We start from the raw sequence: 144,179 nt of genomic DNA on the forward strand, positions 1-144,179 counted from the left end.
GAGAGCTCTTAATGCCTTCCACCCTGCTGCAGCGCCACTTTTCCCAGGAACTGGACTGTCTGTCAAACTAGTTTCTTCCAACAGAAAATGCATAGAGCTGCATAAGAGGGGAAGGTTTGTTCTTTTGAAAGTTATTTCAGTAATAATTTATTCAAAAGAAGCAAAAACAATACTTTCTTTATCGCAATGGAAAATTTGACATTCATACAACAACCAATCGTGAATCACAAACTAATGAAGACATTCATGGATGAAGGTTAGCTATACTGTACCTCACAGATCATCTGCTCATTTGTATTTTACTTCTATTCAGTACAGTTAAGAGCTTGTTTAGGAAATGAAGGTACAAAGATTTTTTTTAAGTTCATTTAACTATAAATGTTTCTGGAATTAAATCTACCAGAGAAGGTACAGGGACAAACTGTATGTAGATAATAAAGATCACAGGAGCTTAATTCAAGTATTTCAAGAATTCAAAGCGTTTATTGTCATGTGACCAGCAAAGAAACGGTTTCCCTGTACAATGAAAAACTTACTCTGCCATCTGCACGTAATGCCATTAGATTGTTCAAAACATATATATATATATATATAACAAACTACTAAAATACTATATTTATATAATGACAATATTTACACAATGTACATGATTGATACAGCAGCAGATGATTAAAAATACAAAATGTGCAAAACTGCAAGAGGATGAACTTTTATTAAATGCTATCGACTGTTGCCTAGTCTGATGGGGGAGGGAAAGAAAGAGTTCCTTAATTCCAGCAGAACTACAACTAAAGACAATGTATAAACTGTAATCAGTCAAAAAAAAAAAAAAAAAATTGGACTATTATCGTTTTGTGCATGTTTTGACTGCAAGCAGTACAATTATAATACAAGATGATGTTGCTCGTTGCCTGCTGGATGTGTTTTAATAATGACTACTTTGCTGCTTTGAAGACCCAAACAGAACCACAGGGCAGAGACAGGATTCAGGCAAAAAATCCAAAAATCAGCAGCAGGGTGTGTGGAGGAAGAGGATCAGGAAGCTCCAGCAGGATGCTGGACAATATGTAAAATGTGGTATCTTTAACTTGGTTTTGTTCTTTTCATTCAGTGCTTGAGGGAGAGTGGCAGATCAACAAACTGATGAAGGCAGCTGAAAGTGACAGAAGCATGTTTCTCTGTATTATTTATTACTGAGCTGCAGTTTTAAAGTTTACGGCCGTCTGTTTGTCTAATCACAAATTCAGTAGAAGAGGATGGAACTTAATTTGTCGATCTTACCAGCAGTTTCATACAGGAAGTGCTTTTCTTTATGTATCATTTCGTAGAATGAATCTCTTCTTTTCTCATGAAGGACAGGAGCAAAGCTGGGTTGGCTAAACAACAGCGAGTCTCTGCCAAAGCATCCATGTTTCCATCCTGTCCTGTCATGAGCGTGATCCCCCAAAGCTTCATGGACGCGGCTTCCTGTACAAAAAAATAGGTGCTGATAGAACTGTTTACAACTTGGTCTGCATGTTGTTCTAACTGTCTGGGTAAATATTTCTGTCGTTGTTTCAAGTATTTATCGGCCACACAACTCAATATTTAAAGAAAAGAATGAAAGAAAAACAATAAAGTGAATAACAGGTGAAATGAAAAACGTATGTGCGTTAAGCATGTATTTTTGATTTTGGGGTCAGCTGAAGTTTATAACTTAATGTATGATAAAGTAACTTTATTATTCATGCTCTTAAATGTAAACCTTTTAACACCTATATTTAAATCCACTGAATTTTACTTTTTTCTGTCACAAATGATGATATAACATCTTCTGAATGTGGAGCCACACAATGATTTACTGACTGCTGACTGGAACGGTGATGTGATAAAACACTGGTCTCACTGGAAATGAATGGAATCGCCCTCCACCAGCATCCATCCTCCTCTGGTGTGTCCCTCAGACTGTGGAAGTCTGAACAAACACTCCACTGAGCCACTGGAACCCAGTGGCTGCATGCTTATTTTGTTTAAATTACTCTTATCCAGTGACCTCACTACTCTATCAAATAAGTCACAGATAAGCCAGTGGAGGTAACAACCCAGTGTGCAAACAAACACCTCCATTATAAATAGCCTCAGAGATCCCTTCTGACTACTGGGAGGAGAGAACGTTTCTTTACACACACACACACACACACACAGTTAGTGGTGCGTGTGGAGCAGCAGGACACCCCCTCGGTGGATCAGGATTACCCTGCTGCCAGTCTGGAGCTCGCACCAACGAGTCAGTGTGAGTTATGTAATATATCCTCCCTCACCTTTCCCCGCCAGGAGCGGACCGTGGCTAATTTATGGCAGAATTAGAATACTGAATGTACTCGGCTTATTCTTATTCAGAACCTGAGTTTTATAAAGTGAAGCAATCTGGAATAGCACAGCTTAAACATAAATAATAGTGAAATAATATTATGCCGTGTCATTCATAAAGGATTGCTCAGCGCGCCTGTCCTCTGCTTGACTTGTCCAGTTTGGACTTCTTGTAACAGTTTTTGTGCTTCACTCCTACTTAGTGATCAAAGTGAGCTAGAAAAGGATGATGATGCTTCATTGAAATATGCATTGTGATACCAGCTTCAAAGGCGAAGCAGTATTAAGATTCATAACTGTGGGCTTTGGAAAGGTACCTTTAGAAAATGATGGTAGCCTGAGCCGACGTTTGCAGATGATAATGCAAAGGTGAACGTGTTTTTCTAACTCGAGGGTGGAGGTGGTGATGGTAACGGCTGGAGTGAGGAGACAGAAAGAATGAGGAAACAATATCTTTAAACAATACCTTTTAAAATGAGGAACATAAAATCTTTTGTTGAAAAATGATAAAATATGGAATCAGAATGAATAAAATGATTAATTAATGCATTAATGCAAGGCTAAATTTAGTGAAATAAAATCTGCCTCGGAAATATGTAGTTTCAGAATTAACATACAGTTTATGCTCTGGGAAAATTATCTTGGTATGTCTAGTGAGCTAATGATGAAAGACAAACATACGCATGTTTGATGAATTATGAATGTATATATTTTAATTGGCAGAATGAGCACCTCATATTGTTCAAACACTCTTTTAAGATCTAGATTTGAGCTTTCAATAGAACGGTATGCATTGCTCCACTAGAAAAACTAGTCAAATTTAAGTTTATTTTTTTGTAATGTAAATTATCTGCAAAACGTAACACTGATATTCTGATATTTTTTGAATTTTTTTTCTCAGTGTATTCCTCAGATATTCCAAAAAATGATCATTATTAATCAAGATTGCCGTGGAGGCTTGTTGGTGTATACAAGATTGTCGCAGGCCGGTTTTTATGCTGCAGTCAGCTCCAGAATCAGAGGAGGGTTGTTTATAGAAGCAGAGACGCTCAGGAGGAGCATATCTTCTGGGCTGATCCCAGGAGCCGGACCTAATGAGAAACAACTGGTTGAAATTCAGTTCAATGGCTGCACAGATCTCTTTTTTTATGTTGCTTGGCCGCTCCGGAGCGTTCATCAGCTGTACCTCGAGGCTCATCTCCATCTCTTAAGTCTCCTCTGGCTGCTCTGGCTGTTTGTGGATTTCATGGATGGTAAAAAAGAAATTTGAGGCCCGCCACCTAACTCCCTTGTGTTATCTCTGCGCTCTTACACACATGCGCACACACACACACACAGGTCTTGTCTTGAAACAACAGACTACGATCGTACTTGTCAGGTCAAATCTGTTTCCAATTGGGTTTGGAGTTTTCTTGTGTTTAGACCTCACCCCGTTGCTTTTGTGAAGCATTACATCAGCGATCTGGTTGACTGTATCTGCGCTGAAGGTGCTCTTGCTGTCTTAATCTCTCACCCCACTCATGTTTGGAGTTGAGTCAGTTATCATTAACGATGAGATCACAGAGGGGTTGCTCTTTAGAGCGAGGGGTACCACGACCAAGTCGTTCAAATACAACAGTGCATTGCTGACCTTGTGCACAACATGATTTCTAGCTTAACACAGCATCCGTGTGGTGATTACATGTCTGGGCATACTGCGTTTTGGCAGATATGAACCCAGACATGAACCGTTCCAAGCTTTTAAGTCAATCTAATCCTGTCATCAGACCATCTCAGGACGGTGTTCCTCATTCAATTGGCATCTGAATGTTCTCCATCAGACGAGTGCTGGCAGAGGCAGGGGCTCATATTTGAACCAGGTGATGGAGTTTCATATCAGTATTTCTCATACTATAGACTAAATAACCACAAGACGGATTTATCATTGCTTTTCTGGTGTAATTTCTACCTTATGGATGAAGTTACCGCTAAGAAATTAGATATATTTTCTCACTTGATTCTATCAATGAGAAGATCTCTGAGGAATTAAACTAGTAGAACAAATGGGAACACAATGTTGAGACTGATGAACAATCACAGTCACAACAATCCACAGATGTATGGAAATTCAGTTGACTAGTGGATTACAATCTTAATCTGCAGATGCACATTATAATCTAACCATTTCACTTGCAAAATGTTTGTGCATTGTAGTGATTTCATTCAGGATTCCCATTTCTGCCAATATTTTGTCTAATTCAGGCAGACATTCATCTTAGGTAGATTGCAGATGGGTGGGCCTACCAATCAGAAGCCTTTAACTTGTTACAGCTATCCCTGTCTTAGATTACAGGAGGCTTTTGAGACTTTAATATTGATTCAGAGGAGACATCTAGTGTGGGATTAATGTCTGGCCTGGATTATTTGGGAATGAGAGGGATTTACAGAAATACAGATTTATTTATTTATTTATATCAAGGATCGACTAAAAATTGTAGTCTTCAAAACCAGACCAGTCAACTGAGTAGGAATTAGAGATGTCCAATCTCACAAGAGAAACAGCAATTTAGTTCGAAAAAAAAACAGGATCTCACCTAGAATATATGCAACAGGACAATCATAATAAAATAAATTAAAATACCAATTTACTCCCTGTGAAAGTAGGGGAGTTAGCATTCCATGAAAGATCTGAACCAACCAATGAGAGAGCAGTAGTCCAAAAATATGCTTGGCAAAATTTGAAGTGTATGCACAGAATAAAAACCAAATACAATATTAATGTTATAACTATTGTTACATAGATTATGAGAATTCCTTTTATTAATATATATTTCACATGTTTCAGTAGATCTACTCTTCTTCATACCGAACAGTGAGCGGCTTTGTAGCCCTGGAGGCTGGTGTTGGCCGACACACAACCATTGACAGAACGTGGATCTCACCTCCGGTTCCCACTGAGGAACAGATTACCTGTATTGACAGCATATTCTCACCACACACTCCTCCAGATTAGTCTTCTGCTTCTGTGCTTCTCCCCGTTCAGCAAGTTGCACCGCATCAGTCTTCATCTTCTTCACATCTGCTTCACCACAAGGTCACGAGAGTGATCTCGTGAGGAGGCCCAGCGCTGTCCTCTGGCACTATGGAGCGGGTTTAAGACTCAGAGGTAGACTGTTATGTGTGTGATACAATCCCATTTCACATTCAGCTGGGATTCAAACACTAGTGGTTGATGAATGTCTTTAGGATTCTACATCATTGGCTCAAATCATTGTATGACAGTTGAGGCACCCAGACCCAAGAAATCAATAAGAGGTAGAGGATCTGTCAGTATACACACACAGCTCAAATCAATGGGACAGGTTCACACTCAGACAAAAGCACTAGTGCATTGATTTAAAGTTCAATGAACTGTATTAATACCCTGTTGGGGGTATTCTTTATACTGTTGATCTATTAAACACATATACCAGCTGGCACACAGTCCTAAAGGCCCAGTAGACAAACATTGTAGAGATGGTTAGATGAAGGGCAGCCATGCGGCATCGTCCTTGCTCAAGGGCACCTTGGCAGTGCTCAGGAGGTAAACAGACTTCTCTAGCTACCAGTTCACACTCTAGACTTTGGTCCACACTGGTCTGGAACTGGCTACCCTTCAGTCCCAAAGCAAAGTCATAGTGAACTGAGCTACTGCTGCCCCTAAAAATATCAAACGAGGGAGAGAGAAGGTAAAATGTTGCCTGAAACCTTCACCAACAACAGATTTGTTTATTTTGTAATTCACATTATTGGAATATGGGCTCTTCATCATCAACTCTACAGAGCTTTTCAGCTTCTCAGAAATGTTGAGTCCATCATGGAGGCCTGAACCCTTCTCCCCTCTACCCAGACTCCAGCTGCAGCAGACAGCTGTTTTACACAAACCTGTACAGACTGTTCAGAGCCTGCCCAACACCAAACAGCAGATGGACGGAGTTAGAGTGAGATGGAGAACAGTGGAGCAAAGCTACAGGAGTCAGTGGAGGCTGGAACAAAGCTGAACAGATTGAATATCTGACTCATGTCTACTCTGGATATGTGCTGTCTAAATAAAATTACAATTGTCTGGTGGCCTGAGTTAGCGAGTCTGTATTTTTATTGAATTTGGCATCAAACGGTACAAACATTAGATATAATTTCCTGTTAAACAAGATATCAGATTGATATTAGATAAACACATACAAGTTAAACCTGCAGATATATGGATATAAGTATATATAAAGTTACATGAAACAACATGAATAGGGACAATTTTCAGATGTTTAAAATAAAGCATCCAAACACAAAAGAAATGCAAGTTGAAAACAATAAAAAATCAAGTTTTAACATATGGGAAAATAACATAAGGCTGGGATAGACAGAAAAAAAATCCAAATATATGAACTAAACCAACAGCAGCACTCTAGTGGCACTGAGAAAACCACTGCAGAATGGAGCAAGGGAGCAAAAGAATACAGGAGGATGGTTTAGGAAAAAGAAAGGAAAGAAATGTAGTGAAACTGACTGTTGAGAGAAGGAAATGTAGCTCAATCAGGAGAGAAGAGAACATTTATTACAACAAATGATATGCAATAACATCCATGAACTGAGATTCTTAGATTGACGGCCATCAGCAGTTATATCTTCCTCTTTGGAGTCCAGACACCGATGGCGGTGAATGATGACTATGGAGATGATGAAGAGTGATGAAGGTGGTGGACCTCTGAACAGTAGGAGGTGGTGGGGAGATGCTAAGTGATTATTAAGGTATTTTATTAGGCTATTGTATGGATGTGACCAGCTGATGAGACCAACTCAGTGATAGCATTGACAGGAAGAGTGAACCAACATTTAACACAAACCAATGAGAATAAGTATTGGTTGAGAAGAATTAAATAAGTTTAAAAAAAAAATCAGGATCTCTATCACACAAATTTGAATTCCCACCATGTGTACTTAAAATATACGTAATTTGCCCTTTAAGTAAGCAACTTTTGCTTGCTCATTTGACATCGACCTGAAGGCCAAACTCTCCCATCTGGCAGACAAAGGCTGCAGGTAGCTGAAGGTGTCTAAAGGTCAGCCTGAGCAGGGTTTATTCCTGGTGGTGGGGGAGTGGGGTGGTGACTGATTAGGGGGGGCGAGGCCGAGTTGGCTACACTCATCGCTTTGAGGATAATGAGTAATATATTCATATAGCAGTGATTCATAGTTAGACATCTCCAACTGGACGGTACAAAAGGAATCACAATGAAAAATGACTCCTTTCTTGACCTCCATCATGAGGACGTCACACATCCAGGGCTTAGCTGTAAGGATACACTTAGTGTTCTAGGCCAAGAGGAGCTTCCAGACTAATGGCATCAATTTACTTCCAGTCATTAGGGTTGACAGGGATGACATACTGTATAGCCAAGCTAGCTGGGACCATGGTCTTAAATCAGAGGACCAGTTTCCCACAAAGAGATGCACTCAGTCTTTGCCAGTGGAAGAAGACGCAAATTTCAGACTGGGACATTCACGGCTTCCAGGGAAGATCGAAAAGGTTTTTAAAGATTCCCTCTCCTCTTTAAAGTTGGGGGGGGGGGGTGGAAAACAAAACAACGCATTCTCTCCCTTCCTCCCATCATCCCTGCTAGAGCAAATCAGACGCGTCCAATAGAAACACCAAACAGAAATAGAGCTGCTATTTCGGTCTGAACAGGCTGTTATTTTTAGAAAAGTGACAGACTCCATGGTGAATTACGACATCATAAGGTCACTTCATACCCCCCCCCCTTGAACCGTGTAGCCTCCAGCCGATGACTCACCACCAAGTATGTGATGACGTTACCCCATACCATCAACCCCCATGTTCTGGTCAAACGTACGATGTTCGACTCATTAACAGATTCAGTCAAATAGAGGAAGGCTTACTGTCCAGAACAGTTTACATCTTGTTTAAACAGTAGAAAAATCCTACAGGTGAAACAACATTCTGTTTAGAATGTTTGACACTTTTCGCCCAGATTGGTTTCTTTGCCAACCATGGACCAGTTCCATGACTTCCCCCTGCTTTTAACATCAAATCATTACAAGTACATTTGCAGCATGTGAATGAAACACGGCACAAACATGTAACATGATAACACAGCTGTTCGCATGCCAGGCTGAGATATAATGACACATGTCAAAGAAAAAAAAACAAAAAAACCACATGCTTCCAATTTCTTACTCACTGCAGTGTTTCATCCAACCAGTGATGTAGTCTGAAATCCAAAGGTAGGTCATCTACCAGACATTGCGAGCAAACAAAAAGACGATGAAAGACAAGCCTATAAAACATGTAAGAAGTGGCCATAAAATACCATAATGATTTCCCTACTAGACGTCCCCTGGCAGCAGCCTTTACGGCAGAAAGCCTGTGTACTTCTGATGATGTAAAGAAAACTAATCAATCTTACATCTATCCACAGAATAAAGTGTCAATAAACATTTGTGCTGTGGCTGCATGAATACGAGTGCGTTTATGGATGGTTCTCAGGAGATCTACCCTAATTACTTGGTGGTAATTAATTTCATAATGACCATAGCATGTTGAGGTTATACCTAAAAGGTGTTAGCATGCTATCAGTCAGCTCTATGCACATTGATCCTAATACTTCACACAGTTGTGAGCATTAATATCAAGTCTCAGTGTAAGCAACCAGGCAGTAAGGCAGCAGGACACAGATTTTTTTGTCCCAAAAGTGGCTTTTTCTTTTAATTTCCCAAAAAGCAAAACATCTTACGAAAGAGTTTGACCAAATGAAGCAGTAAAAGAGGTCAACTAAATATAACCCAACTCCAACAGAACTCAGAACCGAAGCGATTAAACGGACACCACAGAACAAAACTGACCTCCCAAACAAACAGATGAACCTAATTACTAGTTAAGCCAAACTAAAAACTAACAGAGGGGGAAATAAAATGGTCACCACATTCTTGACGGGCCAAAACTCGATGTAAATCCCCAAATCCCCCCATGACCCAGAATGCTATGGTGTAGTCCAATAAGGCTGGCAGCAGCCTATCTGAGCCCTCGGCCACGCCTTTGCTGCACCAGGAAATAGAACGACAGGTAACTCAAAAGAAATAAATGTTAATACAAACATAATTTGAACAGTCAGTGCCCAGTTGTAATAAAAGTCAAACTTTGTCATTATAGACATGCACAGACAGTACAATGAAATTTCAAAGGCCAGATGGAGTGTTGGTCCAGAGCTGCTGCACCCCGGGTGCGCCGCCACTATGGTCCAACATGACCTAATATTACCTAGATGCATGTTTTTCCTGATCCAACCAGTGATGTTGTCTGAAATTCAAAGGTAAGTCATCTACCAGACATTGGGAGCAATATCTGGTAGATTATGAAAACTGAAATAGCGAATAAAATGATCAATTTAATAATAAAGCTTGTGACTGCAAAATAAACTGTACTAGTGGTGAGGTGTGGATATTACCTTGTGTGGCTGGCCATCACACTCAGGTTGCTGACTTTTGCACAAACCATCGTGCAGTACCAGTGTCACTAATAGTGTCACGGAGGTAGGGGTATGGACCCAAATGCAGAACATCGAAGACACCACTTTTGTCCAGAGCTTTAATCAAAAACTACACGGGCAAGATGCAAACACGACTCAGGCAGAACAAGGCAGAAAAACGGAACAGAGTTACAGGAACCAATCTTTAGCAAACTCATTGAGCCAGGCTTAAAAAGCCTTACGGTCATTAGCACAAACAAGTTCAGGTGTGACGATCAGAACGGGTAGGTGGATGAGTCTCAGGTGTGGAGATGACCAACACAAGCTTGGCCTCTCCCTGCCACACACCAGAACAGCCACGCCGAACCGTGACAAATAGTGTGTAATGCTTGTGTCTGGGATCTACGTTATTTAAATAGAAAACGTGCTTCCATCCATGCACGAGGTCCTGTGAGTGTTGCTTTTGAAATTGGAGTGAATCAAGGGTCAATAAAGGGTATTGTTGAGGCTTTGGTCTCTGGAGAAAGGAGGAAGAGACTCCACATCATAAGCATCAGGTGCATAACAAGCTGTGGACAAGATAACTGTGATAGACTCATCTACTAGAAAATGGATGGATGGATGGAGTTGGAGGCTGTCTTAGATGTATCTCTCTCTCTCTCTCTCTCTCTCTCTCTCTCTTGTAAACAGGTTTTGCACCAAAGTGAACTCAAAGAGACAGATACAATGCATACATAGACATTATCCTAACCATCATTGTAAATGTAAAATAAAAACATTAATGTGCTTTGGCATTTGTAAAGCGCTTTGAAATGTCTTCAGATGTGATTAAGCGCTATATAAATAAAAGTTGATTGAGTTGATTGATTTACAGAGCATAATTAAAACTTTTCTGAAATAATTTATAAAGGCAGCTTTAAAAAAAAAAGGCAAAATCATTCAATTGTTTTGTCCTGTCATAAAAAGCCTCAACAGAGCAGAATATTCTAGAACTAAGGACCAACCAGAAAAAGTTCCGTCTCCGACCTTTTGTTGCTTCTTCTTGACAAAAACAGGACACAGTTAGCATGCCATGGCACTTTGGACTTGTTGTAAACAGGACGTGGTAGCCTGAGAGATGCTTGAGTAAAAGGAGTACAGTAATCTAATCTGGATGATATTAGTACACCATTGACTCAGAGTGACAGCTTAATAGGAAATGCCTTATTTTGGATATGATTCCCGAGTGGGAGCATGGGATGGAAAAGACGAAAATTCTGTGGAATCCTTGATGAAATATTCACATCCTATTGAAGTAAACAGTGAGGCATCTGTAAGAAATGCAGGAACAAATCTAATCAAATTCAGGCGTAACAACCCATCTTTACAGACAGGAAAAGGAAGATCATAAACATAAATCGTTACAAAAAACTGAGTCTGACATGAGACCCAATAAATTCTCCTTTAGGTTTCTGGTTTTCCCTAGAAGATCACAGCACATGCCACTAGAAGAGAGACGTACGTAGTTGCAGATGGAGATGTCTGAGGAAGTCAGTTACTTAGCTTGTTGGTTTTTACACATACAGAATTATCTACCTTGTCTTATGCTAGAAATTATTCACATTTCTAAGATGTAATAATTGGAGATGAAGAAGATTGTGCTGTTCTACAGAAATCAATAAGGTCCATTTCCTGGGAATTATTCACTCCTGGGACATGAAATCAAAGTCAAAGTCAACTTTATTGTCAAACGTACCATGTATGCCCAACATGCAACACAGATGAAATTGCAGTCCTCTCTGACCCACGGTAAACAGGCAGTACAACAGGCAGTACAACATAGGCAGTACAACGGGCAGTACAACTCAGGCAGTACAACATAGGCAGTACAACACAAAGTATAAGACGAAACACAAAGGGACGGTAAACGTCTCTATACACTCTTTAATCCTGTAGGGGAAAGTGACATGTGAGCACTCCCTGAGTTGACGGGGGGAGCGAGAGATAGGTAGTCAGGTGCTGGGGGGAGGGCAGGGAGGGAGTTGAGCCTCCTGACCGCCTGGTCCTTCAGCCGCTGGTTTTGGCCCAGGCTCTGCAGTCTCCTACCTGATGGCAGCAGACTGATCTTGAGAATATTGAAGTTAGTTCAATCAGATGTCTACTGGTAGATGGACTTTTTCCATAATTTAGAGGTTTTGGGGCTTTTTTACAAAAAATGGAATGGATTTAAATAATTTTATAAGGGGAAAATTCAAAACGGTGTGATTTAAAAGGGTTGAACGACTTATTGACATATTCAGTCAGGTCCAAATCTACAATCCTGACAGCTAACACAGCTAACACAGCTAACACAGCTGTAACGCTACGGTTAGCTTTTCACCCCTGAAAACTCAGTTTCCTCATATTTTTTAGTCTAATGGCATTAATACATTCTAACAACATCTGAAAGTAAGTGGGTAACATCCTCTCAGTGGCTTCATATACATAAGACTACCCAGAAGCAATAATCAAATGACACCTGAAGGAAATTATCTGAAACGTTTAAGTCAGCTTTACCTCACAGGATCTGGTAATAATGAATTCCATGTAGGTCTTTGATGATCTTTTTCCTCCACACGTTGTTTCATGCATTCTCACCTCATGCATTCTGGATTTCCAGACCTTTGGGTATCTACCCCAACAACATATTTATGTCATTTTAGTGTTAGGTTGTTAAATGTTTGTTTTGTTCAATTGAACTGCAAAATGCTTTGAAGAAAGTCCCATGCATATATGAATAGAATAGAATAGAATAGAATAGAATAGAATAGAATAGCCTTTATATGCTTGGAACATCTTTCCACAGGCCATAGGTAGCACCAAATATTTCAACGGTGATGCTGTTTATTCACAAGCGTTGACTGTGCTTCTATCATCAAAACACGGGACACATTTGTGGCGGAAGAGGAGTGTAAACACGATGCTCTGTATTTTTAATTTACACGTTAATTCTCCTTGAGAATCAGTCGTTTTCTTCCGTATTGACATTTTTGTTGCTTCGTGGATTCAATCTGACATCCCAGTTATGATCAAGGTTGTTCTTATCCTGGTTTTCACAAAATGTAGAACAGGCTTCATCCTAGTTTTGGGAAACCCGATATAATGTATGAAAAGGAGACTTGGTTATAGTGATGTCTGAATACCAGGTTTTTGATGGCTGTGCTCAGAATTTGGAATTTCCCCACTGTGGGCCAAATAACGGAATATCTTATCTTATCTTATCTTATCTTATCTTATCTTATCTTATCTTATCTTATCTTATCTTAACTTATTTTATCTTATTATCTTAACACTCCAGCTCCACTGAGGGACAGACAAGAGGACAATATGGCCTGATCTTGTCTAGTAAACATGTTCATCACATTTGCCAAGGAGGTTGTTTCACTCAGTCTGTTTGTTTGTTAGCCCGACTGTCAACAGAATTACGCAAACTGCTGAACAGATTTCCTCGGATCTCAGCGGGAGGAAGGGTCTCGTGCCAGAATAGACATTTAATTCTGGCATGGACCTAGATGTCCAGGACTGGCAATGATTTTATTTTTTTTTAGAGGGTTGGTGTTTGTGAGTGTACGTAATTTGAAATGGGACCAAATAAAAACGTCACGCCAACAGATATTAAGGGTTATCTATTACAAATCTGGATACTTTAAATTATGATTACAGACTATGAGATTATTTTTTGTCAGGCTTGCCTGAATTATTATTAAACTATTTACGTCTTCATCACAACATGATGTTAATTGTCTCAAGCGTTAGGGCGTGGTTACTTTGAGATTGACTCGTTACCATGATGTTACCATTGTGTTCAGTTAAACCCAATCAGAAAAGAGTTGCAGCAAGGCATATTCTAATCTGCTCCACCCTTTTCTCAAAATATGGTCACATTTGGCTCCATAAAAATAAGAAGTCAACCACTGCAATGTCAAAGTAGAGGCTTCAAAACGGTACACATGGTAGATAACAGTACAGGCATTCTAGTAGGGCAACAGCAGTGGGTTTGTCCATTATTACTGCATTAATAATGTGTGAAATCTCTGTACTAATAAATTAACTAGATCTAATTCACATTCACAAGTGGACCTGTGCAATAATCATTCTGTCTAGTCGGCATTTTGATGCACCTGTGAGGTGGGGTGGATTACCCCGGGAAAAGAGAAGTGCTCACTATCACAGGTTTAGACAGATTTGTGAACAATGTTTGAGAGAAACGGTTGTTTTGTGTTTGTATAAAATGTTTTAGATCTCTGAGCTCCTCTCATGAAAAAGGAAGCAAGAAAAAGAGTGTTGCATTAATATTTTTCTTCGTTCTACATCAGGGGGGTCAAACTCATTTCCACCGAGCGCCACATCAACATCATGGCTACGTAACATAAATGTAACTACTCCTTAATTAACTCTAAACTTATTAACTTATTCAAGTTAAAAACAGTACAGTTAGACAGTTTCTCTGTTCTAACATGAATCCTTTTCATTTGACAGGTTATTAAACCCACAGAACTCCATCAATCAAGGATCAAACTATCAATCAATAAAGAAAAATAACATCAGACACCAAAACGTTTTTGTCAGAGTTAAAATTAGCTTAACTACTGCATTGTGGGAAACGTAGTTTTTGATCAAAGCACACTTTTGACCTATTTATTTTTCGACACCCTGACCTTTTATGCTCTTGCGGGCCACATAAAGTGATGTGGAGGGCCACATTTGGTCAATTCTATTGATAGTGGCACTAGGCGCAGGAAGGAAGTCACTGTCAGATGAGCATCATTCAAAGCTCCATGTTGGCAGGCCGGGTGCTCTGATGCACTATGGTGGCTGGATAAATACTAGCAGGAAGCAGCGACTGTGAGGACGCTTCAACTCTCCACTGGGTATTTACTTCACGGGAAATTGGATGTAAAACTTGAATAATCGCGTATCTGAGGTGAGGTATGGACAGAGCCTACAGTAGTGGAGCAATTTAAAACAAGTGAATCCAATTACTGCTCATGGAAAGCAGCTGTCCCAGAGAAACGCACTGGTAAGTGAAACTATGAGGGTGTATGGAGGGTTTGAGCCTGACTCGTCTAACACCAATGGACAGATCCCAAAAGGCTGAATGTTTTGTGTGGTATTTGTTAGAAACCACATGCATCGAAGCGCTGATGTCAATTGTCTTTCTTCTGTGTCTTTAAACCACACTCAATTTAAACGTCATAACAACGTGATAACTGGACTTCTTTGGATTTACAAAAAAACAAGGCTAGTATTTGCTTACTGTCGTGCGCAAACCCTCTTATCCGTGTGTTTATTTACGCACACCGAATCAATTCATCTGCGATACGGCCAACAGTCATGTACTGGATAAGCTCTCGTTTCCAAACATTTGGGTTTAATTATCATGGGGATATGATATCCAAACAATCTGGTTTCTTCCATTAATAACATGATTGCAGCATGGCAGCGCGAGCTCAGGCTGCAGCGTTTCTTAAATCTTTCATGGCTTTGGGACTTGTTTACTTACTATTATGGGCATTAGGAAAAACCCAATTTAGCGTAATGATAGAGTTTACGTTTTAAGTTGTAGGAGATCACTGCTAGGACGTGTCCCTGCACTGCCTGCAGGATCACATCCCAGAAACCAACATTACCCGTGTGACTTTTCCACAATAAAAGGATCCTCACTTTGTCGGGCCTTTTGTGATCCGGAGCCGTCAACATGAGGAAAAGGGAAACGCACCGAAGCTTTTGTGTGGCTGATAACTGAAGCACTGTGCATTGAGGAAACACAACCAGAGTGTTACTTCACAGATAAAGTACAGCAGAGCGTGATGTTCTATTTATATTCATTAACCATGATGCAAAGAGATGTTTTTCTCCTCCAGATTAGAGCTGAAGGCAGCAGTGTTCATTTTGGCTTGTGAAGTTGATTACGTATTTTAGTCCTTCAGTGAAAATATAATTTATTTTTGGTAACATTTTAATCATGTGAATATTTTCTGACTTAAGTCACTACAAACTAAAAGCGATATTTTTACCATTGATATTTAAGTGTCTTTTGTGGGTCAAAATGGGCATCTGTGTCTATTGGTTAGTATTTTGTGGAATATATATTACCAATAGTAAGAGCGTCAGAAAATATCAACTCGACGATCACAATATTTACTTTTTTGGGACTGTATTTTCAAAAATCTTCATTTCACTGAGGAGTTAAGCTGTCAGAGACCCAAATGCAGCGTCTTGCTCCTCTTCCTCCCCAGCCTTTTACCACCACTGCTCCAAACTCACCCTCCGCCACACCTTCAAGCCCCGTATGCCAGCCAATGAGATTCGAGTCTGCTCATTCTACCACACACCTGTTGTTAGCTTCTGATTTAGCTGCACTTTGTCTCTGCCAGACTTTTATTGACCTCTGGAAGGGATCTGGTTTTAGATTCTGTGATTGTGTGTGGGTCTTCTGGTTAGACAACAGAACTATTTTATCATCATTAATGAAAATAATACAGACCTAATTTAATAAATTTCACCTACTCTGTTTTAACTAATTTTAAAATATAAATGTTATCATGTGTTGATGCAGACCCTTTGAAAGTACAGTTCCATTTCTAAACAGTGGATATTGCTGCCAAAGTAACTGTGGGTCCACTGTTCTCATGCACCCACAGTACTCCCGATATTACTTGAACAGACCCTCAAATATTGGCTCACCATGTAGTAGGATTATTGTACATTTTATTTTATTCTTACAATAAATGATAGAACTACAAAGAAAATACACTATGCATTCTAGGGGTCATATGATTTCACGGTTAGGGATCATGGCTTAACTGGGAACGAGTGTCAGCTGGTTACAGCCGATCAGTCTCTGGTCTTACATGTGGGAATGTTACCGCAAAGTCAGAGCCCATCAGCACTGGTAAGTACAATTGGTTGGGGTTGGCAGAGGCACTAAGGGTTGTTCTAGTTAATAGTGGGTTAGTTTTATCCCTCAATGTTAACTGCAACAAGTAAAGCTTGCCTACATTACTGACATTACTTTAGTGTTTGCAGAATACCTGTATGATAACAAACTGAAAAGGACTCAAAATCCAGAGGTCAAGCTGAGACAAGGCGTATACTGTAAGGTGTAATATAATTAAATTTAAACATTTAACAGTGTTGTTGGAGCTGCTAGGCAGAACAAAGTGTGAGCACTAATTAGCAGGAGATTGAAGGAAAGACAGAGTGTGTTGCCAGGATGTGACCACAACAGGGAGATGAGTGGACCTGGAGAACAGGACATGGACGTTTGGAGAACTTTAAAGCAGCACTAAGTTGATTGATTGACAATAGTCCTACTGCAGCCACTGGTAGTGTAAATGCATGATGTGATGGTGAGTGGAGAGGGAAGCCGGGGTAAAACGAGGCAGCAGTCATGTGGTGATGGGCCGGACAGAACTGGTTAAAAACGTTTCTAGATGGAATGTAAAGGTCATACCAGTTTAGTATAGTGTGAGTCTTTGGTCCTCTACCTGCTCATTTTGGTTATTCCTGTGGTCATCTATGGTGCCTTTACATGGAGGATTGTGTGTTGACCTCCTGGTGTAATGCATCAGCTGCTTTAAGCCCAACAGCCCTGCAGTGTGCCCCGTTATCTCCCCCTGATAACACTCTCTGTTTGGGTTCCCTCAGGACACACTCCCATTCACTTAACACTCACATGTGTTGATGTTTCCTCTCTTTTTCCTTCAAGTCCAGTGCATTAGTGTGTCTGTGTGTGGCTCAGTGTAGTCTGTGTATTTGGGTAAGGATGAACATCACTTCACTGCTGTTTCAGTATAATTATTCCTGTAATGGAAACAATATGGTAATAATAAAGGGGTAATGGAGATAATTAGTGAAACTTTAGTGGATATTATGTCAACATGAGAAGTCTTAAACCACATTTTCCCAATCAGCAGATTTTTTTATTAGGAGAAAGGTGGCTGAAATTTCCAACAAAAACTATTTATTTTAACCTTATTGGTATTGGGAGTGCATTGAAAAAAAGAGAGAATGAAATGAAAAAATCCAAATATTATGAATATAAATCCCTACTTTTACAAGAAAAACAAGTGATATTATGAGAATGAAGTCTGTCATATTAGCAGAACAATAACGTCATAAATTTTGTGCTTGTATTAAAGCAGAAATATCAGTGTATTTTTGCTTTCTTCACCATTTATCATGTTAGGACATATCAAAATGAATATGCAATAAAAATGCTGTCAGTCCTCAAGCGAGACTTGCAGTCGGTGCTGATAACAAAGCTAGCAGTCCTCATCTGAACCGAATGATATTCTGGAACGGTTTGATGTTCGGTCCAGGACTGGGCTGAAGAACCTGACAGGTTCTTACGCATCTCAGATCTATTTCTTCAAAACAGATGTGTTCAGTTTGTACGTTTCATATGTTTTGCATCAAACATTTCTACAGCATCATTCTGTGTTCACGTTACATGTATGTGTGCTGACTTTTAAACCAGACAGAAATCCAAAGAGAGAACTGCCAATTGAGAGAAGCTCAACATGGACTGCATGTAGCTGAAAACTAGATGTTGTGCCTCTACGTGGTGACAAACGTTATTTCTAACAAGATGTTGGGGTAATTTTAATCAAATGTGACGACACGTGTAAGTAAGACAAGATCTGATCTTTTTCTAATGGTAACCATGTGGTTGTTTGTCTACCCGTGTGATTCTGGGATGTATTAGTGACTTGACCTGGATGTGCTCGACCTCCATCCAGCCCACTTATAATCAGGATTAGCAGTCGCAAAAACTAAATGAATTAATGAATGAAGAGCTCCAATTAAATATGTTCATGACAGGATGGATTGGCTTGTAGATCTGAAATTTTTATGTGTATCTGCGTTTAGTTAGTCAAGCTAATGTTAAGTCGGGCTTTGGTGAGATTCGTTCTGTTTATCTCACCTCTCATTGACGGTTCTTGCTGATTAATGTTATCCAGACTGGCTCCATGTTGCTGGTTTGTTCTTGAATTAGTCTTTCCCACATGCATCCACTTAAAGTTCACGCAAACTGAATTGGCACATGTATCCTACGTCGTTTGGGCTGCTAAAAACCAGCATATGGTTTTCCTATGATGTCTAATTACATTGTATGACACGAATAATTGCAACAATAAGTAATGTGTTTAAATTAAGTTGGTCCAGATGTACAACATGTGTTTGGATCCTTTTGTTACCCTGCATTATGAGAGAGCTGCTGTCAGGTTTGTTCACATCTCATGGAACTTCCAGACGGTGAGACTGTTTGCATGTGCTAACAGGCACTTCTCTCCTCTGCCTTACATACATGTAAATTGTTACATGTACAGCAGACAGTTCTTAGACTGGAGTCACACAGTAGCATTATTATGTAACCATCAGCTGGTTAATAGAGATGACATGTGTAGATCTCCTGCTCAGTCATGTTTGCTTCACGGGTTCTATAGCGTGTAGAAACCACCTGATCATTCAGGTGAGAACATCAAGAAGATCAGTGGAGCTGTAAGTCATAGAAACAAGAATGCATGTACAGAATTCATTTGAGCACCAGAAATAGTGCATCCCTGGGATGCGCTTCATGAAAAGTTTGTGATCCCAACATGACGGTTATGAATCCCAAAAGTAATAACAGAATAAACAGTAGAAGCGTACGTAAGGACATTACAAAAGTACAAAATGAAACTAAACAAACTGTTAATCTCAATGATTTTATTAATAATCATATCATAACTGTTTGATGTAAAATTATATATTAGTTTTATCAAAATGTTTTACAAAAAAGTTTTACAAATAAAGATGTAATACAGCTTTATTCCACTTTTGCTTTTCACTCAATAGTTTTCTTTCCTTTTAATTCATATATTCTCCTGTGGACACTGCACCAAGCTGACAGAGCCTTCTCCACACACATTTATGTAATATCTGTAGTAATATCTGTAGTAATATCTGTAGTAATGTCTGTAGTAATGTCTGTAGTAATATCTGTAGTAATATCTGTCTCTTTTTCTTCAAACTTTAGATTGTTTTTTATGCAAGAAAGCACTCACTGTCACTTGGTTTTTCTCCAACTTTTCCATCTATTTCAGAAGCATGGTGATGATCGATCAATCAGTCAATCACCCTTTGTTTGTATAGTGCTTATTTGTATACTGTCTTGTTGCCGTTTGGTAGATTTTAATGAGACAGAATCACGCAGGTGAGTCTTGTAATGAGAAACTCGCGAGATCAAAACATAATTGCGATTTCCAGGTTTGATATTTAATTGGAGAAATGTATAAATTGTGAATATTTTTGTTGAATGGATCCATTTAAAACTTGCATCTCAGGGACGTACGCTGTCTGACTATTGTGCATCCCTGCCAAAAAATGTGCGTCAAAGGACGCAAGGATGCACGCAAAGGAGAACCCTGCATGTAGGGAATGAGAATCTAAGAGACAGACACAGGTTTGTCTTCAGTATTAGACCAAAGCTTTTCCAGATATCTCTGCTATTGTTTCCTGTTGTTGCTATGTCAATGCATGTAAATGCGTGAGGTTACACCCCAAGATCAGTCGTAGCCTTCAGGTGCCTAATATGGGCTCCAGACTTCAGGTGAAGTGGTCAGATTTTGATGTTCCGTAAAAATGGCTGGAATGAAGCATCAAAAAGCTCCAGAGACAAAGTCAAAGACATATCTGGTAAGCTAAGCAACACCTTCCCAATCTTTAATAAGTTTATTCTGCCGCTGTGCGCAAAATGGTTTTAAGATGTCATAAGGAATTCTTACGGCAGAATCTGTCTAATACCTTGGTGAGTTTATGACATGGCTTAAAGGGATTGAGTTCATGAGACGTAATCCATGTTCAGACCAAGATGCCTTCTAGGCTCTTAGCCTTTTGTTGCACGCTTAGCCTTCCCTGACCTTCACACTCGTACCTGTGTGAAGGATCCGTTGCTAGGTCGCGTGGACTTCAAAGACTCGGACAGATCCGTGAAGTAAACTTGTTTCAAATACACACAGTGGATGGGATTGTCTTAATTAATCAACTTAACCAAGAACAGACTGTTTGTCCAAAGACTTCATGAGTTTATGAAAAAAATGCAGTCATTGGCCATCGCAGTCTAGTGAATATAAACCAGACCAATTGAAAAGAAGCCCAAGCAGCTGGTGAGTGGGGAGAAGAAAATGGTTTTTGGCAACGTGCGGTTAATATTCTTCAGAAAATTATTCAATATTTGCAATTTTTAAAGCACAAGTGAACTTTGGAAGGTTGGTAGTAAATCCTATAAATGGTCTTCTCGTGACAACAAACTAAGCAACAACCTTTAAGTTAATACATGATATGAAGTGTCAGGAAAAACAGAAGGCAATGATTGAAAACACTTTTTAATCTAATTGTAATTGAATACAATTATTATATAGGAATTCATATAATGTTCAAACTGAAACCATACTGCTCCTGATGAGTATAGATGCACTGACACACCCTTTATGTCTGATTACTCTGGTCTTGCTCTAGCCATTCGCCACGTCGCCATAGGCGAAGTAAACTCCAGATTTGCTACAGGGTTTTTAGCCTGTGTAGCCACAGTGGCGTTCTTATTTTTAGGAAAAAAAGGCTAAAACTTACAACTTTTTTGGACTCGCGAAAATCCCCGAGCGATAACAAACTCTTTCTCTCGCTAGCGAGAGAAAAAGCCGACGGAAACAGCCGAAGTGACCCGAACGCTCCAGGTCATTAAATATGCACTCGGGTCATGACCTCCTCTCGTCCAATGAAAAACAAAAATATTCTATTTTTACAAGCTGAACCCGCGAATTGGTGTACGACAAGGAGAGGACGATCGATCGAAAGAAATGAAGAATCCAGTGTTATGTGGTAGAGTTTGTGTTAAAATTCTAATTGAACAACAGATGGTGAATGCTGGGGGGGGGGGAGTGGTGACAGACCGATCAGAAGGTCAATAAAATATTATCAATACTTTTGTTGTAGTCTTAGACTTTTGATCCCTCTGACCAGCAGGAATAACGCATGTAAATGCATGTAAATGTGTTTTCACCTCGCTTGATATTTTTCATTTTTAAATTGAAATGAAAAATCATGTTATTGAATTTAAAAACTAAACTAAACTATGACATACCAATGGTGTTGTCTAAGTCAAAGTTAAATGTCTCCTAGTCTCAGTAAACTACCAGTAAACACTGAGTAATATGTAGTCTGACTGTATCTTCAGAGTGAATGAAGTTTTCAATGGTTGAATCTCACATTCATTCCTGCATAAAGTAGGACAGAAATAAAGAGAGTTCAGCTTCAGCTGTTGGCTTTAGTGGCTTTTTGGAGGGAAACTGAACACAAGATTTTACCCTCAGAATGCAGGAAAACAACCCCATTTTCTAAAAAAAATTTCGGTGGGGGGGGGGGCAGACCCCCCCCCGTGATGAGCGTTGGTCGTCCGCACCCTTCACCACTGTCTTGGACAGAGTGTGGCTTTTTGTGGCTTACTCAACTCCTTCACCCTGAGCCACAGTGGCTAGTCACACTGGCTCCTGGTGTAAGACCGCTGACTCTTTTATTTCATCACGTTTCTCACAATAGTTAACATCAAATAGCAAAACATCCAGAGTTCAGGGGTCAAAAAACTGTTAATGCTTCTGGGCAGAAACCTAACCCGGTAAAGATTGGTTCCTACCCAACGCATCATTTAGTTCCTACAGGAGGCCGGCCCTGTCGATAAATTTAAAACGTGAAGGTTGTGACAGAGTTTTCCTACAGGTAGTCTAGTCTATCGCCTACATTGCTGCTCTAACTTTCAACCGGACCTGATTGTCTTCAGTCTCCTTGTTGGTGAGCGTCTCCATGAACAGAAATGCATTGTGGGTTCGTTTCTTGCTCGGACGTTCACAGAGATGTGGAGAAAAGGAGAAACGCTGCAGATGAACCAAAAGACCACAGGAAGTGACATCAGAGCAAACTGCTCACTGGGTCTGACATCTGCTGAGTCACTTTAACATGACACGTGGAATCTGAATCTATGGGGTGTTCATGTTAGGTTTTACTGACTGTTTACTGCCTGTCTCTTCAACATAGCGTCTTTATTCTTACACACACAGACTGACACTGATAAGGTGTCAAAGAGAAGAAAATAACAAAACAGAAGCCGCAGATGACGTCAGGTGTAGACAGGATATCTCTTCTTAACCAAACAGCGTTTCCCTCCTCACGCCAGGTCCACTGCCCCTCAGGTGGTGAAGAATTAGAGGCCAGCTGAACAGTGACTAAAAGCATATTTGGCATAATGAATAAATGGCTTTGACCTGGTATTTTGCATCTTAAAAGTAGATCAACATGACGATATTTGCTTTTCAGTGTAATGCACTACTTGTAAGTGTTTAAATTTGCCGTCAAATGAGCGTGCCAACCATCTGGTCACAGTTACACGGACGACATTGATGACTATCACATATGCTGCAAGTATAAGCACTGTTTACGGTGGGATGTAGTGTTTATAGAACAGGTTTTAATTGGATATGAGTGGAGTTTAGAGAGTGATGTCACTGTTACGATTTAGGATTTCCATGTAAAGACAATAACACACTGTTGTTTTCTATAACTTTTGTTATTTTTCAGAACTCTGATTGGAGTTGAGGTGAAATCATGATTTCACTCATCAGACAAATGTGGTGACTCAGTATTTGTGTCACCTCCTGTGACTCTGGTAATTACACTTCACCCGTTCGTATTTGCAAACAGAGGTTACTTAAAGTACATGCATATGTTTGGTGAAGACGCTTGGTACACACATGTATACATACACACCCAACCGCATACAGTATTTGTATGTGTTTGCGTCCACGCACGCACACATGCTAACTAAATATCTGCATCATCCCACACCAAACAGCTTGCATTCCCCACAAATGACCTGCTCAGAGTCAACAAACATTTATGTGTCGCGGTTGTGTTTGTTTGGTGGATACCCAGGCCTGACATAAACAAGCTATTGGCTAAATGAAAAGTCATATCTGGACATGTTGAGAGGATTTTCTCCTTGTGGTTGTGTTTAGCCACAGTTTAGAGCATCAACATGACTGTGGTTTGGCTGCTGGCCACTGGAAGATCCACATAATTAACTAAATGTTGCCCAGTAATGAATTGCAATGAACGCCGCCTCTGCTAGCCTTTATGGAGGTCCTTAGATTCATGGTGGATCAAAGTTATTGATTGGAAAAGATGTCAATAATTTGTTTGGATTTGTTTTTAGTTCTTCATCTCTCTGCACGTGGGAATGAAACAATTTCCTCTGTTATAATATTCAAAATAAGTCATGGAGTTCAGGAAATAACTAAACAAAAATCTAACTAATAAACGCAAGATTCCTAAATTTTAAGATGTTTTCAAAAATAGAGCTTAATAATGCTGCACAATCAAAATGTTGTTTTTATGTTTTTACTTTTTTTTAATCCTGTTTCTTACTGCACCTTAGACACATCATCATCACCGACGGCAGCATGTTTTTGTGCATTCATTCAGATGCTCAGTTGTAAGACGTGGATGTAAGAAGTAAAAAGAAGTCACTTTATTGTTCTTACAAATCAATAAATTAATCTGTGTCTATTCACAACTTTGCGTCGACGTGATCATTCCTGACAGTGTGAGCGCCGGCGTGTGACCGTGTGTGAGCACGGTCACACGATTGTGAATCAGCTCACAGACAGATAGTGTGACTTATTGGATCACCCCAGGCTGTCCCAACAGAATTAAAAGTATTCCAGGTTTGGCAGGCCGTTCGTCATGGAAACCCAAGAAACTTAAAGACACCTTTTTCTCAGACGTGGACAAAAGCAAAAGGAGACTTCATGTTGGATTTACTGTATGCTACATTCAAGACACTGGTGAATTCTTGAATCCCACAAGTGTTCACGTGATATCTTGAACGATAGCATGAAGGGTAAATGTGGCCAACTGGACTTTGATCCAACTTTATTTTTCCTTCTCATTTTTCAGTTCAAACTGTTAAAGATTCTTGCAGTGCAGATGTCATTCAGATTTTTCTGTAGAGTGTCTTCACACACACACACACACACACACACACACACACACACACACACACACACACACACACACACACACACACGCTGATGAAGGGAGAGCTGTGTAACTTATTCTCGGTACGTGTCAGGACAGCGGAGCTCCGTGCTGACGGGACGCGTGGCTCCCAGACGATTTGTGGCACAGGAGGTTCTCCTCTCGCTTTATGCACGCCAGTGTGGAATGGATCTGGTTTTTGCTTGTGTGTGTGTGTGTGTGTGTGTGTGTGCGTGCTTGATTTTTCTATGCCTTCATCATTTATCCTGTGACACATACCTTTAGAAAGTTGTCACTGGTTTGTATTATTCTGCTGTGAATACGCAGCGGAGCAGCTTCGTGGAAATTCTGAAGAATCGTAAATGAATGTCATTAATCCCATCATTAATCCCATCTTTAATCCCATCATTAATCCCACCTGTTCCCGACTCGACCGTGATGCACAGCACATATTTTATATTATTTAAAATGTGCGCTGTTCGTTGTCATTTGCGAGACTTGATTCAATGTGACTGAACTCAGAATGAATGATGGATTCACCCGTTAGCCGCGTCGCGTCGCTCCTCTTTAGTCTGAGGCTTGAACACCGCTCGGCCCTCTGGGTGCTCGCCACACGGATTAACGGCTGTTTTGGCAACACGTGAGCTCATGGGTAATTGGCTGAGGAGATGTTTCCTGTTGAATGCTACCTGGATCTTTTTGTGGCCGCCTTCACTCTTGGTCGCCTCCTCTGCCACTAAGACGGGTAATTGAGCAGCGTTTTAATGACACCGGCGGCGACCCGTGAGGAGGAAGGTCGAAGTTCCCTCATTGGACAGAATGACAGCGAATGCTGTGATCAGTTCCTCTGGTTAAAAGTAAATGATCATCTTAAAGGATGACGTCTGGTCCAGAGATGGTCATGAAAGTTTCACCTTTTTTTAATCTGCCCTGTAGCCAACATCCTTGACACAATACGTCCATCTAATCTCATTTTAGAGCATTGTAATTCAGTGAATGGAGTGAGTTCAGATTATCTTTACAGGATTAAAGTGAATCGAACACTTTTTCATGTCGAGATCACAGGTGTTCCACTTACTGCTGTGTTCTGAGTGTGAACACTTGTGATGCTGGATTCCTGCAGCTGGATCTCAGAAGAGCTGAGCTGCGCTCCACCTGCGTTTCCTTCTGTTCCAAATCCTACAAAGGAGTTTTAAGCTGCTGCAGACATGGTTGACGTGTTTTCCAAGAGGCTTCTTCAGTGAAAAGCCTCTTGGATCAGAGACAGGACTTCTTCAGGTCTCCTCTGAGACGGATCAGGAAGGCTGGCTCTGTGATTGGCTGCAGACGGGACAGGATGGAGGCTGTGGTGGAGAGGACGAACTTATCCATCAGCGATCAGCCTCTCCACCACACTGGACAGTTTCAGACAATAACTCCTGTATATTCCACATTTCACACTTATTCGTAACTTCTCTCTGTATATGTTACTCTATACTTCTTGTAAACAGTATTTTCCATGCTATAAGGCCCACTGGATTATAAGGCGCACTGTCGGTTTTTGAGGTGTTTTAGGTGCGCCTTATAGTGCGGAAAATACTGTATTTGTAATGCTTATACTACAGTATATCTCCTATTTATTATAAACCTATTCCTCTTAACTCTTTTTATCCCCAATTTCTATTCCTCTTCCCAGTCTTTATCCTTGTTCTCACCTCTTTGTTTGTGGTGAATGCTGCTGCAGCATGTGAATTTCCCAGTTTGGGGTCATTAAAGTATATCCGTCCGTCCGTCCATCCGTCCGACTGTCTGTCTATCCATCTTGAATCTTCAGACATCTTCCTAGGGTGACATTTTTATCTATTAACTAAACTTTGCACATAAAACATAGTTCATGCAGAATGTATTCATGAGGACTGAATAACTCACTGCACTAGAAGAGGATTAAATAACGGCACCAATGGAACACACATCAGCATTTTGGAGCTTTTCCTCAGATATCTGCTGGTCAACCAACCAGTTTAACCCTGTGCCACTGTAATGGGAGACTTGTGATGTTTGGGTTTGTGATGAGCCTTAATAATGTGACGGGGGGAGTTCTCTCAGCTTTAAGCTGCGGCTACATAGATCAAAATAACAGGGCTGAGAAAGACCAAAGTGAAAATGTCAATAATGGGCACTGGTGTGGACCAGTGGACCTGGATGAGGCTGTGGATTCTTCCACTGGGTTGTTACTGGTCTTGTTTGTGTCCTGCAGCAGATGTGAGGCTGAATCCCTCACTTGAGGGGAAATGGATGTGAGAGTCTTTAGCTTTTTGTGATTATTGATAATAAAGATGAGAAATCATTTCCCCTTCACTCTAAAGCTACACGCAATGCTGTCCGTACTCACTGCTAACAGAATTTATAGGTTTTTGGTGTTGTTGTTGGCCGTTCCTTGTAACCAAACACTTGATGCTGTCATTAGAGGAGCTGGGAGAAACGGCATGACTTCATATCGGCGTCATTTCCTTGAAAAGGTTTTGTAGTGCTCTTATCACATGGGAAAGAATTATGTTTACAGGGGCTATTAAACCACGCAGGCTCGCCTTGTTTCTTCAGTGACTCAGAAACTTAATGAACTATGCACCATAAAACAAAGGTTATTATCTCTGCACTCAATTTGACTGATTTGATATGAAAGAAGAAATAAGAATCAGACCTTAATTTGTCTCATTCATATTGGTTTACTGAAAGAATCATGTTCCATGCAGGAACACACGAGAGAGTGTGTTGCTCTTGTGTTTTTTGGGGTTTGTTTGTGCGAGACAGTGAAATCAGATGGCCCACAAAACCTCACGCAGCCGTGTTCGTGCCTCTGTTTCTGCTTCCTCAATGTCTGATATCAAACACACGGCGGACGTCCGTCTGTAACAAACTCAGGCTTTTGGCTCCGAGGTGTAAAAAGTAAAGTCTTCTTCAAACCGGTGGAATGTGGCCATTTTCCCGTCATGCCCTCTCTCCCGGATCCCGCTGGGACTGGCAGAGCTGTTGGCACTCTGTGGGATCCACATGAGCTGTGTGAACATTCTTGTCGTGTTATTCTCATGTGTTTATTGGCTGCTTTGCTTACATGCGTGTCTATGTGGCCGTTTGCTGCCAGAGAGAGGAGAACGTGTCCAAGCAGAGTCATCAGCAGGGGTCGCTTCGGCTCCCAGGGGTCAACGTCTGCTCTTTTGATGGGGGCAGATGTTCAGACCCCACCCCAACATGTGTGATGAGCCGAGGTGCTGATGCTGGACACACACAATGCAGCATGTCAGTGTGTGTGTGTGTGTGTGTGTGTGTGTGTGTGTGTGTGTGTGTGTGCGCATTTATAATCAATCAATCAATCAAACTTTATTTATGAAGCGCTTTTCATACAAAGTGAGTAGCCCAGAGTGCTTTACATAAAAACAATACAAAACAGTTTACACAAGAAATATCCCCCCTCATCCCCAACACACACACACACACACACACACACACACACACACACACACACACACACACACACACACACACACACACACATTTAAATTTAAAAACACTGAGAAGGTCAAAACATGGAGGAAGCGCTGTCCTACACTCATCTCAAATCAAACAACTTGATCACCAGAGATTCCATCCCATAGTAAGCAGTCAGCTTCACGTTCGTTCCCTCGTGAAACAGAGTGAGAGAAAAAGGCCCTGACACTCATAACGTGATGATTTTACGGCCGGTCTGCAGGGATTTAAACATTACAGCCCTACATGAAAATTGACTACTGCTATGTACATTTTTCCACCCCATAAAATGTTCCCTCCCAACATACCGCGGTGCGTATCCATCTGAGGAGCCGTGTCAGACTCCACATGCCTTACCTGTTCCATGGTGTGCCTTTTGTCTGGACCACAGAGAGTTCACGGTTATGACATTTATTACAGGATGTCACGGAGGAGCTCGTAGGGCCTTTTCGCTGCGGAGCCTCGGCGATGCGCGGGTTGTTTCCAGACAGCCTCGTGTGTCGGGAGACCTGCAACGCAAAACTAGTGTCACTCAAACATCCCTCTGGTTTCTGCACTCATAGTTGTTTTTATAAATTCCAGCAAAGATGCCTTGCTGATAAGTGGGACGTATAACACGCACAGGCAACCTAAACGACCACCCACTATAACTTCATCTCACCCAACATTTATGTTGTGAGTGCAGAGGGACCATCATTGTTTCATGACCTCAGGAAAGTTAATGCCTTTTACCAATGATGGATTCCTCCTCTTTTACAACTTCCTCTGTGTCAAAGGTGACCACAGAGGTCACGCTCTTCTTCCCCAAGCGTCCCGCTGAGCCACGGTTAGATGGTGAGAGATTCCTTCAAATAAAACTTTATGAAAAATGGCCAGAGCTTGTGATGAGATCACAGCTATCTCCCAACTTTCCAGGGGATTATCATCTGACAACGTGTCTGCTTCCTTTAATTCCTCAGCTCGGGGTGAATCGCTTGACCTGTGGTGAAGGGGAGGTTTTCTGCTGTCAGGGATGCCCGCGCACATGACATGTTTAAGCCAACGTGGTCCGAGGGAATGATGGGAGAACGAGTGGAAAGTATCACAGCAATGATTCTTTAACCATTTTTTTTTTAACTTGGTTGAAATATATCGATATACATCCATATATGGAGGCTTCAACTGAATCTTTCTCTCACACATGTAATTTTGTCCATACGGTAGGTTCATTCCATTGATAGATCCAATTCATTGTTACTCAGAGAAAAGCCCCAATATTTAGACTTTTTTGGGGAATTACTAAACTAGGTAGGAAGTGTTTTCTGAAGGTGAATCAATTGGGATTAGGGGCTTAACTTTTTTTTTTTTTATATTTTATATTCTTGATTAATCCCTGTAAGGAAATTAGTGGCACACTTCCAGACCTGTAAAAGCCTGTTGAGGAAAATTAGTGCATATTAAGCTACTTTTTTTTTAATATTATGCAATGGCCTTCACTTCCAGTGCAATCTGAGGTGAATTCCAGGTTCAAGTCTGAAGACGGTGACCCATGAATTACTTTAAAAACAAGACAAGATACCCGAGTCATAAACAGGCAGCGTAATGAAGTTCAGATGCTTGTTGCGCCGCCGCTGTGCTGAGATGGGAGTCTGAGCGTAGAACAAAGTGTTTCAGTTTGACGCTTGTAAATTCTGTTGAAAGAAAAAGTCATGCAGAAGTTCAGAGTAGCCGGAGCGAGGAGATAAATCGCTGCACTGGCAGGTGATCCTCCAACAGCTCCATCCTCCAGTCAGCACGCAGCCCACGTGTTCCTGTTGTGTTTTTGATGCTGGGTGTCAGATGGCAAGATAAGATCTGATTCCAGGCAGGATAACTGAGATCAGCAAGACTTGAAATCTGTGGTTCTGGGTGCTTTTGGCCCTGGAGTCACAGAATCAGCAAAATGCATTGAAAAAAAAGAAAGAATACAGGTATTTAAATTAAAAAAAGTGATGCTTATGCATTGCAGTTTTGTTCGTTTTAGTTTGACTTGTCACGCTAAGATGCTAAAAGACTCCCTCGTGTGTCTGGGTGTCGCTGAGCGCTGTGGGGGGGGGGGCACATGGCTGCTCCTGCACTGCTATTTTCATACCTGTGTTTGAAGGCTTCCTAGTTTACTGGGCCCAATAGTCTCAATTGTAACATTATAGACTTAAGAGAGTCGGTTTACAGGCCCTAAAAACATGTTGTGCTCCACAATAAGAGGTCAGCGTGTAACCGACGCCGCTACCCGCCTGCCAAAGCGGTTTCACTTGTATTTTTCTAGAAATATACCCTGGGAATCCTTCCAGCTTGTGTTTTTGATTACTTTAAGCCAAAATAGCTGAAAGCAGCACAGTATCTGAGTTTCTGTCTGCTGACCCCAGATCAGTCGCCCCACCTCTGACCTCTGGTCTTGACCTGCACCCTAAAGTTCCCCCCAGAAAGCACTAGATTAAAGGGGATTCCCTCCATCAGCGACCTTCTGTTTCTATTTTGAGGATTATCTCTGTTCAATTCCTCAACTTTCCCTTTAACACTGACAGCCTCTGAAGTCCAGATAATGCAGCTGGGGGGGGGGGTGTCATAAAATGGACTATTTGGCACAAAGTCTGTCAATTCCCTCTGAGAGTTTTATTCTTCTTCTGCATCTCGGCTGATCTCGGAGCATCAGTGGGTGAGACGCTGCCCACCCACAGAGACCTTTTTTTTTCTTTGTGGGGAGGTGTTGTCTTCTCTCTGGATCTCTGAACAGCCCCCCCCCCCCATGTAAACAGCCTCCCTGCAGCAGGAGGAAGCAGACGCAGCAAACTGCATCACTTCCAGCCGACAAAAGACGTTGACTTCTGCAGAAGGCAGCATTCAGACGCAGAGCGCTGCCTCTGCTTTGTCACGCTGGACAAACACAACTGAGTTATTGGGAGGATTAGGAGGTTTTTTCTAGAGTGGAAAAAGTGAGATGTGGCCAAGACGAAGTCATCAGAAGTCCCTAAAATAGAGCGCAGTCTGAGAATGAAGCAGAGAAAGGTGAACGGTGCTGCTTTGGTGTGTTTCAGTTAAGTTCAGTTTCATTCTGCTTCATCCCCCCCACCCCAAAAAAAAAACAACTTGATTCATTTCGGTGGAATTTCGGATATGGTCTGTTTGGGTTTCCAGAGATGCTGCAGCTTTTGTAAGTTGTGAAGCGTCATAAATACACTTTTGTGTGGTGTTGAATGTAAATGTTTGCTTGGTGTGTGTGTGTGTGTGTGTGTGTGTGTGTGTCTGTGTGTGTGTGTGTGTGTGTATGTGTGTGTATGTGTGTGTGTGTGTGTGTCTGTGTGTGTGTGTGTGTGTGTGTGTGTGTGTGTGTGTGTGTTTAGTCTGGTGATAATAGCGAGCGTGCCCTTTTGCTGTAACGCCATTCGCTTACTGGTCTCACACGTGATGGCGGGCCGAACCGGCGTGGCACACACGTAAACACACACACGTAAACACACACACACACACACACACACACACACAGTGAGACGTGGCCTCTATTTTGCTGATGTGTTTATTATTTGCTGAAGATAGATGATCATATGCATTAGTGATGCAAATAGAGAATCTGTGTGGTTCCCATGACAGGGTCACAGCGGCGTGGTGGGCGGCTCCTGCCAACCCCCCTTTATTTTATTTTTGACCAGAGGCTCATGGGAAAGCTATTTCGAGACGTTTCCCCCGTCGGGCCCACGAAGCAGCGTTGGGGTCGGTTAGCAGGTGCAGCGAGGCAGGAGCGGTTGTTCTGACCCGGCGGGTTAATGCGTACAGTATCAGGGTGTGATGGACACGGGTGGGGTCATTTGCTTTTCGCCGTGATTTATCACACGTCCAGTCCGCTTTAAAGAAGCCACATTTATCAGCGATCAGTTAACTGGAGCCGGATGCTTATCAGTGTTCAATAAATAAATGTGATAACTGTTCATAAAGCTCGTTCAGTTTGACCTTTGACCTTCTGGAAACATGTTGCAGGAATCCATGGATGTAAAAATGGCTTATTTACAATGATAAATGTTTAACCTGGCAGACATTATTAACTACCTTCTACTAATGTCATCCATTACAAATCTGTAACTATCCAAACAAACGTGTTTTTGTGACTGTTTCTGTCCTCTTTTCAGTGATTTCTAAATAACAGTTAATATATTTTATAAACTTCACCTCATAATATTCATGAATGGTGTTTTTCCTTCTTTAAGAGTACATCACTATTATTCACGGTGCCATAAATCACACTCATGTACATGTACCATGCACACATAATGTACCTGCTCACATTCCACTGTACTCCTACTGACTGACTGCCTGCGTGCTGACCTGACTGCTGATCCAACACGTCTACAACACGTCAATGCAGGCAGCGACTGCAGCCCACAGCCCAGTACTGACAACCCTGGATTAGGTGGGACTCATTACCATGGTAACCACAGCTTAACAGTGTCTGTCGCGGAGACTGTAAATAAGTCATATCGGTGTATACAACCAATATCCATCACTTTTAGTTAAATGTACTGGTGTACTGGTTCTTTGTGAATGACTGTTATTTGAAGGACTGGTTCGCCTCAGAAAACTGATAAAATGCTGATTTACATGGAGATCCATGTCAAAGAGAGACTGAACAATGAATTGACATCCCATATTGTTGGGACATCAAAACAATTGAAAACTGTCTAGAAACCCGTGAGGCTGATTTAAACACTTGGCGTCACCCCTCCGTTTAGCATAGTTTTGTGGGTCCCTTTCATGTAATGATGGAAATCTGCTGCCAAACCGCTGAATTATCTGACTTGTATTTATTTTCCAACATTTAAATGTCTGTGATAATTGTCTGAACCGCTGGTGACGCGGTGAGTGATCCATGATTTCAGCCACTACCCCTCATAACGTTTAGAGGGGCCACACATGAGGGACAATCTCTCTTCTTCCAGAAACAACAGCATCTGTGGAACTCTCCTGAAAGATTCACCCACATATATATTAGTGAAGCCTTTGAGCTTTCATCAAATAGTGTGTGCATGGGATGTCCTTTCCTTTCCAGATTTCTCTACTAACAGATAAGAATCTTAGCATGAAAACATCTGATGTGGTTTTGACTTTCTATGTTTCACCATGAAGAAGGAAGACTCTGTCATTTGAGTGTATATTTTCTAATCCATCCAAGGTTAAAGAATTTGAATAGCATCCTGGCCTTACTTTGTTCTGAACATATACAGTACAGTGATCCCTCGTTCCTCGTGGTTAATGTGTTCCAGGAACCACATGCAATTAATGAATTCCGCAATAGAGTGACAAACTATCTTATTATTTACGATAATTTAAACGTTTATGAACCCTCCCCGTACTGATATTAAACCACCTTCTATCTGTATTACTTTTTCCCACACTCTGATAGACACTAAGGTGAAGTTGATGCACGAATGCGCGAGGGCGCACTGTATATTAAATTATGTCATCAGAGTCATAGATAGATAGATATATACTTTATTAATCCCGGAGGAAATTGTACTTGGGTGAAATTTATATTATACATTTATAATTTATTTTATTTTGTAATATAACAATAATTTATTTCTACATTTACAAATATTTACTGTATATATTATACATTTATATACATTTATACAATCACATGAAGTGACACCTTAATATAAAATGTGCAAGAGTTTCTCCTGGAAATGGATGACTGTTAATCATTTCATTAATTTATTGTTCCTTTTCTATTTGCATTAAAGTGTGCTCATTCTCTTTGGCTGAATTTAGAACTGAAACACAGAATTGCAGAAAAAAAATGTAGTAAAAGGTCAAACATAATTAAAGACCAAGGACTTGTTGCTTGTCAAAAAGCAGGACTGTGTGTGTGATGGTGACACAGACGTGAGGGTGGGCCTGTCTGACTGAAGGAATGAATGAGATTGGACGGAGGGAGAGAGTCCTGTCTTTGGGAGCAGGACGACCCATGTGACTCCGCCTGCCCCTCTTTGTGTTTCCCACACAGTCTGACATGACCGGAGCTAAATCCACACCATCACATTCACAAGGGCTCCGTTTGAAACTTCCCCCTGCTTATGATGCATAGCTCCAGGACGGTTTGTGGTGCTGCCAGCTGCAGAGGGCATCGCCAGTGCACTTCTTTTTCTTCAAGACTGCTCCAAATATACCCGTCACCCTCCTCTTACTCACATGAAGACAGCATGTCCAGGCTGGTATATCCATGATGGAGACATTTATCACTACATATATTTTTTGAGGTCACGGACATGCTTTTCATCATGTGGTTCATGCTGACTGCCCTTCTACTTGTCTCCAGCTTGTGGTTTCTATGCATCATAGACTGTGGGAAATATCAGATAACATTGTCCCATTATGAAAAATTACTACAAGTAATAGACTAGAATGTAGATGCTGTTACCATGGGAGCTTCATTTAAATACATGAACCCTTTTGGGTTTACTCATTGAAAGACTGAAACTTAAAAATTCAACCTGACTGTTACTAGAAGACATATCTGTTGTAACATTTCGTAACATCAGTGTCATATAGAAAATATTCTTACCAAAAATAGCCAATATGGGGTTAAGCAATCGTTTTTTGTTTTTTTTTAATATATATATTGTAGTGGTACTATATCTGTATCATTGAAATTTTCTTTTTGTGGGGACAGCGTCAAAGTAAAAATCATGATGGTGAAGAAAAAAACTGGACGATGTTGCTGACTGCAACTCAATCAAAATGTCTTTGCTACCTACATATAAAAATAGCCAATATGAATCAGTCCTAGACAGAAAACATTACCGCCGATCCAAAGGTAGTAACAGATTTAAATATTAACCTCTACTAACGGAGAAAATCCAAAGTTCACTCTCTCTGTGTGAAGATTTACCCTTTAAGTACAAAGCTGTGAGTGAAAATGATCGGGAACGGCTGTTTCTAATCTAATTTTGCTCAAATGTGATTTACTGCACTGCTGCAGTATGAAGGTAAAAAAAAGAGAAAAGAATCCATTTCTGTTAGCAAAATATCTGTCTCTAGAAGATCAATGATGTAATTGCAGCATGATGCTAATGCAGGGAAAAATTGACCTTTTTGGTGAAGATGTCTCACAATGGTGAATGACACTACTGCTGTGGACCAGTGTCCAATGGAGAATTCAACTGGACTGTCTGCATCTTTATAAGTTATTTTTAAGCACTGTTAAGAAACAAAAGGTGTTAATCTACACTGAGATACGTTCATACTTTGTGTTTACTGTTGTTTACTTGCGTGGTTGCCGAGCACGTGCTATTATGACATGACTTAACTATGTGAACAATGACTCTGATGTCAACATGTTAACTTTCATTGACCTCATGCCAAGCCGACATGCCAGTTTGGCCCGATGGCGTCCCTCAGGTCCTCAGCTCCCCCAGGGCCTCTCGAGAACATGGACCCCGCTAGTTTCCCATCTTCGGCGCCACAATCAGATAAAAAAAATAAAAACATGTTGGAGAGTCCATCACTTAATGTTACTCCTCCATCAACCACCACTACAGCTGAGCAGGCTTGTGGTTGGTGTATCAGAGTTTACAGGGGCTTTCCCCGTGGTCTGGATGGCTATTTCCATTCTTTCATTCTCCACCCCCACACCAACAACCCCATGGGGCTTTTATTTGGCCTGTTGCCCGAACTCTTTGTTTTTTTGTTTTTTAATCATTACTGTCCATCATGTGTTCAGATAATTGGTTGAGCCTGAGACTTGAAGACCCGAGTAAACAGTGTGAGGGTTGACGTGGAGCCGCTGGACATCCCGTTGGATTTAGAGCGCTGAATCTCTCAGGACTGATTTGTGTGTCCCCAGCCTCCTGGCCCTCGTGACACCATCGCTGTCTGCTGAGACAGAAGGCATGGGATTTCCCATACATTCATCTAGCTGTTAGCTTCAGATTGAATGAGGGGTTAGCAATGTCCGCTATCAACCCCACAATGTCTCAGTCCTTCCTTCTGACTCTCAGATTTGTGTGAGTGACTCAACAGAGGCTCCCAATACATTTTTTCTCTCTTATTATTAATTTGGAAGAATTATTGGACAGGTCCTGGACTGGAATCTAATGTCAGGAGTTCTTCTCAGTCTTACCTCTTTGGCTTCTGTTGAATTTTGCAGTCTGAACATCAGATTGGACATTTATCAAAATTAAAATCTGCCATTCAACAATTTGTTGCACAAATTCTAGTATTATGTCATTTTACTTTGCAAATCTGTGAATCAGTGCTAGACTCACAGGCCAAACCACAACAAGGAACAACATGCACACTTCCACATGTACAGGACAGGAAGCGGGGTGTCACGGCATCGGGGAGGGAGTGAGGAAAAGACCGTAATAATGAGTAAAAGTCCAAGGCAACGACTGGGAGACGGAGCCAGACGGTCGGATTTGGACAGAGAAGATGGCAGGAGAGGGCCTCGTGAGCGGAGCCAGCAGGGCTAAGTGGAGGTATTATATTTTGAGTGGAGGAACACAGTGTGATCCCTCTTCTGTGTCTCATCGTCTCGGGGGGCTGCAGATGGGAGGGGGGTGTGGGATACTGTGTTCCCAGCTCAGGATCCGGGGCAGGAAACCTCCTCTGCATTTCTTGGCGGTCCTGCCTGCTTGGCTCATCTGGTGTGGGTCCACCTCAGACCTCTGCTGACCCCAGGCCTGGAGACCCTAGCATGTAGATCCTGTATCACAGGGGTGGGGGGGTGACTATTAGAGATATTTTTGCTCCAAAAATTACATAGTTTTGCTCCAGAAAATGAGAAGAGTTGAAAAAGACAGGGTGTGTTGATGTGATTTGGACATCTTTGCTGTTAGTGTTGCTACAGCTGTCAAACTTTCAGTTCCCAACATAAACAGTTCATAATCAGCTGTCAGACTTGAAATTCTCAAGTAATTTTAAAATGATTGATCTTAGGTTCCAGACACAAGTAGACAAATGCTGACTTTGTTTTCAGCTTCTTACTCAGCTACGGACAAGCTACCGCTTGGCTTAGATAGTACTGTGCTAATTTATAGTATGAAGCAACTTCTTGTGGTGTATTCACTATTATTAAAGAGCAAATGACCCCACTGTATCAGGCAGTCCCCATGAAGTGTGTAAATTTGGAGAAAAAAAAACCCACAAGTGCCACATCAATCAATCAAATCTCTATACTTTGCGTTGAGGAGTGTCGCTGGTGTTTTTCTCCTGTTCTACCTTTAGGTCGTAGCAGTGACGCATCTGCCTTCATGATGAGTGTGGTGGACTTTGTCTCTAGACTTGATGTCAGATTTTGATTGGCCGATCGATGTTGTGGAGTTTTAAGAGTGTAAACAGGAGCTGTGGATTCTCCAGTTTATCTAAGGCTCTGTAACAAACAGGGAAACAAGGAATGTGACGAGTGGGGAGTGGACCAGAGTACATAGTACTAGTATAGTGTAGTATTCAGATTATGTCAATGATCTTTGCTCAACCTCTGTTACATAATTTATACTATACACAGAAGGGCCATGATAATAATATAAAAGAATTATATATAATTTAACATTCAACAACTTTCAAACCTAAACTTCTATTTTGTTGTTGCCATTTGAAGAAAAATAGTTTCAAAACACTTTTAATATTAAGAGGGGAAATTTCTTCATCTGATTTGTCACTATGCATCTCCACAGGATACCTGATGATACTCTTATTGTAGATATTATTGGCAGTTTGGGACGTGTCAGCTATTATATGGTTACAGAAGTCAACCATGTGACTGTTATCAGGGTTAAATTAAGTCAGGGTTAACAGTAGTTGAATCAAAGGGCTCTTTTGAGGTTTGTCCAGGAAATGTTGAGCACTAGAAGAAAACAGGAAATGAATTGAGGTCTCCCATGGCAAAGTCTAATGTTTGTTGCCACAATGAACCAACCCTGGCTGCCTGGTTTTATGAAGCCCCCTGAGGTCCATGTCAGGACGGCTTGTGTTGAAGTTGCACCAAAGACTGAACGAAGCTTGTTTTGAGGCAATAAAAGTGAAGATGACTCAGAAGTGTGAGGCAGGTGGGTGTGATTCAGAAGGATTGGGAGGCAGTCAGGACAAAAATGATGTGAGTCTGTGGCGTTTGAAGCGGGACACACCGAGGCCGAAGTGGGGCTGAGAGTGAGCAGACACACTGGTCCTTGGAGAACATGTCCAGCTGAAACAGGCCGAGGATTCTTGAGGGTAAACGAGGGATTAAAGCGTACGACTCTGGACGAGCTGCGGAGCGTGTGCACCATAATTGAATTTCACGCTTCCTGCCCTCTTCTGAAGTCGTGTAGCAAAGCGATCATTTGAAAAGAAAGCTATTAGTTAAGCCCTGTGCTAAGCTCAGAGCAGTGCTATAGGAAATCTGGGATTATCCAGGCATCGGGGTTCGGTGTACTCAGTTGGAACCCAACGGAGGGACAGCAGCAATGCATTATGGGCACACATCACTTAACCTGCGGATGTTCTGCTTCTCTAATCTTACATCTTTTTTTTTCCACGCATTTGAAGCAGTGTTTTTACCTCATCACTGCATTTCTGAATCAGAGGAGCAACATGCCATTCACTGCAGGGGAAGCTAACAACATTATCTTCATTTCACCCTGGTGTGCCTTTAAGTGTTTGAAAGAATAACATTTTGTTTCCTCAAGAAAGCGTGTAGCAGGTGTTCAGTGTTCCCTTTCGTGGAAAAACGATGCCTTGCTTTGCTGCAGGAGGTTCAGTCAAACCTGCAGCAACAAGAACTGAAGGAATGTAGAGCTTTCTAGACAGTCTGCATTCACCCATTCACTCATTCACCCATTTATGCACACTGATACCAAAAGAACAGTCATCAGGAGAGACAATCATTCACACACAAATGAAGGACCATTGTTGAAATTTGGGGTTCAGAATATTCAACGTGTGAATTGCAGGGATGGAAATTAAACCACCAAACTTTTGAGAAGGAATGTCATAATGGGTTTGGAATGGTACATAAATTGTACTGATTACTGCCCTTTTCCTTTGGGCTTTTCCCTTCAGGGGTCTCCACAGCCAATCAGTGTCCTCCATCTAACCCTGTCTTCTGCATCCTCTTCTCTCACACCAACTACCTTCATGTCCTCTTTCACTACATCCATAAACCTCCTCTTTGGTCTTCTCTAGGCCTCCTGCCTGGCAGTTCAAACCTCAGCATCCTTCTACCAATATATTCACTATCTCTCCTCTGGACATGTCCAAACCATCTCAGTCTGGCCTCTCTGACTTTATCTCCAGAACCTCTAACATGTGCTGTCCCTCTGATGTACTCATTCCTGATCCTATCCTTCCTGGTCACTCCCAGAGAGAACCTCAGCATCTTCATCTCTGCTACCTCCAGCTCTGTCTCCTGTCTTTTCCTCAGTGACACTGTCTCTAGACCAAACAACATCGCTGGTCTCACCACAGTTTTGTACACCTTTCCTTTCATTTTAGCTGAAACTCTTCTATCACACATCACACCTGACACTTTCCTCCACCCGTTCCATCCTGCCTGGACACACTTCTTCACCTCTTTTCCACACTCTCCATTGCTCTGGACTGTTGACCCTAAGTACTTCAAATCCTCCACCTTCTTGATCTCTTCTCCCTGTAACCTCACTCCTCCACTTGGGTCCCTCTCATTCACACACATGTACTCTGTCTTACTGCGGCTAACCTTCATTCCTCTCCTTTCCAGGACAAACCTCCACCTCTCTAGCTTCTCCTCCACCTGTTCCCTGCTCTCACTGCAGATCACAATGTCATCTGCAAACATCATAGTCCATGGATATTCCTGTCTAACCTGGTCTGTCAGCCTGTCCATCACCATAGCGAACAAGAAGGGGCTCAGAGCTGATCCCTGATGCAGTCCCACCTCCACCTTGAACTCCTCTGTCACACCTACACACACCTCACCACTGTCTTACAGTCCTCATACATGTCCTGCACCGCTCTAACATACTTCTCTGCCACTCCAGACTTCCTCATACAATACCACAGTTCCTCTCTGGACACCCTGTCATCAGCTTTCTCCAGATCTACAAAAACACAATGCAGCTCCCTCTGGCCTTCTCTGTACTTCTCTATCAACATCCTCAAAGCAAATACTGCATCTGTAGTACTCTTTTTTGGCATGAAACCATACTGCTGCTCACAAATGTTCACTTCTGCCCTTAGTCTAGCTTCCACTACTCTCTCCCATAACTTCATTGTATGGCTCATCAGCTTTATTCCTCTGTAGTTGCCACAACTCTGCACATCTCCCTTGTTCTTAAAAATGGGCACCAGCACACTTCTCCTCCATTCCTCAGGCATCTTCTCACTATCTAAGATCCTGTTGAACAACCCAGTCAGAAACTCTACTGCCACCTCTCCTAGACACTTCCATACCTCTACAGGTATATCATCAGGACCGACTGCCTTTCCACTCTTCATCCTCTTCAGTGCCCTCCTCACTTCATCCTGACTAATCTTTGCTACATCCTGGTCCACAACAGTCACCTCTTCTAGTCTTTGTTCTCTCTCATTTTCCACGTTCATCAACTCTTCAAAGTACTCTTTCCATCTTCCCATCACACTACTGGCACCTGTCAATAGACTTCCATCCCTATCCTTAATCACCCTAACCTGCTGCACGTCCTTCCCATCTCTATCTCTCTGTCTTGCCAACCTGTATAGATCAGTCTCTCCCTCCTTACTGTCCAACCTAGCATACAAGTCATACAGCCCCATCATTAAAATATCAGCATGAAAGGTCACCCACCTCTGGACATTGTTTATGTCACACAGTGTGTCCACATCTCCTCAGAAACTTTTGGACAGACATCCTTTCACACATGTTCCATTTAGGGCTGAAGGTGTGAATCTCATTAGTTCATTGGAGCTGTGGTCCCCACCTCCCTGTTATTTATTATCTGATTATGATCTATGTTTTGTTTTAAATAAGTGGATTCTCTCCTCCACATCTGTCTATGAGTTACTCTTGATCCTCGTCAACATGCTTGCCTCGGTCACATGACTGCCTTCTTAAAGGGGCCGCTAACATAGAATACATTACTGCTAAATTGAAACTCCCCAGCTAGCAGAACCAACAAAACACAAATGTTGGTGCGATGTTACGAGGATACACATTGGATTCACGTTTGTTATTATATTTAGAAAAAATAGTTTTATGATTTTTTATGCAGTTTTTTATGCTTACACCTTAAAGGCCCGTCCGTTCAAATATTGTCTGACATTAAAACCAGTTCATGGTGCAAACAAGATGGGGGGGCCACTGGTTTAGAGCTTTAGTTTAGAGTTTCAACGGTTTTCTGCTCTATCTGCTGTTCCTCTGCTGTAATGGAGAATAAAGCTTCGCCACATTAGCACAGTTTTTTTCCAGTAGCCAAGTGTTCGTGTCCTTGAGTTTTATTGTTTGGTCAATTAATCCCTTCCATTTTATGCTACATATCTGGTCCAGGTCATGTTAACTTTATTATGTGGAGTCTCTTTTTATGGGATATGACAACAACTGTTGATAATGTTACCCTGTCAGTTTTTCATCGTAAAAATTCACGTTCCTTATGTTCATGTCGTTGCCAAATTGAGCCACTTTAGGGAATAAAATTAGTGACTCCAGCAGAACTTCTTTTAGTCAGCTGTCATGTTCTATTGGGTTTCTCTTTCTGTAAAAGCTTCAAAATATGTGCTGATGTGATTACGCGTTTTACAAATAAAACTTGATTGATTGAAGCCGGGTCACATGACATCCCCGAACTATTTTAGTTTTAATTATGTCACTCTGTGATGTTCATAAAAGTTCTTAATAACAGGTTTTTTACCCATCAGGCTTTACAAAACATTAATACCCAGATGAGATCTTTTTGTTATCTACCATGAATTTGAGCCTTCCAGGACTCACTTCATTATCATCATTTATTATTTAGAAGTGACCCGGACAATTTGGCTTGAACAGCGTCATTAAAATAAACTGAAAATATGGAGCCATATCTAGATGTGCTGTTACTTTATCACTAAGAATTCAGGTTATATTCTCGAAAGATTTGTCGGAGGTAATGCATACAACCAGAAGAATGTGCTCACATTTCCCAGGTAAAGATGTAGAATTATTGATTATTTTAGTGGAAATTAATGTTGACTTTTAATCTTGTCATCACTCCAGAGCAATGAAGCTCATAATCATCATAACAATCATTTACTTTGTGTTTGTAGGAATTTGATGTTTTTCTTTAACGGGGTTAGTTTTTCTAATTCTTTTCTAAAACAATATTCTTTACTAAAAAAACCACAAAGTTGATTGACAGGTTTTATAGTGGTAACAAAAGCCCGTAACGAACTGATTTACACATGTTCCATCAGAAAACAGATTTAATTTTCTTCTCCTGATTTCTAAACACAGAGTTACGATACGCTCCCACTTAATATTGACTGACATGTGCAGCGATTCAAGCCTTCATAGTGGAAACCAGCGCTCTCACGGAGCGGAGCGACGCTGTTTATGCACAATCTGAGAAAATAAATATAGGAAGGGCACATTAATCAAAGACAGAACTGTTGCTTTTCACTTCCATTTACCCAGAACCTGCACATGGTTTCACAGCAGCTTTGGACATTATGTCTTAATATGTTATTACAATAGTTCCCTGCATGCCATTATATCCTGTTTGTGTTGTCTGCTGTGAGCCTACAGCACACACAGCTGAACCTGGATCTGTGTTGTACATCATTTGAATATAGTGGAAACTGAACATTTTTAATTTTAAATTTAAATGAATCACTTTCAAAAAAAATTTTTTTAATGTACTTTTGCAGCTCTGAACTTTTTTTATCGTATTCCTTTCCTTGATTTGTCCTTTTCCATATCTTCATTGTTATTACAGGTAATCCTCAACATACTGTATGAGCACAATTGGGTCTAAGAGGTTCTTCGCAAGTTGAATTGTTTATAAGTCGTGATGTATTAAATTTAAATGTATAATCATCATTTTAGGTCATTTAAATGTCATTATTACTTGAAATACAAAAGTACTATTCCCTAAGACTGACCAGAAACAATTACAGGACATAAAAACAGCATATAACAGTTCAGTTAGAGACTGCAACATCCCCCGACACCCCTTGAATTCTAGTCTTACCCTGACCTTCTTTCATAATGGTTGCAGCAATGAATTCTATATTGTATGTACATTGTATATTGTATTGAGTATGACATGGACCTAGTTTTCCCAAGGTGAAGGTCATCGTCACATTTGGCTTCCTGAAAATGTTGCTTTTTGTTTTGTGATTATATCTCGTCAGGTTTCAGAGATGTGAACCTAAAAAGGTATAAAAATGAAAGTTTGACCTTGACTTAGTGTTTCAAGGTCAAGGTTGTGATCTAGTTTTCAACCCCCTGTCTCCCTGAATATAACGCCTTTTGTCTCGTCTTTCTATCTTATCCAGTTCCTGAGATATGTGCAAAAAACTTTACAAAAGTAACATCACGTTACTGTACGATAAGTAATACGTAGTCTCCTAGCAGAGATCTGTTCCAGTGAAGTACATGTCATTGGAGTGGCCCTAAGCAAGCAGTTCATACTAACTAAATCCATATTCATCTCTTCTGACCGTCATAGGAGTCTCCTCTGCCACCGATGTTATATACATATACCATGAGTAAAATGTTAGCAGTTTTACACTGAATTATCTAGTTTCCAAGAAGTGTAAGGAGTAACAACATGTTCATTGTCTCCAGAGGAAAGACTCCAGACCTTTCTCCACTGTTTAGAACAGTGTTACAGACCAAAGTGGCCACGCGTTTCTTAGTAAACTTAATAAATGAGACATGACTGAATTATTCTTGATAAAGTCTGAAATGGTTCTCAAAGCAACATGGAGATGATGGAGATGCTGACAAACCTCAGCCTCCATTACATCAAGCTCCTGACAAAAGACAGGCTGACGTCTCCTAACTTATCAGGGCTCTGCTGCTTCTGCCGATTTCTGAATGAATATAACCCTAAAAACTGCAGCTGTTTCCTGTAAATTCTGTTTCTATACAATTATATGCAACAGAAAACACGGAACAAGGTGTCTCCAGTGAGGAACATAAATGCAGTGGTGGAGTAAACTATCTCTGAACATATTACATGCAGAGATTACATTTGCTCCAAAAGGTGCTTTCACTGCTTCTAGTTTGAAAAATGGTGGCTGTTTTTTTTGCCAAATACATAATTGACATTTTTACAGAGTACAAGTCAGCACGTCCACTTTGCAGCACTAACAAGTCAGAGCAAATCTCATAAACGTCTTTATTTGAACCAAACAAATTCAGAAGGTGAAGCAAAAAAAAAAAAATGAAGGAATGAAATGTGTTTACATAGAAGTCAACAAACGCTTTGTCGGCCTTTGGATGGTGATCTGAAGGTGTTTTAAAAAGTGCTGCTGAGATGCAGACCAGACAAGGAACGCATTCACAGACACAGATAGATTGGAATCATGTGCATCCAAACTTTTTTTTATTTTTTTTCCTGCGGACAAAAGACTTTCCTGTGAAAAATAAGGTGAAAGACATTTGTGCTGCACAGATGGATGACGGTGTCTTCAGGCCTCGCCGTCGACATCTTTTGCGATCTGTATGTGTCGTAGACTGATTTTGTTGTCTGTGTTTAACTTTGTGAATTCATGCGAACGCATCGGGGATCAGTAACAATTTGTTCTCTCTGTCGCCGGCCCCCTCGGAGGAATCTTAATACACAACATCTCTCCATGTAGATCTGCGTGCATGTCGGTCTTCAAGCAGGGGCTCTAGAATCTGGCGCTGCCGTCTCGATCTGAAGCCAACATTAGAGTGATGAAGCTTTGGAAATGCTTCTTCCAAAGCTCTTACTTTTCTTTGAAATATTTTGCATCCTTCCATACAACACTCAGAAATATAAACGTCATTTCTTGTCTATTTATGCTCTTGTCGAAACTACAACATCGTCCCAACATCAATGCGTTTTCCTGCAATCGACTAAATTCAGAAAGTAGTTGGGGGATATCTGACGCTCAGGACAGCTTCAAGGAACGTTCTTCATGTCTTCTCTGACCAGAATCTGTCAGCGGAGTTGAACCAGCAGGTCAGACTCCTTCCCTAATTAGCGGTTAGTTAAAAAGTCGGGCTAACACCCCGGTGTTTGTTTCCTACTGCTTAGTGTGCTGCAGCACCCGCGTGACCTTGCACCAGTAACCATGGTGATGCTGCGGATGGCTACTCACCAGGGCTTTTTAAACACAACGGGTTCACATGACACGCATGCACACGTACTGAAGCGCTTAGTGCTCTTTAAAATAACCGGTGCCTTCAAATGGACCAAATCCAGCAGGAAAGCTCAGATTTAACTTGTTCCAATAAGACTGGTTTAATGTGATCTTTCCAGACAATTTTAATTTGTCTATTTCCATGTGTTTATCTTTCATTCCGACTGTAAGTAATGCAGCATAATGGAGGATAATCATCAAACTAATAACTTATATTTAACCCCTTGTTCTTGAATGTTTTGACCTTTAACAGAGGTTAAAGGTTCAGTGTGTAGTGTTGTGTAAGGTGTTCCTGTGTGGGGTAGTGTGTCCCTTTTCTTTATGGGATGAGGAGCAGTGGTCATCTCGCCTTCAGACAGCGGAGGGTTTTCACATGCAGACTAAAAGCAGAGGGACGGAATGTAGCAGTACAAGAAAAATACCTGAATGCTTCTCCAACAGGTGCAGCATAAATTAACGAAGAGTTTAATGTTAGTAGATTTTTTGCAAACATCCATGAAAAAAGCTATAAATTCATAGTGATATCTTATTTATGTAATTGTAGTAGACATAATTGAAGCGAGCCGGGGATGGAGCTCAGGAGCCCAAACCTGGATTAATGCAGACAGGAAGGGCATCCAGCGTAAAAAACTTGAAAAAATATGAGATTTTATTGAAACTGGAAAAAAGATGACATGCTGTGGTGACCCCTAAGGGCACCATCACATTTTAGTAGATGTATATGAATGTTATAACACACACTTCACTTAGTTTTATACAGTTTTGGACAATAAACATGTATTTTTAGAGGCAGTTCTTTTTATTTTGCCTGTTCTTTCCTTCTGTCCGTTAAACCGAGTCAAATTCATCACTAGTTGAAAATGGCAGCAGCAGCAGGCTTCTATAGAACTGTAATATTGTCGTGTTTTCAAGGGACGCCTGAGCCAAGCAGGAGTCTGATCTGAGCTCTAGCAGAACACAAACCTGCTGTGGGATTGAGAGACTGTTGGTTTTGTTTGCCAATGTAGAAACGTCTGTGACACTTAACGTAACTTCTATTTGTGATGTGATGACTGGTGTCCCTCTGCAACATAAAGGTTTAAACCGCTCTCCTTCATAACTCGTACCATAATGTAACTTTTGAGGTGACTCAAAAAAGTGAGGGTCAATGAAAAACAAGCGCGGGATTAAAACATGTACACGAGACACTTTTGAGGAGTTTGATATTTTACTTCCTCTCCACTACATAGAAACTCCCATTGCTTAGTGTGTGCAAGAATATGATGGTCTGCAGACTGAACCACTGGGGTATCCTTATTTACCAGCTGCTCTTCGTCTGCTTCCTTCTTGTCTCCAGAAATAAATCATTCAAAAAAACAGAAGAAGCATGGGAAGTTATTGTCGTTTCTCCCAGGATTCATTCTGACTGCATTCCCCTAAAGGCTGAACTCAAGCATCATTTACGGTCATCAGATTAGACTCCTCAATTTAGACTCACCAGATTAGACTCACCAGTTACGACTCACCAGATTAGACTCACAAGATTAGACTCAGCACTTTGGACTCACCAGATTAGACTCACCAGATTAGACTCATCAATTTATACTCACCAGATTAGACTCACCAGATTAGACTCATCAGTTTAGACTCATCAATTTAGAATCACCAGATTAGACTCAACAGATTAGACTCACCAGATTATACTCACCAGATTAGACTCATCAATTTAGACTCACCAGTTAAGACTCACCAGATTAGACTCATCAGTTTAGACTCATCAGTTTAGAATCACCAGATTAGACTCAACAGATTAGACTCACCAGATTAGACTCACCAGAATGGACTCACCAGATTATACTCACCAGATTAGACTCATCAATTTAGACTCACCAGTTAAGACTCACCAGATTAGACTCAGCACTTTGGACTCACCAGATTAAACTCACCAGATTAGACTCATCAATTTATACTCACCAGATTAGACTCACCAGATTAGACTCATCAGTTTATACTCACCAGATTAGACTCACCAGATTAGACTCACCAGAATGGACTCACCAGATTATACTCACCAGATTAGACTCATCAATTTAGACTCACCAGTTAAGACTCACCAGATTAGATTCAGCACTTTGGACTCACCAGATTAAACTCACCAGATTAGACTCATCAGTTTATACTCACCAGATTAGACTCACCAGATTAGACTCACCAGTTTATACTCACCAGATTAGACTCACCAGATTAGACTCACCAGATTAGACTCACCAGATTAGACTCACCAGATTAGACTCACCAGATTAGACTCACCAGATTAGACTCATTAGTTTAGACTCATCAGTTTAGACTCATCAATTTAGACTCACCAGATTAGACTCACCAGATTAGACTCACCAGATTAGACTCATTAGTTTAGACTCATCGGTTTAGACTCATCAGTTCAGACTCACCAGATTAGACTCATCGGATTAGACTCACCAGATTAGACTCATTAGTTTAGACTCATTAGTTTAGACTCATCAGTTTAGACTCACCAGATTAGACTCACCAGATTAGACTCACCAGATTAGACTCATTAGTTTAGACTCATCGGTTTAGACTCATCAGTTCAGACTCACCAGATTAGACTCATTAGTTTAGACAAACCAGATTAGACTCACCAGATTAGACTCACCAGATTAGACTCATTAGTTTAGACTCACCAGATTAGACTCACCAGATTAGACTCACCAGATTAGACTCACCAGATTAGACTCACCAGATTAGACTCATTAGTTTAGACTCATCGGTTTAGACTCATCAGCTCAGACTCACCAGAGGCTAGGCCTGAATGTGAGTGCTGGTCTCAGTCAGTGACCTAAACCCCCTGGCTGCGCTGCAGACAGACGGGTCTAAAGGTTAGACTGCTGGAGCTTTAGCGTTAGTTTGGTGAGACACGGTCAATATTTCTGATCCTGTTGAAAGAAGTCGTCTACAGGATGTCTGTGGTTACGCTGGTCTGTTCTGCTGCCTGTGTCAGACAGGACTGCTGTGAAGTCAGCATTTACATGAAATAAGATAAGACATGAGGAATGAAGGATGAAGTTTAGGTGAAATCCTGTGGGGGGGGGGGGGCATCAGGCAGACTTTAAGTCCATACTGGATTGTTTGACCTTTGGGAGAGCCGAGTAAACATGAAGTCATGTGTTCCAGTGGGAGATTTGGTTTGTAGATCCTGGGAGGTTTTTGGAATGAGTTGTGTCTGGTCTGGTATAAAATAAATTTATAAAGTACTTTCAATCTCTATTTCAGGCAAATATCAAATCCAAAGAAATTCTTGAACTGATCTCCTAAACGATGCTGACTTGTCTCGTGCTTTTTGTTGGGTTATCTTTCCAACCCATAAAACACCTCTAACAGTGAAAATATCATCACCGCATCTCATCACAGCCGTCCAGAGAACCGCTCTCCCAAACTTTCACCACTTCATCCGATCTCTGCCGTCTTTTCCTCCCATCCCTCCCCTCATTTTCTCTCTCATCTCCCTCCCCTTCTACGCTCTTACCACCTCTGGGTTTTAGAGGGCTTTTTTTGGGGGGGGGGGGTGCTGCTTCCAAAAAGGGCCCATCTAGGCTGCATGGAATTCCACTGGCGCTGGCTTTGCTTGTCTTGGAAATGCAACAGAAATCACAAAGAGAAAAGAGCAAAGGAGATAAGATGTTACACGCGTCAGAACCCATGTTTTATTTTCCAACTAGAAGGAGCTCATTAAACATGTGCGACCGTGCGTCAGGCCCTCCTTCGTTTTTATGGATCTCTTTCACGAAGTCTTCACACCCTGCAGCTCCAGTGCCCAGAGGAGAGTCTGATCTGCTGGGATGGATGATCTTATGTCTCCTCGGCGGCGTTTGACCTGTGGCGAGATGACGTAAAGCGCCCTTCGTGAAACTACAGAGGGAAAGGAGCCAGTTAGACACAACACAATCACCATATTAGTCCTCACTTATCTGCACGCATCACAAATAGATATTTTTCAATCTCTGTGTCCAAAAGTACGGCTATTTATTATATTAGTAACATATAATTGAAACAGCGGGCTTCGATTTAGGTGACATCACTCATCAGAAATTCCTACTGCACTTATCTGCATTAGATCTCTCTAAACACTCCGATGTAGAATTAGTTCCTCTTGAATAAATATAACAAAGTGATGCGGTTTGAGGTTGTTTTTTTTAACTATTTGGACATGTGAAGAAATGCACTAAATTCTAAATAGCCAGACACATTCACTCTTACTCACGCAGACCAAACACCACATTTTTGACAGAAAGCATCGTCTCCACATTTCTTACAGTGTCTGCTCTTATAAAACAGAGTCCAGGGGCCGAACAAATGGAAAAACTCGTCTCGGTGTTTTGTTTCTAATGTTTTGAAGCTGATGTGATGCCTTTTAAACAAGAACATTATCTTGCTCTTCTCCTTTGATGAAGCCACTCAGGGAATTCTGTGAATTTTCTCCAAAAAAATTTTTTTTTTAAATAATTTGTCATTTGAAAATACACACAGATTCATCAATTTCTCAAAAAATACAATATTTTTCATAAAAATACACGCGGCCCTCGTGCAGCGGCTACCTCGGGATGCGTCAGGGCGAGCTGCTCCTGCAGCGTGTCACGTTTGAATGTTTGGCTGGAGGAGTGCACTGGTGTGGATCTCCTGGTTTGTGTGTGTCTGCTGCCTGACTGCATGACGAGGCTCGTCGGGACGTTTAGTCATAAAAGCAGCCTGCAACAGGTTGTCAAGCTAACCAACATTGTCAAATACATGGGAATGGGAATGCATTGTTAAATGTGTTTGGATTGTGTTTATGTAGCCTGAGTGAAGCATGAAGGCGGTGTTTGGTGGGACGGTGAAGGGCCTGTTCCACCCTCTGCTGCAGGGGGGTCAAACTCATCTTCACCGGGGGCCACATCAGCATCATGGATTTAATCAAAGAGCCAGATGTAACTAATAGATATGTAACTAAATGTAACTAAATGTAACTAAATGTAACTAAATGTAACTAAATGTAACTACTCCTTAATGTTAAATAACTCTGTTCTAACATCAATCCTTTTAATTTGTCAGGTTATTAAACCCACAGAACTCCATCAATCAAGGATCAAACTATCAATCAATAAAGAAAAATAACATCAGACACAAGTTAGGACGTTAACTTTGTTCACTACGTTTATTCAGAGTTAAAATGGGCTGAATTACTGCATTGTGGGAAATGTTGACCACTTTTGACCTATTTATTTTTAGACACTCTGACCATTTATTCTCTCGCGGGCCACATAAATGATGTAGGGGGCCACATTTGGCCCCGGGGCCTTGAGTTTGACACATGTACAGTGTTCATAGGCAGCACTGTCACCTATTGGCCGGCTTCCAGCGGCATTCCTGGTAGTCGGATGACCTGAACCAGTGGGATTAAAGCTCAAATAGAAGCAGGATTATAAATTATTTTTGCATAAGAAGTCCGCGTCCTTGTTTTTAGGTAACAGCATTTAAGAAGATGGTTTTGATGCTCATTCACGATAAAGTTAGGGCAGCCGGTGTACCCGTTTACATTTAGGTACGTTTAACTGTCATTGTCACATTAAAGGGTCACAAATGAGAGGGTTTTATTATGTCACCGCATTCAGTTAAATTCTCTGATTCTTCTTCAGTGTGTGTGTGTGTGTGTGTGTGTGTGTGTGTGTGTGTGTGTGTGTGTGTGTGTGTGTGTGTGTGTGTGTGTGTGTGTGTGTGTGTGTGTGTGTGTGTGTGTGTGTGTGTGTGTGTGTGTGTGTGTGTGTGTGTGTGATTTAGTGAAATTACTACTCACGATTCCATTTCTCAGAATACACACAAACGTATATACAGTATAAATCAAGTGGTACTGAGAATCTGGGTAAGTGTTGTTTCTGGAACCTGGACCCATTTTGGGTGGGAGGATGCTCCCTAGAAGAAAATAAAATAATCAATCATACACATTCAGGAGGAAGATGAAGAGGCCGGATCATAGAAATAAAAAGAAATGGAAAATAGATGTGTGGAATTATAATTAGAAGACGAAGCTCAGCTGTTTGCTAACCGGAGTTATAACCAAACCTAAACTGTGACACTAAGTAATTATTTTTGAGAGATATTATTACTGTATGGTTGTAAATAATGCATTGGTGCTAATCAGACATGAATTTGCATTTAACCTTTTTTTTTTGTGTGCAAACACCCAGAAAATCCTTAGAAGACTGACAAACACGACAAACGGTCATGACTGTAGATCCCCGTGACAAAGGGTCTGGACGGACCTCTGTCATTGATCTGTGGGTGTCTTGATATTTCTTTGTGTAATAGATGTTGTAATGAGAATCATGTCAGTGTGTCATAGTGGACTTGTGAGAGTTGTGTAATAGTATTGAGGTAATAGCTGATGCGTGCGTTGGATTCCGGTCGTAACATGGGGAGATCCAAGTAGACAGGAAGTGTGGTCGCTGCCGCTCGTGCTTACTGTCCCCCCACCGCTGCCGTTTCCCTGAATGCCTCGGAACATTTTCCCAGGTAAACGCCTTTCAGAGAAGCGTTACATCAACACCGAGGGCCTCCAGGAATCTGCGGGACACACGTGTCGCGTTCTAGACGTGACGGAGTGAAGCGGCGAGTTCAGATGGTCGGGTCGTGTTGGTGTCAGAGGTGATTCCGAATGAGATAAACCTTCTTATTTATACGACATCAGCTGCTGCCATTGTTGTCTGGCCGTCACGATGGCCGGCATTAATTGGGCGTCTGTTACAGACTAGAGCTGACATGAAGCAGGTGTTTACATTACGTCTGGGATTTCAAGGTTTCTACTCCGTTTCCTTCTCAAAGGTAGTGTATGATCTGCACTTACAATATGTCAGCCCACTATCGCTCAAACGGCTGAAGCTTCTCGCTAAAACAAACATGACTTTGAGGAGCACGGCTAGACCTGAATGTTGAGGCGCTAGTATTTAAAATTGTCAACAGTCTGTGTTTAAATGACACGATCGTGTGTGTGTGTGTGTGTGTGTGTGTGTGTGTGTGTGTGTGTGTGTGCTATAAATGGGGATTACATAATCCAGGAGTGTGTGAGTTTTGACGGGGTCAAATATGTGTGTTTGTAAATGTGTTCTAATCTGTATCTGCAGATATCCTGTTAATTTCCCACTTTGACACCGTGAGCCTTTCCCAGAATATTTCTTTGCCTCTCGTATTGTAAATACTGTCAGTAAGGGATGTGGCTTCCCAGAAGTGACATCATGGAGACACGTCACTATTAGGAGAATCGGTGAGTTAAAACCGCAGATCGATGATGTGACTTCCTCACATTCAGGAGTGTCACGCCTGCTTGTAGAGAAGCGTGTTCATCAATGAGCAGAAACATGATAATGAAAAGTATTTATAGAATACACACTAAAACACTGCATATGCAATTAGCATGCAATTAGCATTGAGGAGGGAGGCAGAGTGAAGGGTCGCAAGAAGGATCGCGCCCCAAATGAGCAGCTTGTGGGGGGGGGGGGGGGCTGAGGGAGGGTGCCTTGCTCAAGGGCACCTCGGCAGTGTGTGCGAGCAGTTCACGCTGAAGTTTTTTTGCCTCTGGTCCCCAGCCCAAGACATAGTGGACTGAGCTACTGCTGCCCCCCCCCCCCCCCCCCCGATGAGTGAATGATGATCCAGAGAAAGAGATTTCTATGCATTAGATGAGTTGATTGCAATCACTTCATCTACGAGAGAATTGGATGGATGGATGGATGGATGGATGGATGGATGGACAGACGGATAGATGTGAATCCCATATCACTATAATCATCAATAAAGGAGAGACTGTTAGTGTTGATTTAAAATTGACCCCAGCTAAAGGGAAGATTTTTAAAATGATGCAAACAGAAACTTTTTATTTTTCTGATTCACCTTTAAAAGTCATTTTAATGTGATCACTACATGTTAAAGGCCTGATCACCTTCGTTAACTGAATGGAAATATTGTCACTATAAAGTGAAATAACAAAATAAAAATTGGTGTAGCTTCACTCATGAGGTGGTTTATTAGGTCTAAGTTAAAACATGAAAAGATTTGTTTTCTAGACTCAAAGGCCTCACACGGATGCCACCGATTAGCATCCCTCAGTAGCAGCTAGCAGGAGCGTAGTTCAGTGCCCTACTTCATTCACAGAAGCAGGTAGAAATGCCTCCCTGGTGGATGAAGATAGAGACATTAGCATTACATGAGCTAAAACTAGCTCCATTAGGATATCCATCAGCACCATGGTGGAGCTGCAGCCGACCACACTCACAATCTAAAGGCAGGGTTCAACCCTGTGAGCTGCACGTTTTAGGGCTGTGGCAGGAAGATCAACCAATCAATGAACCTTTATTTATATAACGCTCACTGACTTCATCAGACATTTTGAAGCACTTTAACAGAGAAACCCAACAGAACCCTCAAGGGCATAAGAGACAGCAGCGGGGGAAAAACTCCGGGCAGGACCCAGACTATGGAGGGCGGTCATTCACCTTGACCGGTTGGGTGGGAGAGGAAATAAACTAGGGATAGAGACAGGGCAAGGAAAAGGAGGATTTGAAGTCCTTAGGGTCAACAGTCCAGAGCAATGGAGAGTGTGGAAAAGAGGTGAAGAAGCGTGTCCCGGCAGGATGGAACGGGTGGAGGAAAGTGTCAGGTGTGATGTGTGATAGAAGAGTTTCAGCTAAAATGAAAGGAAAGGTGTACAAAACTGTGGTGAGACCAGCGATGTTGTTTGGTCTAGAGACAGTGTCACTGAGGAAAAGACAGGAGACAGAGCTGGAGGTAGCAGAGATGAAGATGCTGAGGTTCTCTCTGGGAGTGACCAGGATGGATAGGATCAGGAATGAGTACATCAGAGGGACAGCACATGTTAGAGGTTCTGGAGATAAAGTCAGAGAGGCCAGACTGAGATGGTTTGGACATGTCCAGAGGAGAGATAGTGAATATATTGGTAGAAGGATGCTGAGTTCTGAACTGCCAGGCAGGAGGCCTGGAGGAAGACCAAAGAGGAGGTTTATGGATGTAATCAGGGAAGACATGAAGGTAGTTGGTGTGAGAGAAGAGGATGCAGAAGACAGGGTTAGATGGAGGACACTGATTGGCTGTGGAGACCCCTGAAGGGAAAAGCCCAAAGGAAAGAAGAAGAGGAGACAGGGCAAGGTAAAAAGAGAGAAACAGACAGAGAGAAAGTGGCAGATATGCCAGGTAGAATTTGGAGTCCAAATTGTGTTGTAGTTGCTGAAGTGGGGGTGGGATTTCCTGGCCTTTGGATTTTAACTATTTCTTTGATTTGACATTTTTCTTGATTCTAGGGACTTTTTATGGACTACGTTCAGCTAGGACCATGAAACATATCGGTGAAAAGTCTTCCTGAGTGGACAGCTGTAGGTAGCTCACTAGCCTGAGGTACGGATGTCCAACCACCATTCCTATGAGGGCACTAATGGCATTATTGCAGAAAAGTTCTTAAAACTAGCTCTGCAGACCAGATGCTGTTGCATTCAGTCAGTGGGTGAATAAAGTATTGGCAGTGACACTGTTGACCGGAGATTCTCCGGTCTGCAGAACCAAGGAGGTGCAAACTTCACAGGGACTGTACCCCATTGAGACAGCATAGTCTTAATTCTTTCTTCAGAACTGGTTTAGAGCTGGATGGATCTGTGCGGCTCAAGCACCCAGACAGGGTGAAGCAGAACTACTTTGCCTCTCTTGTCTCAGAGCCTGTGGGAACAGCAGATCTCTTGATTCTCCCACGTGTGTGGGTTGCCTTAGTTTGCTGTTCAACATGACTTCATTGCTCTCCCATGGCTGAGTACACCGATCTCGTACATGGAGCATGTGCCCCCATGAGGGGTCTTTAAAACTGAATGTGGAAGGCCACCAAACCCAGCTGAAGATCCTGAGTAGGGGTGACACTGAACCACCATCTGTGTTTGTCACAGCAAACCTCTGCGGGCGGGAAGCTTCCTGATTTATCAGCAGTGGGATGTATGGGAACCGGGTCACGTCAGGCCTCCTCCGGGCTCACAGAGCCACTTACATTGTCTTCATCCTACTCCATCCTGGTCCGGTTTGGGAGGATGGGAGTGCATAAAGACGCCAGTGAAGAGCCAAGATGTTTGTCTCATGGTGAGCGACGTTAACCCTGGCAATCAAAGTTTGACTTTTTTCTCTAGATAAGGGACTTGCACCAGTATTTGGATAAGTCTGTGTGGACTGAATGACATTCATGGCTTCAACAAAAAATCTGAGAAGGTATGAGGAGATCCAGCTAGGATTTACTCCATGGTCCTGTGTGATATTTCACTTGTGTGCGTATTAATTTGACATATTATACACATTTTCTCTTCAGTAGCAAGAAATCATCAATCAGTTGCCATTATTTATTGTCATTATTACTTATCTTTTAATTTATAAGTGACATTGCTAAATGCTAAAATGCAGTGGCTCTTAGTGACGTTAACCAATGTCTGCAAACACTCTACCTGTCCTGCAATAACCCACTGACATCACTGGTATGGTCCAGTAGCCTGTGTTCTGCTGAACAGGCTCCCTGCTGGCATCATGAAAAATGGCCTGTGTGTTTAACTTGTTCAATACAAAGGACCCATGTAATCTAAATACATAAGGTAATATAAATACAAAGGACCCGTATAATCTAAAACACTGTGGTTGCAGAGTGTGTGCAGATTGTGTGTGTACGTGTGTGTAACTGGGACATTCTGGCTGTGCCTCTGGTTGGGTAGGCTGGCACTCTCTGTGTTTAAAAAAGCTCCCGGAAAGTTTACAGAGAGTGTACTTCTGCTGTACTTTGTGTGACAAGCTTTAACGCACCATACCCATCAGCAGCAAAACAGCCACAGACCTCCCTGGAATCCGCTCTGCCACTTTCCATTCAAGCATTTCCATGCATTCCCCAGCTTCCTCGAGTGTCCCGTCTAAAAAACAAAAAGCCCAAAACAGAAACAAACCAAACAACCTGTTTTCTTTTGTCAGGCTACAACCAATGAAGCTACTGTGTTCACCTGGTTTTGTCCTGTCAAATGTCACTCACAGGAGTGGCCCAGTCAAATAGACGATCCCATTTCTGTCGCAATTAATCAGGTCAAGCGTTCCTCATGAGAGAAAAGGCTGCCAGTCCCTCGACGTCTACGTACCATCTTGAAGGAAATCCAAAGGCCAGGAAATTCCACCCCCACTTCAGCAACTACAACACAATTTGGACTCCAAATTCTACCTGGCATATCTGCCACTTTCTCTCTGTCTGTTTCTCTCTTTTTTCCTTGCCCTGTCTCCTCTTCTTCTTTCCTTTGGGCTTTTCCCTTCAGGGGTCTCCACAGCCAATCAGTGTCCTCCATCTACCCCTGTCTTCTGCATCCTCTTCTCTCACACCAACTACCTTGATGTCTTCCCTCATTACATCCATACACCTCCTCTTTGGTCTTCCTCTAGGCCTCCTGCCTGGCAGTTCAAAACTCAGCATCCGTCTACCAATATATCCACTATCTCTCCTCTGGACATGTCCAAACCATCTCAGTCTGGCCTCTCTGACTTTATCTCCAGAACCTCTAACATGTGCTGTCCCTCTGATGGACTCATTCCTGATCCTATCCATCCTGGTCACTCCCAGAGAGAACCTCAGCATCTTCATCTCTGCTACCTCCAGCTCTGTCTCCTGTCTTTTCCTCAGTGACACTGTCTCTAGACCAAACAACATCTCTGGTCTCACCACAGTTTTGTACACCTTTCCTTTCATTTTAGCTGAAACTCTTCTATCACACATCACACCTGACACTTTCCTCCACCCGTTCCATCCTGCCTGTACTGTGAACACCACATGCAACTTAACCTATAGGTGATCCATTCAATTAGTGATTGGTTTACATTAACATGAAATCCATCTGATGCTACATATTTACAAATTTTCTACAGAAGCTTTTTATGGACTTTGTGCATTAGAGCCACCCATCATGCAGCTAGTTGTCCTGACCAGGACTTACCTAAAATATGTTTATATCACACAAACATCTTGCTGTATCTTCTCGTCCTCGGTTAAGAAATACATAGAATTTAAATTCTCATCATACTTTGCTCCGCTGCTATTCATCACCGTTGAAATAAAATGTTTAAAGTCATTCATAGTTTGGTTGTAAATCCTCTCAGCATGTGTACTTAATGACATGCAGGATGAGGCTGATGCACACTGGGTGAACATAGAGGAGCAAATCATGTACATTACTCTCTGGCTGTGACAAAACATTTCAAACAGAGACCTTTTAACTCTCTGTATGTCTGTTTTTGTATCTCAGTGGGATGCAAGATTTCCAATATTGATATTTGCTTTATTTTGACCTTTGGCCTCCTCCGTTTGCAAAGCTATGAAGCACTGCTGGGTGTACCAGGATGGGGGGTGCAGAGGAAAGTCTGATTCAGGATCCTCATGTTGAATTAGTATTTTTTCATCAACATGCGCCATTGGCTGCCAGAAGCAGTTAGTGGTTCCTTTAACAAGTGAAATCATGTTAATCAGTCAAGACGACATCACAAAAGCTAAAATATGATCCAGGTAAGTTCTGACAAGAAAACATAACCCAAGTTTGAGATGTCTTAAATCAGTGGGTTCATTTTTTTAGATGTAAAAATAAAACATGGTTGGATTTTGAAACAAAAATATGTGTATACATGTGTAGAGTACCATGGACCGGATGTAAAGGGTTGAAAGACATGTTTTATTTCAAGCTGACTTCACTTTTGATGCAACACGTATTGAAATAATACTAATCTTGACCACCAGAACTCAAAGAAAGAACCAGATTGCAGTATTGACCAAGAGTAATCAGTCTTGACAGTGCAAAGTTAGAGACACGATTAGTCTGGAACTTTATAAATACACCTCTCGCACGAACTGTTGGCTCCGAGGTTGCTACCTGTCAACAAGCTTTTTCTCTCATGGCACTTTATTCAACTTCCTTTTAGCAACTCTGGAGGACCAGTCCAGGTAGAACACGGGAGAGAACAAGGGAAGAAACGTGTTACGCTATTGGGATCGAAAGCACTAGGAGGTCCCCAGGTGTTAGCATGTAAGCAGATAGCAATGATAGCAGTTCACCAACAGGTCCTGTGGATGTTCTCCACTCCATCATCAGCTTTTCACAGGGGCAGAGAAACACTGGTGGTGGGGCTTAGACCGATAATGGTGTGAACCCCGACTTTGCTGCATTCATGTTCATTTTTAGTGTTTAATGTTCATCTGAAGCTCTCTAGACGCAGACAGCAGACCACCATAGTGACTGGTCGTCTGGGGTGATCAGGCTGTTACCTTGAACAGCAGCGCTGTGTGGTCAGGAGGCGTTAATCACCCCTGACTTTAATGTGTTTATTTCCTGCATAAGAACCCAAAGCTCCTGACGCTGGTTCTCGGTGTTCCTGTGAGTTGGATCAGTTCAGTGGAGTTCAGTAGAGGTCATGGTGACTTCCCCGTGTGATTGTGTCCATTCTCTACATCTCTACCCCCCCAACCCCCACCCCCAACGTGAAAATGTTTGGGGGTTGAGTCAACTGTCCGTTTGTCTGTTCGTTATCACAGTTTTTGGAGCACATCTCCTAAACTAAACACCGAATGCTACACACATTCACTATAGGACATAGTTTGGCCTTTTCGTATCTTGAGTTTTGTTGTGGTTTTCTTAGAGAAATGGTTTAGTTGACTGAATATTCATCATTGCCTGTGGAGCATATCTCATAAAATATACAAATGAACTTTTTTAGTTTTCCATGGAATTAGGATTTTTTTTTAGATCCAAAACTATGTAAATTACAGTGTCTCACATGGTGTTTGAAGGGACTTGTATCTGTTGATCTATTTGCCAGTTTCTCTTAGCCCACTTGAGTCCGAGGGTCAAAGGTCTAAATTATGTACATTTGAAATGCAGACTTTTTCTCAGAGAGAATGTGGAAATTAAAATATTATTTGCTTTTTTTATTCTAGACCTTTGACCCCTCCGTGTTGCCTTCCTCTGTTGCTCATCTGGGTGCAGACCACTTGAAACAGGGGAATCTGCTTTGGGCTGTTGGTGTTGAAGTGATATTTCTGTCTCAACATGCATCACTGTCTTTTTAATTTTTTTAGTTCTGATGGATGAGTGGGATTGGAAAATGATGGATTCATAGAAAGCATGTTTTTCATAACACTCTGGACACATCTGGTGAACTGTAAAATATTAACAGATCCTCTTCTGTGGATTATCTTAATCACTCTTGGCATGTGCGACCAAGACACACGGAAAGCTGCTGCTGCTGCGCACCATTCCAACTCATTTTTGTTAAATGCATGCATAAGTGTGCTTGGGACAATTTCCACTGTTTTCACTGAGAAAACTGTTGATGAAATGCCTGTGGCTCGATTCCTCGTGTGACTGATGTGGATATAAGCTGTCAAGCTAAACAGTTTGAAGGAGGGGAATACAAGAAGCCCAGCTGCGATGAAGAGAGAAGAAACATTTCAGCCTGACTGCATCGCCTCAGCCCTCACAGTAATCACTAAATCACAGAAGTTAATTTTTGACAAAGTTTTTATACCAGACACAGTCGACACTGGCAAGAGTTGTCATATTCAAGCTATAAAGCAGGGATGTTAGAAGGTAGAAATAGAAATTCCCAGAATGCTTTGCAAACAGGAGCAACTTAAATAAAAGATGGCTGCCTTTCCAGTAAATGAAGCACATAAATGTAACGTATGCACTTAAATAACCACGCAAAAAAAATTAAAAATGTATGTTTTTCTGATTAACATACATTAAAATGAATATTTTACTGGAATTTGTAACACGCACTTCCAAAAAGTCACTTTTTACATGATATTCCCCACTTTTCAATGTAAATATGTAGCTTTGCAGGTTTTTATTGAACTGAAGTAATGTCATGTTTTCAAGGGACGCCTGTGGCAGTGACCTCACTGTTGGATGTGCCAATGCAGAAATTTCCACGATATTTATCTTAATCATAATATAACTTATCTACTGATGATGTGACGAGTGGAATCTCATTTCTTAGATAAGCGATTTCAGCTTTCAACTGTGTTTATAGGAGCAAGCAAAAAGAGTGAGGCTCACTGGGACATAAGGGGTTAAGGGTGAGAAGAAGAATTAGTTGGGGGTTTACACAGTTTCCCAAGCAGCATTCAAATTGGAAAACAAGTATTATCATAGTGTTTAAGTGAATTCAATGATACCAGACCAGTGAAGACTTGTTAGTGCACTTTGAGCACCACTGAATGAAGCAATGACATGACTTAGTGACTTGTAAAGTTCTCAGTAGGTGTGAATGTGATTAGTTGTTAGTCTTTGTATGTGAAGAACTGGTGACTCGTCCAACACCCCGACCCGACACGGGATACGTGGTTACAGATAATTCCATAATAAAAAATTAAAATCCAAATATCACAAAGTGTGTTAATATAACACATGTTGGCGTCTGTCCAGACACCGGATGTAAAAACTGTAACCAAAGGCAGGTACCAACATTTCACCAACATTAAAAATTATGTAGGTTTAACATTTAAAGATAAATTCTCATAAAAATTGTTTTTCATTATAGTGAATAGGATAGGTGCCATTGTAAAGATGAATAGGAATCTGAAGTAATTAAAACTGTCATCAGTCGCTTAAGAGCAGCAGTGACCAAAACGTTCTAAACCCTTTAAGCATCAATGTTTTTTCATGCTTCCTCTACAATACACCACAAATCAATTACTGTAACCTTTGTTTGTTTATTTGAAACGTCTGACCTTTGAACTTTCTCCAATGCTCTATCGGCCATAACTTACAGCGGCCTACTGTGTACGTGTCAACTGTCACCCGCTGCTTTTAGGGGCCTTCTAGACTAAACCACGTTGGTCATAAAATAGGTAAAAGTAATAAAAAAATGTTTTGGCTTGTTTAATATAGTTTCAAATGAGTACATTTAATAATCCCATGTTGTATTATAAATCCCAGAATGAGCTGAAGCTGAAAAGTTGTGTCAATGGCGTAGTAATGTTCATATGTTCTTATTTGTGACTAGTCATTGGTGAATTGTCGTGTAAGTATTTCAAGTAACTCCTTCAGGTCCTTGAACTTTTAAATTTGCGCAGCCCTATAACACTGTCATCCTTTATAAAACCCATAAATGGGGAATTAATAAAAAGGCCACTGGGCTTTTTTTGGAAAGTTCTTCAAAAGCCGTGTTCTGTGTTTACAGGCTGAGAACGGGGCTGGGCTCCGGGACACGGGGCCTGCAGTCTTTTACAACATCGTCTTGTCTGTTACTTGACAGTTGACTGCCGTACCGCTATCCCCCCACTCAGCAAACAGTCCTGTTATATTTTCCATTTGAATAATCCGAGGGGTCACCAGTGTGTCTGTGTTGGCTGAAGCCAGATGGGGGTTTTCCTATAAACAAGTGCACAGGCAGTATTTATACAGACTGTGGCACCTGACGCCATAACACTCATGACACTCTGTTTAGTGGCCAAAGTTGCCATAAGTCACTTTAGAGAATTAAGTAAATATTTTCATTATGGCCACGCCATTGTTTATTATATAATGGCAAAAAGATCTAAATCTTGCCAAATCTTCTGTTAAAAAAAATCATTTAACAACAACTCGTCCAAAGAGAAACACCCTGACATGAAGCTGATTCCTTGTCATTATTTGTTAGTCAGTGTAGTTTCAAACAAATCCTGAAACACCACCTGTTTGAACGGAGGTGTGAGTAAAGGCTCAGGTTAACACGAAGCGCGTTAACACTGAGGTCTGCTGGAAGCTGCATTTATTCTAGATTTCCACTGGGTCGGTGCGATGAAGAGTTCAGTGTTCAGTCAGTAAGATAAAAGCATTCCATAAAGAACATTGGTCAGTTAAACATTTGATGGAATCCACTTACGCTTCTCCCATCAAAATGTGCAAAACAAATGTTATGTGCTTATGAAAGAATTATCATAATGAGCTCAACTGGAGGATTCCCCATATTGATTGCAGAATAAATTAACGCTCATCAGTTGGACGTTCTGGAGTTATCCCAGTGTAAACATTCCAGGCCATGAGAGCCTCCTGTAAGTCTGGCTTGGTCTCAGCTCGGCTGGTGGTCGCCGACGAGGCCTGCAGAGAGTGGCAGGAGCAGGAAAGACGCAAAAATAAAAGAAAGCACGACAGATTTAATCACTGCAATCAATAATTTGTCACTGAAGCTGGACAGGACTGATGACGAGATTCACAAAAAAGGTTAAATGTGTGAATCTTTGGCTGAAAGCGCAAAAAAAAACAATGTATAAATAGAAAGTGCATTATATTTCACCATGAAATACGGCGATCTGTGTTCTAGTCCAAGTTAAATAGAACAAAAGCTCCGGAACAGTCAAGCTGCTCCTGAAAGCTGCAAGACGCTTAATGATGTTGCGAGTGAAAAAATATACTATAATAGGAAGTAGACGGCTAGTGTTCATATAATTTAAAAGTAAGTGAAGCTCTTGCATATTTTTCCTAACTGTCATTGTCAGATGACTGAGAACAGAGCTTCGGTGCTTCATGGTGTCAGTGAAAACTCTTTTTTTATGTATTCTATTTCGGTTCAACGAGCCGGTATTGGTACTTGTATCAATTTAGAACATCTTTCCAGTCCATTCAACTTCTGCTGCTCAGTTTACATTCCATTTCAGACAAGGGCTATTTGCCAGTTTCCAAACCTGTAGCTATTTAGCCTAGCTTTATAACCACTCACCACATTTGTAAGTAAAATTGCACAAAATAGACTCCACACATTTCCACCAAATTCTTAGAAGACTGAGAAACAAATAATTCATTTTTGGTTGAAAATCAAATTAAAGGAAAAGCATTTTTTGTCTTATATTTATATATAATGAGTTTGGGTCATCTACCAACGGAATGTCCAAAGGGAAAGCAGCAGGGGAACAGGAGGAACAACACCCAACATTGCATGTACCATCGGCCAGTCTAACGTGGCAGACATCAAGAGATGTCTGAGGTATTGTCTACTAGTGGCTGTAAATCACTGGACTAACAAACAGAATGGAGGCGCTGATCATGGCAGCACAAGAACAGACCCCAAGTACAAGAGTCACAGAGGCCAGGGTCTACGGGAGTAGATCAGACCCAAGGTGCAGACTGTAAGATGCCCATAAAGTTAGGCACATAGTAGCAGGGTGTAAGATGCTAGCTGGATCAGCGTTGAGCTGCGACCAAGTGGCCCGGATTGTGTAGTAGTGTATCTGTACCTACTACAGAATAGAAGTACCCAAAGTCCAATGGGCCGTACCAAAGAAGGTGGCTAAGCTTCTGTGGGACTTCAGCTTCCAGACTGACAAACAGTGGTGGTGGACAAAGGAGGGAGAAGGGGGTGGAGGCGATAGATGTGGTGAAACCAGCTGACGCCAACATCAGGAAGAAGGAACACGGAAAGGTTGAGGAGTACCAAGTGTTGAAAGAGCAGAACAAACGGGGACGGTCACCTCACCACAACATATAGTAAAGTTGATGGGTTCCAATCACACGTCAGACTGAAGAGCAGTGAACAAAGTTGGTGTTTTCGATTGATTAATGAATTGATTGACGACTAAAAACCGTAAGACATAAATGATCTAACTAGCATGACATATTGGACCGTCTTGGTGAGCAACTGAAATCTGAAAGTCTGTGAGTCAAGACAGCAAATTATGGGAATGCAACCACAAAGTTTTTGTCACATGGGACTGAGTGTCTCATCTAAGACAAGTAATAAAAACAAGAGAAAATCAAATTAAAGTGATGCCTCTATGACTCTATTCTACCTCTAAAAAACATTCAATCCAGGATAATTTTGCAATCATACATGTTTATGTTGTAACCAAAGGATTAAACTCGTTCATCTTTGAGACTGGCGGTTCTCCCTGGTCAAAGGTGCACCATTAGTATAGAACTGGAGTAGCCCCTATGTCTCAACACACATTTTCATCACTAAAAAGAATTTAGGCGTCTTCAGGTGTGACATCACACATGAAAGCTCTTTAACCAATAGCTTGAACACTGCCATGTGTAATAAAGATTACCATCAGACTGTGCAGGAGATGTAGGAGATGTCATAAACATCCTGAGGTAAGCGACAATCTGGGCCTCAGTCGCCCTGAATCCATGAGTCATTAGAGAGGAGGGTAGATAAAAAAAACCAAAGCTTGGCCCGGCTGAGACAAGTGATAAGAGGACGACTGTTGAGAGGAACCTCATATCTGCTCATCTTGATGGGGCTCCAAATGCCACGTGTCCTGGCTCTTATTGTGTTGACACAGAGCTACAGGCCACCATTCACTGAGCGTTGCCTCAGATAGCATCAGACTATAACCTGCTTCTTTTGAAGGCAACCTCATTTTCTTTTTTTCAGCCACACATTTCTCCTTGAACACTTCAGTTAATAGATTTGTCTTCAGTCAACCTTCTGCTATAAAACCAGAAGATCCAATGATAACTTATCTCAGCTTGAATAATACGGAACCTCACGCTGACGTTGTTGCTCCCTCGTCGTCTTTGAGGTAGTGCTCTGCCTCTGCCTCATCTCCATCTATTCCTGGGGTAGGGGGTGGGGGTGTTGTTTCTGTGGTCAGAATGGGCCCCGTTTGTGTCTGGGTGGGCTCTGAGTTGGCTTTTAAGACAAGCCCATCAGTTAAGGCTTCATTAAAGAGGTCCCCCCCCAATACTCCACAGAGGAGTCCAATTCTCCTTGAGCTTTTAACAGAGTGATTCACTGTAGCTGATGTCTTGTTTCTGAGGACCTATGCCTGGCTTTGTTATTGTTTGCCCCATCGTATGATGATATATCGCATGTCATGTGACCGGTCTTTACTCTTTCTACCACACGACATATCCTCTGTGTCGAGACATTGCTTGTGTGAATGCAAAAGGAGGTGAAACAAAGCCTAGACAAGTACCAGGGTAGCTGAGGGTGATAACACCTTGTTTGGCAGCCAGGAAGAACTTTGGCAACAGGTTTGGTTCCAAATGTTCTTATCTTTGTATTTTCCTTTCTGCAAAGACTGTAGAGAAACCTGAGGTTTTGTGTCAACTATTATATTGGTAATTAATGGAGACATTGCAAATGTGGTCATATACTCAGGTAGCCTGCTGAGTCTGGGCCATGTTTGGCCCACATGTGGCTGCCAGATTCAGATGTTGTTGTCGGACTGAAAATCCCCTTCAGTGAACATCACTCCTTAGCCCCATTGGCTGGTTCCACCAGTCCTATCTGGAAGATAGTGTGTTCATTTGTTTTGAGTCATCAGATCCAGTTTGGCTGAGCTGGGCAGTGAGTAGAGAGAAGAAGAGATGGGGAAGAAAACTCACTTTCGGTGAGGTTTATGAGAAACACCACAAAAACCTCTAGAACTTTCACATTGAGTAATGCATTGACTTTTTATAGTGTATTTGTTTTATAGTTGTACTCTTTCTGCAACCGCTTCCCATTTGCACAATCTATGAGGCACCCCTGGTGGTCCATTGACTCTGATTGCAAACTTCACAGAATGAATGCATCCTCTTTTTTGTTAACTTCCGTGTGTTTTCCTGCAGCTGCATGAGGTTGAACAGATCCTGTTGGCTTTAGAACCAACTCAGAGGTTCAGTGGGATGAGTTGTGTGAATGTGTGTGTGATGCTGGGCCTCTGCAGGTGTCAGGCATTTCAGGTAACACAACAGATGTCACATTAGTTTGAGAAGTTGCATTCCTCAAGTACTCCCAGGTACCAAAGTAACATGTTTTCATGTTCATTGTAGTATTTTCCGCATTATAAGGCGCACTGGATTAGAAGGTGCACCTTCAATGAATGTCCTATTTTAAAACTGTTTTCATCAGAATAGGGTGAAAGAGGATCTGCTGACCTCCAGCAGCTGATGTCTCCTTGGTGAGTGCGAGTCTTGAACGCACCTTTACTCATGCACCTTGCAGGATTTCTCCTCCTCTGGTAGAGCATTACCTCCTTCCACTTCTGACCCCTGTGCCGAACTCCAGCCTACATCGACTCGTCCTCCGTGCCTAAGCATATGGAAAATCAGTTTTAAAATCTTTGATGTGATGTTGACGGATTGAAAAAGGTAAAACTCGTGAGTTGAGTGCAGCACCTGGACAGTGTGCACTGTGCACACGCTAGTTATCTTGTCAGTCATCTTACACGCACTTCTAAATGGATTAGATTCTTACCTTTCAGGGAAGGATGAGGAGTGTACTGTGACCTTTCTATGTCATTGTTTCCAGAGCTGCAAACTCCAGACCAACACAGCATTAAACATAAATCAGATTTATGGTGGAGAGAATAACTCGCTGCTGCGTCTGATTCTGAGACCGTTAAGCTTCTTGGACATTTGGACGGAGTTAACTGTGAGGCTGAGAGTCTGCTGGAGTCACATTCATAGCAGAAGTGCATTAATGCAGCCAAACCTTTATGCATTTATATATTATTATACATTATGGAACATGACCGACTGATTTATTTTATAATAGTAATAATAATGAATAATAATAGGTCACACAGACGCATATACATACATACATCTTTAATTCTGCTGAATTAATTTTTCTGCTGGGGGGTGTGGAGGCTAAGGCTCACTTTTATTCCCATTACGTTTCTCAGTTAACTCGACCAATAGTTAACATTAAAATGCACAGCATTCAGATTCAGCGTTCCGAAACTGTTAATGAATCCAGGCAGAAACCTGACCAGGCAAACATTGGTTCCTACTTATAAGTGAGCCTTGATTATCATCAGGAGACCAAACACATCACTCGTATCCCACAGGAGGACAACCTCTGGGATCAATAATTTTAAAAAATATGTAATAACAGGTTGGTTATAACAGTTTTCTTACAGGCCATCTATATTCTACATTGCTGACTGTAACTTTTATTCTGATCCAAACTGTCTTCTGTCTTGATGTTTGCAAACGTCACGATGCATAAAAAGACATGATGTGTTTGTTCCCTGCTCCCTGTTGATTGTGTATTTTTTTATCATTAACCCCATTCATTCATCTTAAAACCCTCTCATTCTCACCTTCAAGTCTGGTTTTGAAAACTGTGAAGATTATAAACTCACTTCTAGAGATATCAGACTCAATACCTTATGTACAAACCACTGAAACTGTCTGCTCACAGAACTCTAACACCAACATGTTTCCATGTAATTCTGCCAAAAACTTACTGTTCTTCTGGTTTTGTCCATAACACAACCATATATATACAAATATACACTAAAAATGATGTACAGTGTCACAAAAATGTATACACCCTTTAGTACCTGACAACTAAATTATTTGTGGGTTTTTTGCAGATTAAACTCATTGAAGTCGATGAAGGCAGTCATTGACTTCAATGTTAGGGTTAGGGTTAGGATTAGGATTAGGGTTAGGATTAGGATTAGATTTATAGTAATCTGGTTTACTGGAGACATGGCATGTCTGTAGGACCTAACTCTTAAGTATTATCAAAATGTTTTCTAATGTATTAATACATTTCATTGCAAAATACTCTTATTTTTCATGTACATTACAGTATCCTGTCCTGCTTCAGGAGCAAACGTGCCATTTTTTAAGGTGTTTTATGCACCTAAATGTAAATGTATGAGCACCTCCCCTAAAAGCTGATTTAAGTGTGTTTTCGGTGCCCTGTGGTGCAGGTGCCCTATGGAGGGGGTGATAGTGTATATTATGGAGTGTGGACAGGCTGCACAGAAGGCTCATCTGGGAGCTGAGTAAGAGGCTCATTTTTCACATCGACACCTTGTGGGGGCTCTCTAAGCTACCGATTCCACAGAGTGGATGTGTTTAATGGTTGTTCAGAAGGTAGGAATGACTGCTCTTTGTAAATTGTCTAAATTGATAAGTTGGCAGCAGCAGAGGATCGCGTCTGAGAGGCATCTGCGGGGCTGAAAGTGGGCTTAGAGCTCTGTAAGCAAACAGACGCGCCCCGCCGCCGGCCCGAGCCGAGATGGACCTCTGAACAGAAACAATACAAAATCTGGAGCTGGCGTTGTGTTCTAGCACTAACACTAACATGGCCGTCCTCCAGCTCCCAGCAACCGCAAGAAGATGTTTCAAATGCAAACATTCAAATGAGTGTTTGCTGTGTCTTTCATGGTCGCTCAAACTCGGTTAATGTTGGCTGAGGCGGCAGTCAGAGCCCTTCACCATGTCTCGCTCTCTCTGAAAGGGGAGCTGAGGTGACCAGAAGGAGATGTCATCTACTGGAGACTGAGGGGCCATGAATGCTGTCAGTGGTGCAGAGAACAGGCAGCGCCCTGGACACCTGCAGGGGGCCGCACGGGGTCATGAGGATGCTGGGCGGCTGACGGAGAAGAGGAGTCTCGTGCAGAAGAAAGAAGGTCAGGATGGTGAGTACGTATTTATCTTTAACGTCCCTTTAGATCCAAGAGTCCAAGCAGCTTTTCCCTCAGACGTGGCCGTGATGCTACCCCGTAGAAGTGGAAGCACATCTCTGAAGGCATTACCTTGAACAACAGTGCTGCAGTGTGGCCACACGGAGCTGCACAGTGGTTCATTAACAGGTTCTTCACGTGAGTGATGGCGTCTGACAACCGCAGGGCTCAGCCTTCATCGTCCCGCGTGTGTGCGCTCCTGTCATAGCATTACTCACATTCAGATGTGAACCACGTGTTACCCAGAAACCTCTGCACGGGGAATTGAGCTCATGTTTCACTTCAGAGACGTCAGAAACTCTCCATCATTATCTAACTAACTGGGAACAAACTGCACTTTTACACTATCTCAACCTGCATTTGGGAATCGTTTCCTTTTGCACCCCTTCCTGCAGTAATAATGACATTATAAACATTATTCTATTATTTTTTTTATATTTTCAAACCACATTGCAAACATGATGTGAGCCAGATTACACATGAAGGTATAGGAAAGTATGCAAGTCACAAATCTTTGCCAGAAAAAAAGTCCCCTGGCCAGATAAAACGCTGCTTGAACATTTTTATTGAATCCATCTGATGATTAATCCATCTTGAAACATCTCTGCTGCTTTTCAGCTTCACAGCCCAAATCAACCAGGCTTAAACTCCCCTCGCATCACTGGACTGAAGGTGAAAGTATCCGAGGAATCCTGTGATTTGAATCGGTATTTTTAGACCCATGTATCCCTGAAGACTCTCAGAATAGTGAGAGCGACGCAGTATTTCCCTCCGTGTTTCAGAGTTTTCCATGATGTCATGTGTGGTGAGGGAGTGAGAGGAGACAGAGGAACACAAACTGGACTCTCATTTCAGCCATTCATTTATTTATTCCCCTTATTTTTCAAATGATGCTGTAGATGTCAGGGACAGGAATAACCAGATGAGTGAGGAGTCCGGTCGGCGGCTCCTCGTTCTCCTGCCAAAGACGACCCCAAACACAACCCAGAGATAAGATTCTCTCTGACACTTTCCACATTTACTGGTTGTGAGTCCAGGGGACAAACCCTGTCCTGAAGCACAAGGGTTCAGGTTTACGTTAAAATCCTGCTGTGTGAGATACGCAGGCTTGTCCAACACGATTCATTCTAAACTGAAAAACAGAACGGGGGAGAAGTCTTATTTTGAAAAACCACAACCTTTCCCACTTTCAGTAATGGTTTTTTTTTTTAAATTTTGTTCTCTTCTCTTCAGTTTTGTTCACTTCCATTTTTAGCTAGTATATTTTTGTGATGAAATATCAAACAATTTAAACTCCTTTGCTCTGGGAAATAAAGTACCAGATTCTCCTTTAGAGACAACACGTCCCTCGCCACATCACAAACGTCAGTAACTCTTTTTGTAGAATTTGATGAAGATGATAATAACAACGCTTGACTCAAGAGTGACCAAATATACAAGACAAAGATGTTTTTAAAAGCAATCATCTTTGAAAATTTGTACCATTAAAAAAAATAGAAATAGCAAAACATATTTAACACAATCATAATAACACTGATCCGTTTAAAATAAGGCTTGTAAAAGTGAAGAAATAAGGGGTGAAGTTTTACGCAGTTAGTTCCATAACTTAGAGCAGAGGATTTCATGGTGGAATTTAAGATTTTAACAACCCAGTGTTTGTTTTGCACTTTTACCCCAGGGGCATATTTAATAGGTTAATCTCAGCATTGTTATATTTAATATTATATATATATATATATATATATATATACGTCTTACGTTCCACCCATGAATTGACGTTCCTGAGTGACTTGAGTGAATGACAGGAAGTGAAACATGAGGTCAGATATTCACATATAACCAGTTACAATTATTATGAATAACCAATTCTGTTCAAGAACATTAAAACATGTGGACTTTTTCGTTTCGTTTCTGTTCTTGGCAAAGTACAAAAAGTTTCTGGTCTTTGTTTCCGTTGCATGAACCGGTCCAAAGCCCTGGTTTTCAATGACAGCAGAACCTTCAGAGTTCAATGTGTTTGTGGGACCATTTGGGTGTGATGAAGATGCTGAGGAGTTGGAGTTTGTCAGTGAAGGCAGAGAGCTGGTGTCTCATCATCGTGATGTTTTCTCTCAGTGGTGCTCCAGATGAACGACCCTTTTGACCTATGCTTACATACTTGATTTATAGCAGTTGATTTAGTTGACATTAAAAAAGGGAAGAGAATGCATGTCTATTGGTTGGTTTAAAAAAAATCACAATTGAGGGGTTTTGGAGTTTTTACAAGGCTAAATAGATAAAAATGGTTTTAGTTATTTTAAATGAGGAGATGTTGCTTGACTTTGGAGGTCAGTCACGGAACGGATTTAACTGGTATCTGGAGGTACTGCTTCAAATACTAATCCATCTTTATTGCATCCTGGGAACAGACAGGCAGACACTGAAGCAGTCGCTGCTCCTCATGAACGCGTCTCTGACAACACGCAATCAGACGTGACTGGCCTCACGTCAGAAATGCTGATTGGGTTGCGTTTTAGTTTCTCAGTTGACGGCGGTCCAACACCACTGTAATTCTTCAGCAGGTTTTGACATGAGAACAGATTCATGTGAGACACGTCTGGGAGAACCCCCTTTGGTTCGACAGCTGAGAGGTCTGGGTGGGTACCAGGGCTGCTTGGCAGCAACACCTGCAGCACAAACATCTTGTTGTACGCTTGTGTGTTTGTGCACACGCTGATGACTGATGCATTTACATGACAGTAAATTTACTTTAGTTTTCATATTATAGACAATCATGCATTGTGCAACAGCTTTAATTCCGTGTCTTTGGATAGAATTTGAACTTTTGGTTCACTGGGAAATAGATTTTAAATGAATATAATGACCAGATATTACTCCAGACATGAAAAGCACAGCCTGTTCTGTAAATACAGAGACAAAAAAGACCAGCCAGGCATTTTATCTTTGCTATAATCAGCATAAAACCTCAATCTCCTTATTTTTTTCTTTTCTTTTTTTTTTTTTGCATTAGCAGCAGGTGGAACGTGTGCCGATTGTATTTTCCCTCGTGTTGTTTTTAGCTCCTAATTGATCCGTGAAATTACCTACATGTTCATTCATCATCCAAGAGAAAACCAGAGAAACAGGCCCCAAGTCGGGAATCAGTTGATGGATAGAACATTTGTGAGGGCAAATATTACCTCAGTCCACGCAAGCAGTAAACACATTTATTATTTATCAATCCAGTCTGTGTGACGTGATGAGAAATGGGAAGAGAGACATAAATATTAGTATTCAATGGGATGGTTTCAAAAAACAGAAAGCCAGGGACCGTTTGTAGTGCCGACCCAAGTTTGTAATTGGTTTCATATTTACTTCTACTACTTATTGAAAGCTATGCGGGGATCGGTGAGCTCAGACACAAATAAATCTCTGTTACCTTTGTTGCAAAAATGCCATGCACCTCTTCATGCCAAGTTCTCTGTTAACTGAACATTGATTGCTGCTTTTTCTTTCTTTCTTTCTTTCTTTTTTTTTTTTTTAAAGTTGTAAGCTTTGAAATATTCGCCTGCCTGGGCCAAGTGTTGTTCACCTATCAGGAATGTACAGTTAAAATTGCTTTGCAGCTAACATAAATACAGACCACGGCTGTTGCAGAGCGGAGAGATGACAGGCCCTTGTGTGGAGTACGACCAACTCTTAGTTGGTATTCTTGGGAAGTAAAAGGTGGTCATGTTGGATTTTATGTTGATAGATCTGCAGGTCTGTGTGTGTGTTCTGCTTCTGCCCTCGATCACTAGCAAGTAATTAAGAATATGAGGTCACCGTTGAGAACATATCTCTGTGTCTGTGATCCTAAATGACCAAACGACTGCCTGTGGGACGCCCGCTCCTCCCTGGCAGCTTCACTGTGTAGCATTAGCTATTTGGGTGTGAGCAGATGGATTTCTAAATGAACTAAGATGACACTCATTGTTTCAGCACATGATTATTTATCACATCGGATCATTAGTCAGAAAGTCTTTGCTGCTTTGACTCTTCAGAGAGATCGAGATCAAAGATCATATTGGAATGAATCCCTGCAGAGAGTCCAGACCCTGGTGGTGGTGGTGGTCGATGGATCTGCTGGGACTAATGTAATAATAAAGTTGATGAATCTGTAAACAAGAGGCAACAACATGATCAGTTATCAATGGTTTGTCACTGTGTTACTGGATGGATGTGACCTACTGAGGAAACTATCACATTTTACATCCTGAAACCATGAGAACCTCTAATCTAGTCAATAATACAGAGACAGATTTGTTCCCTCAACAATGACGAAAAATGGCATGTTAGCTTAGCTACTTAGCACACATCACCAGTATACAAGCTTTCTAATATGTACTTAACTAATGTATACTTGATCAATAGTACATGAATTTTTGGGAACCACTAAATTATGCACACTGTGAGGGAAAAAGTATCACATAATGCAACGAGTAGTGAAAATGAGCAAAAAATATGATGCAAACAATGAAAAATGAAACGCTTGTGTGACAACTTTATAACGAAGAAGAGGAAAAAACATTTAAATTTGAGTCTGAATTTCACAATTTATCTATATCTATCTATCTATCTGATTGATTGATCATGTGAATCTGAGTATGTATTCAGCTTCAGATATACTGTATAGTGAGTAATATCTAATAAGTGAAGAAGCAGAGGCAGCTAATTAGCATTTGTAGCCCAGTCAAGTTCGATGTCATGTATGGATGATGGTTAATGTCTTTGCTCTGATCAGAAAATGTCAGAATGTTGATGTAATCGCTGATAAAGGTTTTGTATAATCTGTTGTATTAACAAATTATCATAGTGGTGCATTTGTGTATCTTTCATGGCATTAACATGATTATGTCTTGAATGAATTAGTGCTCCTTATTTATACAGGAGAAACGACGTTGTGTAATCTCAACAACTGACTCACTTTGGACCGTTTCTAAAGGGAGAAAAGATGTTATTTTCATTTCATGGTTTTGTATTATTCTGAAAAAGATTTGGGGATCTGAAGCTACTGACCAGTAGAAACAAGAAACTCAGCAGGGCAGCTGGTAAAAGTTTCCGTGATTGTCACTAATATGTGGATATGAGCAGCGACAAATGTAATTTAGTTGGAATTATGGGGCTTACTTCAGCAGCTCCTATTCAAAGTTTTCTTCTTTTTTTTTTTCACTCCTCACAAAGACAGAGTTTAGGAGTGTCCTCCATCATCTGTCACCGCGGCGATCAGCCATAGTTACTGTCCAGGCTTTAAAAGCACAGATCATCCATACAGTTTATCATATGGACCTCATCCTCAGCGGCATCAGGACCACATGAAGCAGCACACTTCAGAACACTGACAGTGATCTAATCTATCCGTGATGATTCATTCATCAGCTGTTAGTCACAGAGATAGAGGCCGTCCAGGATTACCTATCTCTCCAAAACTCCGGAAAAGATTAGGTCATTGCATCCAGCGGGTTATTTTTAGAGCCCTTTAACGGTGGCATATTAAACAAAACGCTTAGAAATTCAATTAAGAACCCACTCGCCCACAATGACCTGAAAATAACCCAGAGTTATTAAACAAAGGCTCTGTCGACCAGCCGCTGTGCCGCCTCACATGTGGTTTGGAAACGGGAGTGCTTAAAACCACAGACTCTTAGGGGCTGCACAGATTAATGAAGACTTTCTTTTTCCAGGTGTTGTATTGTGGATACAAGAGCTTTGGGTGGTGAATTTTTACCAAGGCGAGAAATCCTCCTGGTAGAAATGAAAACAGTAACACAATATACAGCTCTGATCCGACTCACGGCTCAGATGCATTCCAAAGCCGAAGGAAAGGAAGCGTGAAAAGACAGCAGAGGATCGTTCTCTGATATCGATCCCGTCCAGGGCGGTCATGTGAATCAGGGTTGGTACCAAAGTCTCCCATTGGAGCAAAACATTCTTTACTCATAATGTTTCCTTACCTTTTTATCTCCATTGTTACTTTGAGGTAAGCATCTTTAATAGTCTGTCCCGTCATTACATCCCCTGAAGAGGAGATGTGTTGTAATGTCAGTGTTGGTGTGTTCGTCCGTCCGTTAGTCCACCAAATATCTTCACAACCGTCGCAGATAGAAAGATGAAACAAAAAGCACATTAAGATAAGATAAGATAAGATAAGATAAGCCTTTATTGTCCCACAGCGGGGACATTTGTGAATTTGGGAAATTACTCAGGCAGCAAAGGGGATGAAAATGAGATGATGACCTTGACTTTGAGAAAACTAGGTCAAGGTCAAATTTCAACTTTTATACTCATCGCAGATTTTTGGTAGGCAGTCACGTGATATTGTACACGCGTTCTATTGGCTGACGGCATCCGAAAATGCGCTACGTTCCGTGAGTGTCGGACTTCCGTGAGACACAAAAGTGCTTTAATGATACAGATGGAAGGTGGTTTAATATCAATCTGTTCATAAACGTTTAAATAATAAAGTTTGTCGCTCTGTCGTGGAATTCGTGATCGCGTGTGGTTCCTGGAGCGCATTAACCGCGAGTAATGATGGTGCACTGTCGACTTTTTCAGGTACACGTCTCTGAAACCTGATGAGATATAATCACTAAACAAAAAGCAACATTTTCAGGAAGCCAGAGGCACAAAAATGTGTCGGTCAGGGTGAAATGATGAATTCAGGGGTGTCACGGGATGTTGGAGTCTCTGACTGCCTTGTTAACAGTCTGTCATCAGGGCCACTTTCATTTTCTGCTTAAATCAGCCACAAATGTTCTTGTCAAATGATTCCCAGCTTCTGTGTTTCTTTAGTCTAGGCTAACCTTTTTAAACCACAGACCAACATTGATAATCGATCAATTCCTGCTAATCTACTCTTTATAATGGCATCAGTTTAATCAGTGGGATCAGTGAATGAAGAATAAAAAACAAACATTTGAGTTAGTCCTATATCAGCCCCCATCAGGAAGCACAGGTGTGCATTCAACAGCTTTCACATTAGAACCACCGCATTAATCCATGGAACACAACACGTTTATTTAGGCTCATCGCTCATGCAGCTTGTTGCACAGAAGTGTCCATAGACGTCTCTGACGATACATGGTTGCTTTCATGTGGTCCTACGATGAGGTGGCGCCTCATCCGGGGTGTACCCCTCTGCTTGCCTGCATCTGTTTTGTGCAGAGCCGTGGTCTAACATCACGTCGGTCTCATCCTGGAGCGTTTCTTGTTTAGCAGCAGTGGCAGATGATGAAAACATCACACTTCTGGGTTACTGCTCTCTTCAGATACAAACAGTCAGTCCAACCAGAGGGTAAACGGAGCTGAAGGGGGCAGCGGTCCAACAGGCCCTGTTGGACTGGACTTGGGTGCATGGTACCAGTGAGGAGGGTAACGTGAAAACACTTCTCAGCTCAGCTCTTTCTTCTCTTCTCAAACACCCTTGTGTGCTGTGAATCATTAAAAAGAAGAATTCATTTTATGGCTTTACTAGTCAGCAAAGCAGGTATGCATTTGTCAAAATAGGGGGAAAGTTAGAACCATATGTTAATTTGAATGGGAGGCACCTGGTTGTGATTAGACCACGCTGCAGATGATAGAAACAAATACTGGGCTGTACTGGGGGAGCACAATGTACCAAACAGCACCGGCCTATGAGCAGATAAGTGCAGTGATGGACAGGACAGAATCTCCACGCAAACAACAACTGTCTCATAAATTATAACACCATTTGTTTTATGACTTCCCTCTCAGTATGTGGGCCTGTTGGAGCGCAGAGTTCTCCTCTTCACTCATTGTGGCCTTGACAGAACTCATGACGTAGTGCTTTCAAGGTGTTGTTCATTTTGAATTTCAGGTTTTTTTTTTGTCAGAGCCAAACTTTTAACAGGTGTTGGACTCGTGGACGTTTAGGTTCAGATGTTGGTGTTGCAGATGGAGACGAGGCAGGAACAGAGAACTGGACCATGAGAGAACAAGCTAGATGTCCATCAAGGCGTTTACAGCAACATTCTTCAAGTTTGGCATTTTAAGAGATGCCACAACGTACAGTGAGTTTTATCAAACGGAGGCCTCGGTACATAGAGCAACCCAACTCTGAGAACCTTTTCTGGTAATATTTGGTCACTGCATGGAAAGTGAATGAATGAGTGAATGCTGTCCTCTGAAGCTGCTCTACAAAGCACAGAAAAAAAGCAAATATCATTTAAAATGACTAGAAATATCAAAACAAGTTGATTTGAGTGAAGCAGTTGGTATAGTAATAATAATAATAATCATAATTATCATCATCATCAATATTATTGTTATTTTATTATATTATTATTACTCAAAACATTTTAGTTCATATTATTTTATTATTATTATTATTTTATTATTATTATTATTTTATTATTAGTATTACCCAATCCAAAATTTAAATTAATATTATTATTATTATAAATCCAGCAATGAAATGCTTTTTGAAATATATTTCCAGCTGTAGGATTTTACAGCTTGATGAGTCTGCTCAGATATTTTCAGCTAACAGTTTGGTGGTCTGATATGTAGCTATACTGTTAACTTCAGCATGTCTGTCAACTAAATTTTCATAGAACCGCACACACAAAAAAAATGTTGACAGCCCATATCTGGATCCTGAATGTTAACAAAAGAGACAAATATGGACAAATGCATTATCCCAGCTTGTTATGAGCTACATATTAATTCAACAAGCTCACCTGCAAATAAAATATGCTAATGCTTACAGCTCATGAAGTGTTTTTGTAGGATGGGTGGTAGGTAAATAGGCTGGAGCATCCTACCGAAAACAGCCTCCAGCTGATAAAAACGATGATAGTGGTCCAAAACATCCTGTAAAGAAGCCTCAGCTGATTCTCTGCTCCCTTCACCTCCATTCCTCTGAGGGTCTGGCGGACACCCAGCAGTTCCCACTCCTGTTTCAAACCCAGAGGTGTTTTAAGGTGCTGACTGTTTTGTTTTTTTATTTAATCCCTAGAGTGGACGTAAGTGTTTGTATGTTTCTGCGTATTTCTCCTACATGTGGAGTGTACTAAGAATGTACTAAAAGCACTATATAAGCAGAATAATTATTTTTAAATGGTGCTTTATTTACTGGCAGACTGACGCTGAGTGTTGTCATTAACAAGACTCTCCACATAATGTTCAGAGTTTGGCTTTCTTCTTGTTCCTGAAATGTTGTTCATTACAGTGTGGAACACAGGATCCATCAAGCGTTGCTTCCAAACGTCTCTTGAATGCTGCTTCTCTTTTAGGCCAAGCACAACATGGCACAGAGGATCGTATTTTCAAAGTGTTGGGCTGACATACCAGGAGCGATGGGAAGGAGTGTCAGAAAAAACATCGCTCCTATTGAGATCATGCTCCATCCAGTTGTATGGAGATCCTATCAGGGGTCAAGTATGTGTTCATTACAGATGTTCAATTAACGCTCAGGACAGCAATCTAGTCTGATCATTCTGTTTATGTACATTGTGCTTCCTTTTCAATACACCTTGGAAATTTCATTAAAAGAAGACGAGCTGCAGCAGGTATCTGGCTCCTGATCCACTGTTTGCTTTGGTTTGATGTCGACGGCCGTCGAATGATACTAAGCATTGTGCTAGTTGGCTTTACTGTGAAATTATGAAGTGGAAAGACGGGGCTAAGGGAGACTTTGTTTCTAATAAGAAGGGGGGAATGGGGTTAGAGGAGTACGTTTTATATTTTATGTTAATACAGAAAAATAAATATGTACTTATGTCAAACTATATTTTGTCTATTTATGGAGTCCGCATGGGAAAATGTAAGACACAATGTCTTCCAGTAGAGCCTTCCCAGAAAACTTCTCTCCGATGAGAAACAGACACATCATCCTTTTTATCCATGCATTCTTCTTCTTTGTTAAAAGCTTGGTTCCTACACTACCCATAATGCAACAGCACCAACAGTTTATCTGGACTCATTCTCTCTTCACCTCTCACTTCACCCTTATTTCCCAGTGAGCATCACTGGATATTCACCAGTATATCCTATCAGCTGTCCAGTAGCAGTCGTGTAAATGAACACCTCCAGTCTGGCTGCACCTTCATAACCTCTGCCATCCCGTCTCTTGTCGTCTCGGTATGTGGTGGATGTGACCTCCGACCTGCAGGTCCTGAGCCAACAGCAGACTCCTCCAGAGACTCTCAGGCAGTCATCCCCACAGGCTGTGAGCGTTCCCGTCTCCGACAGACAGGAACGATAAGAGTCGCCACGCAGCACGTTCACAATCACCACGCAGCCAAATCCTGCAGTACAACGCAAGGTCACACTCATAAAAGGCTCCAGACTCAGTCTGCTCACGTCTCCCAGCAGAATCTTTGTCATCCTGTACTTGTCATGCCTAACTGTGAAGCTTTTACAACACGGTGAAAGTGATACACGTGGATTTATGTTTTTTACTCACTCAAAAACAGACTAAAACGACAAACTTTCCATGCGGAGACATTCCTACCATCCGTTCCACTAATCACCTGACTAGTGAAACGGACACGCTGACAGAGATAACGCCAGCGACCGATCTGATGCATCCACTTTCTCCAGTTTGCTGACTGCTGATGAGACACTTGTCATCTGCTTCTGAGAGTTTGTTTGCCTGACAAATCACCATGTCAGACGCGTCAAGAAGCCCAAACATGTACCGACTGACTGCGGAGCTGCTGAGCGGTTTGAGGAGAGCGCTGCACAGTTTACGGATGTGTGTGAAGTGAAGGTCCTGCTTGTCAGGACGATGCTGGTGTCTCCTTCCACTCGCTAACGCTGAACACAGCTGACAGGATCTGCATGCATCTTTTCTGGGTGTATATATTGATTTAATCCAGGCGTCTCGTCTGTCCTGGAGTCTGCAGACAGCTGTCAGCTAGTGTTGATGAGGACGGGTTCACGTGTCGGCGCCTGTGTGTGTCGTGATCTCAATGTGGCCTGACAATCTGACGTCAGCGCAGATATTAGTATAGATGGGATGGAAGTGTGACAAATTAAAGATCTACGCTGTGCTATGGAAGCTAAATTGAACAGAAGTGCACAAGAGAAATATTTTGTTTGTTTCTTCCTCCTTTTTATAAAATAAAACAAGGTGTTACATTTTCTTACATGCATTTTCATTTTCATTTCACTTAAGCTGCTACGTTGTGAATAAACTGCTGTTCAGACACTTCATACTTGACGCTTTATATATCTTTCATTTTTAACTTTTTTTCTTGTTCTTCTCATCTTATTTATCTGACATTTTACCTTTTTCTTCTTGTTTTTCTTCTTTTATTTTTCTTATTTATCTACTTGGCTTACTGGGCCCTTCAGAGAAGTATTTTGTACTGTCCCATGTGAAAACGTGCGTCAGCATGACAAATACAGACTCTGATATATACGTATACAGTTTAATGTAGATAGATTTCCCTGATTTCAAAACTTACAAACTGTATAAGATCTGTATAAGTAGTGACATGAAGCAAAGGTGATAAAGAAATATCTAGAAATATCTCACTGAGTGGCGACGCCTGAAGCAGTGTGTGTGTGTGTGTGTGTGTGTGTGTGTGTGTGTGTGTGTGTGTGTGTGTGTGTGTGTGTGTGTGTGTTTACATTATGTACACACCCAAAAACTACAGAAGTACCCTCTAGTATCTCTATGCTAATCTGCTGACTCCACTCTTTGCCTTCCTTTTGGTGTTCTATGAGCTGTAATTACCTGGTGCCCACCTTTCTGGTACCTTTTCTATTATGCAACTGTGCATGTACTAAAAGGTCATGTGAAACAAAGCAGACCACTGATTGGTCGGTGATAATTATCATTGCATCACCAATTCCCAGCACAAATGGTAGAAGGACGGCACAAATCCCTGCCCGCCATTTTTAATCAACCAACACTTTAGCTGCCTTAAGGTGTGCTGAATTGTGTTGAAGGGAAGATTTTAACTTCTTTTTTTTTTTTTGCACCATTGCTAAGACGACCAGCTTCACTCCGAGTCAAATGTAATAGAAAGCGACCTCCAGCAACCTGCTGGAGAGCTTAACCCTGGCTGCAGGTAAAACACAAAGTGCCCTCTGGTGTTGATCAGTTCTTGAGTAATTTACCCTCTAGAGTCCATTCATGTCAGAGAAAAACTGTCATCCATGGGTAATAGTTTTTGTGTTTTTATGACAGACATGTAGTTGTTTAAACGTCAGACTAACATGTAAAGAATGATAATTTAACCTGCCCCCTTTTTGTTGTCTTCCCCTGCCCCTCAGAGACGCTGAGCTGCCTGAGCTCCAACCGTTTCAGCTCATTCACCACGGCAGACGTTTCTTTTTGTCCTCTTTCCCTCAAACAGTTGTAGATGAATGAAAACACGGTTCAACAGGAATCACTCACATCCCAGCATCGTTCTTCTGTGATGGAGGACGCGCTGCAGTCGTCTCCCCCCTGTCCCCTCAGTGCATGTGGAGCCTGTGAGTCCTTCATCCTGCTGTTATGGCGCTGCTCCACCAATCAGTGGACATGTAGCCAATGACATCATACTTCACTGTAGATATTTGTCTATGGGGGGGGGAGTGACACCTCTGGTCACTGTGACATATTATCCGTCTCGCCCACCATGCTCTCCCTCTGAGTCAGATCTAATTGTGGCTGTAGTGAGTTACACGCTGGTGATCCGGGGGTCTGTGGTTGTCGTGAGGCCTTCTGTTATTGTTCCAGCTGGAGACTCGTCGGCAACACGACTGACAGAACACAGAATGCATGCATTGAAACTACTATTCCTAATCTAGAAGATGTTAGCTGGATGAGTCCATTCTGTACAGAGTATTTATGCAAAGGAGCCAGCCCTCTCATCTCTAATCTGTCTGACATTTAGAATCAGGACTACTGTCATTTGAACAGAATAAATCCATAGACGGTGGACACTGTGACCGTACACACAGTGATTATCTCAGGAGCATTTTGTGTTTCGTTGCTGTCCGCACTGCAATGAAATAAAGCTCAGGGGGGGGCTCAAAGAAAATCCGTTGGATCTTGTGATGTTAGCCGACAGATTAGCTTTGAGTGTGTGTTTATCTGCTCTGAGGCTGATCTTGTGAGTGTGATCAGTATCAGCCAGTGGTGACATCCCATCATCTGCGTTGCTTCATTTGTGTGGTTATGATGTGATTATATTGGTCATGGTAGATCACAAACTGTCTCTTGTTACATCCTGCGAAGCGTTGATGTGTTATAATTATCTGTGTTCGTCTGTCCGTCCATCTGTCCACCAAACGTCTCCACAACCGTTCAGACAGAAAGACGAAACTAAAGCAGATCACTCAGGCAGCAGAGGGGAGGAAGGTGAGATGATGGCCTTGACCTTGAGAAAATTAGGTCAAGGTCAAATTTCAACTTTTGTACACTCAGGAACCGGATAAGATAGAAAGACGAGGTAGAAGGCCAGTGTAAGACCATAGATCAAAGCTAGTGCTTTGATCTATGGTTTGAAATATTTTCTATCCTGAGATATTTTTGCACGTATCTGAGGAACTGGACAAGATAGAAAGACGAAACAAAAGCCGTTATATTCAGCGAGGCAAGGGGATGAAAATTAGGTCAAGGTCATACATTTACTTTCATACCTTTTCAGGTACACATCTCTGAAACCTGATGAAAAATAGAGCGCACCAGTTACATAATGGATCATTGGTCTTTTATTAAATGACCCTGACCTATGAAAGTAGGTCAGGGCAAATTTTTTAAATTTAGGGGTGTCGCGGGATATTGCAGTCTCGGACTGCCCAGTTCCAATCTGTGGGTCAGAGTTTCACCCATGTTGAACTAACAGTGATGGATGTAGCCTCTGACACAGGGTGGTTGTGTGGTCCTCAGTGAATGGGCAAGAGCTGGCTTGTGTTGTAAAGTTGTTTTAGTGGTCAGTCTAAAGACTACAAAGGTGCCACACAAGTAGTCTCTTTACCATTTGATGATGCTAACCCACAGTAAAGGCTGTGATAGGTCCTCAATCCTGAGCCGGTGGGGTTCACGTTGTTTCCAGGGTTAACATTTTGCCATAATGTTATGAGAAGTCCCTGTATTACATGATGTTTGAAATATTGCATTCATAAAATGAATGGAATGTGTACAGAATGTCATACAGCCGGTCTTAAAGGGAAGAGGTCGGGGCTGTGATAAACAGTTATGATTCCAGGGGGGCAGGCTGGTGGTCTGAGGTTTATCCAGGGGCCCTCCCTGCGTGTAGGGCCACCACTGCAACGCTGCCTGTTAACATGTAAAGGGTTGGCATGTCCCATAAATAATTAGTAAAGAGAAGAATGATTTCTGTGACCACATCTACTTTACATCTAGAGAGTACAGAAAATGTCATGTGTCCACAAGTAGCCTTATGACTCTGAACACCTCAAACATTTCCTCTTTGTCTTCTAACAAATGCGTTGGGGGACCACTGATAAACACAGTCAATAGCACAAAGTGTTATAATGAAATAAAACGGTGCCCATCTGGCCGAATATGGCTCAAACCATGATAGGCTCGCATGGATTTGGGCTGCAATGCCATCATTTGCACAGAAGGTAGCCTTTAACAATTCAAAAGAAAATGCTGCAGTGGTGCTTTAAAAGGGACACACGGATTTCATGGAACTAACTTAATTCCATTATGTTAAGTCGACCAATAGTCAACAACAAAATAGTAATAACATTCAGCCTTCGGCGTTAGCGTCAGTTAATGCTTCCGGGCAGAAACCTAACCGGCCAACATTGGTTCCTACATCCCTCGTCTCCTACAGGAGGACAGCAGGTTTTTTGTTTCTATGAATGTTGGTAAGTTGGTTGTTCGTATCTACTACCAGTAATTTAGCATAACCAATGAGGTAAAGGCAAGTCTTTGAATCAACAGCACCGGCTTCGCTGTATCACATTACTCTGTGATATTCTGTTCTACACTATTCCAAACCCAACCAGGCCAGAAAGGTGTGCTGGGGTTAACACACACATAGATAGTAAAAATGACAGTAAGACACACACATATACGCAGTCAGCCCCCTTCAGAACCCTACAACAACATTCAAACATGACCCACCAGGCGTCCCTGGGGTGTTAAAAGCAACCATGGCCGTGGGGCGGTCGGTGCTCCTTTGTTGTTTCAGCTTTCTGAATCGGGTAAGAAAGAAAGAAACGATTGTCCGACCAAATCACCTATCAGAGGAAAAATAATTTAAAAAACCCAACATACCGAATCAATGGGTCGGCGTGACCATAGTGTGATTTCTTACTGACAAGTCGCATAAGTCAGGCCTCTCAACATCCCGCCGAGTGGAGATAGCACATGTAGTCAAGTGTTTGGTTTGAACGCCGAATGGCAGAAAGTGTCACCCCTGATGAATGCTCCGGGGTGCTGATAAGACCAACTCCCCTCTGGGGGGGTGTGCAAACACCTAGGACACATGTGCACACACTCACACTGACATAGTCCTATAAATAGGTTTTAGTCTGGTGGGGTCAAAAGTGGAGTCCGGCCCAGCAGATACCAGCTCTGTGTGGCCACCCCCCCATGTCTGCTCTGTCCTGTAGTTACCTGAAAGTGAAAGCATCTCACAGAGGCTCAGTCTTATGCATGAACACTAACGTGACCCATGATCTGCATCTAGACTGGTGTGTTTCACTCACGCGAGTAGGTGTCCCTGGGAGGATGGAGGGGGTCGTACCAGAGAAAACATGGCTAGAGTTGGCCATTGTTGAGAAGAACCAACACGCTGGCTAACAGAGTGCTTCAGTCGTGCCGTCTGGAACTGCTGGACCTGCTGAGGAGATCCAGATGAGTGAATGTCTTCATTACTGTATGTTTCTATGTGTGATTGTGCTTTTCTGAACTGAACTCCAGCAGAGCCAGGACCCACAAGGAGGATGTAGACTATAGTCGTCTTGGCTACAAGAGAATGGATGGATGGATGGAGGCATGGATGGAGGGATGGATTGATGGATGGATGGATTACTTATACATTACTGAACTTAACAAAATAAGCAAAAAATTCAGTCAAATTGAGCGTAAATACAAGTTTTAATACAGACAATGTATGTGAGGATGTAGATGGACAGAGAACAGTGTCAAGGTCAGAAATGTAAACTATGGTCCTAAAAAAAGAAGAGAATACAGACACTGTGTAGCACATATACGTATATCTGTAACTATTGGCTCCTGTTACATACAGGCTGTAGTGACGGTATCTTTTTATTACTCCTGGGTTCTGTCAGGATAAAAACACTGATTCACTGGTTCACTTGAGGCTCCGCTGAGGAGGACGAGTCGCACAACAAATCTGGACTTGCAGCCAAAGTTAAATCTCTCCTGCTTCATGGATTTATTTCAGATAATATTGAGTCATTCTGTTTCAATTTCAGCAATTTTTACTTATTTGTTTTCCCCTTTATAACTCCACTAAAAGACTTTTGCTTGGCATCAGTGGTTGTTCCTTGTGATGTGGCTTCCATCTGGCCCATTAGTCATGGACATACACATTAACAACAACAACGCAGACAGTCAGTTATTAAATTTCTGATAGTGAAGGTTCAGGAATACCACGTAAAGCCATCCCATAGCCCTCGATAATAGGCAGGAATTAGAGTAAAGCCCAGGTGATGCGGGCCCATCTCTGCACAGACAGAGCCACTCTCCCCCCGCCTCCTCGCCCGCCCTGCTCGGGCCACCGGCCAGCGTCTGCAGACTACAGCCGAGGCAAAGTCAATTGCCAAAAGCTAAATAAGCACAAAAACGCAAAACAGCGTCTCCCTCCGTGTTTTGGTTTTTCACCAGATGTGGAGACAGTCTGCGCGTCTCGCACTCGTGTTGTGGTTTGGGATTTCACTGGATCGGTCGCCTCTGGTTGCCAGACACACTGACACCCCCCACCGGGCGAGTGAAGGTGACCACGCTTCAGACCAGATGACGACAGAGACAGAGGAGGGTGTAGATAGAGACGTTGGTTTGGGTTCGTCTTTCCCTTCTGGTCTCAGTGAGCTTCAATAGCAGAGGCTGAAGAAAAGGACGTGCCTCCACCCGTGTGTCCTTCACCTCCTCTGACAGCACATTTCCATCTTCTCCACCCTCGTTCCTTCACCACGCTGTCTGTCCTCTCCTTCTTTAGTTGTGCTTCATAATTTCTGCTTTTCTCTCATCTTTTTGTTTTTGCCCAGCCAAGTTGTGTCGTGAGAAACTTCTCGGTTTTTCCGATAACACTGATTGGGTGCTGATAACGGTCTGGATCTCTCTCTCTCTCTCTCTCTCTGGACATTTCCAGCTAACCACTTATCGCCCTATTTTATAACAGTGGAATAAAATAAATGATAGCTTACAAAAACACAGCGTCAGGTTTACTTAAACACTGACAAAAATCAAACCAAGTAGCAGATTACAAAATAAAGTATATTTGTCATACAAATAGCAGTTGACCAAATATCCTTTCCTACAGTTGCTGTCAGTTTTTTAATTTTTCTATAGCATTAATCTGTAATTTAATTTAAGCTCTCAGTGGATAAAAACTACTGCGTGGATGCTAGTTATGTTAGCGTAGTTAACCTTGCCTTCGTAAGCAACAATGACAGAATACTCCTTGTTGGGTTGGGCAAACATTGGAGGAAGGTTTTACTTTCAGTTCAGGCTTATGGTTACATGACAGACAATCCCGTTAATCCTGTGCTGTGATTGGTCAGTTGGAGCGTCTACCTGAGCGCCACCAGCACAGGCAGCTAATAGAGAGACATCGTCTGTCAGAGTGACGGGACACAGCTGCTGTCGCCGTGGCTACAGAGGCACCACGTCTGGTTCTATTACACACACACACACACACACAGAGACAATACCCTCCAGGACCCCCCACCCATATCCTGTGAACTCATGACCCCACACACTCATCTCTTGTGTTCAAGTAAACTCTTTACCCTCCTCCTCCTCCTCCTCCTCCTTCAACACGGTGGCTTTAACTCACCTCACACACACACACCCATACTTATTACGGCCTTTAAATTATCCCCCCAAATCCTCGGCTGTGATTGGTCCTGTTAAACCGTTCAACAGAACCGGGACAGAACCTGCTGTTCAATACAGTGAAGTTAGGTTAGGAGTATGAACCACATGAACACATTATATAAAGCGATAGATAAATATACTGCAAATATCTGTGGGCAGAAGCCTCATTAATAAAACGTTTGATCAATTCTATGTAATTACTGGAAATCACAGTGTGACACCTGAAGTGTTTTACTCACCAAGAGGAGACAAGAAGTCCGATACACACTTAAGATCACCACAAACTGGTGATTCTGGAGCTTCACACGAAATACAACTTTGAACAGGAAAGTTGTTGTTTTTTTTCTGCTTCATTTGAAATTTTCACAGCAGCTGGAAATTTCGAAGCATTTGCGTGAAGCCCGTCTGAGGAACGTGAACATGCTCAGATAGACAAGATCAAGGAGAATCGCTGCGATCGCTGCACAGCTCACCTTCTCTCTGAGGGTCCATGTGAACGCTCAACGCCAAGAGGGTCAGATTTCACCTCAGAACAGGTTCAAATAACAAATCACTGACAAATGTCATTCGTTGTTCTGTTGGTATGAAGTCTGATTTTATTGCTGGGTGACCGGATCACATATAGGAGATGTCCGTTCTGCATCCCCTAGATCACATGTGTCAAACTCAAGGCCCGGGGGCCAAATGTGGCCCTCCACATCATTTTATGTGGCCCACCAGAACATAAAAGGTAAAACCTAAAAATAAATAGGTCAAAAGTGGTCAAGGTTTCCCACAATGCAGTAGTTCATCCCAGAAATTCAGAGTTCTTTAACATTAAGGAGTAGTTACATTGAGTTACATTTAGTTACATTTATTAGTTACACCTGGCCCTTTGAGGACAGCCGTGATGCTGATGTGGCCCTCAGTGAAAATGGTTTGACCCCCCTGCCCTAGATCCTGCATTCAAACCTTTGACATCAGTGGTACTTCAGGTTATCCAGAGACGTCATGACACAAACCTGTGGGTCAGACAGAGGCCGAAAAGGACCTAAACAATTTGTCCAGTTTTAATGTGATTAGGGAAAATTTACATTAAAAAAAAATCCCTGCCCTTAAATTTAAGGTTCTTTCCTGGGATTCAGTGCGGTCGCTGTGTATGTTAACCTTTTCTGCCTCTAATCCCGTGGTTTCTTGGTCCTGGTCCTGGGGCGCTCCTGCCCTGCATGTTTTAGATGTTTCTCCTCCAACACACCTGTTTCAAATGAAACAGTCATTCTAAGGCTTCTGCAGACCCTGACGACAACGCCGAATCACCGAACATGAGATAAGAGCCGTCCTGAGACCTGTGCTGTGTTGCGGAATTTATGGTTGGCGAGGTTTAAACCTGGGTTTCCGCGCGAGGGTTCGCTTCTGACTCAGAAAATCACCATGGTAACTTGTGCTACTTGTCAAGAAACTCAGCACCGCCTACTGGTCAATCATTCGTCTGGAAAACAGCAAGGTGACATAATTGGCTGAAAATAGTCCAAGTGCTACAACACCCTGCTGAAGCAGTATATCTGGATGTGGAATTATAATAACAAGTATTAATAGTAATACTTCACAAAGATGGCGTGTTTGGTGTTCTTAGTAGAGGCTGGTTTGAAGTACTTTCTGTCCTGTAATTATGGAAGCAGGTGAGAAGGGTGGGAAGACAGACTTGGAAATAGATGAAGGTAAAAAAAAAAAAGGCTTCCAGGCTTTTATTGTTTCCTGTCATCAGACAGCTGAGCAGCAGCTCCAGCAAATGTTTCGTTTCTCCTCCATCAGCCGCTCCATTCCTGATCGTTTCCTCGTGTCACCGGCCCTCTGGTGGGACAGCTGGCCCCCACAGATGCCATTTGAGTCAAGATATCCAAAGCATTTCAGATACGTGTGTGTTCCTATCAGCAGCTAAGCTCATTTATTGGAACTGATGTCAACAAGACAAGATCGCCATCATTCCAGACATTTAGAACGTAAAAAGTGTTTGTTATTCCAGACTGATCTTGGATATTTTTTTTTTTTATAATATTTTGCACAACTATCCCCATCTGCTTTATCTACAACACAAGAAATCACACAAAACAGTAACAGTCACTTTTTGATCTAGTCGTCTGTGCAGTCGGCCAATAAACACGGCGTGCGCAGACGCCGCCTTATGAAATGTGTATTTTTAACATGCTCATGACTTATTGCATCAGAGGAGCGCTGCTTTAACATATGCATCATATAGCAGAGCAAACAGGCATGAATCATGACGCCCTGCTGCAATCTCAATGTACGTAATGTACAAAACTTGCACCCAGATTGGTGTATGATCTGTCTTTTTCTTGTTATCACACACATTCACACACACGTGTGTGTCTCCAGACAGTTCAGATGAGACTTGTCACATCCGTTGACATAGGGCCCAATTAAAGGGGAGGATTAAGCCGGGGCTGGGTGACCTCTTCAGGAATCTCCCGGAGACGCTGTGTGTACACTGTCAAACCCTCTGACAGACCTTCCCTTAAAGCACTTTCACCTGCTAATTAAGACACTGACTGTGTGTGTGTGTGTGTGTGTGTGTGTGCATGTGCATGTACAGCATGTGTGTGTAATTTGCGTGTGCTCACTCACTACGCATGCAAGACGGATGCAGCCCTGAATGTCAAGCAAAAGATTTGCAGCCCAAGAAAAGTCTATGTAAATATTTGACTTGAGCATTGTGTGAGTTTTTGGCGTTCACCACAGCACACGTCAGCACAGCCAAGAGACAAGTAAGCGTCATTTATTACATGAAATCATTACGTTTTGGTGTGTGCATCTCGCCGCCGCGGGCCCAGGCTGCTGGGCAACACGAGCCCAGAGGTGTTTATGGTGTGAGGGGATTAAAAACGGAGGCAGGGGGAGCGAAACGAATGATTAGTGCTGCAGGGAAAAGGCTCAGAATGAAGCAGCACACTTCTTTTTGGTGTTCTTTTTGCTTAGAGACAAACTGAAAAGGGAGGGAAGGAAATGGTTTGGTATTTTAAGGGAGATTCAGGACAAAGTATAGCCAGAGACGTGACCGATGGGATAGAAAAAAAAAGGTTGATGACAGTTAAAAAAAGAAAAGCACTGAGATCAAATAGAGGACAGACAGATCCGCAAAAAAATCCAGCCTAAGAAGAAGCAGAATGTATTATGTAATCCAGTCAGATGCCAGCATTAAGCAAAAATATATCTAGCAGTGGAAAAAACAAAAGTGACTTAATAAAATGTGTTGAAACTAACAGAAATGCAGCCACCATGAGACGCTCTCTGCTGTCACACTGAATAGAAAACATTTGATTTCAGCCGTGAAACTGCAGAAACTCGAGGGAAAAAGGTTCTTAGAATTAAACGACATTGGAGGATTTTTTTTAAAAGTGTAAAAGTTGATTTTCTACCCTGACTGTGATGAGGAATATAATACATACACACACACACACACACACACACACACACACACTCAAAAAGGCTCGTTCAGCTTCAGTCGGGAATACACTCAAAACATCACACTACGGTTTTTTTGATCCAAATTCCAACTGGAGTTTTAATCCAAATCTAAATTTGTTTTACTCTTTTGAAATGTAGTTTTGAACTGAAGAGAGTTTTTTTCTGTAATTCAATGAAAGTAAAATAAAAATCGATTGTTATTTTGTCTTGTCTTGTTCTCAAATAGATTCAGCTTTCTGAGGAATGGGCCAACATGTTGGGAAACACGCTAAGTGTTTTTCAAACAGAAAGTTAAATAGGAACCAAGTTTCTGTGAGGTGCGGGCCAACGGAGGCCTCCAGAATAATTGTGTGCATTTGTATTTTATCATTGGAATGAAAACTTACATCATGTGACCTGTGAGATAGTTACTGGTGGCATCTTACTGGAATTACATTATGTCAGGCTTGTGGAGGTAACCGTCACCAAAGGTCAAATAAAGCAGCTAACGCTGTTTAATGAACTCTTCTTGTTATTTTTGTGACATGTTTTATGTGCTTCTAATCATCCGTAACTTTAAAGTGTTGTTGGATGTTTTATTTTGAAATTTTTCTATTTGTAATGGTAAGATCAGTGACAGAGTTTTTGGATTTTAGCGTTTTAAGTGCTTGAATTAAGTTAGATGATACAAAAGGATGCAGTGGACAGAGGGAGAAGAAGGGATGCGTCCTGTATTTTAGCCTCCTTACATTCTGTAACCCCTGACGCCTTTAACCAGGATGCAACGGGGCAGCAGACGCCTGCTGTGTGACACAGACGAGGACACATACATGACATTCCGACATCGTTCCTCGCTGGTGTGTTCCTGGTTGGCCTACTGTCTAGCGTTGAGCGTACATTCCATATTATGTTTAGATCTCGCCTAGGAATAAACAGCAGAGAGAGCTCGGGGGTGTCCAGCTGCCGTCCCGTGTTGATGGACGTTTGGGAGGCTCTGTGTTGTAGCTGCTGTTGGCTAACGGCGCTGTCCGGGCGGAGCGGGCACAGGGCTCAGATCAACGCTGACAAATGTCTGCCTGGTATGTGGGAGCCGGAGGAAGGGATGCTTTGTTGAGTACAGGCTGCTATCTCACTGCTGATAAGATAAACCTCCTGTTGCTCAGCTGCTGGATGACTGACTGCCCTCAACCATCTCTTCAGTCTGTGTCAGTGAGGGAAAGTGTAAAAAGAGCCTTTTACAGAGTTCACACTGCGTTACGTCTGCGCGTGCCGCCTCAAATCAGAAGGCAAGATGCGTTACTGAATGTCAATCACAGATAAATGACTTGTCGCTTCAGCAGAACTAGTTTAGTGAAGTGAATATGATCTGTATCCACTTCACCAAACAGTCTTGTTCTTACTAAACAGGTGTTGTAGCGAGTCAGAGGTTTATCTCCTGGAGACACCATAGCATGAGGCAGAGAAGAGAGTCTGGAGATGTTTACCGTCCCTTTGTGTTTCGTCTGTTGTACTGCCTGTTGTACTGCCTGTTGTACTGCCTGTTGTACTGCCTGTTGTACTGCCTGTTGTACTGCCTGTTGTACTGCCTATGTAGTACTGCCTGTTGTACTGCCTGTTGTACTGCCTGTTGTACTGCCTGTTGCAGTGCCTATGTTGTACCGCCTGTTGTACCGCATATGTAGTACTGCCTGTTGTACTGCCTGTTGTACTGCATATGTAGTACTGCCTGTTGTACTGCCTATGTTGTACTGCCTGTTGTACTGCATATGTAGTACTGCCTGTTGTACTGCCTGTTGTACTGCCTGTTGACGGTGGGTCTGAGAGGACTAAACTACTGTATGTCTGTAGTACATACAGAATGTGGTACATTTGACAGTAAAGCTGACGTTGACTTTGAGATCAATAAGGTCTGGATGAAGCCACCAATCCACACTGTTATTTTGTGTTTTATTTTTTGGGGGGGGTCTAGCTGAGCGGAACACAACCGATTGTAGGCGCTGGGTGTCGTTCTAGGTGTTATATCTGAACGGAGATGTTTAGAACATGTTGTTCCTGACAGAGCTGCTGTTTGTTGTTCCTGTATGAGAGCATCTAACAGAAACGCTAGGAACCCTGGGAGAAGCTTTTTGTTAAACAGGGTCTCGTTTGTGTGGTTTTGGGAACCACTGCTCCAAAGCTGGTTGTTCCTGATCCAGACCAGTCACCAGACCAGTCACCAGACCAGTCACCAGGTGTTCATCCTGGGGTCTGAGGGCATGAAGTTCCTTCAATGCACACACAAACGTTTTATGGCGCTGACAACTTTGTGCTGTTGCCATCAGCCGTAGCGTAGGAACTGAAGCCTACTTTCTCCTCCAGAGCCTCTATCGACTCCATCTTTCTCCCCTGTGGACCCCCCCACCCCCACCCGCCCCCCTCCTCTAATGACAGCCCTGCTGCTAGATGGATATATTTACACTGGTGGCAGGGGAGGAAGAACGCTGCACATCATCCAGATCCCGTCCAGCCTCTGGGGCTCTGGGGGGGGGGGAGGCGGGGCTTAGAGGAAACCCTGGGCCGGTTAGCTCCTCCCCAGGCAGGGCATATCTCTCTTGTCGTCCCAGGACCTGCTCAGAGCTCTCGGCCAGATGGGACCAAAGCTTCAGCGGCCCCAGACTCTCACACCGCCGTCTCTGGGGGAGAGAAGAGGAAGAGGAAGAGGAAGAGCTGCTGCGAAAGTGATTTTTCTGCTTCCACCCGTGCTCCAGTAGAGCTGTTTGATGAGGCCTGGGGGGGGTCAGCTCCATCTGGTCTCAGCCTGGCGTCCGGAGGCGGCCCCGGGGGTCGGAGTGTGTGTGACTTAGATTTGCAGCCTGTGAACGCTGGAACTGTACTGTAAGCATTATGACTCTACTGGGCTCTGAACACTCCATACTGATACGAAGCAAGTTTAGATCAGGTAAGACACCTGGGGGTGTGGATTCTGATCCGTGTGTGTGTGTGTGTGTGTGTGTGTGTGTGTGTGTGTGTGTGTATTTACAGGGCGTCCTGTGTACATCATGTCAGTCATCCGTCCTTGCGGATGAATGATGTTGACACGCATGGCGTCCTCCTCAGTTAGCGCCAGCGGACTGACAGGTGTATGTAATAGACCGCTGACATGTGGCCGTATGAGAAATACCAGAGTGGGGGGGGGCGACGTGAGTCAGGAGTCCTCCCCGGGGGGTAACTCACAACAGGCGGCGCGTTGGCGTGATGAATTTACAGCCGGGCGTGTTCTTTTGATGTTTCGCCCGCCTCCTCGTAAAGCGGGGGACATGTGAAGGTGACGTCTCGGCCGGGTCGGTCGGGTCGGTGCACTTGCCCCCCACACACCCACCCCCACCCCCCGCCAACCTGTTGCTGCCGCTGAGGCAAACCAGCGAGACGTTCCCACTGCGTGGACCCCGATAAAGGCAGATTAGACACCGGAGAGGGGTCAAAGGTTATCTCAGAATGTCTCAATTAGAAAGTGTGTGTGTGTGTGTGTGTGTGTGTGTGTGTGTGTGTGTGTGTGTGTGTGTGTGTGGTGCTGGTTTAGTCTTAACACACAGCAGCTGTCGTGGCTTCGTCTTCATCACTGGTCTTCCTCGCGTTATTGACGCTCTTCATCTCCGTCACTCTTTGTCTTTCCTAGCGTCCGTCTTTATTCTCTGAGCGTGTGTGTGTGTGTGTGTGTGTGTGTGTGTGTGTGTGTGTGTGTGTGTGTGTGTGGTGTGTATTCTGACCAACACTGCCACCTCCCTGAGGAAAATGTAACTGATGGTGGCAGCAGCGGCTCAAACCTGCCCCAGCAGCCTGTAAACGCTGACCGACTCGGCCGGCCTGCAGGCTCTAATTGTGCCCCAGAAGAGGGCAGGGTAAATTAGGCTTTTCCTCTGAGATGTTTAGAGCAGATCGTCGGGGGTGGGAAATGACCCCCGGTGCTCCTGGGATGGGGGTGGATGTGTGTGTTAGAGAGCAGCAGGATGCTGCTCACGTTCCAGCCCTGGTGCTCCAGCAGGTTTAGAGATTCTGTCTCCGCCGCTCGCGTCGCTCCATCGTCGACTCCATGGGAACGGCTGAAGCGAGAAGCAAAGATAAAGATCTCCTTCAAGTGGTCCCCCCCGGACGGGGTCACGGGTTCTGAGTGTGTTACTGACTCAGTCTCACGCCAACTGGATAGCTCACTGCTATTATGTAATAGTATGAGAGGCAACCTGTATCACTGGCCACGCCCACTCACTAATCTGCTGAGCGTGACGATTTCACCTGCGGCGACAGGTGTGGAGAACACCTGAATGAAATCCGAGATGATCTTTGACGCCCTCATACGACTAAAGCCTCATGGTCGCCCATGGTAACGGGCATCCCCGATGCCAGAATAAGACCGTAACCGTGTGATGAGAAGGCCTTTTCTGATTGGATGATGTCATCACATGTTAAAATTCTGTTGATTCCAGACGCAACTTGGTTATCTTGTTCAAGTGAGGAGTTTCTGTTGTCGTGCAGTTTAACACAGGGATGATCAGGGAGGAAATTAAATCACGTAACTTGTATTAATTTTAATTTAATTTAACAAGACAGCCTCGGCTGCTTTGCTGAATCTTTAATGAATGCTTGTTCGATGCTGGCAGATTTATTTCTGACTAAACTGCCTTATAATCATAGGAATGACGTTGAATGGCTCTCACCTGTGGGCCGGGTCAGCTTGTCTGCTTCAGGTTTGCTCTTTCCTGCATCACCATACCATCACACTGTTGATTATAACTCCAGTAACGGCGGAGCGGCGGCTCCATCCGACTCTGGCTCACGCTCACAAATCTGCCTCAAACTGTCCAAAGACTGCAAGAAAAAATTTGCAGGTTTTGTTTTAAAGCTGGATTTTCACTTCATGCAGAGGTATTAGGCTAAAATAAACCTAATACTTCATTTAGCTGTACCTGTTTATTAGAAGTTATACAGTGACACTCATACATCTGCAGCAAACACATTCCTCCGAGCCCTGATGGAAAGTTCAGGAGTGTTCGTGTAATAAATGCGGGTCCCTTCGGCCGCGATGCTGGAGTTTAAGTGTAAAAGTGTGGTGTTACACTTATTGTGGACGTGTGAGTCACAGGATGGCAGTAAATCAGCATTTCACTACATTGGCTTGTGTAATTATCACCACTTCACCAGTACAAACAGGACAAATGGTAATTTATTTACACTATAAATCTGAAAACTTGTAAATGTGGCTGTGGGTTTGTATGTCCTTTGTTGTCAAGAAAGCCCAAGTTAAAACAAATGTCTTTGGTTTCAAAGTCAGCGGCGAGCGGCTGGGTTTGGTTCGGTTCACTGATCTGTGATTACTCGGCTGGGCTCGGCTTCTTTTCTCTGCAATCAGGACAGACGTCCCTCTGGTTTGAAGACGAAGAGCAGATTAGATGGCAGCTGCTGGGCTTTTTCACCTAGAATTATTGATATCCCTTCAGTAAACACAGAGCAGCAAAGAGCCGCTCCTCGAGTTAGAATAAAAGATGCTCTGCAGGATGGGTTTGCTGTTACGATTTGTCACGTCGCTTTTTTCTTTTCTTTTTCCATGACAGAAGAGAATAAACCTGCAGGTATGGATGAAAACTACGTCTGGTTTACGTTAGAATTAGTCAGAATTAATGTAAATGAGGGAACCTGTGTTAACTTGTTAGAAGCTCCGCAAATGAATGAAACGATGCAAGTTTAATGTTGTCTATCAGGATCTGGTGATGTTTGAATTTAATAGAATAAATTATGTGTTAGTGGGAAGTTGTTAGCTGTGGATCACATCAGGGTTGGGCTACATGGATTCTTACGGGATTAAATGGAACTATTGTATTGATTGTGATTGTATTGTATTGATTGTGAACAATATTTATGTATTTTTTGTAGAAGAATTCATTGAAAACGAATGAAAGTCCCCCTGTGAACGGCTGGTGTGTGTAGTATGAAGAGGAGAAACATATAGTCATCTTTAGACATTGGGGTCGACTCATTCATTCGTCTTCATTTCCCGGTTCTTCCGCTATCGCTGCCTGAAGCAGGGGACACTCCGGGCACGACGCCGGTGCACCGCAGAGCCACATGGAGTCAGACAAACACGCACACACTCACACCTAAGGGTAATTTAGGACTGATCGATTCACCTGAAGCACATGTTTTTGGAGGTGGGAGGAAGCCGGAGAACCCCCCCCCCCACCTGAGAATTAAATCAACTGAAAAATGTGAGGAATTACAATTAATTTTTTTTAATAGCGATTAATCAGGAATAATCATACGATTGAAATGCTGACATGTGTTTAATGGGGAGTTAAATGACTGCAGTCTTTCCTTCACTTTATAAGATCTGATTTTTTTAATTTTTTTTTTTTGGGGGGGGGGGTTGCTATGTAATTCATCCATAATGAATTACATTATGAATTTTTAGCAGAAACAATTACCGTAAAGTAGCGTCTCTGGATGACCTCAACTCATTTGTACACACACTCACCTGTGTGTGTGTGTGTGTGTGTGTGTGTGTGTGTGTGTGTGTGTGTGTGTGTGTGTGTGTGTGTGTGTGTGTGTGTGTGTGTGTGTGTGTGTGTGTGTGTGTGTGTGTGTGTGTGTGTGTGTCAGAGGTCGTGTCAGGTACATGTTCTCCAGGCCGTTTGCTCTCTGTGAAGGTGCGACCAGGAGGTCACGTCCCATTCTGTAAACTAAAGCAGATGTCAGCCGGGGGGGGGGGGCTGCCGTTACGTAACAGAGGTGCTTCGCTGGGGGAGAACCAGAGCTGATATTCAGTTAAATAGGATTCTATTAAAGCTGAGAGGACTCCAGCGGGACGTGAACCACCTGATGGAGATCATTAAAACGGAGGAAGACAAGCAGAAAATGATGAGAGCGTTACAGAAATGAGGAATGTTTCATGTGTGTGTCGGATCCAGGATCCCAAAGAGAGACCATCAGATAACGTCAGGAGGAAACACACACACACACACACACACACACACACACACACACACACACACACACACACACACACACACACACAGACAAAAGACAAAGATCCACAGACACAAGAAGAGCAACAGACACGGGGGAGGTTTACTGTTTATGACCCTGCACTCCCACCTAGGCTGCTTCCACACACACACACACACACACACACACACACACACACACATGGAGCATGCAGAAACGTGCACACACACGCTGCGGACCACACACTGCAGAGCAGATCTGTTTAAAAGCCAGGAGCTGTGTTTATCGTTCCCTACATCCTGCTCGCAGAAATATTTGTGTGCAGGCAGCGTCGTGGTTTTTCTCCTCTGTGCATGGATACATACATGTAAAGTGGGCGTGTGCACGTGTGTGTGTTGGGTCGTTGTGACGTGACGTCAGACGTGTTGTTCAGTGTAATTATGTGAAATCACAGTTCAGGTTAGAATCATCAGACGTTCAGCCTTCAACAGTGTTTTAAGTCTTTTCCCACTTTTTGTCTGTCTCTGTCTCTGTTCTGTCTTTTCCACATCTCTCATCTTCCTCCTTTTTACTCCTCACTTCTGTCTCCTCCTCCTCCTCCTCCTCCTCCTCCTCCTCCTCCTCCTCCTCCTTCAGTCCTACAGCTCAGACTTCAGCAGAGGAGGACACGAGAGCAGCTGGCAGACCAAGAAATCATGCCTCGTGAGTAACGCCTCCATCAGAGAGCTGTCACAACACACACACACACACACACACACACACACACACACACACACACACACACACACACACACACACACACACACACACACACACACACACACACACACACACACACACACACAGATACACACACAGACAGACACAGGCGCACACACACACACACACACACAGACAGACACAGGCGCACACACACACACACACAGACAGACACAGGCACACACACACACACACACAGATACACACACACACACACACACACAATGATAAACACACATGGATACATAGAGACGCAAAAACACACACTTGGAAATACACACACACACACACACAGACACACACAGACACACACAGACACACACACACACACACACACACACACACACACACACACACACACACACACACACACACACACACACACCGTTTCTGTTGATCACACTTAAACTACCAAAACGTGACCCTGGACCTGTGGGGGGGGGGCAGTTAAAACCAAGAACCAGTGAAGTTTAAGTAGACCTGAGGGGGAAGGGGGGCCTTGTGAGAACCCAACAGCTGACATTTTATATTCATGGTAATAAATAGATGGTTGAAGTATTGTTCCGTGGACTCAGGGTTCCCGATCGTCTGTGGACATAGTTTGAATGTAGGAACCCATCTGAAATGGGTTTACTCTGGGTGGTGTTCAGAAAGGACGGGGGGTCCTCAAAAATCTCCCTGAAAGAGAATCCACTTTTTATAGATTAATCAGAAATAAAAAATAAAAAAAGAGAAGTCATTTTACCTTTGCTGTTTCGTTACCACAGCAACAGGACCCACATCACATTGAGGGCGTAGGCAGGTCTGGGCTGGTCGCATCTTGTCAGTCACACAGACAGTTATCATGATGCTTTTTGGCCACTAGGGGGCAGTGAAACAAGCTATAAAGACAGTATTGTCACACGCTGGTAAACCGTTGCCTAGCCTCTGACTTCTGACTACCTGAACATTTCGGTCCGGTGTTTGTTGCTGATCTGCGCTTCGTTTTCTCCAACTCCTGAAGAAATCCCTGGTTCTTTAGCATTAAATGCTCCATCGTGTTCACCAGATACGTCTTGTCTTGTGTCCTCTCCTGAGCAGATAGTCTCCAGCGAGTCTAACTGTTTTTTTTCAGAACATGTTCTGCCTGCTGTCTGGAAATGATGCTCACTGTTAAAGTGAACCTAAGCAGTAATATTCCAGCTGTAAAAACCAAGAGGATTGTCTGAGAGACGCCAAAACACTCTGTAAAGCAACGTGTTTCCTCATTTGTTCCATTGTTAAATTAAGTGATCTGTAGTGCGGCCTGTAACAATAGTGCACATGGTTTTCCAAGCAATTTAGTACAGTTCAGATCTGATGTTGTGTATGAGAATGCTGCATGAATGCAAATGTTCAAATATCAAGTCCAGTGTGGGAAATATGTGTGGTATTGCATTTTCAAATATGCCCTTTAAATGTCAGTTCCCCTTGGCTCAATCAATATTAGTCTGATGATTTTGGAAAGCAGCTCGGAGAATCCCTAATTTCCCAAAGTTTTGTATGAGTCACAACTTTGATGTGAATATATTGCATATGACTGATGTATTATTATCTGACGCAGTTTTAAAATCAGATGCCAGCTGCTGTCATAAAGAGCAGGAGGAGGATGGATGGAGATGGAGTTCAGGACGAGGAGGACGGACTCCAGGCAGAAAGAGGCTAATCAGCTGCTGCAGAGGATTTCTGGAAAAAAGTGCCTGTAGTTTGTCTGCCTTCTGCGGTGCAATCTAAATGAGTTAGGGCTTAGGTCAACTAGGAAACTCTTTGAACGAGAGATTAAAGCATTAAAACGGACAGGCAGAAACAGAACGGAAGAAAAGAATAACAGGCGAGACGACAGGGGCTCTAAGGAGAGGCAGATCCAGACGCCAGACGCAGATAAATCCACAGGTGGTGACGGGCGGAGGTGGACGTCGAGGAAGCAGGTGGATGTCCGCAGGCGTCCGACGTGGGGAGATGGGCGGGCGGTGCCTGCAGCCAGCGAGCAGGGCAGACAGGTCGCCGAGCGACCGCAGAAGAATGCTCTCATGATGGAGGAGGAATCGGGGTCAGAGAGGTCGCTGCTTAGAGCACAACGCCTCTACATCACAAAAACACGAGCGCTGGACTGTCGGTGTCACGTACGGTGATGGGAACAAGTAGTTCTGAGCTTTCTCTTAAATCCTTACCGGGCAGCCGGACGGTCTCTGGTGTTCTGTAGGTCATACTAGCGCTGACATGTTTGCAACCGCGCACTGACAGCTTCTTTTTGCACATCTTTAACGTAAAATACCTACAAGAAACCACAAGGTTTGAGCAGCGTGAGTCGTACCCACTCCAAACCTGAGCCCCTGGCGACTCCTTTCATTCCTGGAGGAGCGATACGCCCGCGTGCGGCGTGTGGCGGTTTTCCTTTTGGGCAACTCGCCTGCAGCAGCTTGAAGGGGACTAGGAGTTGTTGTGTGGTATCTCTGGCACCGTTTGCCATTTCACAGAGGCTCCAGCCTCCAGATAAACTGCTGGTAAGTGCGCGGGGGGGGGGGGCGGAATCCAGAGGCCCGGCGAGGTCTATCAGTTCCTAGGAGTCTGTCACAGATAAGGCAGCAAGGAGAGTCGCAACTGGACCGAGGTGCTGCTGGCGCCCCTTCATGAGGAGAACTTTGAATTGGTTTCGGTCTCTTGTTTGCAGGCAGCGCAGATGGAAAAGGGTTTCAAAGGCCTCCATTTGTTAGGACACACTTTATAACACTTTATAACATTTGTTAGGACACACTTTATAACACTTTATAACATTTGTTAGGACACACTTTAAAACACTTTATAACATTTGTTAGGACACACTTTATAACACTTTATAACATTTGTTAGGACACACTTTATAACACTTTATAACATTTGTTAGGACACACTTTATAACCCTCGCCCACTGGACGCCTCAGAACTCCCTAAAGTGGTTCATGTCAGAGGACGAGCCAGGGCGTTGCAGCATCTTCCTCCTGCTGCTGTAGAGCCTTCAGACGCTGGGGGGGGGTGTTATTCCTGCTGGGGAGATGGACACGGCAGCGCGTCTCTGTGTATGTTATCCAGGGAACATCTGGTGTTTATTAGGCTAGTCAAGAACCCGCCCCAGCCTCTTAGGCCTGACTGGCGTGTGGCCGGCGTTGGAGCACGCACTGTCTGCCTGCCGGCCACAGGTCTGAACACACACACACACACACACACACACACACACACACACACACACACACACGTCTAATGTTTCCTCATAAAGACTATAAATGCAGGTTTACTGTGCTTTTACCTGCATAAAAGCGATGCCACCTCCATTCCCTGAGTGGCGGCGCTTTAATCCCCCTGGATGGAAACACAGAGGACCACAGGTCTGGGGCTCCGGCTCGTGGTCACGTGTGACGGACAGTCAGAGGGGTACACGTACAGGAGGGGTACACCTACAGGAGGGGTACACCTACAGGAGGGGTACACCTACAGGAGGGGTACACCTACAGGAGGGGTACACCTACAGGAGGGGTAGAGTGTACCCGTGCTGCTGCGCACTGTTTAAACGTCTGAGCCGGCCTCAGGAGCACCAGCTCATGTTACACTGTGTTCTTGTGCGATGGAACAGCACACACACACACACACACACATACACACACACACACACACACACACACACACACACACACACACACACACACACACACACACACTCAGAGCTCTGGGTGGGTCCGGCTGTGACAGGTGAGGCTGTTTCTCTGTGGGCACGTCTGAACTGATCCCCCCCCCCATCCTCCTCATCCCCCCCATCCTCCTCATCCCTCTCATCCCCTCATCCCCTCATCCCTCTCCTCCCCCCCCATCCCTCTCATCCCCCTCATCCCCCTCACCCCCCCCCCATCTCTCATTGACCTGTCCATTTCTCTGGTTCTTTTATCCTCCTTCTATTCTCATTCTGTGTATTTGTCCATCTTCCATCCATCCTTTTCTGGGGGGGGTCATTGACAAACACAATAGAAACAAGAAGCTGTCGTCTGTTTCGTTTTCCACCCCGTCCCTTTCTATTTCTTTAGTTGTTTGTTGACGTTCGTGTCCGGCCGACTTTCTTCTTCTTTCTCTGTCAGTTCATGGTTCAAGCAGACCCCCCCCCCCCTTCCTCTCCTTTGTTCTGTGAGGCTCAAGTTATCATTCTGGGGGGAACTTCATCCTGCTCTTTTGCCTTAGATTGAATTCAGCTCCATTGTTATCGGGCCTTAAGACCCCACCCCCACCTGTCCACCTCACAGCTCCATCCCTCTTTCCTTCTGAGGTTCCTCAGGAACATCCTGGTGAAGTTATGTTTGACCAAATAAGAGCTGCAGCTCCTTCTCATCTCTGGTAATCTAACGGATGTGGTGTTCTTTATGAGCAGATGTTAGCTTCACGCCAGCTCTGATTATTTATGTTGGGTTTAACACAAAGGGATTGTGGGAGGTTCAGTATCTCACCTGCTGCTGCCCTTAGATTGCAGTCTTCACATTCACTGTTCTCATCCTTAAAATATCTGCAGTGGGAGAGGAGCAGCTGATCAGGAATAAGAACCGATAAAGATAAGGGTATCAATAGCAGGTAATGGAATTGTGGTCAACCATGAGCATAGTGTTATCAGGGGAATGAATACAATATATTTGCATGGATGGATGAAAATAAGAAATATTAATTTTTAATTTTTATTTATTTTTTAAATTTTTTATTTTTTTCAAACACAACTAAAAGCAGCTGTGTAAAACGAAAGGAGATTTTTTAATTTATTTTATTATTTTTTTTGGACTAGCAACAGTTTATATTCAGGTAATCTAACAAATTACACAGAATTCAAATCCACACAGGAGGTAAAAGCAAAAACAGCCATTTATGAGGTGGAGTCAACTTTCAGTCCCTGAAGCGGTGTTTGGTAAATATTCCAACCTTTAATATTTTATATGTCTACATTAATGTATGTTTATAGTAGAGATAGATGACATTAATATTTACATTAACAGTAATAGTCAAATGAAACTGCTGAGTAACCAGGTTAGATTTACTCTCTTCATGTTTGTCTGCCTCATACTTTCTCATATTATAATTCAAACATCTGTGGATCGGTTTCATGACAAATAGAGAAGAACTCCAATCTGGAGACGGGATGGGAGACATAAACATCTGAATCCTGTTCTCACATGATCTGGATCTCAGTTCTGATCCCATCTCTGTAAATATCACTGACGTCCACGAAGCACAGGGTGAATGTATGTGCGTCATGGAGGACATTCAGAACAGGCCCCGACACTTATAGAATTAAAAAGAAACTATAAACGATATGAAAACTGAAAATCTGTCCGTCCCTCCGTCCGTCTATCTATACATACATTTACCCATGATGAGGGTCACGGATCAAAAGCGAAGCCGGTCTGTCATGTATGTGTCATGATGTAATGTTTTCAGATGCCTCCAGTCCTGCATTCCCAGCGTGTTCTTAGTGGTGTTTCCTGGCGGGTTATTGCATCTGCTAGTAGCATCAGTCTGTTGTCATGGTGACAAGACGTTTGTAACACAAAACGAGGAGATGAAGGTGGACGCAATAAAAACAGGAAGTGTTTTACTTTGAAAACCTTTTTTTTTTTTGCATCATTTCGTACCCGTTTCATTTTATTCACATTTCTTTACAAACATCACACTCCTTCCAGAAATGCGTGGCCCTCCACGGATGGAGGCCCCCGGCCCCCGTCTTTACACATGTCCGTGTGTGACGAGCGTTCTTCATCCCTCCTCCTCCTCCTAAAACAGCCCCCGGTCGGCCGGCGCGTTGATGTAGGGCCCCCCAGCTCTCAGCCGCCCCTCTGTTTGCCTCGTAATGCTCCTCATGTCTCTCTGTTTAAGCCTTCTTTGAAGTGTGGCTGGTGTTTTTTCAGACCGGGGGGGTTTTTAGGGGTTTTATGTTTGCCCCCTTGAGCTGACAGTAAACATGTTGCGTAAAGGAGCCGGCGGGCCGCCGTCAGCTGGTTTACACGACCTCAGCAGGAGGGGGGGGGGGGCGCCGTTTATTAAGATGAACAGCAGCTGTATTTGGTGTGTGTGTGTGTGTGTGTGTGTGTGTGTGTGGGCGTACCTGTGTGTATGTTTGTGCCTGCCCCCCCCCCCCCCCACTTCAACGGGTCTGTGCAGCCACCTAAAGAGCTCTGTGACAGAACCAGGCTGTTGAGCCCCCCCCCCCTCGCCTGCAGCATTAACCCCTCACCTCCCAGCTGTCCGGCCCCTCACACAACACCCCCAGCGATCGCTTCGACCTCGATGCCGTAACGTTGGAAACTATGTGACCCCACCCCCCACCCCCCACCCCCCGGCTACTTGGACAGCGGAAGTGGACGTGGCTCACAGATTTCCTGCAATTCTGTCATTTCAATCTCCTGGTGACACCCAGCAGATTTAAAGGCTCAGGGAGAACACACACACACACACACCATCAGTGTGTGTGTGTGTGTGTGTGTGTGTGTGTGTGTGTGTGTGTGTGTGTGTGTGTGTGTGAGGTCAGTGAGTTGTGCAGAATGGGCCCGGCACTGTGATTGAAACCAGGGTCTGTTCCTGCCTGTCACATATATATTATACCTCCACACACACACACACACACACACACACACACACACACACACACACACACACACACACACACACAGTTCAGATAGCCACTCTCAGCTCCACCAATAGAAGCTGCGTTCGCTATCAGCTCAGCCAATCAGGGGCGTGGTGGAGGTGAAGTGTGTGTCTTTCACACACACAGTGTGACACCTCTGGGCTGAGTGTCTCTGGGTGTCGGTGGCACACACACACACACACACACACACACACACACACACACACACACACACACACACACACACAGTGGTTTACAGTGTGTCCTTCTCCAACGGTGTAGATAACATGACGCTGGCGAACACACTGGTGGACACTTACTCATCATTAAGTACAAACAGTACAAAAATGTTTTTTAAATGAAGTACAATTTATTTATTGTACAATAAAGTGAAATAAATGTCACATTTATTGTCTTTATCATCACTGTAAAAAGAAGGGATCAGATGGAGGGTTCAGTTTTCATGGTGTGTTCAGTCCTAACAACACAGTCTCAGACTGTAACATCCCGCGATTTTTGCATTCAAAATGTTGCCCTGACCTCCTTGCATAGGTCAAAGGTCAAAGCTAGGGCTCTGACCTACTGTCATTGATCAAATCAATGACAGTAGGTCTACGGTCTTACTCACACTGGCCTCCTCCCTCGACTTTCTATCTTATCCGGTTCTTGAGTGTACAAAAGTTGACAGTTCACCGTGACCTTCTTTCCTCAAGGTCAAGGTCGTCATCTGGTTTCCATCCCCTTTGCTGCCTGAGTCATGTGCTTCTTGTTCCATCTTTCTATCTGAACGCTCGTGAAGATATGTGGTGGACTAACTAACGGACGAACACACCAACACTGACGAACACGTCACCGCTTTGAGGCGGGATGGAATCAAGGTCAACGGGAGTTTTAAGCCTTGATCTTGGCTGCATTTTTAATCATTGGTTGCATCAATCATTATTAGTGACTTAACAGTGGAGGTAAAATGTTGTGACATCACTAAAAGGAAGTCAGACCAGATGAGGACTTCTCTACAGGTTAGACCTGTTTAGAAGAATCAGGTAGACGCTCAGACAGACGCAGGTCTCAGTGTTTGTTTCCTGAGCTCCTGTCTTTTCATCCCTTATAAATGATTTAAATGATTGTGCTCTGATTCCTGGAGCATCTCTCTTCTTTTCAGGTCACTATGCTCCCAGATCTAAGACCAAAAAGGACAGATAAATGAAATAGTACAGTTTGACCCCGCTTTAACAAACTATCAGCATCGTATCTCCTGTTTGTCTGTTCTCTCAGGACCTCCTCTCTTTTTGTCCTCCTTGCAGTAAACCATGGTAAGTTCCCCAAGCAGGAGGACTCGTACGCCTTTGAGGAGGACAGCAGCAGTGAGAGTCTGTCTCCAGAGCAGCACCACAGCGACGAGTCGCAGGGATCGGCCTGCCCTTCGTCTGAGGCGGCCGGCAGCGCGCCCTCCTCCTCCTCCTCACCTGCTCTCACCAGCCCACGACAGGTGAGACTGCTGCACCTGGATCTCCTCCACTGGTCACTCTCATGCATGATGTTGTTGCACAGTTCACATAGCTTTGCTTCTTCCGCCCCCTTGTGGCAACAGAGTAAACTGCAGAGTAAACCCGTAAGTCACTTGTGAGTCAACCAAAAAACCGTTGGACGGACTTGAACCATGCAGGTCTCACATTCCTGCACGCCTCACACAGCTGCCCTCACGTCATCGCCGCTTACCTCTCACTCACCATGACCTCATCCCAACGGTCGCCGTCGGTAACGGCCACAAGATGGAAATCTGTGCCAGAACAGGAGTGTTTACATGCTTCAGACTTCTTCTATGAAATGTTCCAAAATGAATCACTCGTCCACCACGGTTGGAAACTTGTGTTTAGAGCGATTTGGAATGTTTTCGAAGAACCCTCGCTACAGTCTGGGTTTAACTCTTCCACTTGGATCACGAGGTGTGAGTAAATCTGAGGGCAGATCTCCTGAAGAAGTCGAATCGCTGGCAGGTGAAGCACACAGTGTGTTCACACTGAAACCATGAAACTGAGGGCAGCAAAAGCAATGACCTCAGAATATAAACCAGAAAACACTTGATTTGTATGATTAATATCACATATACCAATAAATAACAGTTGATATGCAAATGAAGAGATCCACAACACAACAGTTTATCAGGATCCACTCAAGATTATTTGTGGACGAACAAAAGTGAACAAAACAAAGGTATCACCAGTTCAATCTGTGGGTACACACACTTATCATGTCTGCTTCATTTGACTGCTGTTGATCAGTTATCAGAACTGATCAACTTTTCAGCATTTATGTACTTAATGGTGCATTCACTGTTCCACCAAATGTGTGTTCACCAGACACAAGCAGTTATATCCTCATAACAAAGAGGATCAGAATGAAAGCAAAATAAGTAAATCCATGTTGTCAATATTTTTTAAAAATGAACCATTTTCCACATTAATGCATTAAAATCAACGTGTCTTCACTCAAAATATTTCAGTTTTTCCAAGTTGTTGTTGGGTACTCTTTTTTTAAATGCATTTTTATAATTATATACATTTTTCTTTAATTACAAGAAAAAGGCAGTAAAGTAAAATATGTCCATAATTTCCTCTGAAATATAAGCTTCAATACCTGAACAGGTTTATTTCATTCATTCTTCATGTTTAACCAGCATCAGCAACTGTAATGCTAATTAGCGTGAAACATTCATTCCTTCACTCGATTTCCGTACCCCTTCCTCCATGTTCGCGGGTCACGGGGGTTGCTGGAGCCGACTTATGGGCATGAGGTGGGAAGACGTGATCTTTTTTTCCACGTAGTTGATTTTCTGTTTAATCTCTAGATCACATTTCCAGAACCTCCTCTGACAGCTCCACATAGTCCAGGGGTATCAGTGGATGTGGGTCTGTACGCTTCAGACTATAAAGACGGTACTGGTTTTCTTTGTGACCAGGGCAGTGCAGCTCGGGACCCACCTGATCAGGTGCAGGAGGAAGGCCTGTCTGCTGCCAACAACGGCCAGGCTAGCCCCCCCATACCTGTTCCTGCCATCGTCAAGGTCAGCAACATTTAACCACAGAGCATCTCTCCTTGAATGTCTAATTTCTCTGTGCTCACACCCCCCCCCCTCCTCACTTTGATCAGTCCAAGGTGTCGGACAAGAACCGCCACAAGAAGCCCAAAGATGTGAAGCCAAAGGTGAAGAAGCTCAAGTACCACCAGTACATTCCTCCGGACCAGAAGGCGGAGAAATCCCCCCCGCCCATGGACTCGGCCTACGCCCGACTCCTCCAGCAGCAGCAGCTCTTCCTGCAGCTGCAGATTCTCAGCCAGCAGAAACACACTCACACACACCCGCAGTCCCAGCAGCACACACACACCCTGCAGACACAGCCTCAGCAGCGGCAGCCAGCGTTCAGCTACCAGCCACACCCGCAGACCCAAAACCAGAAGTAGGTCACCATCAGGGCCACCTTCACCCAGCATCCTCTTGGATGGGCATCATCTTTACCAACTCATCCTCCTCCACGTTGTGTTTGCAGGTCGAGCGGCGAACAGCTTTCAGCCTGCAGCTCCAGCGGCCCCCCCAGCCAAGCCAACAGTAACGCATCCTCCCCCCTCAAGAACACATATCCCCATCAGAGCAACATCTCACAGGTCAAACCAGGACCCCTGCCGGGAAACCTGGACGACCTAAAAGTAGGTCAAAAAAATTAAGGAACATTGATACCAGGCTGGGGACAAACTGAAATAGCATGACATATTTTTTAAAAATATTTTAATATTTTTTGTATATTTTAATGTTTAATAATATTTTAATATTTAATGTTTTTTAAATAAAAAATATCATGACTGACTTTTTAAAAATATTTTAATATTTATATATATTTAATATAAAAATATAATAATATTTTAATATTTAATATTTCATTTTATTTTTATATTAATATTAAAATTATATTTTAATATTTTTTTTAATTAAAAAAAGAATGTCTGATTTCTTTCTTCTCAGGTATCGGAGCTCAGGCAGCACCTGCGTATCCGCGGCATGCCCGTCTCTGGCACTAAGACCGCCCTCATTGAGAGACTCCGCCCCTTCAAGGACTCCAACGCCGCCTCCTCGCCCTCCTCTGACATCACCGCTGTGACTTTCCCCGTCACACCCACGGGGTCGCTGTCGTCCTACCAGTCCCCATCCTCCTCCAGCGCCCTGGGGAGCTACTACCCCTACCCCAGCACCTCCTCCACCCCCCCCATCTCCCCGGCCTCCTCCGAGCTGTCGCTCAGCGGCTCCCTCCCGGACAGCTTCAGCGACGTGCCCATGTCTTCACCGACGCAGTTCGCCCTGCAGTCGTCTCCCGTCCAGCTGAGCGTGGAGGACGGGCTGGGGGGTAGGGGGCTGGGCGGGGGGGACGGTGGGGGTATGGATGGTGCGGAGGCGGAGAAAGATAAGATGCTGGTGGAGAAACAGAAGGTGATTGAAGAACTGACATGGAAGCTCCATCAGGAGCAGAGGCAGGTGAGAACAACACCAACATCAAGCTCTGAAGGCTGGTCCTACACCCCCCCAACACCCCCAACACCCCTAACACCCCCACTGTCTCCATGTCTGTCAGGTGGAAGAGCTGAAGATGCAGCTGCACAAGAGGAAGCGCTGCTACGGAGCGACGCAGGACCCCCTCTCTGCCCCACCCCACCCCTCCATGCACCACCAGCACCCCCCAGACATGATGGGCCCGCACTTCTTTGGGGTGACCATCAAGCAGGAGCCCATCGGCTTGTCTTCCAGCTGCCCTCTGACCTCTGCCAAACAGATGAAGAACTCTACGGGCAGCTGCATGGAGGATTTACACTGCAACGCCCCCCTCCCCAATATGGGGGGTCCCGGGTCGGCACAATGCATGGACACAGCCCCAACTTCTGGAAGCCCCTCCACAATGTCGGCTTTTCTCAGCCCGCAGCGCTCGCCACAAGACTCCCCCATCGGAAAGCCTTCGAGTAGCCCCCAGCCGTCTTCTCCCAATAATCCCTACCTACTATCGCCTCCAGTGGGGAGAGACGGCTGCCCCCACCCTCAGGGCAACAACAGGGCGCGCAGCATGCAGGTAGGATGTAGTCATAGTCATAGGGTTGTAAATTAAATATTAATACTAGATATTAAATATTAATACTAAATATTAATATTAAATATTCTTACATATTCTGTGAAGAACTCAAAAAATGTAGCTGAAATGAAGAGAATGACAGTCAGCAGGGAGACGAGGGCTGTGAAAACATGAGAGGATTCAGCTCAGCATCACTATTTCAGGACCCAACAAAGTAACATGCATGGATAAAAATATACCAGAGGTGACAGAACGAAGTAACAGGAGCCTGAGGGAATGTCAGTCTATTAACTATTCAGTATTCTGATACTCATTTTGATTCCAGAAGAAGGAATTTCCCAATCAGCCTTAAAATTACATATTTTTTTTGTGTGTACATAAATATTTCTTTTTTTATTAATATTCCAGGACAAATCACAATTGTTCTTGGTTGTTCCAGGAGTAGAATGAACTTGTACTCAATATAATTAATTGATTGGACGATAAAAATATACAGTAACTCACATGCATCAAACTCCAGGCCCGGGGGCCAAACGTGGCCCGCCACATCATTTTATGTGGCCCTCGAGAGCATAAATAGGTCAAAAGTGTGCTTTAACCAAAAACTACATTTCCCACAATGCAATAATTGAGCATATTTTGAACAAAGTTAACGTCCTAACTTGTGTCTGATGTTATTTTTCTTTATTGATTGATAGTTTGATCCTTGATTGATGGAGTTCTGTGGGTTTAATAACCTGACAAATTAAAAGGATTTATGTTAGAACAGAGAAACAAACAAACATGTTTTTTCTGTCTAACTGTAATGTTTGGAACTAGAATCAGTCAGAAATTCAGAGTTATGTAACATTAAGGAGTAGTTACATTTAGTTACATTACACTGAGTTACATTTAGTTACATTTATTAGTTACATTAAGGAGTAGTTACATTTAGTTACATTACACTGAGTTACATTTAGTTACATTTATTAGTTACATTAAGGAGTAGTTACATTTAGTTACATTACACTGAGGTACATTTAGTTACATTTATTAGTTACATTAAGGAGTAGTTACATTTAGTTACATTACACTGAGTTACACTGAGTTACATTTATTAGTTACATCTGGCCCTTTGAGGACAGACATTATGCTGATGTGGCCCTCGGTGAAAATGAGTTTGACTCTACTGCAGTAATTGGACAAATTTGAGATTTATTGAAAATAGAGTTCTTCCAATAAAAACTATATGGTGGACAAACCCACACCGAACATCCACGTCCTGAGTGACGCTTCAGTTTTATGCAGATGATTCAATCCTAATCTGTTGTGACTGCTGCCTCTCTGCATGCTGCCTTCAGGGACATGATGGAAAGTCTGTACTTTTTTCTAATATACTTGATTACATCTATGGGCTCCTGACAGATGCAGCAGAAGAATGGCGGTCAGGTGGTGAACTGTTCTTATCCCGCTGACAAAAGAGGCATTCAAGGAGTTTTCCCCAACTCATCCGACTGTGGATCAGCCAAGGCTGAGAACCACAACATGCAACCGAAGGTAAACATCACGTAAACACGTTTTTTCTGTCACGTATAGCATCTGAATCACTTCACATCCACATAACAGTTTCCTCTTCTCTATTTGTTCCTCCTCTCTTATTCTAAATAATTGTCTGTTATGAAGTTCATTGTCTTGTCGTCTGTTTCTGTCACTTATTCTTTCACATTCTCATGACTTTTCCTTTACAAAGACTAAAGGTCAAACCTTTTCTTTGGGGCAAATGTTTAACATCGCTATGGTTATTCCATCATGAGGGCCTGAATCATGTATTTTTTTAAATCTGCATTGCACTCACGTTTGGTAAACTCCTCTATTCTAATTGGTGGCTAATGTCACTTTTTACCTATTTCTCATATAGATGTCAGTAGTGCCTTCTTCTCGGCATGTTGGCCAAAAGTGCCAGGTCTCCCCCCCTGCCTTCAGTAGCTCAGATTCAGATGCATCTGACTTAAGACAGCCCCCATGCTATGAGGATGCAGTCAAGCAGGTAAAATTCATGCTAAAGTTAAGTAGAGAATGGCTGCCCAAACATTTTACTTACCTGTCGGCGTTGCTCTAATTCCATCTGTCCTCCTGTCACGTTCCCTGTCTCATCATCACCTCTTCATTCCTACATTTGCTTTGGTAACTCCACTAACCCTCCAGCCTTCACCAGTCTGAACCTGGGGGGGGGGGACGCTGTAGAGACACAGCGGGCGGAAATCATCTTGCTTAAGCAAAAAGAAAAAGAGAACTTTAAAGGTCTCCTCATTAGAATTGTTCCTGAATATCCTCTGGAGTCTAATCAATAGATATTGGTGCAGATATTGCGATTGAACTGTTAAACACCATTGATGATATTAGCATCATAAGTCTAGTACCAGTTATTCTGTAGTAGCTGCCTAATGAAGATAAACGTCGTCCTACCATAATAGTTAACTTAATCCACAAAAACAGACACTGAAACAGAATAAATCCTGACCGGGTGCCGTCTATGCCAGCATTAGTAGACAGGGTTTTTTGTTAGTTTCTTTGTTAATTCAATCATACAAATGCCTTGATATTAAATTCTCACACAATAGATGTAAATAATCAGCCTAAAAAAAATGGGGTGCAGTTATTTCAGTTTGAACATCATGCCAACAGCCCATAAATCAAGGCCGTCTCTGGGCCTGAAATGCAAAATACTCCAAAATGAAGTCAGTTTAGAAAAACTTGCATAAACAGACTCCGCAAGAAGGACGGTCAAGGTTTTCTGAAATGTCTCATCTGTGCTACTAAAAATGAACACAAGGTAATCTGAAGTCTGGCTTAGCTTCGTCCTACAGTTTGATAAACTACCGTTGTTTAAGGACAGTTTGCAAATAGCATCATCCAACATTTCAGTTCACCGTCTTTAGTGTGAACTAGACTGTTTCACACATCCAATACGTGAGCTTTCTGGTACATTGATTTCTCTAGAAATTGTAGTTTTCCATCTATGATGGTGAATATGTTATATACTGATGTATTTGTTGTTTTTTGTGGGGAAGTCCTCGTCTGATGATCCTGTTTCTGACTATGAAAGCTGGCAAAGACACAAATTTGAAGACGCACAGTGGAGGCAGTGTGACAATGTGAAGATTATTGATGGTAATATAATGTGTGACCGACAGGCGAGCAAGAAAAGGGATCTTTCCATCCCGTGAAGCGGTGATGTAATGTCAGTGTTTGTCCGCCCACCAAATGTCTCCACAACCGTTGCAGATAGAGAGATGAAACAAAAAGCACATGACTCAGGCAGCAAAGGGGATGAAAATAAAATGATGACCTTAACCTTGAGAAAACTAGGTCAAGGTCAAATTTAAACTTTTGTACATTTTTTGCACATATCTCAGGAACTGGATGAGATAGAAAGGCGTTATATTCAGGGAGGCAATCTCTAAAACCTGATGAGATATAATCACAAAACAAAAAGCAACTTTTTCAGGAAGCCAGAGGCACAAAAATGTGAGGACGACCTTCACCTTTGAGAAAACCAGATCAATGTCATACTCTATAATACAATATAGAATTCATTGCTTTGACCATTATGAATGTAGGTCAGGGTAAAATTTTGAATTCAGGGGTGTCGCAGGATGTTGCAGCCTGTGACTGCGTCATTCAATAATCAAAGTATAATCAAAGTATAATCAATATACAGTCATACTTTAAGATGTAGTGATGTCAACTTACATACTGTATGTTGCTCTTACTGCCCACGTCAAATATTCCTACAATACCTACACTATCTTTGGCAAGCTCACCTTTACCTGTCCTGTTTGGAGCTTTCAAACCATTTGGTATTGATTACTGTTCATAGCCAAGTGCACAGACAATTTAATCCTATAGTATTACAGTAATTGTAAAATCATCCAATATCTGAGAGGTTTAAGACAGCTAGCGTCTGTATAAACTCTCCCGAGAAAAACAAGAAAAGGATCTTCATCTGGATCAATAAGTTGGACTCTCCAAAGAAAGCTTTGAAGGCTTTCATATTGTTTTGTACAAATCCTTAAATGAACTGAATTTCCAAGTGTGGAAATAAAATTCAATCTGGAAACGATCGTTTATTTCTGTTCCAGCAACTGACCCGAAGTCAGCAGATGGATGAACTTTTGGACGTGCTGATCGAGAGTGGAGGTAAGGTGAAATTCCTTGAATAACTTTAACGCAGCTACCACTGACGATTGAAATGCAAGATTTAAAGGTTTAAAGATGACTCCAAGTCTAGTAAATCACCACAGTGGTAGTTTTTGCCCCACGTATCGGCTCCCGGGACCCGCTGTGACCCTCCCTCCTCTCCTCTTTCTCTTCAAGAGATCCCGGCTAACGCCAGAGAAGAGAGGGGGAGGTCCTTTGTAACCAAAGTTGTGCCTCACATTACTGTGTCCCCAGGGTGTCCCAGCCTCCTCATCCCACGGTTCCACAGACACTACGAACACCTGCCCCCCGCCCAGCTTCCTTACGATCACTCAGCCAATCCCATCGCCGAGAGCCACCTGGAGACTCTGCTGGGAAGTGCGATTGGCCGGGGAGGAGGAGGGGAAGTGGCCCTTCTTAAAATGGCAACTGAGGACCGGGGGCAGGAAGACGAAGGGAACCGAGACGGCGAAGGGTACGGGAGCCCCCACCCCCACCACCACCGCCACCCGTCAGAAGTGCAGGGGATGGTGAGCATGACGTTCAGCGAGACGCCGTGGGAGACGATGGAGTGGCTGGACCTGACGCCGCCCAGCTCGGCCACGGCCTTCAACGTGGCCCCGCCCAGCGGGCCCAACATCTTCAACACGGAGTTCCTGGATGTCACAGACATTAACTTGAACTCTGCCATGGACCTTCACCTGGAGCACTGGTGAAAACACCACCGCCAAAGCCAACAAAAGCGAGCCAACAGTGATCACACAGACTGCTCACACAAGCCACGATCATCAGCAAAGAAACTGTTGAAGTCTACCTGAACAGCACCAACCCAAGTGCCAGAATGTATCGTAAGAACACAAACCTACGTCTAAAGGTTGATGTTTGAACTATAGAATGATTTTTTTTATATATATATTTTTCTCACTCATTTGAGGTTCTCAAGTTATTGTTACTCCAAGATTTGAAGGGCGACCCTTTTTGAGACGATCTTTGTCCGTTTTGGGCAACGATGCGCACAAACTGCCAAAAAAAGAAAAAGCGTGACGGTGAACACATGAAGGATTTTCTAGGTTAAGGAAGTAAATAATTGCTTTAATACCAACACCTTATTCAATACCAGTGTTAGGCCACCTAGACTTGAACAAACCTTTTGACAGTCATTGTACATTTTCTGACTTTATGTTTGTATTACTGGAAAAAAAACAAAAAAACAAAAGGAATTATGGGCTGGATTCGATCTCTTATCGTGGCTGTTTTGTAAATATCTAAACAAATCTATACTGACAGAGACAAGGTGACGTCTGCACATTTTTGTCGGTGGTGTGGGAGGACACAAATCATGTAATCGGTTCATTTGATGTAAATATGACCAAAAACTGTCACGGTGCACCTCTAGCCTAATGCACATTTGTCACATTTTGCTTGAGCTTAGAATGCGTGTAGAAACGTTCGCCATTCCTTTGATGGCCATTTATACAAGTTTCATTACACTATTTGGAGTATTTATCCACTGAATGACATTAGGGAGAAAAACAGTGTCTGAAACTGTTGGTCTTATTAGTTTTAACTGTGCCTTATTCGCAACAGCTTTTTATTAAAACATTTATACCACTTTGTACTTTTGCTATTCCCTGAAAGCTGATAAGGAAAGCTCCAACATCAGTCGGCCTCACTTTTGCTGTAAAATACAAATAAAAAAATGTTTTTTAAGTAGCGTCTATACCCTTACAAATTCCGTCTCTGCCCAGGCCAATTAGTTATTATTTATTTTGTGTTTTTTATATTTATACTTTATCCTGTATTTATACTGACATTCCTTACTTATAGATTGGGGCTCTCTGATTTAGCAGGAAAGGCCAGCGCTGCCATTATGACCATTTTCATGTAAATCACCTCTTAAAAATGTGATAGAAAAGTGAAGGAACCACTTTGAAAAGCCATGTTTTCTTACAGTCACTAAAAGAACCATGAAGTGTCCATTATTAGCACTTGTGAATAGGAAAATGTAATATATTCAGATCTTTACTGTGAATACTGCATATTCCCACAGCCGCCCTGTACACACAGTAGTTACAACAATTAGAGTCACAGCAGCTTTAAAGCTTGACTTTTCACCAGTAATTGATGCCACTCTAATATCTGCAGACCTGCTTCTGTCCCAAATCCACAAACCAAACATCTCTAACTTCACTCTTCCTTCAGTAGTTCCAAGGCTGAAACCTGCTCTTCAACGCAATAAGCTCATAAAATCCTAAAACTGAAGCCTGAATACATCTAATCCAGAAGATACAGGTCTGATATTACCGTGGCATCACTCACGTTTGAATAGAAGGTGAAAGAGGATTTCTCAAACTCATTCTCTTGCTTTTAGCATCATGCATTTAGGGCCTCACTTTGTGTTGTTAGACCGCACGTTCCTTTACTTATGAAGTGTTGCACTTGTTAAATGGGTTCGTTGGTATGTTGATATTCATCTGCTGAATGAATATCTACGGACCCATTTTCCTTCAAAACAAAACAACTCACATTTGACAGAAGCCTCCACGTTGCTTAGCCACAGATGTGCTTTACTGATGTTAGAAAAAAAAAACTGCATCACTGTATACGACAGAAAATAGAGCAATAAACATCACAGCAAAAATCACTTGTGCAGTTCCTTTTTATTCATGTCCAACTCACAAAAAGCACATAATGCAGGTTTCATATTTTGTCAACGGGAAACTTTATTTGTAACCCTTGTTAAAGATACAATATAATCATTGCCCTTAATATTATAATCTATTATGAACATTCTAGTAAATTGTAATTTGTACAACATGTACCCTGGAGATTCACCAGTGGTAAGCTAGCTTTGTGGAAATGCATCCCATGAGAAAAGAAAACATGTGGAGTTATGTCTGCAGTGAAACGGCTCGCGTCACATGACCGGGCTGACTCAGCGGTTTGCACTGACGCCACAGAACGGAAGAATCCCAACTGATCACACGTTTCATCTCTGATACTTGGTTCATATATAATCCACTCCAGATTAGCCTCGATCGTTAAGTCTGTCCCAAAACCCCCCAGTGACGGCGACCTCGTTCAAACACGGCTGACGTCACACACCCACAATAAGAGTTTTTCTACCAGAAGAATCTTCCCTCGCTCCAAGAATGCTTGTTTTAAATCTGCACACAAACACCAAGAATCCTAGTGATTTGGAAATTTTATCTCCAGCTCCGACCCCAGACAAGATGTCTTAGAGGGGCTCAAAGGCAGAGATTAACCAACGCAGCAACATCAACCTCCATCTACAATAAAAACTTAGAAACACATCAGCTTCAAATGCTAACATTAAAATATTACACTGGTGTTGCTATGCCAACAACAGGCCAGCTGACGTCGCGTCAACTTCCTGTTAGCAGAAACAACTTCCTGAAGGTCGTCGGCTGACGGGATCTTCACATTCAGAGCTTTCTGTAACAAGCTACGCTGGGGGGGTCTCAGAAAACAACACGTCATCCACATCTTCATGTTTTTGGTTGATTGAATGACTGTTTATGTTGGGACACTAACTTTTAATTCTAATAAATATAAATGAAACATACTGTAAGGGAAAAAATGCAGTAAAAAAAACAAAAAACAACGAAGTCAATATGCGCACAGAAAACATCCTCCAAACAATCTCGCGTGAAGCGAGGCCACGACTTTGGATTCTTAATGTTTTAGCTTTTTGCCATCGAAGTGCTTCAGATTAGGAACGACTCACAGGATGAACCTCGCAGCATTTCATGTTAACGGAATTCAAAGTAGTTTATCACCAGTCTGGAGCGTCTCCGCCTCAAAGCCCCCCCTCCTGGACACACTGTGGTGACGCAGTGAACTCCACCTTCAACACTACGGCGATGTGATCCTAGTGAAAACCTGCCGGGGACACGCTGTCAGTGCAAACCAGAGAGACACGCCAGGTCCACGGTGACCTTAGGGGTCAAAGAGCCACGACTCGGGATCTCTGGTCCTACCAGTCATGTGATCGGTACAGAATCATGTGATTTAGCAGCATGTCGGCGGCGTCGTTCGACAGGAAACCTTTGTGGGACTTTTAACGATGCAGTCGCTGCCGTGTGTGTGTGTGTGTGTGTGTGTGTGTGTGTGTATGAGCGGATTAACTGTACAGTGATGGCAGAGGAGCTGCAGGGCTCCCTTCAAAGTGAAACGTTCATGTTTTCATTGTAGCGCCCCCTGTGTGTGGTTACAGAGGGGGGGGCAGAGCCTGTCAGGAACAGCAGATTAGATGTACTATTTACAGACACATTTACATCAGCGGACACCACGTCCTAAAGGAACTTTACATCAGGCAGTGAAGCACTGAATGAGCCCCCGTTTGTGTGGTTCTGTACTGTCAGGACATTTGAGTCACAGGAAGGATTAGAGGACCCCAAACACCCCGGGTGGTGTCCGCTAAACCTTCGGTCAGCCTGGTCTGTAACATTAACACGCGTCAAGTTGTGACTTCAATTCTAATTCCAAACAAAATGCTAATGCTAGCTGAAAAAAAGTTCTTTAATAATTTGTACCCAAACAGTTTCCCCGTTCTCTTTCCCACAATTTCTTGTAGAATGAATTCACTAAATGTGGGGTGGATGCAGATTATGGGGTAGTTCCAGGGATTGTTTTAAGAAGGTCCAAATATGTTCAGAAAACACTGAACATATTTGGAAAAAAAACTCTCGGGGTGCGACATCAATCAGGAAATCTAAACCCACGTGCAGAAACATTCAATCTGATGAAGTTCTTTCTAGTTGGTCAGAAGAAACTCAAGGATTCCACGACGAGAAGTCGTGTTAGAAGATCTGAAATCCAGCTGTAACTCTGACTCAAACATCCTGTTAACACCAGAACGATCCCAACTGGCATCTGGGAACTGTGTGTAAGAAACGTACGTGTCCCAAACTCGTGTCGACACACTGACAGATTGCATATCGGGGTAAAAAGTAAAGCCACACTACCGAATGAACGAGCTCCCCATGGAGAAAACACTTTGCACGACTCAAGGTGTCCACAGCCAACTGTGTGAGAAGAGTGTGTGTGTGTGTGTGTGTGTGTGTGTGTGTGTGTGTGTGTGTGGACAGGAGGTCTCTTGGCAGACATCTGTTCAGACGCTCACATACAGTCACAACATTAAATCCAGTAGGTGTCGTTTTCACGAGTGTCACTCTTAACATTTTATTTGGTAAATTCTGTTCTGGTGTAACGAGTTCACACTACACACTCTTCACCCCCCCCCCGCCCTCACACTGTGCATTTTACCAACTACCTTTATGTCTTCAAGTTTTCCTGACTTTAAAATGATTTGATGGAGGTGGGAGGGGTCACGGGACAATATTCCTCTCATTGCACCAGATTTATTCTCATTTGTTCTTTGGAAAGTGTGAATAAGCAGGTGACCCTACATAACTCTGAGGGCTATGATGCATCATAAAAGCTTAGTACCCCACCCCCCCACCCCCCTGCCCCCGACTCCTTCAGTCCACATACATAGGAGAGACGGGAGAGGCGGGGATCTGATCCAGGATACGGCAAACGTAAGTGGCGACGTCCACGAAACGCTCCTCGTACATCAGGATGAAGGGATGTTTCTGGGGGGGGGAGACAGGGATCAGGGTCAGGTGTGAGACACCGGGGGGGTCTAAAGCGGTCGCTGCTCTGAAATCAGTTAAACATGTGTTTACTGAATAATAAAAAAGTAAAGCAGATACATGTTAGTCAGGATAAAGCTCATCATAGAGAATGAAAGAAATCAACTTTAAATGAAAATCTACTTAAACTCAATGCTTCTCTCATCTTAATTATTCTGACGCAGCAAATTCATTAATGCTCAACATTATTAATACAAAACCAAAGCTTTGGCTACACGACGTTATCATGGAAGGTAGTTTCTTTAAATAGCCAGGTTATGATATTTTACTTAAATTAAATTATTTAACTAGCAAAGATTGACTCAAAATGGAAAAATCTAGTCACTAAAGTTTGTGTTTCCACTCTGGTATCGGCTCAGTGCAGCTGGTTGTCAAGGCGACCCTGCTTTAAACTGCTCTGGTGATCTTCACAGAGAGTCCAACATTGTGTTCCTATAATCAGCTTCTTCTCTGCTGCAGTGGATTTTTTAAAATGGATTCTAAAGTAGTTTGGAAAATCACAAATGGTGGCCGTGGGTTTGTGCATTATGGGATATTCCGTGCATTGATGACACAACAATGATTCTCTGACTAATCAGATCTAAACTACAGTAGAAACTCGGGATACGAGTTGCTCAACATAAACGTTATCAGAGATACGATCCGTTCCTCCGTCCATATTTTGTTTGACAGACGAGCGAGAAATTAATTATACACAGGTCAAGTCTACATGTCTATTGGTTGATTTAAATATGTTCTTTTCATAAATTTAGAGGGTTTGATGGGGTTTTTTTTTTTTAAAGGCTGAAAGTGATTAAAATGATTTTAGTTATTTTTAATGGGGAAATGTTGTTTGACCTACGAATTCAGTCACGAAACGGATTCGACTCGTATCTTGAGGTACAACCGAGTCCATGGGACCATGAAGGGCAAACATGATTTTAAAAGAATTGACGTGAATGGCCTTACATGTGATTGGTCAACAAAATTATATATTTAAATGGAGGAAATATTGCATCATAGCAAAACAAATTTCCCTCAGTGGTTCTACCTTGTTTACCGCTCATGGAACCTCTCCCACTGCCCCTTAATATGCTGTCAACCAATCCCTGTTTATCCAGATGTAAGTTGAAGTTCAGTTAACTCTACTAGCAACTCAACACCAACTCCCCAGTTCTTTTTAACATTTCTCCAGAACCATGAAGCCCCTAAATGTGCAACAGTCCCCCTGGAGACACCAGCGTGAAACGGGCTCCATGCTCCTGACATGACAGACACAACTTACCAGAAGCTCCTTGTACTTTGGCCTTTTGGATTCATCCTTTGTAAGGCTGGATATAAGCAAAAACACGATCAGTATAGAGGTAAAATTATTCATTTTCAGATTTGTGGTGAATTAAAACAAAATAGAGAGGAGGAGGAAGAAGAGGAGGAGTCTCATCACATGTTTGTTTTTTAGCTTCTTTCTAGGTCTTGTATGAATGGAATGAACTCAGGTGAGTGGATGTTGACTGACACAGGTTCTGTAGTTCACACACGGATAAGAACGCTATAGGATGTAAGGGTTCTTACCATAGGTTAACAAAGTTGATGAACTTGGGAGAGAACTGCCTCTCCTCCGAGTTGCTGAGCTGAGGCGGTTCACCTTTCACCACCTGTGTCAGCTGATCAAACACACTATTCCATTTGGGGTAAGGAAACCTCCCCGTGGCCAGCTCGTACTGAAACACACAGCAGGTTTGATCCACCAACGGTTCTGGCCTCTGAAAACACGCTCAGACACAAAGCGAAGCGAGGCGGTCCTACCAGTGTGATCCCCAAGCTCCACACGTCAGAGCGGACGTCGTAGCCTTGTCTGGAAGCACTGGGATCTATCCGCTCAGGCTGCAACACACACAAGAACACACTCTGGAACACGGACACAAAATGTACACACACACACACAGGGGGAGGTCCACTATCACTATCATACTCCTACAGCAGTGTAGTGTGAACTGATCCCCAGCAGGTGGCAGCAGTGCTGCGTTTGGATCAGAGATCGGAGTATAATATGTGAAAAGACGGTCGCAAAGACCATCGTGAAACAAATTCAGGAAATTCACACTCAGAGAATGTTTCATGGTGAAAAAAAGTTTCATGATTGTGAGAAAGGACGACAGAGATAATGGGTGGTTAAAAATATTAACGTTAAAGTCTCCGCTCTGCTCGACCTGCTTCTTCACACAAAAAGCTTGTTTTCCCAGTTTTTTGGGTCAGAATCAGGTGTTTTTTGCTGAAACCACATGATGCTCTACTGCCGATTACTAAAGAACCCAAAAGGCTAGAAACCAATTTTTTCCTGATGAAACAAGAGGTTCTAAATTTGTTTTTGATAGTTACTGTGTGTATAGGGACAGAACTCAATATTCTGTGGGCCTTGAAAGCTCATTCCCAATGCTCCAAAATCTGGCAGTCTGGGAAATGTCCAGCATCTAATGAGTTAATAATAAATTGTCAGGTTGTTCACGATTGTGATGTCTTCACTCAGACGTACACACTGCACGTTGTTGTAATAAACCACCTGAGGTACACACATGACTTTATGGCTGCCATTTGTTCATAAACAGCACATGTGTCAAACTCAAGGCCCGGGGGCCAGATTTGGCCCCCCACATCATTTTATGTGCCCAACGAGAGAATAAAAGGTCAGTGTCTAAAAATAAATAGGTCAAAAGTGTGCTTTGACCAAAAACTCCATTTCCCACAATGCAGTAATTCAGCCCATTTTAACTCTGACTAAACTTTATGAACAAAGTTAATGTCCTAACTTGTGTCTGATGTTATTTTTCTTTATTGATTTTGAGTTGAGTTTGATCCTTGAGTGATGGAGTTCTGTGGGTTTAATAACCTGACAAATGAAAAGGATTTCTGTTAACATTAAGGAGTAGTTACATTTAGTTACATTACACTGAGTTACATTTAGTTACATCTGGCCCTTTGATTACAGCCGTGTGGCCCTCTGGGAAAATGAGTTTGACCCCCCCTGACATACAGCATCAATTCTAGAACCCGTCTGTTTGCTCCTCAGCTGCCAGTGACTTCCTGTCAGTGTTTCATCTACAGCTGGGGGGGGTCGGGGTTGTGATGTATTGGTAATGCATTATGGGTTGGACAGATGGGAGCCCATGGAGCCTTCATTCAGGTGTATTCTGGGGGCCTCATGTCAGACAGGCCCAGCGCTGACCGACCTACCGCCATGTAAGGCCTGCAGCCTGCATCTCTGGTCTTGGCTATGGAGTCGACCAGCTGACCACTGATGCCAAAATCACATAGTTTGATGTTACCCCGTCGGTCCATTAGTATGTTGGAAGGTTTGATGTCTGAAACAACAGAAGAGCACCTTCACATACAGAATAACACTCCCCGAGCTGATTCAGCTTCAATGCATATGAATTTAATGCTGATAATAACAATGGATGAAGTTATCTGATCAGCACCGGATGTGACAAAGCATCAGAAACTTACCTCTGTGAATGATTTTCAAGTTTTCTTTTAAGTGGTTCAGTGCTTTAACAGTCTGATGAAGACAAAAATCACACACGTCTGGTTGGGTGATATTCACACACATGAACTGAAATAATAATAACGCCGCCCGGCTCCTCTACTCACCGCTAATGTTATTTTGCCTAATATTTCCTCTGGAATGACATCATCTAATGCACAGTATACATATTTGTAGAATTTGTCTAATGAGGTAGACATGAGCTCCATGCAGATCCAGCAGTCCCCCTGAAACGAGAGGCGGCTGTCAGTTCCCCCCCTCCCGGGACAAGATTAAATCAGATGTGGTGCGTTCAAGGACCGTAGGTCAGTCAGACCTCTCTGAACAGAGCGCCGTAGAACTGAACAATGTAGGGACAGTCGCTACTCCTCATCACCACGTCCAGGTCCATCAGCAGCTGCTTCTGCTCCTTCTCATCCACGGTGGAGCGAATCCTCTGACACACACAAACACACACACACACACACACACACACACACAAACACACACACGTATTATTCTACACACCGCCATTCCAAAAGTATATATCAAAACAAAATCCCGTCACATGTATTGAGTATCTATTAATTCTTAAATTAGAAATGAGAGCATTTCATTTTTCATCCTTACATCTAATGACATCATAATTACTGTGTCATTGACTGCTGGGAATAACACACACCGTGATGATGTCATGAGAGGATTCAGGCTAAAAGCTGGTCTGGATCATTTTTATGTCTGTATCCTCACCTCTACGCTGCTTTGCAATAAATATCTGGAGCGAGTATTGACAACATTTTTTGACCCAAAGCTCCAAAACTACACAAACACTCGTCCAGACCTACCGATCACAGAACCTCCTGCAGACAGAGGGGTTTATGTTCTGAATGTAGGTGTTTTAAACATTTTGGCCATTAATTCAACTCGTACTGCAACTTGTTTGTATTCATTCCAGATTTCTACAAAAAGAAGATCCAGACCTAATGATGATTACTTTTTGTTTTCATACAAAAAGAAATATGATAATTTAATATGTTGTCTCATATTGTGTCGGGGGAGGGGGGGGCGTGTCCACCAGCTGCTCACCTTGACAGCCATGATCTGGCCTGTGGGTTTGTGGACCATCTTGTTGACGGAGCCGTACGCCCCACGGCCGATCTCCCCCAGGTCCCTCAGATCCTCGGCGGTGAAGTCGCAGTGCTGCTCCGGAGAGATCTTCAGCTTCCCCGACGACTCGATGCTGTGTGTCCGCAGACGCTCTCTGGAGGACGGCGAGACACGACCACAGGAAGAGGAAGGAGGGCAATCACAGATCAACAGAAAAAAAGTCACATGTAATGACTCATTCTTTAAGCTAAACATTTGAAATCTGAGCCTGCTTGCGATCAGAAGTGATGTCTGATCAATAGCTGATCACTTCCTGCTAACGTCATGCTATTTCAAAGCAGCCACTAACTAGTTACGTCATAATTGCTCTATCATCTCTGGAATCCCCATCATTTTTTACTCACATGTGGGGGTTCTGGAAAGACGGAGGCGTTGGATTGAGCGGGAGCCGGGAGGCTGGCTTCACTGGGGGGTTGGCAAAATTCAGCTTCAGAGCTTTACGTTTACCTGGCAGGACAAACAGAACACAAGAATCCAGATTCCCACAGTTGCGCACACCACGCCGAGTCAGTGCAAACAGGACTCAGACAGCAGCGTCCGTCTCTGAGCAAAGAGCAACGTTAATCCAGTCCATGCCACAGAATGAGAATCACCAGTCTAGTACGAACGAACCAGTACAGCATTTATCCAAAAAGGTCAGTACAGAATGGTTTCTACCCACAGACATGATCACAAGCTGAAAACATGTACAGCGGTTCCCAATAATTCCTTTGTTTGAATTATTTCGTTCAATATCACAGGTAACCAGGAGCCCAGAAGGGCCTCGCTGCAGGATACCGATATTGGGAATCCCTGTCAAAAAGCTTCAATGGAGAATTTTTTTGTAGAGTTCAAAAATCAAAGCGACCCAACACTTAAATAGAGCAGGTTTCCAATTTAAACGTGAATGACATCACCGGCGTCCTGAACGAGATGGAGACGGGATGTAAAGACCAATCAGACACCAGGACAGCAGTTTGGACTTTAAGTGTTGAGTCATCTTTGCCATGCCCCTGTTAAAAGCAGGTTCGGTGCGTATCTGCCCCCCCCCAGCCTTTAAGCCCCAGTGCAAACGGTCAGAACTGAACTGATGACGACGGTGGTGAACAGTGGTGAACAGTGGACAGATCCCAGAGGCCAAACAGGCTGTTGTCTAGAGCATCCAGTGGCTTCCCTTCACCGAGTTCATCCAATCCAATTGGAAAAGTCAAATGAACACATTGAAAATTTGGAGCTCTGACCAATCAGAGATGGTGGTACATGAGTTACGAGCCAATGACTGAACAGAAGAGAGTCAGTGAGGAGAGGAAGCCACTTCAAACTGCTGAGGTGAACCCACAAAAGTAGAGGGCGGAGCGCTTTGGGTGCAAGTCTAGTGCTTACTTTGGGACACTCCAGACAGGCTTATCTGAAACCCTAAATAAAGGAAACAATATTTTACTAATTTTCTCCTGGCTTCTTTTTCTTTTTTGTGTGAGAAAAAACTATCCTCACAGTAGCAGCCAATGCTGAGAGGGCAGTTGAGGGCAGGTAGGGGTAGATCACTGAGGCGCCGTTGCCACTTCTTGCTGTTGGATTTTACAAGCTAGTATATTACAATTGTTCCTTATCCCTAAATATCACAATATATCACAATGGGGATGAATGTGGTGGGGAATTACTTTTCAAATATTAAAGGGGTCCTACTATGAAAAACACATTTTTTCAGGTCTCTACATATACGTACATAGTAGTTCACGCTAACCCGAAAAAATCCTCGAATCTGGAAAACAAAAGCTTCCCGCATCGATATTATTACAAAATGAAATCCACAGCGAATACACTTGGATTTGAAACACTTCAATTTGTGACGTAACAAACTGAATGATTGATAGGGTAAATTGACCTATCCTGGTTATGGTCAAAGATATTGAGGACCACGGATCACTGTGGGGCAAGACATTTCAAATCGTAGTTGGATCTGGCAGCTGAATGCCATGAACTAAAAAAACCGTAATATGGGACCTTTAAAAAGTACTAATTCATTATATTTCAAAAAGTTTAGCATACACAAGCATCATTTTGGAATAATTTTTTCTCTTTTTTTAAATTATTTAAGTATCCTTCAAAAAAGGCCGAGAGGTTTTCCAATACAGGGATACCTCAGGTTTACGGCATTTCGAGTTACGTCGTTCGATTATACGTTAGTTTTCAACAAAAAGAATATAAGCAACAGTAGGAATCAACTTTACGTCTTTTTACACGACATTACATCTGTCCGCCACAAATCTTGGGAGTCGTAAAATCACTAGCAATTTGTCAAAAGCACATAATATCACGTTACTGTATTGTAAAACCAGAATGAAAACATATCAGCCTGTAGCAGCTGAAGACGAGACGGCAACGTTTTTTCTGGATCAAAAAATAAAATGTAATTGTTAGTTTAAAATAGATTTGTATTAACCAAATATTATTGATAATGCAAAAGAACTGGGAATGGTTATCTTCAGTTAAGCTTGGAGACGAGTTTATTCCATTTACGTCATCTTTCGACTTAAGTTTTCGTTGTGTCTCCTGGAATCAATTAACGACATAAGCCAGCATCATTTATAATATTTCAGAATTATCATCTTTTTCATTTTGGGTCTCATGTGGATCTTAAAGGATAATCTAATGGGGATTATCTCTGAAATGAATCGAATAGGGTGGACGTTGCTAAGGGTTTCAATTAGACCAGTGACACCACAAAGACCAGTTCCAAACGTGAGGGAAAAGCAGTGAACGCCAGTGGAAGTGGAGCCCACCAGTGGAACCCCCACCATCAAATGGGGTCTGTCTACTGTCGCTACATGAGATCATTAATATGGAAACTCGATTAAGACATGCAAGCAAGTTTGACAGAAAAAAATATATATAAATGAATTTTTAAAATAATCAGAAAACAATGATCAACAGAAAAAGGTGGATGTCAAACATCTCAGGAAATGTCATTACGTGTCCAAACACACAAATGAATTAAACCCCCCAAAGCAGACTGAAACCTAGAAAAAGTAAGTGAATACCTGTTTCATTTTGACATCTCCAGCAGGTGTTGGTTTCTGTAAGGTTTAGATAAAACATTTGCTAGTAGGCATCTGAGAGACAAAACTCATGATGTGCACCCGTTTCTACGGTCACGGTGTCTACATATCAATATAAGAGTGGAAAGGTCATTTGTTATCCAAAGGCTACAGCTGATGCATCCATTGTAATCAGACTTTAATAGCACATTACACAATAACACATAAATCCCCACTCAGCAGCAATTTAATGTGAAATATTCATGAGTAATGTTACAAAACGTAGATAGAGTAGGAAACAAACGTATCCAAACCCCATGATGATTACATTCATTAACAGAATATCCTGTTTGCACACGGCATGAACCCAACAACTGCTCCTGTACAATTTGGTTACTGTCAACAACTGATAAATATTAATCTATAACCTAATATAAACCTAATAAACCAAATATAACAGAGGGATTTAAAACCTTTCCCGATCTCAGGTGGCTGATGGTGTAAAGGGAGAACAACCTTCTGATGGTGGATCTCCACACGTGTGAAGCTGAGGTCCAACATGAGGCATCAACACACCTTCATGGTCTCAGCCATCAGGTTATTAACGGTCATCTCCAAGGACCAAAACAACATCTACAGTTACGTTCGTGACGCAAGCATATGGTTTCAAAGGGATTAACCAATACATTGAGGCTCTGAACACGTTTAATGTCTTTTATTTTATTATTATTTGCACCGTTTTCTCGCCCCTGTCCGCGGTGCGCCTGCCGGCCTGTCTCAGGACACTCCGGGTAGGCCTTGGTGCTGCTCGTAGCAGCCTGGCGCTAATAACACCGATGGCCACACGTTTACTGACGGCATCTGGGCACTGACGCGCCGTTTGAGCGTCAAGTTTCGTTTGGGATCATGTCAGACTCGGAGAAAGAGAAGAAACTTCATGAAGCTGCTGGTGGTCCTGGTGTTCAGCAGCCGCACAGGGTCAATTTACCGACTGCTAACTTTGTAGCCGTGTAGTTTGAGCCGCTTCAAGCTAGCGAAGGACACAGCGGAGCTACCGGAAACTGAGGAACTCACCCTTCAAATTAAAAGCTCCCTTCAGAACGCCATCTACACAAATCACTGTCATATGTCAGTATTGATTAATACCAACTACTGGAAAGAAATTATAGTTTGTGTATAACATTATGCTAAGATGTACAAATTGTAGATTGTCGATATTTAATGTATAACGATAAAATGTGTACTGTTTTTGTATTTGTACTGTTCAGGTGACACCTGGACACAGGTGTAGCTTCATTGACGAGAACTGCAAAGCAGTCTAATGTATAGGACATTAAAGCGCAGTCTCGTTTGGATTTATTAAAGCGTAACATAATCTGGCAAAACTCGGGTCATGGTAGTAAACGTAACAAAATGTCACAATTAACCAACGCTGTCATCTTAATTTGAAAAATCCTGACCGGAAGCCCTCACACATTACATCTTCTTGACTAGTTTTTTATGGGGGTGGGGGGCTAAAAGCTACATTTTCCTACAAAATTGTCTGTTTTCAATTAAAATAGAGTAATAAGGACTCAAAGCCGCGTCCGCCTACCTTGCATGCTGCTGCTCTGTGTTTGCTGGTGAAAATGGTGCGACGTGGATCCTATAATGCTGCTGCTGTTGCTGGAGCCAGTGGACTTGCTATCAGGACTGGGAGTCGCCATTGTTGTGTTGGATTGTGGCGGCGGAGCTGCGGCTGCAGTGCAGAGTGAAACTTGGCCCTCCCTGCCTCCAGACGGGACACTGCGCCACTGGAGCCGCACCACGTCCACGTCCACCGGCTGCCGTCAATATATAGGTCATCGCGTATTGGCGTGAGAATAACAGACATAAATCAGCATCATGTAAATATTACACCAACATCTCCACGTGTTGTAATTTTATATTCTGTTCTAACAAATCTTTTGTTGTCACGTTTCGTATATTCGTGTTTTATCATAATTATACGTCACAGTTCTGTCACATGTGTCGTAATGAAAAAGATAATTAAGCAAAAAGTTTATCCATGAACTTGAAAATAGGAGTTTGACACAATAATCCTACATTAAGGTCCACTTAGCAGCTACATCAGGTTTCATCTGTTGATGTCAGCGTTTGTCTGTTGTCATGAGTTAATCGGTAATTTATGCATCATTAAATTCCACTCGCGGCTATTGACGTCACAGTCGCACAGGTGGAGCCACCTGCTGGTGAACATCAGGCAGCACCGGCCTGGATGTCCGTGATTCTTTCACACGTTTCCTGGTAGTTTTTCTGGAAGGTGTGGATCATCGTCTTGTAGCAGAAATGATCTTTGGATCAACTTGAACTTACATACAGCCGCTATATACACAAGTCCTCAACATACGAACACAACTGGTTCCTAGTTTGTTTATAAACTGAAATGTTCAGAAGTCATTCTACATTCAATTATATTATTCTATATGTCAATCTATAATCAGTTTGTGGTCATTTAAATGACCACATTTAATAATATTTTAGTATTATTCTTAGGGAATAATACTAAAGTACTATTCCCCAAGACTGACCAGAAGCAATTACAAGACAAAAACAGCACAGAATACTGTAGTACCGTAATGTAACTTTAACATCTCTATCTCTGCCAATTGAATTTTATCCTCGGGGTGTGGAGGCTAAGCCCAACTGTAATCCACTGAGGTGTTCCACCACATTGACATGAATGATACGCTGATGCACTTCCTCTTCATGAAAAGTCAGACACAACACTTTGTTTGATTAATCTGTTTTATTTAAATGAAATTTCTCTGATAACTCGACCAAAACTATCAAAACATTCGGAATTCACCATCAAAAAACTTAACTGTTTTGGTGTAGAAACCTAACCCTAAGATTGTTTCTTGCATCATTTGGTTCCTACAGGAGGACAAACCATCAATTAAACAACAAAAAAAAAGAACCAACAGGCCGGTTGTGACAGAGTTCTCTTACAGGTAGTCTAGAGTCTACATTGCTGCTCTAACTTTCAACCTGACCTGAATTGTCGTCGGTCTCAATGTTGGTGAACGTCTCCATGAACAGAGATGCATCGTTGATTTGTTTCCTGATCAGAAGTTCGGAGATATGGAGAAAAGAAGGAAAAGAAGAAGGAAAAGAAAAGGAAAAGAAGGAAGAGACGCTGCAAATGACGCCAACAGTAAAGAAGGGACCACATGAAGTCTGACATCAGAGCAACCTGTTCCCTTAGTCAGAGATTTCCAGAGTTTTTTCAATATGAACTGAATCTGAATCTTTGGAGTGTTAATGTTACGCTGCTTGGAATGGGTTGCGGCAGAAAGGGGAACTACGTTAGTTGGATGTGGCAGCGCACGGTTGTTCATATTTATGAGTATTTCTAAGACTGATGCTCATATCTTGAGGACCACTGCCTAAAAAGTATTTGTCCCCTGTAATATCTCTTTTGTTTATGCTTATTTCTCACATGTAAATGTTTCAGATCACTTAGCAGACACAAAATACATATTTTAAATAACCAATCCACACCATTAAGGTAAAAAGTTGTGAAAACAATTACAGTATTTTCCGCACTACAAGTCGCACTGTCAGTTTTTTTAAAAATTAAGGCTTTTAGGTGCGCCTTATAGTGTGGAAAATACTGTACCTCCCAACCTAATGCCTCCCTCGACAGCAGCAACCAGCAGTGAGTCACTGACAGGGATGTGGAAGAATTTTGAACCACTCTACTTTGAAGAATTGGTGTAATTCAATCACGCTGGAGGGTTTTCAAGCATGAAGTACCTGTATGAAGATCATGTAATTTCAATCAATCTGGACTATAACTAGGCCACTCCAAATATATCCTTTAGTCTTAGTTTTTGAGCCAAACAGCGGTAGAGTGACGTATTTGTGTGACAATCAAAAAAAACACACCATATGACATATTTCACACATTGCTGATTAAAAAAGGACATGATTAATCATTGCACAAACCCAATCCGACCATAATCACACTTTTGTCTTGACAGCTTTGGTGATGTACTAAACTTAACTACAGTGTGTGACATTTGATTCTGTCATCTGTTTCACTGCATCCTGGAAATAGAAGTACCCTGTCTCTGATCCTCCCGTGTCCCTTCATCTCCATCCTGTCCTCATAAACAGAGACCGTGGCAAAAGCGTTGCTGTCAGGCGGAGTCTCGATCACCCCTTCAAACGTGATGTGGTGCACTCCCGTCTCCTTGTCCTGGTGGTATCCACCTTCATGGTCGTGACCAGCCATGAAACACACCACGCTGCTGTGGGACCTCAACAAGGCCAGGAGCTCTTCGTAGTTCCAGGCAAGACAATTGGGTTCGGTGGAGTCAGGATGCACAGGGAGGTGACCTGCGAACAAAAAAGAAATATTGGTGCCATCTTGTGGTGCTGTATTAGCAAGGCCGGAACAACTTATCGATTTAAAATGAGACAAATTCAACTTGTAACCACAGAAATATAAAATATTATATATAAATAAAACGTTTCTGAATAACAAAATATACGTGGAAATAAATGTATTTTTTTGCCTTCACATGCACATGAAAAACATAGTTTACCTTTCGAGGTTCCAGCTGACACCACATTAATAGTTCAGTGCGTAAAACACTTTTAAGCCAGACACATCCTAATTGCAAGGTACTGATTTTATTGTACAATATTGACATAGAACAAATAACTGTGGATGTGCAGTGTGTGTGTGTGTGTGTGTGTGTGTGTGTGTGTGTGTGTGTGTGTGTGTGTGTGTGCATGGGGGTGGCTAGAAAAATAAACCACATTTATGTTTTAACATGGGAGGACAATCCCTTTTTCACATAGAACCTGTAGGTCAGGATTTTTTTATTCTTTAACAATAAAAAAACATTTAAAGACAGAATTTTTTGTTCAGTTGTGTCATCTTTGACTAATATTTAAATTTGTTTGATGATCTGAAACATTTGAGTCTGTCTTCACCCCACCCCACTCATATATATATATATATATACTGTATATATATATACTGTATATATATATATATATATATATATATATATATATATAAAATCATCACACTAAGTCACTTACAGACAACTGTGACTCTTTCCCGACCCTCATCGGCCGACAACAGAACCGAATCCAGCCAGTCCAGCTGGTTCTTGCTGAAGCCACCGTTGAACATGGAAAACCTCATCTGCAGACCAGACCCTGAAACAAGACCAAGATGGAAGGTCTTCATGTGGTCACTTTTTGTCATCCTGTTTTTAAGACACACTTCATATAACCAAACAAAACAATGATTATTAATTGAATACTAGAGACTAATTTATTACGAGGAAGGGAAGCTGAAAACTCCACTCAATAATTGACTAAGAGCCAACCGGTCATTGAAACAACCAAAAGAGGTCATGTGGAGAGTGGGTGTCCTTGAATCCAACGCATCAGAACCGTAGTCCTCGATTAACAACAGGATTGGTTCCGAGAGACTGATCATAAGTGGTCATTTATTAAATTTCTATTTATAATTGTGGATGGCGCCGTCCCAGTTCAATTCTTTTCTGTGCGGTGTTTGTACGTTCTCCCCATGTCTGTGTGGGCTTTCTCCGGCGTTCTCCCCCCCATCTTAAAACATACACTTTAGGTGTTTCGGTGACAAGGTGTTCCTTTTGATCTGGTACTGCTGCGTTATTTGACCTCAATTGCCCCTTGGGGACAAATAAAGTTTTTTTGAATTGAATTGGTTGGACTGTAGAAACTGCCTCTACGTGTGAGCGTGTGTGTGATCGGTTGTTCGTCTTTCGTGTGGCTCTGCCATGCACCAGCGACACACCTGTAAACTTCCTTTAGGAAGGCAAGCCCCAGCGACCTCCGAGACCCACGAAAAGTGAAAATGGATGATCGCCATTTGAAGTCATTTAAATGTCAATACAGTATTTTCTGCACTATAAGGCGCACTGGATTATAAGGCGCAGCTTTAATGAATTATTTATTCTGTAATTCATGACTGTAATTCATCATTCATGACTGTGAGTACCTTTAGTCAGCTCTGAACGGCTATTGTAATGTCAATAAGGCCATTCTGAGCCTCATCATGAAACCTGATCACTTGATCTCTTTGCCATCTTACAAAGAAGTCAACACGCATATTAAAAAACCTGATATTAAAAACTGGTTAAATTCATTACCAATGTAGCCACAAGCCAGTGTCTTTTTGTGCCGGTCCCAAGCCCAGATAAATACAGAGGGTTGCGTCAGGAAGGGCATCCGGCGTAAAACTTTGCCAAATCAAAGATGCGAATCAAACCTATGACTTCCATACCGGATCGGTCGAGGCCCGGGTTAACAACGACCGCCATCGGCGCTGTTGACCTACAGGGCGCCGGTGGAAATTGGACTACTGTTGGTCGAAGAAGGAGAGGAGGAAAGTGTGTTTACACGAAGAGACAGGCTGGCCTCCTTCAACATCAGCTCTGATCTGCTCACTGTTTTACCAGTCCATAGTGTCCAGTGTGCTGTCGTACGCCATTGTGTATTGGGGTGGTGGTCCCAGGAAACGGAACACTGAGCACCTAGACAGGATCATCCACAGGGCTGGTTCTGTGATAGGTCAGGAATTGGACTTTATACAGACTGTCCTAGAGAGGACATAGTCCTCCAAGTTTAGATCGATCCTGGGTAACACCACCCACCCCTTGCACAGCACCTTCACCCAGTAGAGTGGCAGACTGCTGTCACCAAGCTCCTCCACTGAGAGACTCAGGACCTCCTTTGTGCCTCGTGCCATCAGGGGGCACAACCACTCTCTCAGAAGGAGGGGGGCCGAAGCCGCAGGGTCATCAAGGTTGGCTGAGAAGGGATAGACTAGGGGGGCCTGGGACGCACTGTGGATGCTCTGTGGGATACTTTGTGGGGTCCTTGGTGTCAGTTTAAAGCTCGGTTCATCCACGTGTTCTGATCCTACATCGTCTACATCTAATGCTTCTTTCTTCTTTCATGTTCCTATGCTTCTTTTTTTGTTAGGTTCTTCTGTTATAATTATGTCATTATGTTAATTATGTAATTTATGCAACGTCTTTTGGCTGTGCCAGTCACTGTTATGTGTATTTATTGTATCTCTTGTGAGCAGATGTCACCCTGAATTTCCCCTGGGATTATTAAAGTATATATCCATCTGTCCATCTTTAACCAATGCTAATATTTTATATTAATCCATATACAAGGCACATCGGATTATAAGACGCACTATGGGATTATGAGATAATTACAGGCTTTTAAATTTGCCTTATAGTGCGGAAAATACTGTACTAGTCTAAACAAGAACCAAAGCAGTCAGAGATGGAACATCCCGCGACTTACCCTGATCTACTTTCAGGGTACCCTGAAAGTAGTACCTGACTAGTGCATATGGAGAAGGCCAGTGTGAGTAAGACTGTTACAGCCGCAGCTCATATCTATTGCCATTTTGGGCATCCCTCTGCCACCCTGCCTCTGAGCTGCTGGCACTGCAATGCTCCTGGATGCTCCGCCCTCCTTCGTCAGCGCCAGGTGTGGTGTCTCTGGGCGTCTTGGCTACGCCCTTTGTCATACCCATCTCCTGATTGGTGTGCTGTCTTTCTACCTGGCCCAAGCCCTGCCTCGTCACCTGACGTGGACAATTTAAAAGTTCTGCAAGCCATTCAGTCAGGGCGACTGACTGTGGCAGCATGCCTTTGAGCCTGTCGAATTGTGACTTTGGGAGTATTTTGAAATTGTGTCTACCCTAATTAGGAGCTGGTAGTATTTTATTTTCCATTTGTATATTATAGTGAGTCCTCTGTTTGTTGCACACTTTCTTATCTTTGGAGCCGCGCCCTTCTGGCCTTGATCCTCAGTTTAACCTTTGTACCATGTCTGTGTAGGTTCTCAGATATCCAGGTCATGGTTATCCAAAGCAGTTTGAGTCGATCCACTGGACGTGAAGAAAGTTCTTGAAGACGTTTCGTCTCTCATCCAAGATACTTCTTCAGTTCAGAGGGTGGCTGATCATGTCCCAGCTTATTAACCCTGTGGGGTGTGGTCAGTGCTATTCACATTCCAACAACTGTCATTGAAACCCGTCTGGCAACAACTGTTGATGGGGGTTTCTTAGGGGGGGTCGCTGAAATGTGAGTTTCACTTTTGTATGCTAATGAGGGTCATTGGCATGAGACACATCACCTGGGTCAATCTGGGGGGGGGGGTCTGCTAATGACCCTCATTAGCATACAGAGGTGAAACTCACATTTCAGTGACCCCCCCCCCCCCTTTGACCTCTCACCAACAATTGTTGAGGAGCTCTGACCACATCCCACAGGGTTAATAAACTGGGACATGAACAGCCACCTTCAGAACCGAAGAAGTCTCTGGGATGAGAGACCAAACGGCTTCAAGAACTTTCTTAAAGTCCAGTGGATCGACTTAAACAGCTTTGGATAACCTTTGTTTATTGAAATCTAGTTTATCTTTGTATAGCACCCTTTGGCCTTCCTTAGTTTGTGAAATGAAATACATTTAAAAACTTGTTTTTAGAGCGAGAATTAGAATACATGATTTATGTTCACCCCTTTTAAAATCTGGTTATTTGCCCCAGTCTTCTAGCTGGGTCATAACAAAGACCATAGATCAAAGCATTAGCTCTGATCTATGGTCTTACACTGGCCTTCTCCCTCGTGTTTCTAATCCGGTTCCTGAGAGTAAAAGTTTAAATTTGACCTTGATCTAGTTTTCTCAAGGTCAAGGTCATCATCTCATTTTCACCCCTTTGCTGCCCCAGTAATGTGCTTTTCGTTTCATCTTTCTATCTGCAACAGTTGCGGAGACATTTGGTGGACTAACGGACGAACACTGACAATTACAAGACGCTGTAGTGACAGGAGAGTTAATTAGACTCTCCAGAGCAAGAGTCCTGTTGGGTTTGTCTGTTACAGGGCTTTGAAGTGTGTGATTGATTGATTACCGCTTTGAAGCAGGATGTAATCAGACAGTACTGGGCTGAATGATCTCAACTCACTTTACAGCATTAAACTTCATTTGTTCACACAACCGTTTAAATACGATTTTTTACTTTGATTAATTTGACTAGTAAAGTAGAAACACCGTTGATCAGTTCTCTTGACACACCTGGACACCGGTTCAGATCCTCGTTCTGGTTGTGTTGTCTGATCACCCTCAGAGCTCGTTGGTACCCCTCACTGGACTCCTCCACGCCCAGGAGACCCACGTCGAACCCGTCCAGCACCACGAATCGGAACCCGGGGAACGGGCTGAAGTGGTAGGCGTACACATCCCCTCCGGGCTGGGCTTTGCCCTCCATCCGCCCGGTTCGCAGCCCGCTGTGGAGCCTGGAGCGCAGCAGCTCGCTCCTGCTGAAGTTGTACAGCTCGTGGTTCCCCCACACGTGGTGGACCTCCGGCGGGCCGGAGCCCAGCTCCTCCAGCACCGCGTCCAGGGCGCGCTCCGAGCTGCCGCGGCCCTTGTTGAAGCCGTCGATGATGTCTCCCAGCTGGAGGACGAACTCGGGCTTCACGGGCGACCCCGACCAGCTCTGCACGGCGTTCCGCAGCAGCTGGAGGCTGGACCGGTAGAACCGCGTCCTCGTTCGGTGGAAGTTGTGTCCGTCGTCGATGTCCGCGTACTGGATGTCGGCTATGACCCCGAACGTGAACAGGGGCGTCTGTTGCGCACGGCCGGCCATTGTCGGTATCCCGTTAAAGCCCCGCAGGAGTGTCCGGTGTCCACCGACAGGAACCGGGTCTGGAGCAACGCTCTCCAGTCGGTCTGTGTTCCCCGGAGAGGCGGCAGCCAGCGGGTCTGAACCAACCCACGCAGCTCCGCGTCCACGTCGGTCCTGAGAGTTACGCGTCAAAACGCGACTGAGGCATTGGGATCCTAATGCCTCCTTATTTTTGTACATTTTTACATGGTTTTGTTTTTATTTATTTGTTTTTCTGATAATTTTCTCTATGCTGTAGTTTGTGGCACAAAGTTTTGCTTGAACTGTTCTCATTAGCATTTTTTAAATCCAGTGTATTTAACTCTTACGCGTCATTTGTGCTCCATTATCCCCTCAGACCCATGGTGCAAACAACACAAGGTATGACACAAACACAAAGGACGGGAAACATTTCAACACACTCTCTACTCCACATATGTCAAACTCAAGGCCCGGGGGCCAAATGTGGCCCGCCACATCATTTTATGTGGCCCACGAGAGCACTATAGGTCCGAGTGTCTAAAAATAAATAGATCAAAAGTGTGCTTTGAGCAAAACTACATTTCCCGCAATGCAGTAATTAAACCCGGTTTAACTTTGACAAAAATGTTTCTATTGGCGGACGACGTCCGGAAGTGAGCTATGCCACGTGAATCTCGGACTTCGCGGGTGGTTCTGGAACGCAAGTTTTAAATGACCGTCCATTCAACAAAAAATATTCACAATTTTTCCATTTCTCCACTCAAATTTCAAACCCAGAAATTGCCATTATGTGTTGACCTCATGAGACTCACCTGGGCAACTCTTATTAAAATCGACCAAATGGCAAAACAACGTCCGATCGTTTTACACGCTGCAGTGAGAGCAAGGAGTTAGACCCTGGTATGTCCTGTTGGGCTTCTCTGTAAAGGTTGATTGATTGATTGATTGATTGATTGATTGATTGATTGATTGATTGATTGATTGATTTCATTGATTGATTGATTGGTTGGTTGGTTGATTGATTGATTATCACCATGTGTCACGGCTCGAACAAGACTGGTGGTGAGAACCCAGAAGCACGAAAGACAAACGGGCAGGTCAAGAGTGTCAGAGCAGGTTTAATAAGGCAGGGTTCTGGTTCTGGGGAATCAGTCCAAACAGCAGACGAATCTGACAGATGGCAAGCAAACAGGCAGAGTCCAATAATCATTTTAATTCATTCATTTGAAATGTGTTCTAAACTACCAAACTTTTTTTTTCAATTTTAACCCTTTAAATACCAGCTTAAAAGTCTGAAGTTTTTTTTTTTAAAGAAACACAAAAACTTAATTTTCATATACAGTATACAATATAGTAGGAGGATGGGGATTTGGTGATTATCATCTGGATATGTCAAAGATAAGCAATAAACAAATCAATTTTACTGAATTCATATTTTTTTATGTAAAAATGTAACATTTCTGCCTTCAGACGCATTCTGCACGACGGTGCTGCACTGAAAGTTTCAAAATGGCATCAGATTTCTTTGCAAGAGGCTTGGTGATGATTCCAAATGGAGAAAATATTTCCATTTATCAGATGCTGTGCACTGCGGACATGGTTCAATTCAGGCATCAGACACTGTAGGAGTAACTGGTTGTACTTGTTTTTACTTGTCTACCACAAACAATGGGGTTTTTTCTGTTTGGCTGTTTTTCAGTATGTGCCAGTTGGCATTAACACTAATGGAATAATTAAATACCGGTTCTGTCAGGAAGCCAAATTTAAATCCAAATTGGTTCAGCACGCGTCCTTCATTTTCTTATTAACTCACTAATGACTGAGATCTTAGTTACTGGTATTCAGATCATTATGTCATTGATGAAAATGTGAGTGGAAATGTATTACATTGGCCTTTAAAACTTTCTGAATGTGACATCACATAAAGTTTATTCAATAAAATTCCATTGTTGAACCAGAAGTCATCAAAGCTAAAGTTTTTAAAATGTTTTAATATCCCAAATGTAGAACCTGTTAGTATATGAGCGAGTCCACGCCTAGAATGTTTTGGTCTGGGTGATTTTGTGTGTCTTTGTTTCTGTTTCCCCTCCCTCGGTGTGTCTTTACCTTTCAGTGTGGGTGGCAGCAGACGTGTTTGACCTACTTTCATCAGTTGTCAGATTGGTACAACTACTTTCCCTGGTAATGACATCAGTGTTTGGTTGTGGATCTCCGGTGTTTCTTTTCCTGTTGCATTCCTTGAGAACTGCCCCCCTGCCTTGTTGTGATGTTGACTTGCCTCCTGCTTCCTGCCAACACCCCCTAGAGCTGCATGTGTCTGTGGGTTTTGCATGTTTATTCTTAACAGAATCAGTTTTAAGCTGCCTTTGTGTCTCACGTTACAACTGGTCCTACTGTAGACTCACATCCTAACAAACAGCTTAACCCTGTGGACTGAGTGAAACTTGAATCTTTATTATTGAGACACTACATTCTTACAAATTATATATCATTATATCATTGCTTATTTTCTAACTTGTGTTCCATAAAATGAGAGATTACAGGATTTAGTTTTAGGTAAAACTGAGTAAATCAAGTTTTTCTTTAAAACAGGGGAAAAAACTAATTCATAGAAGCCACTGCCCGTGAAATATGAACTTTTTAACTGTGATCTGAAGTGACACCTTGTAAATCTATGTGTGCAGCCAGAAGATGGTCAGCCCACAAATCCACTGCCCTCTCAGCTCCAAATTAGTTTACAGACCATTGAATTCCATCCGTGGAGACCCAGTCGAGCCACTGGTGGACGAGCTGCTGACAGCGTGTGGTGTTTTCACCGAACGCAACCAAAACAACTTGTCTAACTTGTTTTTCTCCACTACAGTCAATATTTACATCTGAATGTTTTTGAACCTGTCAAACAGACATGAGTGTTCAGTTGTGTGTATAGCAATAGACGTGTACGTCTATATTTCTTTGTTTTAGTGGATAGGTTCAAGTTACTACAACCGTTGACCTCATAAAAGACAGAAGTTCAAATATACTGAAGTGCATAATATTATATACTTATAATAAAATAAGTATGCATTATAACAATATAAGTATTTCATACTTATAATGTTTAATCAAGTTTTTTTTAAATTTAATTTTCAAGTTATGAAAACAGTTTTCCAATACAGATGTAAATCACGGTAGTAGACAGCAGAAGATGCAGGTACTGAAGATGAGTAAATGTCTTTCAACCAGACAACAGACATACAAGGGGGGGTTGTGGTGATTTCCAATGAAGTAAAATTCTCCGACTAGCTAGTCGAGTGGCTGAAACACCGAATATGGCTATCACTGGGCATTGTTCCACAGCGGTTAAAATATGTGCAGGATTTTAAGGATGAAATTCCAATAATGTTCAGGTTTGGGGCAAAATGAAAGTGCATTAACGTTTGGATGACTGGCTGGATCACACAGGTGGATTCTCAGGTCTAACGTCCCTCCTCTGCCGGGGGCGCTTCTTTTTCATCTGCTGACAAACGAAAACACACATTCCAGTTCACACAAGTTCACACAAGGCCACATGTTGATCCTTCACCGGTAAGCTGCCGGCCACAAAGCAGCTACCAAGTTAAACCGACTCCTCGGACACGTCAGCAAACACTGAACATCAGCAGATCGCTGCGTTCACAGACCTCTGGTCCTCTTAAGTATTTTAGGATTTGTTCCTCTCACAGTTTAAGTCTAAAGCTCATATTTCTGTGACTTAACAAAAAGAAAAGTTGATTTTCTATTAATGTAGACATATAATTTAAAAAATGTAATAAGCAATGTAATACATTTATGCAATTTCCTCCGGGATTAATAAAGTATCTATCTATCTATCTATCTATCTATCTATCTATCTATCTATCTATCTATCTATCTATCTATCTATCTATCTATCTATCTATCTATCTATCTATCTATCTATCTATCTATCTATCTATCTATCATTTCTGATGTTCTGTACAAAAAAAAGACAAAAATTGGGGGGGTTGAAACAGCGCATAGAACAAGTGAAGGGATATGCTTTATATAAAATACACAAATGAATAAATGATAAACACATATAAACTTGATATTACTGTGATTTCCTAAACCTTCTGAGGTTTTTGTTGTTCTTATAAAACCATCTGGTGTGGGCGGGGCGCACCTGAAGTCTTGGACGGCATCACGCCGACCAGAGTCTTGGGAATCCATTTGAGGTCGGAGGTGAAGGGCAACTCCCCGGACTCTTCCTCAGCTCGGTCCTGCAGAGGCGTGACGGGGGGGGGGGGACTCGTTTGTTTGTGTGCAGGAAAGAAACACTCTGAACTAAATGAAGGTGTGTTTGGTTCGTTCTCATCATAAACACTTTCTGTCTAATGTACTTTTACCTGCTCAACTATGATATGTTCACCATGCTGCTCAAACCCAATGTCGAACACATACGTCCCCGGGCCCTTCGGCTGCAAAAAAAAAGTTTTTTTTTTAAAAAACAGCTGAAGCTGAACATTATCTGAAACCTAAGAAACTATAGCAATATTCTGTTCTCACAGAACGTAACCCAAGTAGAACGTACACCATTGTTGGTGAAGCTGCCCTTGTATCTGTGGGTGGAGTGGACGTACTCTCCAGAGGACTTCATGTTGCCCTTTACCCATGATCCTTCATACCTCGAACCAGTTTCACGGTAGTGGTAAACACCCTGACCGTGTCTGCCGACCAGAAAACCAATATTATATTCTCCATTTCAATCAAGAGTCAGTCTTTGGGTGAAGTCCCAGGACTGGATGTACCTCATGTGTTCGAGCCACTCTCCATCGTATTTGTCTCCGTTGGGGTACGTGTAGACGCCATGACCGTGTCTCTGGTCGTTCTCCCACGACCCTGAAGCCCACAGAGATGCAATACACACAGGTTGGTTAGAAGCCTTTATTTCAGGGCTTCGGCTGAAACATGTCAGCTCCTAAACGTCAGTCGTGCTGTACCTTCATATTTAGAGCCATCTGGATAGTAGAAGGTGCCCTGTCCATGTTTCTTGTTCTGGCGGTAGTCTCCTATGTATCTCGCACCGTTCTTGAAATAATACGTCCCCTTTAAACAATAAATAAATACACACCATTATTGTAAATGGAAATCTATTTGGCATAATCAAAAAAGTTTTATTGTGTCCTGAATGACATAATAAATTTCCAATTACTGCTCAGACTCATCCATTACTAATGATAACCAGATCCCACAGGAGTTGGTTTCCATGGAGAAGGAAGGAGGTGACACAACTTCATTGGTCACGAGACAAATCTGATGTAAAAACGTACAGTCGGAGTTTGGTCTTTCAACTTTTCTGTACAAATATATTTTTTGTTTTTTATAATGTTTTGGTTCCTTTTCTTACTTTGTGGGGATATTTCATTTATTTGTGAAATATGTGTGCTGTGGTTGTTTCAGGGGCCTGTACACACTAACTGTAAAAAACTAACACACCTGAGTGAAAATGTACCTGTAATTTCCCCCTGGGGATAAATAAAGCATTCTTTCTTTTCTTTTTTATTTTAATTGTTTTCCATTTTCATTCTTTGTAAGTTTGATGTTTTCCATTAAGGTTTAAATATTATCATAAGAGCGGGGGGGGGGGGGGGTCAACTTCAGAATTGAAGAATCGTCTTGAAAGATGAGTGAAACGTCATCAACCAACCTGGAGAACCTGACGGAACCTATTATAGTAGTAAACAGCGACACCTAGCGGTAAAAACTCAAAATGCCCATTTTGATGAACAAATGGTCCTGAGATGTTCAGACTGTCCTCAAACCCAGTGAGGACGGGTGAAACAAACCGGTTCTGGATTGATGTGAAGCCAACAAACGCTTTGATATGTGAATTCATCTCTTCAGGAAAATGTCAGGTGTTGTTTCCACTCACCTCCCCGTGTCTGGTTCCGTCCTGGTATTGCCCCTGGTAAATGTCCCCGTTGGGCAGCTGGGCTTTACCTGCCCCGTGTCTCTGTCCCAGCTCGTTTCTCTCCCCTTCGTATTGCTGCAGGTGTGTATTAACACACACACACACACACACACACACACACACACACACACACACACACACACACACACACACACACACACACACACACACACACACACACACACACACACACACACACACACACACTATAACGTTGTTCCACCTTCCAGCGGACAGAACAACATGTTTTAATGTTCTCACCCCGATTTTACTGGATTCATTGTCCACGTCCTCCGAACCGGACTCAGACATGGTGTCTCGGTGTGAACGGTCTGACCTCTAGTGTCTCACCTGGGCTCTGGTCACGTGATGGAAGGTAACTTAATTAGCCCAGTAAAGATTTGTTACAAATATAAACGGAATAACTTTGAAGTAAACAAAAAAAACGGCGCTTTCAGTCCTCAACAAAGGAACGGTTGCTATGGTCCGCCATCACCATGGCAACGATTCGAGCGTCAACACTTCCGCGCCAGAGACACGTCGCGAGACAACAGAGGCACCTGTAAAAGGAATGGAGGCACAGGTAACACACCACCCTCAGAAGACAGCGTGTGTGTGGAGGTGTGTGTAGTTTGACATGAGTAGTTCAACATTCTTCGTCCTCCTCCTCCTCCTCCTCCTCTTCCTCCTGGTCAGGAGGAGACACCAGTTCTCCAGTGGGAGGCGCTGTCTGACCAACAGGTCCAGGAGCTGCTGGAGAAAAATGAAGAGGAGCTTCAAACGTGAGTCCTAACG

The 144,179-nt window shown here is 42.7% G+C and overlaps 5 protein-coding genes and 1 long non-coding RNA gene across 15 annotated transcripts in view; 3 read left to right on the forward strand and 3 right to left on the reverse strand.

Moving 5' to 3' along the window:
• The first annotated feature begins 2,152 nt into the window (after positions 1 to 2,152).
• On the forward strand, positions 2,153 to 6,394 carry LOC137588920 (uncharacterized). Its single transcript, XR_011034105.1, has 3 exons — positions 2,153 to 2,272; positions 5,372 to 5,494; positions 6,218 to 6,394. It is a non-coding gene; the product is annotated as an uncharacterized lncRNA (long non-coding RNA).
• Positions 6,395 to 14,745: 8,351 nt separating this feature from the next.
• On the forward strand, positions 14,746 to 116,996 carry myocd (myocardin). Of its 8 annotated transcripts, none has more exons than XM_068305106.1 (13): positions 14,746 to 14,886; positions 69,000 to 69,180; positions 98,294 to 98,359; positions 106,367 to 106,551; positions 107,911 to 108,126; positions 108,213 to 108,520; positions 108,611 to 108,767; positions 109,081 to 109,587; positions 109,685 to 110,173; positions 111,578 to 111,709; positions 112,071 to 112,199; positions 114,295 to 114,352; positions 114,530 to 116,996. In XM_068305106.1, exons 2-13 carry the CDS (start codon positions 69,051 to 69,053, stop codon positions 115,066 to 115,068), a joined length of 2,916 nt encoding a protein of 971 aa, XP_068161207.1. In that variant the 5' UTR covers positions 14,746 to 14,886; positions 69,000 to 69,050; the 3' UTR covers positions 115,069 to 116,996. The 8 variants fall into 8 exon arrangements, with proteins under 8 accessions (XP_068161207.1, XP_068161211.1, XP_068161212.1 ...); XM_068305110.1 differs by having other exon boundaries at positions 114,608 to 116,996; XM_068305111.1 differs by having other exon boundaries at positions 108,022 to 108,126.
• A 2,842-nt stretch (positions 116,997 to 119,838) lies between these two features.
• Positions 119,839 to 129,878, reverse strand: map2k4b (mitogen-activated protein kinase kinase 4b). 3 transcript variants are annotated; one of them, XM_068305137.1, is made up of 14 exons: positions 129,799 to 129,878; positions 129,308 to 129,536; positions 127,717 to 127,752; positions 126,059 to 126,091; positions 125,041 to 125,143; positions 124,616 to 124,790; positions 123,867 to 123,986; positions 123,658 to 123,777; positions 123,514 to 123,565; positions 123,241 to 123,368; positions 121,816 to 121,893; positions 121,582 to 121,730; positions 121,295 to 121,340; positions 119,839 to 119,970 (listed from the first exon to the last, which is right to left on the reverse strand). In XM_068305137.1, exons 2-14 carry the CDS (start codon positions 129,417 to 129,419, stop codon positions 119,857 to 119,859), a joined length of 1,266 nt encoding a protein of 421 aa, XP_068161238.1. In that variant the 5' UTR covers positions 129,420 to 129,536; positions 129,799 to 129,878; the 3' UTR covers positions 119,839 to 119,856. The 3 variants fall into 3 exon arrangements, with proteins under 3 accessions (XP_068161238.1, XP_068161239.1, XP_068161240.1); XM_068305138.1 differs by lacking the exons at positions 126,059 to 126,091; positions 129,799 to 129,878 and having other exon boundaries at positions 129,308 to 129,573; XM_068305139.1 differs by lacking the exons at positions 126,059 to 126,091; positions 127,717 to 127,752; positions 129,799 to 129,878 and having other exon boundaries at positions 129,308 to 129,574.
• A 518-nt stretch (positions 129,879 to 130,396) lies between these two features.
• On the reverse strand, positions 130,397 to 138,302 carry adprm (ADP-ribose/CDP-alcohol diphosphatase, manganese-dependent). The gene is made up of 3 exons (XM_068305140.1): positions 136,861 to 138,302; positions 132,811 to 132,930; positions 130,397 to 132,096 (listed from the first exon to the last, which is right to left on the reverse strand). The coding sequence occupies exons 1-3, from the start codon at positions 137,651 to 137,653 to the stop codon at positions 131,762 to 131,764; spliced, it is 1,248 nt and encodes a 415-aa protein (XP_068161241.1). The 5' UTR covers positions 137,654 to 138,302; the 3' UTR covers positions 130,397 to 131,761.
• Positions 138,303 to 140,636: 2,334 nt separating this feature from the next.
• On the reverse strand, positions 140,637 to 143,696 carry rsph1 (radial spoke head component 1). Its single transcript, XM_068306035.1, has 8 exons — positions 143,646 to 143,696; positions 143,346 to 143,459; positions 142,414 to 142,519; positions 142,222 to 142,312; positions 142,005 to 142,140; positions 141,820 to 141,891; positions 141,597 to 141,693; positions 140,637 to 140,933 (listed from the first exon to the last, which is right to left on the reverse strand). Exons 1-8 carry the CDS (start codon positions 143,694 to 143,696, stop codon positions 140,893 to 140,895), a joined length of 708 nt encoding a protein of 235 aa, XP_068162136.1. The 3' UTR covers positions 140,637 to 140,892.
• Positions 143,697 to 143,865: 169 nt separating this feature from the next.
• The window catches only part of cabcoco1 (ciliary associated calcium binding coiled-coil 1), a 3,955-nt gene continuing 3,641 nt past the window's right edge, over positions 143,866 to 144,179 (forward strand). Inside the window, exons 1-2 of the mRNA XM_068306110.1 lie at positions 143,866 to 143,967; positions 144,081 to 144,166. Of these exons, the coding sequence (XP_068162211.1) occupies positions 143,866 to 143,967; positions 144,081 to 144,166 (188 nt within the window). The remainder of the gene's footprint in view (positions 143,968 to 144,080; positions 144,167 to 144,179) is intronic.

Source organism: Antennarius striatus, chromosome 21 (assembly GCF_040054535.1).
Source record: "Antennarius striatus isolate MH-2024 chromosome 21, ASM4005453v1, whole genome shotgun sequence".
NCBI classification, from domain to species: domain Eukaryota; kingdom Metazoa; phylum Chordata; class Actinopteri; order Lophiiformes; family Antennariidae; genus Antennarius; species Antennarius striatus.

Bases quoted from the DNA above. Each gene is read 5' to 3' on its own strand.
- map2k4b (XM_068305137.1), bottom strand. From the start codon at position 129,419: ATGGCGACTCCCAGTCCTGATAGCAAGTCCACTGGCTCCAGCAACAGC. The intron at 121,341-121,581 runs GTAAGAACCCTT...GCTTATATCCAG, and splicing joins ATCAACTTTGTTAACCTATG to CCTTACAAAGGATGAATCCA. The intron at 119,971-121,294 runs GTAAGTTGTGTC...TCCCCCCCCCAG, and splicing joins CAAAGTACAAGGAGCTTCTG to AAACATCCCTTCATCCTGAT.
- rsph1 (XM_068306035.1), bottom strand. From the start codon at position 143,696: ATGTCTGAGTCCGGTTCGGAGGACGTGGACAATGAATCCAGTAAAATC. The intron at 142,141-142,221 runs GTACATCCAGTC...TCTGGTCGGCAG, and splicing joins GAGTGGCTCGAACACATGAG to ACACGGTCAGGGTGTTTACC. The intron at 141,694-141,819 runs GTAAAAGTACAT...ACGCCTCTGCAG, and splicing joins AACATATCATAGTTGAGCAG to GACCGAGCTGAGGAAGAGTC.
- myocd (XM_068305106.1), top strand. From the start codon at position 69,051: ATGAATGCTGTCAGTGGTGCAGAGAACAGGCAGCGCCCTGGACACCTG. The intron at 98,360-106,366 runs GTGAGTAACGCC...TCCTCCTTGCAG, and splicing joins AGACCAAGAAATCATGCCTC to TAAACCATGGTAAGTTCCCC. The intron at 108,127-108,212 runs GTCAGCAACATT...CACTTTGATCAG, and splicing joins CTGTTCCTGCCATCGTCAAG to TCCAAGGTGTCGGACAAGAA.
- adprm (XM_068305140.1), bottom strand. From the start codon at position 137,653: ATGTACAAAAATAAGGAGGCATTAGGATCCCAATGCCTCAGTCGCGTT. The intron at 132,931-136,860 runs GTGTGTCAAGAG...GTCTTGTTTCAG, and splicing joins GGATCTGAACCGGTGTCCAG to GGTCTGGTCTGCAGATGAGG. The intron at 132,097-132,810 runs GTAAGTGACTTA...TTTTGTTCGCAG, and splicing joins GGAAAGAGTCACAGTTGTCT to GTCACCTCCCTGTGCATCCT.